At 40.1% G+C, this 144,179-nt stretch overlaps 8 protein-coding genes across 13 annotated transcripts; 1 reads left to right on the top strand and 7 right to left on the bottom strand.

Moving 5' to 3' along the window:
• Positions 1 to 5,989: 5,989 nt before the first annotated feature.
• On the bottom strand, positions 5,990 to 6,940 carry LOC311627731 (olfactory receptor 52H1-like; the record flags this gene model as incomplete). The annotated part of the gene is made up of 1 exon (XM_084894291.1): positions 5,990 to 6,940. The coding sequence occupies one exon, from the start codon at positions 6,938 to 6,940 to the stop codon at positions 5,990 to 5,992; it is 951 nt and encodes a 316-aa protein (XP_084750417.1).
• Positions 6,941 to 15,970: 9,030 nt separating this feature from the next.
• LOC311627759 (olfactory receptor 52H1-like) lies at positions 15,971 to 16,912 on the bottom strand (the record flags this gene model as incomplete). Its single annotated transcript, XM_084894319.1, has 1 exon — positions 15,971 to 16,912. The coding sequence occupies one exon, from the start codon at positions 16,910 to 16,912 to the stop codon at positions 15,971 to 15,973; it is 942 nt and encodes a 313-aa protein (XP_084750445.1).
• A 15,937-nt stretch (positions 16,913 to 32,849) lies between these two features.
• On the bottom strand, positions 32,850 to 49,528 carry LOC311627680 (E3 ubiquitin-protein ligase TRIM22-like). Of its 2 annotated transcripts, XM_084894225.1 has the most exons (8): positions 49,474 to 49,528; positions 44,640 to 45,125; positions 43,937 to 44,032; positions 43,085 to 43,303; positions 38,955 to 38,977; positions 34,675 to 34,775; positions 34,351 to 34,377; positions 32,850 to 34,097 (listed from the first exon to the last, which is right to left on the bottom strand). In XM_084894225.1, exons 2-8 carry the CDS (start codon positions 45,054 to 45,056, stop codon positions 33,502 to 33,504), a joined length of 1,479 nt encoding a protein of 492 aa, XP_084750351.1. In that variant the 5' UTR covers positions 45,057 to 45,125; positions 49,474 to 49,528; the 3' UTR covers positions 32,850 to 33,501. The 2 variants fall into 2 exon arrangements, with proteins under 2 accessions (XP_084750351.1, XP_084750350.1); XM_084894224.1 differs by lacking the exon at positions 38,955 to 38,977 and having other exon boundaries at positions 34,675 to 34,807.
• Positions 49,529 to 54,660: 5,132 nt separating this feature from the next.
• On the bottom strand, positions 54,661 to 87,736 carry LOC311627538 (uncharacterized protein). Its single transcript, XM_084894045.1, has 18 exons — positions 87,630 to 87,736; positions 78,985 to 79,464; positions 78,336 to 78,431; positions 77,470 to 77,700; positions 75,796 to 75,818; positions 73,611 to 73,711; positions 73,335 to 73,361; positions 72,811 to 73,077; positions 68,217 to 68,306; positions 67,773 to 67,866; positions 66,536 to 66,629; positions 61,722 to 62,201; positions 60,758 to 60,853; positions 59,722 to 59,952; positions 57,986 to 58,008; positions 56,068 to 56,168; positions 55,800 to 55,826; positions 54,661 to 55,549 (listed from the first exon to the last, which is right to left on the bottom strand). Exons 2-18 carry the CDS (start codon positions 79,399 to 79,401, stop codon positions 54,933 to 54,935), a joined length of 3,015 nt encoding a protein of 1,004 aa, XP_084750171.1. The 5' UTR covers positions 79,402 to 79,464; positions 87,630 to 87,736; the 3' UTR covers positions 54,661 to 54,932.
• A 1,114-nt stretch (positions 87,737 to 88,850) lies between these two features.
• Positions 88,851 to 114,328, bottom strand: TRIM6 (tripartite motif containing 6; the record flags this gene model as incomplete). 5 transcript variants are annotated; one of them, XM_084894201.1, is made up of 13 exons in its annotated part: positions 113,891 to 114,328; positions 113,333 to 113,428; positions 112,450 to 112,680; positions 109,378 to 109,400; positions 108,336 to 108,436; positions 108,135 to 108,161; positions 96,493 to 96,959; positions 95,760 to 95,855; positions 94,908 to 95,138; positions 92,655 to 92,677; positions 91,348 to 91,448; positions 91,041 to 91,067; positions 88,851 to 90,046 (listed from the first exon to the last, which is right to left on the bottom strand). In XM_084894201.1, exons 1-13 carry the CDS (start codon positions 114,320 to 114,322, stop codon positions 89,430 to 89,432), a joined length of 2,472 nt encoding a protein of 823 aa, XP_084750327.1. In that variant the 5' UTR covers positions 114,323 to 114,328. The 5 variants fall into 5 exon arrangements, with proteins under 5 accessions (XP_084750327.1, XP_084750328.1, XP_084750330.1 ...); XM_084894202.1 differs by lacking the exons at positions 108,135 to 108,161; positions 108,336 to 108,436; positions 109,378 to 109,400; ... (1 more) ...; positions 113,333 to 113,428; positions 113,891 to 114,328 and adding an exon at positions 102,664 to 102,923; XM_084894204.1 differs by lacking the exons at positions 108,135 to 108,161; positions 108,336 to 108,436; positions 109,378 to 109,400; ... (1 more) ...; positions 113,333 to 113,428; positions 113,891 to 114,328 and adding an exon at positions 102,610 to 102,691.
• Positions 114,329 to 124,386: 10,058 nt separating this feature from the next.
• Positions 124,387 to 125,385, bottom strand: OR52B6 (olfactory receptor family 52 subfamily B member 6; the record flags this gene model as incomplete). Its single annotated transcript, XM_084895669.1, has 1 exon — positions 124,387 to 125,385. Exon 1 carries the CDS (start codon positions 125,365 to 125,367, stop codon positions 124,387 to 124,389), a length of 981 nt encoding a protein of 326 aa, XP_084751795.1. The 5' UTR covers positions 125,368 to 125,385.
• Positions 125,386 to 137,069: 11,684 nt separating this feature from the next.
• On the top strand, positions 137,070 to 138,038 carry LOC311628428 (olfactory receptor 52H1-like; the record flags this gene model as incomplete). The annotated part of the gene is made up of 1 exon (XM_084895668.1): positions 137,070 to 138,038. One exon carries the CDS (start codon positions 137,070 to 137,072, stop codon positions 138,036 to 138,038), a length of 969 nt encoding a protein of 322 aa, XP_084751794.1.
• A 4,368-nt stretch (positions 138,039 to 142,406) lies between these two features.
• LOC311628427 (olfactory receptor 52B2-like) lies at positions 142,407 to 143,357 on the bottom strand (the record flags this gene model as incomplete). The annotated part of the gene is made up of 1 exon (XM_084895667.1): positions 142,407 to 143,357. One exon carries the CDS (start codon positions 143,355 to 143,357, stop codon positions 142,407 to 142,409), a length of 951 nt encoding a protein of 316 aa, XP_084751793.1.
• Between the last annotated feature and the right edge of the window lie 822 nt (positions 143,358 to 144,179).

Raw genomic sequence — 144,179 nt, 5'->3', positions numbered from 1 at the left:
TGCTAAAAGTAGAGGTGATTTTTTAAATAAGATCTCTGGGGAGGTACATCAGTCATATCAGAGTCTTCTCTTAAAGACTGGGCAATTTTTAAGGCATGAGAAGGGTTAAAATTGTGAATAGGACTTTAAGGCAGGAGTCAAAACTTGAAAGAAAAGGTCCCAGTGGAGATATACATTTGTTAATCAACATTATTGTAATAATATTTAAAGCTCTGAAGTTAAATGATACTTTTTAAAAAGAGTGAATATATTTATGCAGAAACCGGTTTGGCTCAGAGGTAGAGCGTCGGTCTGTGGACTAAAAGGTCCTAGGTTCGATTCCGGTCAAGGGCATATACGTTGGTTGCGGGCACATCCCCGGTAGGGGGTGTGCAAGAGGCAGCTGGCCGATGTTTCTCTCTCATCGACGTTTCTAGCTCTCTATCTCTCTCCCTTTCTCTCTGTAAAAAATCAATAAAATATATTTTTAAAAAATAAGTAAATAAATAAATAAATAAATAAATAAAAAGAGTGAATATATTTAAATATCACCAAAAAATAATCCCTAATGCAGATTACATGATGAGGAAAAACTAGTGACAGAGACAAGTAAGCAATGGCTGTGAAGTAGGAGAGAAAAAACAACACTGCACTCAAGTAAAGAAAGTAGCTCAAAAAGGAGGAAATGGTCAACTATATAAAGTATTGGTGACAAATCAATGAATAAGAGAACCAAACCCTAACCAGTTTTGCTCAGTGGTTGGAGCCTCATCCACATGGACTGAAGGGTCCAGGGTTCGATTCTGGTCAAGAGTAAATACCTCAGTTGTAGGCTTGATCCCTAGCCTCAGTAGGAGCGTGCATGTGGGAGGCAACCAATCAATGTACTTCTCTCACATCGATGTTTCTCTCTCTCTGTCTTTCCCCTTCCTTCCATTTTGTCTGAAAATCAATGAAAAAAATATCCTTGGATGAGGATTAAAAAAATAAAAATAAGCAAAACCAGTTTGGCTCAGTGGATAGAGCGTCGGTCTGCGGACTGAAAGGTCCCGGGTCCGATTCCGGTGTGGGGCATGTACTTTTATTGCGGGCACATCCCCGGTGGGGGGTGTGCAAGAGGCAACTGATCGATGACTCTCTCTAATCAATGTTTCTAACTCTCTATCCCTCTCCCTTCCTCTCTGTAAAAAATCAATAAAATATATTTTAAAATAAATTAAAAATAAAAATAAAACATAAGAGGACCAAGACCACTATTTTAAAGATTGCACTCATTATTGACCTTGATAAGGTCAGAACTGTGCAGTGATAATGTTTGAGTAGGAATGAGTTGAAGACAAAATGGGAGGGAAGAATTAGAACTTGTAAACATAGACTACTCTTTCAAGAAGTTGGAATGCAAAAGGACCTAGAGAACTGAAATAAGAGCTGGTAGGGAATCACAGCGAAAAATAAAATTTAAGATTAGAGAAATGTTATTACCTTTCTATATTGAGAGAGAAAGATGCAATATAGAGAGAAAATCAATAATTAAAGAATGAGGAGAGAAATGTTGAGGTGATTGCTTTAAGTAGGATTAGACAATGGAGTTTAGTGCACAAGTGAACAGGTGGATCTTAGTATCCATAGCAACCAGAGAGAAAGTAGAAAGGAAGGTGTGGATGTAGATAGGCGGATAGGTGTAGTTGTAAAAGTGTGTGGAAGTTTCTTCCTCTTTGTTTCTATGTAACATCATATACTAATGAGAATGATGACAGAAAAGAAGGTATTTTTTGGAGAGGTTTGGGAAAAGAAAAGAGTGTATAAAATAGTCTTTTAAAGAATGTGAGATAAAATGGAAAGAGAAATGTAATGTAATATAAAATGTAGGTGACTATATATCCCAATTTACAGGGAGAAATCCCAATTTATATTTGTTTTCCATGTGAAATTACTAATAGTTTCCCCTTTATTTTTAAATTATATGCTATCTAACTAAGCATGTTCTTGTGTTTAGCAAACCGAAATCTAAAATATGGTGTTAGCACATTTATACATTTTATTCCCTGGCAAGAGGCACAAAATTTGTGAAGAGTTAGATTTGGAGAGAGTTGCTGAAAAAGCATTCCCACTAGCCAGTTTGGTTCAGTGGATAAACAAATACACAATAAAGTGTGTGTGGTATTTATGATTGTGTTACCAACAGAGAAGGGAGAGAGAGAAATAGAGGGGAAAATTTGTATTAAACAGTAATTCTAAGAATGAACTATGAAATTAATGTTGAAAGGAGAAGAAATAAGAAATGAAGAAATGTAAAAAAAAGAATAATAAGGTCAATTTATTATCAATAATAAATTGATAATAAATTCTGAGGTTCAGGGAATTAAGAATATTAGGTGGGATGTTCAAGAACTTTGAAACAAAACAGAAAATCAAATTGCTTTAGTTATTGACTATTTCACCACAAAATTATCCAACATGTAGTGGTTTAAAACATTTTATTATTACCTCTTATAATTCTTACTGGGAATAGATGGGCAGTGTCATTTGAGGCCCCTCTCTTATGTGGCTACTATCAATTTTGGATGAAAATGTAGTCATCTGTAAGCTTGACTAAAATTGATGCAATTGATTCTGGCTGTTAAGTAGGAGCTCAGACAGGATGCTAACCACATGAACTTGCCATGTGGCCTGGGAATCTCACAGTACGGCGGCCATGTTCTAGGAAGAGTGTCCAAGAAGTGTTCAAAGCCACTAATGAGGAAGACACAAGCTTCTTATGATATACCTTTTAATATCCTGAAATTTCACATCTATTGCATTCTTTTCTCACAGAAGTTTCTATAGTCAGCCCAGATAAAAAGGAGATAGAATTAAATGGCACTTCTTGTAGGAGTGACAAGATCATATTAAGAAAAAATATATGGGATGCAAGATATTATTTTAGCCATCTTTTGGAAATAAAACCTGAAAGCACTCCACCCTCTGGCCAGAATATATATATATATATATATATATATATATATATATATATATATATATATGCAAAATAAACTCATCTCTTTCCTAAGATCCCAAAGTCTCATTTGCATTATGCCTTTTATCCAAAGTCCAGGATCTCAGCCTCTAAATTAGAGCAAAATGTGAATAGGGTTCATTGGGCTCAGTTCCTTGAATACAGCTCCTTGAATGCAGTTCCTTCTCATTTGAAGACCTGAATAATAAAAAAATGAGAAAGAAATCAGCAGCCTACATACAATGGTGATACAGAGATAGAATAATTGCAAAGAAACTCATTTGTGAAATATTGAGAATCATACTTCTGAGCAATTGCCTCTATATTCTATGTCATATTAGCTTCTCAGTGAGAAGCAATCTGTGATTACATCTGAATATTTCTCTCTGCCTGCTTCCTGCCTAATGAAGTTGAAGATCCGAAGTTCTTTCGTTTTGCACTAACTCTATTCCTTTTATCTGTGCTTATATCTGTACATTTATTTTAAAGAACAAACAAACTGTAAGTTCTATATAAATCTTTTAGGATTTACTTCATCAGATAAAAAGTACACCCAAAGTTATCTTCCAAGTTGCTCCTGTCTGATTTTGTCTGGAGTTGCGGTTGTCTGGAAATTTTCCTTAAGATTCTTAGAAGCTTTTTGTTCTAAGTGAAAAGATTTTTTAGGTATATCCTCAAATTGTTCTCTTATTTTTTGTCATTTGGAGAGGCTGGGTGAAAAGGGTTTTTGTTTTTTTTTAACCTATTCATACATAGCTTGTTTGTATTTAGTCTATATTCTGCTTGAACAATAAATAATTTAGTTTTAGCTCAAATCTCTTTATATGTACCTTATCATATGTGGCATAAAATTAATGTTGATACTTTCAGCACTCTCATTTGAAATCTCTTTGTCCAAATATATCAGTTAATTAGATAACTATTTTCATTTTACTATGAGCTGTGGTATTGCTGGTTCCTACAACTGTGCAATACTCATACCTTTTCTGCAGCCTCCAATGATAATTTCCTTACAGTCTTTCAAGCCATTGTCAACAACCTCCTCAAGTCCCTTTTAGATTCTGCCTGCTGCCTTATTCCAAAGTTATTACATGTTCTAGGTTTTTGCTATACCAACATCCCACTTCTTGTTAACAGTTTCTGCATTATTTATCTATTGCTGTATCTAATCACCCCCAATTTTATTGGCTTTAAACAGCCTATTATTACTTTGCATGGTTCTATGGATTGGTTTCAATTAGTTTGGTGGTTCTTGTAGGAGTGACATCCCATGCATTGCAGTGAGATGTCAGTTGAAGCTACAAATATCTAAAGCCTCAGTTGAGCTGGATGTTCAAGACGGCTCACTGATATAACTGACACTTGTTGCTGAGTGTTGGCTGGGATTTCAACGGGGGCCATTCACAAGAACATTTAGACATAGCTTATCTCTGTTGCTGGGGATTCTCACAACAAAGTAGCTGGGTTTCAGCAGGAAACATGCCAAAATTAAGCCTTCCAAGAGACTCAGACAGAAGCTGCAAAGACTTGTATGTCACTTCCACTGAACTATTTGTTAAGAAATTCCTAATACCTGCCCAGATTCAATAGAAATGAACTTTAGACTCCAAATGTTGATGTGGGAATGGTAAGTATGCAGTCTACCACATCAACTTATTAAAGGGTAATTTATGTGGACATTAAAATCACACACAATCATGGCAAGAATTCTTTTTTTTTTTTCAAATATATTTTATTGATTTTTCACAGTGAGTAAGGGAGAGGGATAGATAGCTAGAAACATCGATGAGAGAGAACATTGACCAGCCGCCTCCTGCACACCCCCTCCCGGGGATGTGCCCGCAACCAAGGTACATGCCCTTGACCGGAACCGAACCTGGGACCCTTCAGTCTGCAGACTGATGCTCTATCCACTGAACCAAACCGGTTTCGGCACAAGAATTCTTTTTGTGCCAGAAGCAAAAATTATTTAATGAAGGAAGAATAATCCAGGCTGAGAAGATTATTGTAATATAGAGAGATAATTCATAAAATATTTGATGATGTTAAATTTAAAATTGCAGAGTTTTCAGATGGATTATCATTAATACTTGGCAAGAAGCAGTTATGTGGAGCATAAAAGAGAGTTATGTTATTTTCAGATGCAGGAAATTAATACAAGCACCAAATCTATGTGTTTTGTGTTGTTGTTTTTTTAAAAAACAAACAAACAGGACTTTTATGATTTCAGTAGAGCTAAGATTTGTTAGGCACCAGAATCACCTGAAGAACTATTATATTAGCCCTAGCCAGTTTGGCTCAGTGGATAGAGTGTCTGCCTGCAGACTGAAGGGTGCAGGGTTAGATTCTAGTCATATGCCCGGGTTGCAGGTTTAGTTCCCAGTGTAGGGCATGCAGAAGGCAGCCAATCAATCATTGTCTCTCATTATTGATGTTTCTCTCTCTCTCTCTCCCTCCCCCTTCCTCTCTAAAATCAATAAAATAAAAACTATTAAATTACACAGAGGTTCATTGTAATAGAATATAACTTGAAACTTTGCATTTATACAAAGTTTCACAGGTGATTCTCACCCCTACCAAAATTTGTGAACAGCGTTCTTAGATTAATAATTTTCTTGGATGTTCTTAGACTAGGATAATTATTTGCTATTAGCTTTAAAAACTCTCATTTGGAAAGTGTCCCACAAAGGTATCCCAGATTGTTAAACTTTATTCATATCTTTTAACCTGTGGATATTCTATCCACATTATAAATGATCAAAATCATATTCCCTAAGTCTTAAATATATATCTCTAAATGAGATATCTTTTCAGCAGACATAATCTTCTTTAACTTTTTGGTCACTTCTTTTGACATCAATGTCTTTGTCTTGTCTCAATGATCCTATAACACACAATCCATATCTAGGGTTTCATATGTATTTAAGTCATCATTGTAGACATTTTAGCTTTTTAAAAAATGAAAAGTATTCCAGAAGTATTACTTGTTTCCTTTACCACGATCTCAGTCTTATGTCACTGGGTCCTTTTAAGGAAGAAGAGACAGATGATTTTTTCTCGAATTTGCTTTGTCTTCACTCCATAGATGATTGGATTGAGTGCAGGAGGAATGGCTACATAGAGGTTGGCAATTAGTATGTGGAATGAGTGAGGAATACTGTGACCAAAACGATGGGTGAGGACAGAGAACATGGCTGGTGTGTAGAATATAAGAATAACACATACATGGGAACCACATGTATTAAGAGCTTTTTGACGCGCATCCCAGGATGGAAGGTTAAAGATAGCACTAAGGATGAGAGTGTAGGAGATGCCAATCAGAATCAGGTCTGATGTAATAGTCAGTACAGGCACAGCAAAGCCATACCAGATGTTGACAGAGATATCTGCACAGGCGAGTCGGGCAATACCTATATGCTCACAGTATGTGTGGGGAATGATGAGTGTTTGGCAAAAAGGCAGTCGCTTTAATAGGAACACACAGGGGAAGATAATACAAAAGCTCCTGCTGACAATGCCCATTACAATCTTAGTAACAATCCGATGGGTGAGGATAGTGGTATACCTTAAGGGGAAGCAAATAGCAACATAGCGATCAAATGCCATGGCCAAAAGGATGGCAGAGTCCATGGCAAAGCTGTAGTGGAGAAAAAACATTTGAGTAAGGCACCCAGGAAAGGTGATTTCCTGAGGACCTAGCCAGAAGATGCTGAATGTTTTGGGTACACAAGTATTAGAAAGGATGAGATCAGTAGCAGCCAGCATGGAGAGAAAAAAGAACATGGGCTCATGGAGGCTCCGTTCCATGGAAATAAGGTAGAGAAGAACACCGTTGCCTGCAAGGGCCACAAGGTAGAAAATAAAGAAAGGAATTCCAATCCAGACATGGAACTGCTCCAGTCCTGGGATTCCCAGTAGGATGAATGGGCCTGGATTGAAGCTGCTCAAGTTGAATGTGGTCATCATGATCTTGGATTGGATGTGTCTCATAGACTGAAAATAAAAATGTCATGGTTGATTGTTACAATAATCTACAGACATCCACCTCTCCAATACTACCTCCTCATTTTGAGCTCTGAAAAGTAATAAACTGTATGTTTCTCCTTATAAATACCTGCCAAACTTTCAGTCACAATTTTAAATCATAATGGAAGTGGTATCAAAATAATTTCCCCCAGCTGAAATCAGTTTGGCTCAGTGGATAGAGCATCAGTCTGCGGACTGGAAGGTCCCAGGTTTGATTCCTGACAAGGGCATGTACATTGGTTGCGGGCACATCCCCGGTGGGGGTGTGCAAGAGGCAGCTGGTTGATGTTTCTCTCTCATGGATGTTTCTAGCTCTCTATCCCTCTCTCTTCCTTTCTGAAAAAAATAAATAAAATATATATATATATAAATAATAATAATTTCCCCCAGAAACACAAGTCATGAAACTTTGAATTTAGTCCTGCCTTGCTACCAGCAACCCATGAAGGTTTCTAAGAAAAGATGTGCAAAAATAATATTAGGCGGAAAAAATGATTACTAGTCTGGGATTTGGAGCCAGCTTCAATGTGAAGTCCCAGCCCTGGCCAACTGGAGTAACAACTACAGGGTCACATGGGGCAGAATGAAAGCAGGCTCAATGTCTAAAGCCAATGCAGATCATCCAGTCTCCTTTCTTCTTTACTCTTCTCTCCACACTAGAACATCTGCCCTGGTTCTCATTAATGTTTTAGAAAAGTTACCAATCTAAAAATAATCTTTCCTGCCCTAACCAGTTTGGGTCAGTGGATAGAGCATTGGCCTGTGGACTCAAGGGTTCCAGAATCGATTCCAGTCAAGGGCATGTACCTTGGTTGGGGGCACATCCCCAGTAGGGGGTGTGCAAGAGGCAGCTGATCAATGTTTCTCTCATTGATGTTTCTGACTCTCTGTCCCTCTCTCTTCCTCTCTGTAAAAAATGAATAAAAATATATTTAAAATAAAAATAAAAATAATCTTTCCTAAAATCTAAGATTCAAGTGGTTTGATCTGCCACATCAGATATTCCCAGATTGGAAAAGTTTAACAATAAACCTTCTCCAATAATTTACTATGTCATATTTGTCTCAGAGAAAGAGTACAACTTTGCACTCAACCCGCAGAAAAGATAATCCCAGAATGGGAAGCCCAGTAGCCTGGCAACATTATGCAATGGCACCTGTCTAAACAAAATAATGACTCATTCGTGTGAGATTTCACTGAAATACTTGAGCCTTTCTTCCAACTTTTCTATTTTGTGATATGATGCACAAATCTTTTCCACCAACTTCGGTAGTAACTCATTTTCTTTCCGCCTGTTTGTGAGTATTGGGATCCTGCCATCTTCTCTCTGTGTCTGCTGTTTTTTAGGTTGACAAACAGTCCCCAAATGCTGTGACTTTAACTGTGACTCCTATGTTGAAGATTCTTAAGTTTATAATTTTTAAAAATATTCCTGTCTTCTCAGCTTTGGAACTAGTTATCCTATTTCTGCCATTGTTACTTAGAATTCCCACAGCTGCATTCAGCTCCCTCCCTCTAAATGGAGCTTAGTCTAGACAGTTTATTAAAATAAATCCTTTTATTTTTAAAGAAAAGATAATTTATGTAGGATGTAATTGATTTCTGAACATATAGGAAGCCTGAACATCTTCTTGGTTTATTTCAAAGGCTTTTATAACTAATTTGTAAAACCTAAATATGCTCAATTCATTCAAACAATATTTTTAGGTCCTAATATTGTATCCAAATGAAATGGTAACTCATTATTTTGTAAACAAGCAATAAAGTATGATAATTATTATAGTGAAGTATATAATGGCAGCCTGCAATAAGGTAACAGAAGAAATTCATAAATTGACTTTAGAGATGTAAGAAGACAAAAATGGTAGGCTATGATGGATGGAAGGAAGAATAGTAAAATGCATTGAGACATCAGTAAACTTTTATCTCCATGAACTTTAAGCCATTTTTTTCCAGTTTTGTTCGTTTATATTTTGTTTCCTAATTTTAGAAAATATTTTTAAGGAAAGAATATTTAAAATATGCCCATTTGTTTACTATCTAAGGTAAGCAAATAGACATTAACCTGAAGACACATTGCCTGGTAGTATGAATAGAATCATATCTATAGATCTCTTACTGGCATACTTCATAGCTGAAGAATTCGCATAGAACTCATGGTTCTTTATCTAATCAGATCCCATGGCATTATAGTATGCATTATTAGCATATAGTATCTAGATGCCACTTTAAGTTCCTTTACTTATTTCCTTTATTCGGCTTTAAGCAAATATTATATTAACTAACACCAGACCTCAGATGAGAATATCAAAGTGGAAGATGCCATACAGCCCTCACCCATGTCAAAAGCGAGATAATAGTGTGTCAAATGTGTCATCTCCAATTTGACCTCCAGCAATTCTTTGGTCTGAATTCTTTTCCACCTACATTTGATTTTTTACTGTTTCTTCAGGTTATTTCATTTCTCTCTTTCTCTAGCTAACTTCCCTTCCTCTCCAGTACACACCAAGATTTCCTAAACAATATCTAAATTAGGTAAGGTTTCCAGGTACACTCCCAGCACTCCACATTATCCATTCAGAGCACTTACCACACTATTTTTAATTCACTTAGTTTTCTCACTTAATAAACGGTAAATGGTAAGAGAACACATGTCAACTTTACTTATTTTATTGTTCTATTCTCTAGAACCGTGTCTGCTGCAGAAAGTCCAATAAATACTTATTGGATAATTGAGTGAGAGGGTCCACTGGACTTCACACTAATTAATTTGATTATCTAAATAATATTGTGAATATAATTTCTTCATGTTCCCCATCCTACCATTGAGCTACTCAAACTTAATCTTGTACCCTCACAGCCATAATAATATAAGCTCCTATACTTCAACTCTGAGAAATGGAAAATCTGAAAAGTCATGAAAACTTGTTTCCCATACTTAAATACTTTCAAACTGAATTAAGACTTCCAACAAACAAACCTAAGGAATCCAGAGCCACTATACATTACTGAAAGATGTACTTAAAGAAAAGACAAACCTAGTGGCACCTTTCTCACTCACCTTCAAAGTTCTATATACAATGAAAAGGCTCGTGGCTTCACATTACCATTCTTTGTTGAAACTTTCTAGTTGTCACTAACTGTATGTTCTCTTTCACACTATATACTAGCACTGTCTCTATCTTTGATCACATAATCCTGAATAGGATTTTGTCTTTATCAAACATTCTACTCCCATCTTATTGACTGGCCTCTGATTGATTGCTGGGGTTTTTCTCCTCTCACCTAAGACTAGAAATATTATAATAATGTGCCCTATATCTCTACATGTTTCATCTTCCCCAGAACTAAACAAAGATAGGTTCTTTAGTAATGTCTTGATCATGAAGTACTGTGGTCTATATGTTGTATTTTTTTTATTATTATTCTAAGTGTGTCTTTGTGAAGATTTCTCCTCTGCCCCTTTCAAAGAAAGAGCCATGGTTTGTTCATGGGTCACAAAAGGACTATTGTAAGATCCAATTCAGAAAGCAACTGTTCAACTCACTTATATATTTGTGTTTCTCCATGGTGTGTAAGGGTGAATAGATATCTTAGTGCTTGCCCCTATCATCCCAGAAGAACAACAGGACACTCATTCATAAATGCACTCACAAATGTGAACCCATGCTTACGTATCTAAGATAACCTAAAATTCTTTGGGGTGGCAAAGTAAATTCTAATCCCCAGATTGCTGGCCCAGTCTAATACAGCTAGTCTTAAATCAATCTTTAATTATTTTACATGATAAACCCTCACAGCCTTCCATAATAACATAAGATTTTGATCTTCAGAAAAACTTGGAATCATTTTGGGGAGTCCAGTGGAAAGGGCTCAGAAATAAGCCCCTAATAGACACAAAATCAGTATTCCAAGTTCTAATCTTGGCCTTTTCAATTTCCTGAAGCCCACTCTTTTCCCACCTCCATGTCTCCTCTCCACCAGCTCCATTTCTCATCCACTCCACTCTACTCCCTACCAGCTTTTCTCCTTAATAATTGTACATTACTCACCACTGGTGTATACCTTGGAGGTCCTGGTCCTAGAAATGTTTTGCAAAGACAAGGTAAGGACCAGAGAGTGTAGAACTACAGCAGGCACAAAACGGCCCTAGGATCCATGAGGACAGACATAGGAACAAAAGAGTCAGACATAGAATCATGCTCACAGTAGGGAAGAACACAGAGCCTGGAAGAGTGGAGTGGAAATGTACTTCCCTTCTTTTCTCCAGGGGTTAGAAACAAGTGAGAACAGAGGGACCCATAGGCTTCAGTTCCCATGGTCCCAAGTAAGTCTAGGACAAGAGGGAGATTTCCACCAATTAACACTTTCCCAGCTTAGAAACTTACACCTCTGCTCATATTAATGGTGGCTTGGGCATTGTGGAATCCAGGATGGTAGTATACTTGAATGTCAATGGGGTCTTAATCTGGCTTGATCAGTAATTTGGTTTTCACAAAAACAAACCCCGGCAAGAGCCAGCTCTGACATGCACCCAGGTAGAGTCTAGAGCTGCTCTGCAGAAGAGACTGTTTTACTTCTGAATTCCAGCAGAGTTTTATTTCATAGCTAATAATTAATAAACATTGAGTTAAATGAAACTGCTTCTAGCTTTAGATAACAAAACTTGGGACACATTTTTTTTACTGTTCCTGCCACCTCCCCACTTCAGATGTGAAAAGTCCTTTCTCTTCAGATCCTTATTTCAATGTTCATTCTTGTTTGATAGTTCTCTTCATTTTCTTTCTGTCGTGATTCATCACTAACTTTACTTCATCAGTCCATTGTTAAGAGTACAGGCTAATAATATTTTTTTTTTGGGGGGGGCGCACAAATCTTTAACACAAAGTACATGCAAGTCTGAAAACCATAGATAACTAGCCTGATACAGTATCATCCTTCCAGCAGGAAAACCCTTGATACAACCTTTTATTGGCTTAATTAAAAAGTCCACTTCCAATGGCTAGTGACCAAATATCTGGGATGTATTCCTTGTTTTACTCATCCTTTCCTTTGTGCTTTGAAAAATGCTTAACTGTTTTTAAAATCAGTTTCTGTATCTATGAATATTTAGAAGTATTTATTTTCAAGAAGAGTTTTGAGGAATAAGGGGAAATAATTATTAATTTACTGTAAAGAAAATAAGTCTATAATCTGCATAATTTTATTTCTGATTAGATAGAGATACAAATCCAGGTAGCTTTCCATCATGAAAAATAGAGATTTTATTAATTTATTACAGCTTATTTGTTTCAATTCTTACAATCAGAAAATATGTATTGCATACTAATTATGAATTAGGATCTTTGCAGGTGATAGGGATGCAATGATAAACAAGGCAGACACTTACCTGGTCCTTAATGTTACAAAAGAGGAGATAAATGACTAAGTATACAAGCAATAACCTTATTAAAGTTGTGATAATTCCTGAAATAAAATACTACATTGTGCAATAAGAATGTATGCAGAAAATACTGATCTATATGCAGAATTAAAGAAGAAATATCTAAAGAAGGGTAGTTAATTGAAACTTAAATAACAGTTTCCAAGCAAAAAATAGAGAAGGCACTAGTAGTGGAAAAGACAAAATTTAATTTGATGCATTTGAGAAGTTGAAACTAGGCAAGTATTGTGTCATTAACAGCAGTATCAGTCATCCCTGAGGGGTCATTTTCTCCAGCTTCCCCCAAATACAAGGCTGACTTCATTAAGATTCCTGGAATATTTTTTTCAACTCAATATGTAGAATAGACAATTGAGTTTATGACATGTTTAGCTTAGGATAAATAAGAAAATGACAAAAGAAATAATATATCATGGAAACTAAGCTGAATAGAGAAGGAAGAAAGAGAGTTTCTGATGAAGTTTGAATTAGCAAGAATCTTTATTGAGAACCAATATTGTGCCTGGTATTTTCATAGGACAAGGTATAAGAATATGCCTATGACTAAGTTTGTGTCATTAAGGAGCTGATAATATAGATGTGGGTGGATAAATACATAAGCAAACAAGTATAGAATTATTTGAATAATGGCTTGGCCCATCAGTATGGCTCAGTGGTTGAGTGTCTACCCATGAACCAGGAGGTCATGGTTCAATTCCCCATCAGGGCATATGCCAGGGTTGTGGGCTCAATCCCCAGTGTGGGGCATGCAGGAGGCACCCAATCAATAATTCTCTCTCATCATTGATGTTTTTATCTCTCTCTCCCTCTCCCTTCCTCTATGAAATCAATAAAAATATATTTTAAAAACATATCCATGCATCTTGTACTGCTGAGTACAGAATATCTTAGTCCCCTTATCTCTTTCTACCTTCAAATAATATTATGCTGCTCTACATACAATATAAAAACTTGTAGCCAGAACACTTTTGTTTTCTTTTTTCTGAACTGCTCTAAAGGTCATTACAGACCTTTAGAAAATGCCAACACACACACACATATAGCATCTTAGATCATTATGCCAAGTTTACTATATCTTTTTTTTTTTTTTTTTTTTTTGAGAGTAAGGGAGAAAGAGTGGGAGATAGAAACATTGATGAGAGAGAAACATCAACATAGACTAACTGCCTCCTGCAGCCCCTCTACTTGGGATCAAGCCTGGAATTGAGGCATGTGCCATGACCAGGATTTGAACTGATGACTTCTTGGTGCATGGGTTGATGCTCAATGACTGAGCCACACTGGCGAGGTGCCAATTTTACTCTTCATATTTTGTTGTTTACCTGGTGTCTAGTTGACTCTGAGTCTTAGTGATCCCATGAGGTAGAGAACAGTTTTATCATAGGGTCTTCAAAGAGATAGAGATGAAGAAAAGAAAATGCAGCAGTGGTTTACCATTGTCTTTAGCTGCAGAGGGTGTATGTCCAACATACTTGCGCTTGGGTCCCTGGTGCTGCAAATCACCCAAAGCCTACAAAATATAAGTGCGCTGTGGAGCTTTACTTATTACTTCCACGTAATCTAATGTGTTCATCTTGATTAAAAGTATGGTTTCTTCTGACTTTAGAAGACGGCCACTGGAGACTTTAGGAAATAGATGTTTTTGTCCTTGGACAGTTAGTTTTTTAAGAGAAACATAGATTGTTTCCACCCAACACCACCTAATATGCACTCTACCCACACCAAATCTTATTTTTTGGTAAAATAGCAAGATACTTAATAGGACAACACACATAAAAAGAATATCACTTCTGCAATTACTAACTCAAAGAGACAAGGGAGTGAAAAAAAAAACCATAAATGAATTATAAATAAATGTAAATTAAGTGCAAGGTTCTGAGTCTCATGGAAGGTTGTTCTTTTTAGTAGTCTTCCAGCCCAGCCTGCATGGTTCAGTGGCTGAGTATAGACCTATGAACAGGGAGGTCACAGTTGGATTCCAGGTCAGGGGCTTGGATCGATGCCTGGACTGGGGGCTCGATCCCCAGTGGGGGCATGTGCAGGAGGCAGCCTAACAATGATTCTCTCTCATCATTGTTGTTTCTATTTCTCTCTCTCCCTTCCTCTCTGAAATCAATAAAAGTAATTTTTAAAAGTCTTCCATTCTCTGTACTACCCTAAAAACAATGCTTATGTATGTTTCTGAGGACAATGAAATTATTAAAGAGTTTCAACACATAAAGTGACACAATCATGTAAATTGTAAAGTTATCATTTGGGCTTTTATATAGTGAGTGGATTAAATGGAATGGGGTTGGAACTCCTTTAAAAAGATGTCTTTCAAATATTCTCCTAGAAACAAATAATTGATAAGGGCCTCCGACAAGTTTGGTTATCATGATAAAGGTAAAAATTGGCTGTATTTATCCGCTGGAGTGACTTATAAGCACCTCAAAATAAAATATTTACCTCAAATATCAAGTTAATTTTGTCAGATAAATCAAGGAGAAGCCATAAGTTTCTGGCTTTGAAATTCATGTTTGTGGTGGTGCCATTTACCTCAAAGGAAGATGGAAAAAGAAGAGCATTTCTTATGGAGGATGTTAAGTGTGTTTCCAACTCAGTTTTAGAGGAATTAAATTTGAAAACTTTGTGAGCCATTCAAGTGAGTAGATATCTAGGAGGCAAATCAATAAAGAATTAAGAATCAGACAGATCTAGTTTTAGATCCTGAACCTACTAATTGTATCTCTGCAATCTTTATAAGTCTCAGTTTCCTCATCTGTGAAATGAATTAACTAATATTGCCCTCTCAATTATTTTAATAAGACATATTGATACTTGTAAATTATGGGCGAAAGGTAGTAAAGCTTTCTTTGGAGCAAACATAGAACTGAAAATAGTTACAAAAGATGATCAACTCTGTGTAATCTGAGATGGTTTGGAGAGAAGTAAAGGACACAGGAGGAAAAGTTAATGATGTATAGAATCAGGACTGGATTGTGAAGCAGTACATTTGACAGTTACAGTAAAGAGAATTGACAGCTACCTAAAGAGGAAAGGCAAGAGGTTTCTCCCCTAATTCAGACACTGAGAAACACAGATATGAGTTGCATGTTAGGAAATATCTAACCTTCACATATCACAAAATCAGCAAAAAGAAAATGTAAACCTTAGACTTAGTGCTCTTTTATAACCGTGATCACCTTCTTCATACAAGTGGAAAGGAAACAAAACCAAGAAAATCCTTTAATTTCTACAAGTCTCAAAGATTTTCTTTCTCCGATCTTACTCCTGACTATATTTTGCAGAACTCTAAATATTTAAATTAATAGAGTTACTTCTCAATTTTTGTTTATTTATTTTTAATTGTGTCATTTTTAAAAAAATATATATTTAATGTTGAAAGTATTACAGATGTCCCCTCCTTTGTCCCCCTCCACCTGGCTCCTTCCCCATGCCAGGCCTTCTTCTTATGTCTTCCTGTGTTATATAACATTTCATCTAATCCATTTAATCTAAATTCTGCCTTCAGTGACCCTCCCCACTCATTGTGTCTTCTTCAAAGAGAAAAGAAAAATAAATTTTTCCTGAATCTGCTTGGTCTTCACCCCATAAACAATAGGATTTAGAGCAGGAGGAATGGCCACATAGAGATTGGCAAATAGAATGAGCATGTTTCGAGGGACACTGTGTCCAAAGCGATGAGCAAGGATGGAGAAGAAGGCAGGTGTATAAAACATGAGGATAACACAGACATGAGAGCCACAGGTGCTGAGGGCCTTTTGGCGGGCTCCCTGAGATGAGAGGTGAAAGACAGCACGGAGGATGAAGGTATAGGAAATAGCAATAAAGATCACATCTGAGATGACGGTCATGAGAGGCACAGAAAATCCATACCAGATGTTGACGGAGATGTCAGCAGAGGAAAGCCGAGCAACCCCTATATGCTCACAGTATGTGTGTGGGATGATACGTGTCCTGCAGAAGGGTAACCGTTTCAGCAGAAAAACATCTGGCAGGATAACAGAGAAGCTCCTCACAACAGTGCCCACCGAAAGCTTGATGATCACTTGTGGAGTCAGGATGGTGGTATATCTCAAGGGGAAGCAGATGGCCACATAGCGATCAAATGCCATGGCCAACAGAATGGCTGAGTCCACCACAAAGCTGAAGTGGAGGAAGAACATCTGGGTGAGACAACCAGAGAAGGTTATTTCCTGGGAGCCAAGCCAGAGGTTACTGAGAAGTTTGGGCACTGTGGCAGTGGACAAGACGAGGTCTGTGGTAGCCAACATAGAGAGGAAGAAAAACATGGGCTCATGGAGGCTGTGCTCGACTGCAATGAGGTAGAGGAGGATGGAATTGCCCACAATAGCCACGACATAGATGACACAAAAGGGAATCCCAATCCATATGTGGAACTTCTCCAGGCCAGGTATTCCAACAAGGATAAAGGAACTAGGGTTGTAACAGCTCAAGTTATACATAGTTTCTTCAGTCGGGGATCCACTGGTTTTTTTTAGCCCTGAGGACAAATCAGCTGTTAGAATGGGCTATGAAAGACAATTCCACTTTGGTACTGCACGTGGTTGAGGACTGCACTGTCACTCACATTCAGGGTTCCTACATGAAAGTACCTTATGTCCCCTAGATGAGCTGGCACCTAGAGAATTGACTTGTTATTGCCTCCTTTTCCTTACCATTAACCCTTCATTTTTATATATTATATATTTTAATAAACCATAGGAAATGGTTATTTTTGTAGGTCAGAAATTTCATGTGATTTGTTTCCCATTTGAACCAGGGCCTATTCTCCATAATCTGCCTTAAGAAACTGTGTCCTTGTCTTCAAATGGGAAACAAATATGTGTATAAGAAAGAGGTGTGTGTGAGGGAGGAAAAGAGGAGAGAGAGAGAGAGAGAGAGAGAGAGAGGGGGGGGGGACTAAATAGGAGAAACACTGACCTTTTTAAATGAAATACTATATTTAATACAATTGATTTGATAAAATAAGTTGAAGGGTTTCAATAAAGCAATAGAAAAAAATAAGTAAAAGTGAAAGAAAATAAATGACAGATTCTAGTTCCGTGGGTAGGATTGAAGCTTTTTTTTTTTTTTTACTTGGTATTAAAATAAAGTTTAGATTAGGATACTTACTGGGATATGAATTCAAGACAATGTATCTCCCACAAAATGCACAGGGACAAGAGAGCAGCATTCCCTTGACTCAGGCAGAGTGAGCTGAGATGGTAATTTATGACTTTCGGGGGCAATGCCCTCAACCTTGGAGGATCTCTGTTTCCTAACATTAGTAGGGAGATAGTTCTACCCAATAGTCACATTGGCAATGCCTCCATAACAAGAATTAATAGTGTGATGTGGCTTAGACATAGTCTAGCAGAGCAGATTCTCACCTCATAGAGAAGAAATAATGAATAATAAAAAAAGTTTTGACCCAGTGTTTTCAGTTGTAGTCTGCAGTACCTGGAACCCATCTTTGGGTATGTATAGCTTTGCACTAAATAGAACCTTCCTTTGGAGGTGATTTTTGCATTGAAAAATATCTCTTGAGATTTAACTCCATTGTGTGGTCTATTTTATAAATACATTTGAGAAGGAATTCAGTTAACAGTGATGCCAGGAGAAAAACAATGGAGAAACCCAGCACAACTTGAGCCCTCCTCAGACCAGTTTTGGAGAGCTTTAGTTCTTATCCTCTCCAACAAATTTACAAAGTCATCTAACTTTTATTATTATAAGTCTTTATGAAAAGGAAGTAGATTTTGTGGATAAGTCATAGCGGCTCTATATTACTGCATTTGGCAGGAATCTGTAGTTTTGTGTACATGGGATTGAGACATGGGATTTGTGGTACCTTTGCCGGAACCCTAGACAAGGCTTAACATTGTGCGCTTCTCTTATTGAGGCAACTAGTGGCACAGTGCACAAAATTTGTGCAAGAGTAGGCCTTCCTTCCCCCAACTGCTGGCACTGGTTTCCCTCTGACACCCAGGACCCTGGCTTCCCTCTCAGCCCTGGTTTTGTCCTGAAGGTTATCTAGTCTAATAGCATATTACACTTTTATTATTATAAATGGCTTTGTCATTGCCATTTCTCTTAATTATCCAAAGTAAACAAAATATCTAACTAGGAGGAGTGCAACTGGTTCCCACTGTCCAGAGGTAGTCCTTGCCCCACCTCCCAACTCCCTGCTTCCATATCCATATGAATATATAGTCTAAATTGTATCTCCATGTTTGATGCAGACTAAACTCCTATAGGCACTATTATGGTTATAGAATATAATGATAATAGTTAATGAAATCATTCTCTAAAACAGGGGTCCTCAAACTTTTTAAAGTGGGGGCCAGATCACGGTCCCTCAGAGAGCTGGAGGGCCGGACTATATGAACTACTAATTCCTACTGTAACACCTCGGCTGCGCTCACTGCCCAAAAAACCTGGCGGGCAGGATCAGACTCCTCTGCAGGCCGCATGTGGCCCTCGGGCCGTAGTTTGAAGACCCCTGCTCTAAAAGGATGGTGACATCACCTCCTGTAGCATGAAAAGCAGGGAGACTTGGAAAGCCACGAATGTATTTATAACTTAGGTTGGATTGCAAGTCCATCTTTTGTAGCACAGACTCACTGCCTCCTGACAAGAAGCACATTTCCTCAGGGCTGCTGGGAATACATTTAAAAGGGAGAAAAATAAGCCATTGACCATTACAACTACAAAGGGAAGGAGTGTCAAAGGAAAACATCCAAACAAAGTCTGCTGCTAAAATCATAATCTATTCTGACCTCAGTTTTTTTTACCCAAAAAGTTTTTTTTCTGCTGAATTTTCTATTGTACTAATGGTTGCTTTAGTTGGTCTACGCTTGAAATCAATAGTTGTTTTTTTTTGTTTGCTTGTTTGTTTGTTTTTTGCCAGAATCTGTCATCTTATTATGGAATCATTGCTGTCAGAGGTTTTCTTCCCAAATCAAATTTTCAAGGGGACAGGCCTTGCTTGGCCACTGAGTAAATGCAAGACTACTTATTTAATAAATGATAGAGACGGGGTAGGGTTTTCCTCTTCCCTAATTGACTGTAGTTTTCAACTCACCAAACTCCGTCTTCTTTCTTGCTTTACAGGAGTAGTGGGATCTATTTAAACAAGTAAAAATGTAGGCTTGGAGAAGTACTGTGAGAGGTGAAACGGGAACATTTATGTAATTCCTTGTATTCCTAGGAGATAAAACTCAGATCATAGGGGCCCCTACATCACCCGTTTCCAGACAAGGGATGAAATCCTCTCCCTTGAGATGGAATGTAACCTGGTGGATTGAGTAAGCTGTGGATATTGGGTCCCTAGGAGATTCAGTCTAGGCAATTCAGACACAGTCAGTTGAGATAAATTTTCAGAGGCCTAAGTATGTTCTTGTATTTGAGGTATTATTTATCCTATTTGCATAAACTTGTTCCAATAATGAAAAACACAATCTAGTCTTGATATTGGAAAGACCTCAATAATTTCTTAGCCATTTTTTTCATACTTTGCATTGTCATGCAAGTTTTATACCCATTTCTCAATATATATATATATATATATATATATATATATATATATATATACTTTATTTTGTTTGCATTCAATTTATACTAGTATGAAAATACTTGATGTTTAAAATATTATATATTTCTATATAAATATATGCCTCCATTAATGTAGCTTTCTTTTAATTTCCTCAACAATCAAAGTTGGTTAAAGCACTAACTTGAAAAAAAATATATATGTCCTCTACATGCTTACTGCAGCATCATTTACAATAGGCAGGAAATGAAAACCTTCTGAGGCTCTTTCAGTGACTAACCCTAATGGGCAGCCAGCAGGTCTCAGGGTGTCTCGGGTCTTTTCCTGACCTGCCCCAGACCAAGTACTGACAGCCAGCCTTATTACACAGCTTGACCCAACCTACATGCAATCAGTCCCAGCACAGTCAGCTAATAATCGTGGATCACTTTGTGTCTCCTAAAAAGAAGCCCAGGGCCAGGCATAGGTAGTGCCTGTCATTGGCCTGCAACAGAATCTTCCGCAATTAACTTCATGCAATAAAAATCTTCACAATAAAGACAAAATAAAGATTTTTTTAAGTAAATAAAACTTATATCAATTACAGCCAAAAAAAAAAAAAAGGGAAATGAAAGTGTTCTGACTACAAGTTTTATACTCTGTATAGAACAACATAATACTTGAAGGTAGATAGAGATAGGGAGACAGATATTTCTGTTCTCAGCAGTACAAAGTGCATGAATATGTTTTTAAAATATATTTTTATTGATTTCAAAGAGGAAGGAAGTGGGAGAGAGATAGAAATGTCAATGATGAGCCGAAACCGGTTTGGCTCAATGGATAGAGCGTCGGCTTGGGGACTGAAAGGTCCCGAGTTCGATTCCGGTCAAGGGCATGTACCTTGGTTGCGGGCATATCCCCAGTAGGAGGTGTGCAAGAGGCAGCTGATCGATGACTCTCTCTCATTGATGTTTCTAACTCTCTATCTCCTCTCCCTTCCTCTCTGTACAAAAATCAATAAAATATATATATATATAAAAAAAAAGAAGAAATGTCAATGATGAGAGGGAATCATTGATCAGTGGCTTTATGCACATCATGCATTAGGGATTGTGCCTGCAACCCAGGCATGTGCCCTGATCCAGAATCAAACCATGACCTCCTAGTTCATGGGTTGATGCTCAACCACTGAGCCACAGTCCCGGTTAAAATGGCATGAATTTCTTAATGAAAAGAAAGACCTAAGACCTCTGAGAACATCTTAGAGAGCACAGATACCAGTTGCAATGCATCATCAGTTTATTCTAGCTTTCCTAGATGATATTAAACACCAAAAAGGTACACATGTTCCACATTAAATATAAATACTATAAAATTGCATGAATTTGTTAAAGATGAACTCTTAGCATAATGACATATTTGGCAGAAAGATATTTAAAATTTACTTATCTATTATGAGGGCTTTCCCTTCATACATGGGGGTTGTCTCACTGCCAATGGAGTCTTAGATAAAAGCCTGGGGTAGGTTTATGGATGCACGAACAAGAGGGAGCTCAAAGGAGAAGGGCTAGTAGTGAAAAAGTACTGAGCATTGAGTCAGAGAAGAAAAGCATCTTAAGTTTTCCCCATGAGGAGACCTTCAACAGGAGGGCCTGGGCTAAGAATATAACTATGTAAAAGAGCACGGCCTGAGTCCTTGACTGCCACTCTCATCAGAGGCAGCAATGCACTGGCTGTGCACCAAGTCTGGTGTGGGAGGGCAGATTTGCCCTGTGAGGCCTGCTCTGTGAGCAAAACCTTTTATAATTGCCAATAGTTGGCCCTAAAAAAAATTTATGTGCATTGTCAGCCTGGAGCTGGACTTTTATCCCAATACATCTTATCCACAGGAGGGCTTGTTTTTCATACCAGTCCCGGGTTCTACTAGGCCCATCAAAATAACCACGCACGGTCTGGTTTGGGCAAGGGGCCTGGGTGGTGACAAAGAGTCTATCCTTAGCCCAGCCTGCACCCTCTCCAATCTGGGACCCCTAAAGGGTTGTTCAACTGCTGGACATCCTCTCACAATCCAGGACTTCTGGCTCCCAACTGCTCGCATGCCTGCCTTCCTGATTGCCCCTAACAGCTTCTACCTGCCAGTCAGGTCACCCCCTAACCACTCCCCTGCCAGCCTGATTGATACTTAACTGCTCCCCTGCCAGTCTGTTTGGCCCCTATTGCCCTCCCCTGCAGGCCTGGTCCCCCCCACATCTGCTCTCCCCTGCAGGCCTGAGTCCCTGGTCACCCCCAACTTCCCTCCTCTGCTGGCCTGGTCACCTCTAACTGCCCTCCGTTGCAGACTTGATCGCTCCCAGTAGCCAAATTTAGGTTGATAGCTAGAGTAATCTTGTTAAAAACTATTAATGTTATGTTTTGCACAATATAACCCCAAGATTCAGGGACATTTCTGACACATCTACTTGTGTAATGCTTCCCTGGTATAATAAACAGCGAGCCCAGGACATTACAATCCTTATACTTGTCTTTCTGAGAAGTGAATGGCTCCTATACCATTGCCTTCCAACCAAACACAATCACTTGTGTCTGAGCCACTGAAACCATCATCTGGATTATTCTTGGGAAGGTTCACAGTAACACGAGCTGTAGAAAAAGTACAGAGTTGGGTGAGGAATATGATATAACTTTATTTGTAACATTCTAAGAGAGACCTTGAGGATAACATGAGTGGGAGCTAGAAAGAACTTATTTCTGTTCTTGGGGAGAGCTCTAACATTGCAGAAATATACTATGTATGTATGTATGTGTACAGAGGGAAAACATGGGTTTTTAGACAGACCTAGTACAAAACGTAAAGAAAGTGAGGATGGGGTAGCTTCATGACACTGTGATCGCTCCATACCTTGGTAGCAGCACACATTTCTCAGTTCTGAGATGATAAAAATCTTTAACATTAAATATAAATAAAGGAGTCCATACTCAAATCTATTTTCCCTCTAGGGTCTATGTGAGGTATTACCCAGAAGAATGAGAGATGAACAAGACAGCTGGCCATTCCCCATTAAATGTGTCCATTTCATCAGCACATGTTATCTATTCTTTGTCTCCTCCATTCACACCCCCTCCCTCTTTGACCCCACCATTACAAAAATCCCACAGAGAGCCATTTTCTCTAGCATTCTTCACCCTTAGTCACCTGCTGCATAGCTCTCACATCAGGAAATCTGAAGAGAATGCCTGGATTCCTCGGAGTGAAGTTCTTAATTCTAGAGATGACAAAAATTGAACCTAACATCTCCGAATTTTTGTTTCTCCAAAATCACTGATTTGTATCTATTCACCCTATTAAGCACTGGAGCCCACCCCCCCCACACACCACCTCCACCAATGACCCCTGAGAAAGGAAATAGTAAAGTCCTAACCTTGGAGCCAAAAGAAATATGTTTATGCCACCTTGACAGTACAGTCTGTATGATCTCAGGAAGGCCTTCGCCTCTGAGAAGCAGTTTGTCTCTCCCACAATTATAACTAACCTCTAAATTTCTATATCCTAAAATATAAAGTTATGTAAAATAAATTATTTTAAAAGAGGAAATTTTGGTCCATTAAAACAAATTTATGGGGGCAGTCACTGCAATGGTGTGGAGGGATATTACATGAAGGTGAGGTTGCCGAATCTGGCTCCTGCTGGTTTGAGAATATCAAGTGTGGGAATACTGACTGGAGAGTATTCTGCTCCCCAGTAGGGAAGCCCTCAGAATAAGATCTGAGATTTCATGTTCTCTGGGAAAAATTGTAACACTTGGAAAAGATGACACTATGTATACAATACTAACAGTGTTCTGAATTTCATGTGTTTGAAGAGCTTGATGCAACCAAGTAAGTGTGTAAATGTAGACACAAGGGCACTTTCATTCTGGCTTTAAAAGCACATGATGAAGAGATCAAATTGTTTGTACCAGGACCAAAATATTCTTTGCAATTCAAGTCTGTTTTTAGAAAATAAGGAGAGTTGTAAAAGGACCTGGACTCTTATAATCCCTGGGGAGAAATTTCACTGTAAAAAACTTGTCTCTAATGCAGAGTGTTTGGCAGGAAAAGAAACAACTACCCACAATAGATCAAGCAGCTATGAAATATGGGAACCCGAGCTACATACAGACATGCTGGGTGAATAAAATTTATGAAGGAGCAGGGGTCTGACCCAAATTTGGCAACTCTCCCCACCTAAATTCCCTACCATCGTATGTGGTTATAGAACATGCAAACCATGATGTATGAACAGAAATTTAAGGTACTACTGCATCCCAATGCTCTTGCCCCAATATAATGCTGCATCCCAATGCTCTTGCCCCAATATTAAGATAATACTACACCCCAATATTTTCTTCTAATTAATTACCAGATAACTTTAATGGCTTTAAAACTGTTTGAAAACACAAAAGGAACATCTCTAGTCTCCGATACATACCTTTTTAAGATGCCATTCACATTATAGGAAGAAAAGAGAAAACAGGGGCCAAGAAGTAATAAGCTCTCCTCACTTACAAATATTTACCACACCAACACTACCCCCTGGTATATTGGAAATAGAGATTGTCCCAATGTGAGAGCCAAAGGGTAAAGACCCAAGTCAATCATTCCAGGAGACCATTGGAAAACACAGATATTTACAAAACAGTAGCAAAATTACAGTTATGAAGTAGCAACGAAAATAATTTTATGGTTGTGGGTCACCACACCAGTCAGCTCTCCTGGGTGCATTGGCCCCATCTTTCTACTGCAGCCCTGCAGCCAGGGCTGACTGGGGAGGGCCCTCAGGACCCACTCTCCTCCTCCCCTCACAGGGCCGTCACCCCAGCCCCACCATCGAGACTCTCCTGGAGCCACTCAGCCATCATTGCCCAGCTGGGGTCATTGGGCCCTGGCAACCTTCACAGGGGACACCCTTTGAGCATCTGGCTCTCATGGCTTGGGTTGAAGGGGGTGCGTTTCCATGCCTCACGGTCTGAAACAATGGAAGACAGTTCTTTGCAGGCCACCATCTCTCACCCCCAGAATAGCGCAGAGAGCAGAGAAAAACTCACCCTCAATCTTCTAGGAGAAAAACATACTCACAGCCCAAATTTGTTTGGCTCAGTGGATAGAGCGTCTGCCTGTGGACTTAAAGGTCCCAGGTTCGGTTCCAGTCAAGGGCATGTACCTTGGTTGCGGACACATCCCCAGTAGGGGGTGTGCAAGAGGCAGCTGATTGATGATTCTCTCTCATCAATGTTTCTGACTCTCTATCCCTCTCTCTTCCTCTCTGTGAAAAATCAATAAAATATATATTAAATAAAAATAAAAAAAACACGTACTCACTTGTTCTGGAGTTTCTGTGTGAAGAGCAGATGTGTTGAATCCTCCTTGCCTGATATTCTCAAAGAGAATGCTGAGGAACAGAGCAGAAAAATAAAATTTAATTCTTAGGGCAGGGCAGAAAAGGAGAAAAATTTACGGACCAATGGGAAACCTTCATATAGGGCCTTTGGGTAATACCAAGGTTTTAAGCCTGGGGTCAGAGGGGCCACTCACTACTCTCTTAAACCTATCTCAATTCTTCTCCCTGAAGCTGTTTTCACAGCTCTCAGAATAATTTATCCTTTATGAGACGGACAGTAAGCCAGCACAAGCAGAATAGAGAAACTGAGACCAGCTAGTTAAACAGCAGTTGGCAACTATCAAAAATAAATAAATAAATAAATAAATAAAGATAGGAAGCAGTTTGCAACCGTCTAGTAAACCTTTTTTTCTCTAAAACAAGGACACTTAAGATAAATGGTTTCTACTTTTCCTCCCTAAACAGAAAGTGAATAGCTTAAATCGCCCCCCAGGGAGGCCAATAACAGAAATCCAATCAGTGCCATTTGCCAACCACACTCAAGGACAGAGGAAGTTAAGAGAATAAACCTCATTTTGCTACATCAGCATTGAGATCCTTCCCTAAAAATAAATAAATAAATAAATAAATAAATAAATAAATAAATAAAAATTAAAAAAAAAAAAATAGATCCTTCCCTAAGATCTTTCCTAAACACTAAGCCTTTAAAGTCCCCAAAAACTAAGGTCCTGCAAGCTCTCTCCTTTCCAGGAGAACTCTCATGCCTTCCCTACTCCCCGTCTTCCTTCACAGACATGCCTCTCCTAACCCCCAAGGGACTCCAGGAGGCTTATAATCAGGGCAGCAGCAATTCCTCTCAAACTCCCTGAGTCTGTCTCCAAAGCACAATTTTCTCTGTTTAGTGAACCAAACCAGACCAGCCTAGGCTCCTTTCCCCAGTCTTTTCTTATTTCACTGTCCCAGCATTAATAAATGTCCTCTAAAATTCACCTGGACGTGGGTTATGAGATTTTTTCCTGCAAGAAGTAAAACATTTACACATCACCAGCTGGCCCTAGCCAGACACACCAAGGGTCAGGTTCCCTTTCTGGGAACATTTGGAAAACGAGGCTGACCTGCACTGTGTACTGTCACACATCTTGTTCCGTTAGGGATGAGGAGGGAATGAAATACCTCCTTTACCACAGGGAGGCCCCTCACTGAAGGCCCACCTGAGGCAGTGATCCTGGCAGCTTTCCCCTGTGCTGTACCTACCAGCTAAGCTAAGTGAACTTGGCCAATTTATGTCCTGGCCTTTCTGTGAGAGGGCATGGCTGCCCAAATCAGAAATTACCTCAGGTGGTCAGCCAGGGGGGCTACCACAGCATGGTTGCACTGAGGTGCTGGCTTTCAGTACCTGGATTCAATAAGGACAACATGGCACTTTTCCTAAATTTTCCTAAATGGACTGCATAGATCAAACTGCACGATGTATCAGTTGATGAGCAATATTTTCTAATACCATTTAACATATAATCTTTATAGTCTTAACATAATAGAAATGAAACAGGGAAGTAATTGTCATGAATAATTTTATGAGTCAGCGTGACTGTCCTCTGGTAGCCCAGATTAAATATTGTTTCTGGGTATGTCTGTGAGGGTGTTGTTTCCAGATGAGATTAGCACTTGGTCACAATAAACTAGATTAAGGGTCTAAGCAGAATGAAGAGGCAGAGAAAGAAATAAAGTGTTCTTTTTGCTTCCTGCCTACCTGCTTGAGTGGGGAAATACTTTTTCTCCTGCCCTGGGACTAGGACTTATACACCACTGACTACTCTGATTGTCAAGCTGTTGAACTTGGAATAAATCACACCACCTGTTATCCTGAGATCTTCAGCCTGTGCAAGACAGGGCCAGGAACTATTCAAATACCATAACCACATAAGCCAATTCTTCATAAATCAATCTTCTTTAAATATATGAAGGATATAAATAATATTGGTTCTGTTTCTCTCGAGAACCCTGGCTAATAGAGTATGAAACAATTCTAAAGCTGTGTTTAGTGGAACAGGTAAATTGTGATAATGATTATGGTAATGATGGATATTTGATCCGTGGAAAAGTTTGGAAATGAAGGAAGTGATACACAGAGGATGGGGTCTTTGAATAACAGAGCTCATTTCTTTTGAACATTGCAATTAATAACCCTATGCTGTGTTTGTCACTCATGAAGTCATACTTTGAGCTCTCCAAAACCCTCCAGATATTATCATATAATATACAGGCAGTCCTCTGATTAGGTTGGACTCAATGTATGTTGTTTCATGATTACATCACCATCTTCCATTTATTTATTTATTTTTAAAGTTCTTTTTTTTATTAAAAATAAAAAAAGTTCCTGATAGTGATCCTCTCCCTATCAGGACTAATTTGGGCAAGAGACCATAGCAGGCACACTGGGGCCAGGATGAGCAGGAGTGTTAGGTAGGAGTTGCAGGCAGCACTGGACTTTGGGTTTCCCTATTCCTGCAGGCCACCCAAGGGACCCCACCCATGCATAAATTCATGCACTGGGCCTCTAGTAAAATATAAAGGATTTTAATGAAAAACAAAAGGTAAATATTATATGTTCATTTCAATCAATGCCAAAAAGCATCACACAAAATTCAATACATGTTCATGATATTATAATAATAAATTAGGACTATCAATCTCATAAGAAAAAATAAGAAAGAGCCTTCAGTTAAAATCATACTTACTGGTCAAATATTAAATAAATTCTATGGTTGGGAACATTTCAAGAAACATATCAACACTCACTCCCTGTAGTCATCATTGAACTGTAGACCCTAGCCCAAAAATAGGTAAGAAAAATGAATTTTTAAAAATCAGAACAAGAGAAATAAAAAATCCTTATTTGCAGATGATAGAAAGTTTGTGTAGAAAATCAAAATACATTTAGAAGAACCTACTAAAATTAATAAGTACATTAAGAAAGCATAGGACCCAAGACCAATATTGAAAGGCAATTATACTTTACAAATGAACAATGAGTAACTAGAAAATTAAATGTATTTAAAATAATGTCCCAAAACAAACTACTCTGGTAAGATAAACAATACATTAGTTTCCATACTAAGGTGACTAAATGAGTCCTCTGGTATGGGAGGTTCATAGCACCATGTGTATGTATAAAAACCAGACCTATATTTGGACAAAATGGAAAGATTAAGAGTCAGAATCAATAGATTTCCTTGTTACAAACCTTGGGCAAAATAGATGATTGATCATTGGAATCTGATATCCTTAGGTACAGATCATCTATCTCTATTCCAACAGGGATATCAGGTCCTCAAGATTTAGAAACTTCTGGTCATCAATTAATGATATCTCTAGATACCACTGCATGTTCAGTTTCCATGGATGAACCCACAGGACAAAGCTTGCTTATTCCCTGAAATTCTACTAAACCTCTGCTTCTGAAATTTGTATTATGGACAACTATCTTCAAAATTAATGTCACAAAATTGTCCTAAAACCAAGACATGTGAGTATTTGCCACTCAGAGGTGCAAAGGTTAGAGAGAAATAAAACCCTAGATCTGATACTTGAATCATGAGAAAATCTACAGTTGATGCCCAAAATGTTTTATTTGGAGTCCAGAATCTTTCCTCAGGACATGTCCTGAGAAGAAGCAATGTAAATGAAAGATACATACAGGATTCATACTCTGTGAGGAGAGGGCTCTGGTTGGGGCAATGGATGCTGTTTTTTCTTTTTAGAAAAATATTTTGATTGACTTCAGATTGGAAGGGAGAAGGAGAGAAAGATAAAAACATCACTGATAAGAGAGAATCACTGATTGGTTGCCTCTTGTACATCCCCCATCGGGGATCAATCAAGCCTGCAACCCAGGCATGTGTCCTTGACCAGAACCTAACTTGGGACCCTTCAGTCCTCAGGCTGATAGTCTAACCACTAAGCCAAACCACCTTGGAGTTCTTTTTCTTTTTTCTTTTTTTTTTAATGATGTCTTAGCCTGAAGAAGTTTCCTTTGTGTTTTCTAACTCAGGAACATTTTTGTAACTTGTTTCACATCTTAAACTTGTATACCTGTTCCACAGAGTTCAGGTTTTTCTTAATGAGCTCTGGTTTCAGTTATTGTGGCAATAGGGTAAAAGGAAAACAGAGGTCAGGGGAGTATAAATAAGAATTTAATTCCCCCGATGTCTATGAGAAAGGCACATGTGAGAGAGAGACAGAGACAGAGAGAAGTTGGATATACCCATCTGATAGTTATCTATTCTATAACTATTTTGGAATCCCCTCCCCCCATAGGTCTTCTAGAAATGGAGAACCGAAGAACTGCTTGTGAGACAGGGACCAGAGCAGATATTGGCCAAGCAGCCCAGTGTTTCCATTTCTCTCTCTCTCTCTCTTTTTTTTTCTTTAATATATTTTATTGATTTTTTACAGAGAGGAAGAGAGAAAGATAGAGAGCTAGAAACGTCAATGAGAGAGAAACATTGACCAGGTGCCTCTTGCACACCCACTACTGGGGATGTGCCCGCAACCAAGGTACATGCCCTTGACCAGAATCGAACCCGGGACCCTTCAGTCGGCATACCGACGCTCTACCACTGAGCCAACCCGGCTTAATAAGCAGGTTGGGAGCAGTGGGGAATGAAAATGCCAGACACGCACTGCAGGAACACTCCTTCCTGTAGCATCTGCCCTGCTGTCTCACTGGAGGGGAAAAGAGGCTCTACTCACGCCTGAGGACAACTGCAGCCCTCAGCTCCCTGGAAAGAGCGAGGCTGGCCAGGAAAGGGAAACACTGACCTACATGCCTAACTGCTGAGGAGCCCGTACAGAACCCCTGCCCTGCCTCTATCACTGGAAGTCAGTGTGTGAACCAACATGGAAACATGCCTAGGCAACAGAGGAAAGGCTTTCTAATGAAAGAGAATTACTATCAGAATACAAAAGAATGTCAAATAACTTTTACCTAGTATATTCACTTAGATTTAAAAAAGCTATTCCCGTACTTTAAATAAAGGAATTGGTAGCTACAAGAAGATAAAACATTATTTTATACTAAAAAATAATTACTAAATGCTCAGTATAGTACAGTTACCCACAGGCAGAATGTTATCCAGTAGACGTCTAGAACATATTCATCTTGCATAACTGTTGAACTGCAATGTGATTGAGAGCAAACTGTCACACAGCAAATGCAAAGAGAATGTTTAGAGAAAATAAATTACAACCTAGAATTATATACTTGAAAATGATAAGATCAAATATATTTGGAAATTTCAAAAACAGAATGTTGGGTGCAGGTTAAAATGGGTCAATGGGGAAATAAAGTGGACATCTGTGATACTTTCACCAATAAACATTTTTAAAAATAGATAAATACAAAACAATGTTTATTATGCAAAAAGATGAGATTTAAAAAGATGTGGTTCATTAATCTAGTTTCAAAACACAACAAAGGTCTAGTATTTGAAGTATATTAATATTCATTCCTAACATTCACTATTTGAACTCACAGAGAAAATTAATCAATACCAATTTGGATTACTGCTCATGTGCTAGGAAATGAGAAAGTTAGTGTAAACGTTCTATTTTTCTTTTCTTTTTATTTTATGTTAATGTTGATGTCAAAGAGAGTGAGGAAGAGAGGAGAGAGAGAAACATCAATGGTGAGAGAGAATCATTGATCTGCTGCCTCCTGCACACCCGCTTCTGAAGATGGAACCCGTAACCCAGGTATGTGCTCTGACCAGAAATCGAACCATGGTCTTCTGGTTTACGGGTCGATGCTCATACACACTAGTCAGGCAAACATTCAATTTTTCAATTTCCACATTACTTAAAAAAAAAAAAAACTTCATAGAGGAAGGGAGATGGAGAAATAAAACATCAACGCTGAAAAAATCATTGATTGGCTGCCTCCTGCTCACCCCACTCTGGGGATAGAGCCTACAACCCAGGTATATTCACTGACCAGGAATCAAATCTTGGCTTCCTCCTGGTTCATAGGTAAATATACAACCACTGAGCCATGCTAGCCAGGCTCACACAGTATTCTTATCATGTTCTTAGTGTTTTTATGTCTAATGATAACTGTATCCAATTTAACTTAATCTAAATTAGGCTTGTAAATAGCAATATGAGTGTGATTATGAAATTCTATCTGATTTCAAAGTAAAAGCTCTTCACTGTTCAGTGTTCACTCTTTACATATCACCTGCAAAAGCATCTTGATCATTAAGTATTCAACTTGTAATTAAACCATTACCATGAGCAGCTCTTGCTTCATTAATGGCTATGTAAATTGAGAATGTCATTCACTATTTCCTGGCACCTAAGATTTTCTTATAATGCTCCAAGCTCCTTCTATAAATCAGCATTTCCTGGTTTTTCCCTCGTACCCCCATCCTAGTGAATTTGATACCTATGTTTTTTTGGAAAGTGAACTGCAGAAACAGCTTTGGAGCTGCAGAAACACAGACCCAGTTCTAATTCTGCCTCATCTGCTCATTAGCCATGGAACATTGGAACATACTTCAAAGTTTATAAATTCCTTCACCTCCCTGAAGGAATTCATCCTTTTCTGATATAATTTAAAATTAACTTGGATAAAGATACTCTCTATATATTTACAAATATCATTATTTATATATATTTTCTGTGTGCTTGTGTGAGTATAAGTGCATGTACATACCTTTCCCAGGCCGAGTACTCTCTTTTACATTCCACTGGAACATGTTATTACCCCTCTATGTCTTGGTTTGGGTTCTGTGCAGTAGCCACCCTAATTTTTTTTCATTTTTTAATTAAGGTATTATATGTGTACATATCTTACCATTGCCCTCCCCACCCCATACCCATACATGCCTTCACCACCAATGTTTTGCATCCATTGGTTATTCTTATATGCATGCATATAAGACCTTCCTCCTATAAACTGACAGTCTTCACTGTCTCTGTACCTATCTTTTTGTTCATCAATTTTTAATGTTTTTTATTATCCACAAATGAGTGAGATCATGTGGTATTTTTCTTTCATTGACTGGCTTATTTCACTTAGCATAATGTTCTCCAATTTCTTCCAGGTTGCTGCAAATGGTAAGAATTCCTTCTTTTTATGGCAGCATAGTATTCCATAGTATTCCTAGTTTTCTGACCCAGTCATCTGCTGATGGGCACCTAGGCTGTTTCCAAATCTTAGCTATTGTAAATTGTGCTGCTATGAACATAAGGGTGCATATATCCTTTCTTATTGGTGTTTCCATTTTCTTAGGATATATTCCTAGGAGTGGGATTACTGGGTCAAATGGGAGTTCCATTTGTTCTCCACAGTGGCTGCACCAGTCTGCCAGTTAGGGAGATCAGGCTCTCAGGGGAGAGCAGTTAGGGGGATCAGGCCAGCAGGCAGGTGAGTGGTTAGGAGCCAGTGGTCCCAGATAGTGAGAGGGATATCCAAGGGGTCGTGGATTGGAGAGAGTGTATGCTGGGCTGTGCACCAGGCCTCTAGTTTATTATAAATAGTGCAGGACTCTTAAAAAGGCGCTTTACATTGAGTGAATGTTAGTTTTACACAACAATGTTAAGTTAGGTACAGTTTATCATCCAAATTTCATTTTATGAGAAGGAAAAAATGTATTCATTGTTAACAGCATTAAGAGAGAGAGGATTTAAACTCAAACACTCTGAACAAAAAATATTGACTCTGAGTACATATGTTGCATTTGTGTGCTCCCCCAAATCCCACACAAAATACTCTCTGGACAACCTGCTGTCTGTCAGGTAACAAACAGACTTACACTCAAACACTCCTCAGTTCTGGTGGTGATTATGGATTGTCCTAAGGTCATGGTTGGCACCTCTTCAAGTTAGTGATAAAGGAAGATATGGAGAAATGGCAGGGCAGAGATATTACACCAGTACTTCCCTGTTTTGAAGAGGGATTACATATCTTCTGTTGATAATACAGAAAATGAGTAACTGAGTAAATAAGCTTCTCTTCTAAGCCAAGAATCAACAAATATTTTACAGCAGGGAGGCAACAAGGAAGAGAAGGTCTGAATGGAGCAGTGAACTCAGATTCAGTGACAAAGGTCACTACACAGAAGTGGGTGAGGGAAGGAGAACATTCAGGAGCTTGGTGGGCAGAGAATCATGGGAACAGGGCATTTACAAGGATTGAAATAGGGATAAACTGTCTGGGAAAAGTGACATTTAGAGAACTTGTAGATGAGTGATCCGTGGTTTGTGACATTAAAAAATGAGACAGTGCTTGCTTCATAGTCTAGAAAAACCCCAACTCGATGGGGAGCAACAGCCATGGGAAGAGTCAAGACCTTGGGATCAGAGGTGGCAGAGTCCTCAAAGGCATTGTACTCAGATTCATTCTGTAACCCTACAACCCAGTAGCCATTTTCAGGTCTGAATCTGGTGTAAGCATTTTGGTAATGTGCATATGGGTTAAAAACAAACCCAGAGCTTTTTTTTCTATTGAGATTACTTGTCTTGCTGTACACTCCCAAGATCCAGGCAATCTTCTTGGATACATCAACTTCCCAGTAATATTTTCCTGAGGAGAAATTTTGGCTGCCCAAGACATCAAGAGAAGAAAAATCATGTGGATATACATTCCCAAACATAAAATAGTTCCCAACTGTGATTTGTCTCCGATCTTCAGAAATGACAATGTTCGACAAAGTGTTGAGTGGATTCAGCATCAAGTTCACTGTAAGGAAAAAATACACAGTTGGGTGAATTAAATATGGCATGTGTCTTGAGACATTGTGAGAAGGAATATGGGAAATTGACCTGGAGGAGCATAAGTCCAACTGTCAATGATGAGTAAATCAATTAAGAACTGTTGTATGTATACTTATTTGGATGGAACACAGGTAACTCAGGTCATGGGACCTACAAGTAAGCACAGCTTCTGAAAAGGGGTCAAAACACGGTGATTTGAAGAACTTGTAACTTCTTACCCCAGTAGTTTTGGGCTTCCGCCAGCTCTGAAATGACAAAAGTTTCAATGATGTTAGAAGCAAAGAAGGGAACTCTGATACCTGTCTTTTCTCTAGAGTGGGAACAGGGTAGGGGAAGCCTGTGAGGTTGTCAGCTGGTGAAGGAGGACAGCTGGCCATTCCCACTTAGATGTGTTCACAACTTCAGTTCAGGGTATCGAGGTCTTCTTGTGAAGACTACCGCATCATTTTTTATCCTTATATAGAAAAACACCCATTACCCCATGTACTCTGGTACTATAAGAATCTCCCCCGTACACACATCATTCCTCTGGCTCTCCTCACCTTTAAACACTTGCAGCAAATGAGGCAGATCTGGAAATCGGAATGCACTCTTTAGTTTCTTCAAAACAATTTTTGGCATCTTCAAGGTGCAGTTCTCACTCCTAGAAAAGACATAAATTGACCCCTCATACTTCTTACCTAATGTCTCTCTAAGACCAATGTCTCTCTCATCTTTCATTCCATTGATGCCTTATCATTTGAGGGAGGGACAGGTGAGAGCCCTGACACTGCAACCAGAAGGATTGTTTTTGTGATTACCTTTCTATTTACTCCCCTTGTGACCTTGGGAAGGACTTTTTCTCATGAAGCTCATGTTCTTCCTTCCAAAATGGAAAAATTAACTCCATACTCTCTACTTATTTAAATAATATTCTATTAGATGTAATGGTGGTACCTTAAAAGTTGTCTGGTGCCTCTAATAAAAAGTATTTCACATATCACATATGGAGGAGTTACTGCCATCTCAGATGCTTAGTGGAGAGGCTCTAGAACAGCGGTTCTCATCCTGTGGGTTGCAACTGCTTTGGGGGTCAAACAACCCTTTCAGAGGGGTTGCCTAAAACCATTGGAAAACACAGATACTTACATTATGATTCATAACAGTATCAAAATTACAGTTATGAAGTATCAGCAAAAATAATTGTATGGTTGGGGGTCACCACAACATGAGAAACTGTATTAAAGGGTTGCGGCATTAGGAAGGTTGAGAGCCACTGCTCTAGAACCTGGCTACTGAGAGCTTTAAGTTATCAACTATGGGGGCTCTGTATTGCAAATCTGAAGTGTTTTCTATGTCCATTATTTCAGTACAGATGCCGAGTATCCTACCTAATAAAAGAGCAATATGCAAATTAACCACAATTCCACTAAGCCTGCAAGCTCTGCTCAACAGGCAATCAGAGACAGTATGCAAATTAACCCCAACCAAGATGGCTGCAGCCACAGAGAGCAGGATAAAAGCTTGGTTTTCCTTGGCAATCAAGGAAGCCAACCTTCCACACACCCTGGCTGGCCTAGGCCTCCACTCAAGGATATAAAGTTTCAATTATGGAAGGTAAACAAATCGAAACAGAAATACGGCAGCCATGGAGCAAGCAGGGGGCTTGGCTCCGCTCTAGGCTACAAAGTTTCAATAGTAGAAGGTAAATAATTCCAGATACCAGGGCCTCCGATTGGGCTGCTGGGGGGCATGGCTGGCTGCAAACTACCACAGGCCCCTTGCCCAGGCCGCCCCACACTCCAAGGGAACCCCCACCCTGATCCAGGACACCCTTCAGGGCCCCCAGCTATGCACCAGGCCTCTATCCTATCTAATAAAAGAATGATATGCAGATTGACCATCACTCCAACACATAATCTGGCTGCCCCATGTGGTTTAAGATCGTGCCCCCATGTGGACACAAGATGGCCACCACAAGATGGCCAGCAAGGGATGGCAGTTAGGAGGCACCAGGCCTGCAAGGGAGGGCAGTTGTAGGTGATCAACCCTGCAGGAGAGGGCAGTTAGGGGTGACCAGGCCAGCAGAGGAGGGAAGTTGGGGGCATACAGCAGTTAGATATCAATCAGGCTGGCATGGGAGTGGTTAGGGGGCGATCAGGCTGGCAGCCAGAAATGGTTAGGGACAATCAGGAGGGCAGGCAAGCAAGCTGTTGGGAGCCAGCAGTCTTGGATTGTAAGAGGGATGTCCCACTGCCTGTTTACACCCAGCCTAGGGGCAGTTGAACATCCCACAAGGAATCCCATATTGAAGAGAGTCTAGTCTGGGCTGAGGGACACCCCCCACACACCCTGTGCATGAATTTCATGCACTGTGCCTCTAGTAACATATAAAGTCACATTCCCTGGGGAATCATTTCATTTGGGAAAGGAGAAGTTAATACAGCCAAATTACTAGTGGTCAGAATTTCATATGCTAGATGCTGCCCAGAGGGTAGGCAAACTTTAGACAAAGAAAGCCATTTTTCCTAGCAGTTCCTAACACATGTAAAAAGAAAAGAAATATATTATTGACACCAGGATTAAAGTCAGTATTCCCTGAGATTTGAGTCTTAAATTAATTAATTAATTAATTAATTAGTTAATTTGTTGCAATCCAAAGAGCATCACCTAGAAAGACCTTGTTTCACTATGGAGAAATGGATATGTAAGGAAAATGTCCTTGTGAAAGATTTGGGAACCTGTGAGGTAAAGAGGAACAGATCCTCCCTGTGATAAGATAAGCACCTGTTAAGTATAGAAGCAAGAGATTAAGGTTTGACTAAAATGAGTGAGGTCATGGTGTTCTGATACTGTAACCTATTTTTTTATTTCAAATCATTTTCATTTTTCAATTACAGTGGACATACAATATTACATTAGTTTCAGGTGTTCATCCCAGTGATTTGACATTCTAAAACTTACTAAGTACTCATACCCCCAATCTCATACCTATCTGACACCATACCTAGTTATTTCCCCCATCCATATGGCAACTGTCAGAATGTTCTCTGTATCTTTGAGTCTGTTTCTGTTCTGCTTGTTTGTTTTTAATTATTGACAGATATGTTTTTATTAGCATTTCATTGTTCACATTTTTAATTTTTCTTTTTCTTCTTAAAGAATGCCTTTCACCATTTATTTTTAAAATATATTTTATTGATTTTTTTTTCTTTTTTTTCTTTTTTTTTTTTTTACAGAGAGGAAGGGAAAGGGATAGAGAGTTAGAAACATCGATGAGAGGGAAACATCAATCAGCTGCCTCCTACACACCCTCTACTGGGGATGTGCCAAAACCAGAGTACATGCCCTTGACCATAATCGAACCTGGGACCCTTTAGTCCGCAGGCTGACACTCTATCCACTGAGCCAAACTGGTTAGGGCACATTTCGACATTTAATGTAATACTTGTTTGGTGGTAATGAACTACTTTAACTTTTTCTTATCTATGAAGCTCTTTACCAGACTTCAGTTCTTAATGAGAGCTTTGCTAGTAGAGTAATCTTAGTATAATAGTAGCTCCTTGCTTTTCATCACTTTGAATATTTCATGGCACTTCCTTCTGGTCTGCAAAGTTTCTTTTGAGTAATCAACTGACAATCTTATGGGTAGGTAACTAATTACCTTTCTCTTGCTGCTTTTGCCCAGTTGGCATGGCTTAGTGGTTGAGCACCAACCTATGAACCAGGAGCTATGGTTTGATTCCTGGTCCAGGCACATGCTCAGGTTATGGGCTCAATCTCCAGTGTCGGGTGTGCAGGAGGCAGCCAATCAATGATTCTCTCTTACCATTGATGTTTCTATCCCTTTTTTACTCTCCCTTCCTCTCTGAAATCAATAAAACTATATTTTTTATCCCAGACCGGTTTGGCTCAGTGGATAGATTGTCAGCCTGCGGACTAAAGGGTCCTGAGTTGGATTCTAGTCAAGGTCATGTACCTTGGTTGTGGGCACATCTCCAGTAGGAGGTGTGCAAGAGGCAGCTGATTAATATTTCTCTCCCATCGATGTTTCGGACTCTCCCTCTCCCTTCCTCTCTGTGAAAAATAAATAAAATATATTTTAAAAATAAAGAATTAATAAACTCATCACAAGAATTCTAAAAATATAGTATTTTTTTAAAAAAAGATTCTTATTTTGTCTTTAACCATTGACATTTTTAAAATTTAAATATATACTTTATGTTGGCAGTATAATATTACAGATATCCTCCATTCCCTTCACCTCTTATCCATCTCTAGCCAGCCTCTACCTCTCCAAGGCCTTTATTACACTATTGTCTGCATCCATGGTCTATGCATATAAGTATATAAGTTCTTTGGTTTATCTCTTCTTGTCCTCCGCCCTCCCGCCCCCGAGATAAGTCCATCTGTTTCTAGCCTCCATATCTTGGGTCTTATTCTGTTGGTCAATTCATTGTGTTCATTAGATTCCACAAATAAGGGAGGTCATCTGATATTCCTCTTTTTTTTATTGGCTAATTTCACTTAACCTAGTAGTCTCTAGGTGGCATTTTAATTATAATGTGTCTTGGTATAGGCCTCTTTGCATCCTTCTTGTTTGGGACTCTTATTTCTAATACTTCTATTATCCCAAAATCTGTGACCTCCCACCACCCACATTCCATACCATTACAAAGTTTCACCTGTTATCCACAATTTGAAATAATATAATACCCAAGTTTACTACATCTGTCATTTTTTAAAATTATGATTGATTCAAGATACTCTTATAGCTATAATATTGTCATCATACAAAAAAAAAAAAAAAAAAAAAAGACCATGCTTGGTCTCACACACATACCTTTCTAAGGTGTTAATCATATCCTGGAGAAAAGAGAGAAAACATTAAGTCCAGAGTAAGGTTGCCAGATTTAGAAGATTAAAATGGCTAGTTAAAATGTAATTTTGAATAAATCATAAATATGTTTCAGTATAAGTATGACCTCTGAGATATTTAAGATACACACTAAAAAATAATGTGTTATTTATTTGAATTTCAAATTTAATTACACATTCCTTATTTTGTCTGGCAACCGTCAAAGGAGTGATAAGTTTTCCTATCTTTCAAAGTTTTACTCACCTTCCTCTTCACATCTCTAGCACCCTTGTTTTGGCATAAATAAATAGATGGACAAACTGTAGAGATAAGACCCAGAGCAACCATCCTAGAGGACTCATGTAAGGATAATAAAATCCTTACAGAATCTGAAGACAGAATATATTTAAAAGGAAGAGAGGTGCCTCCTATTTCTTTATACACATTTATGAGAAGACCCCCTTAATTTATTATGAGTTTATATATTCCAGTGACAACAGAAAAATTATTTTTAGATATAATTCCAAACTCTGGGGAATCAAAGATGACTAATTGATACTTACATTTCTCAGGATGTATATTTTTCTTTTGCTGTAGGAACAAGCAAACTAGCACTTCAAGCAAATGTTTTTCTCTGTCTTTCTCTACTCACTCTATATATAGTCTACACACTACTACCCTACGGGAATCACATCAATGTGTAAGTATGGTATAAGTCACAGACACCAGTAGCAGAGAATGTCTAAAATGAAATCGACTGTGTCCCAGACATTTACATTCCATTGTCCAGAATAGTATCAATATCTACTTCATCGCTATCTTTAATTAAAAAGTGTATCTTATCCTGGCTGTGCCTCAGTGGCTGAGCATCGACCCATTAACCAAGAGATCATGGTTGAATTCCTGGTCAGGGTACATGCCTAAGATGCAGGCTCAATCCTAGTAGGGGCCATAGAAGAGGGAGTTGGTCAGTGATTCTGTCTCATTATTAATGTTTCTATCTCTCTTTTTTCCTCTCCCTTTTTCTGAAATCAGTAAAAACATATTTTTAAAAAATGTTTTAAAAGTGTTTTACTCTGAATTCCAACATTGCATTAAGCCAGTTCAGTCCTTCTCTCAGCTACCTACTCTTTCCTATCACAACATTATTTGCTTTACTTATTTGAACAAAAATACACCAATATATTTGATTTCACCCTATTTAGTCTAAACCCTTTTATACCAACAAAGCCTTGTCTACCAGTTGGCTGTACCTGCTCAAAAGTTTTACATTCTGTGTTAAGGTTTTGTTGTCTGATAAAATAAAAAATAAAACAAACAAGCAAACAAACAAAAAACAACTAAAACTGCCTTAAATTTTTTTAAAAAAGGAAAAACTCAGGTAACAGGCAGAACTTTTGCATTAGCTAGATTTCTAGAAAAAAATATTATTACCAGGGTCTGTTCTTTCTCAAAATTCTCAAAATTTTATTTTCTACCTGCTATTTGGACTTTCTTTTCATTCTCTATAAGGCATCAACTTGAACATCCTTGTTTAAGTGATAATCCTGAACATATCATGTAGCAGAAAAGATAATTTCTCTTTCTAAGCATAAGAATAAATTTCTAAGGCATACAAATCATTACCCTGAATGGGTCAGGTGCATATCTTCAAATAATTACTGCATCTTTGGAATAGATATGCTATTTTAGGAATTAAATATGCTGATTACCTAGAATTGGGAGACACATATATCCCTCATGTTATTGATATTCTCAACTCTAATCAGCTGCATGGACATATGGTAGAGATGGGTTCCTCAAAAGGTAATTTAAGAGATGGTTATATAAAAAAAAAAAGTAATTGAATGATGTTGGGTAGACAAACAATTGTCTCATACAGAAACTGTCTATTTCTTAGCAGACTGCCATCTTCTCACTCTATAAAATTCTCAGCAGGATTTTAATAAAAATTAGCAAGATATAAAAAAGTTTCATAGAAAATTCTATGGACATAGGATAGTATTTCTGGCCCAGGTATTTGCAATGGGGTCTGCTCTGTACTTTGTAGCTGGATGAACAGCAACTCTGGCTTCTACCCACTAGATGGCAGTGAAATTCTATGATCCCTGGGGCACCATTTCTTAAAATGATCTCCTTAGAGAACAACTGATTTACTAGTACATTAGAATTGTTTTGAAATTGAATTGTCTCACTTCTTTTCAAATAATTTTTAAGGAAAAGAAATGTTCTATGAAGTCACAATAATGGAAAACATGTATAACAAAGGTGACAAAATAATTCAGTGGAGTAGGGGAGAGTTTTTTAATAAATGTCAAACTGAATCTCTACATGGTTTAACAACTCAGTATATTTACTACAATTATTTGAATTGTATACTTGCAATGAATATATTTTTCATGTATTTTATACCTCAAAAAACATATTTTATAAAAAAGAAGTAATGATCCAGCAAATGAAAATCAATTATTTCGGTATTGGAAATGAAGTTAAGAAATTCTTTTTCAACCAGGACCAGTTTGGCTCAGTGGATAGAGCGTCGGCCTGCGGGCTGAAAGATCCCGGGTTCGATTCTGGTCAAGGGCATGTACCCTGGTTGCGGGCATATCCCCAGTAGGGGGTGTGCAAGAGGCAGCTGATCGATGATTCTCTCTCATTGATGTTTCTAACTCTCTATCCCTCTCTCTTCCTCTCTGTGAAAAATCAATAAAAAATATTAAAAGAAAAAAAAAGAAAGTCTTGTTCAGCTATCAAAAAGGAACGCAAGAGGTCAGAGAAATGAAATAACCTGAATTTCCAATTTTCATAGTTTAAGATTCTAGTCATGAAGTTAATTCCATGAAAAAAAATAACATTCATTCTGGGTTCAATTTATTTATTGAGTATATTTTTCCTCCGAATCCTTCCCTAGGCAGTGTGTGCACACACACGCACACACGCACACTCACACACAGAAGCACACATAGATATTCATAAATGCTCATCCTTCACACAGGTGCCATTACATTTGCCACTTCTTTTTTCCCTCCTCCACCAGTTTCCCACCCCACCCTCTGCCCTTTCCCCACCCCCCATTGTTCTCATCCATAGATGCACAGTTTATGTTCAGTCTCTTCCCACATCATCCACCACTCCCTTTTCCTCTGAGAATTGTCAGTCCACTCCCCTCCCGTATCTCTGATTCTAATATAATCAACAGTTAATATTGTTCATCAGGTTTTTTAATTTCCTTAGTTTTTTTTTTTTTTAATTAATAAACTTTTATATTTTTAAGAATAAATTTTAAAGTCTAATAATTTTAAACCTTCTTTTTTCTGCCCTGGGAACTGAGAAGCAAACTTGTTTACATGTAAACTTGTCCTTAGGCTATCAAAAGGCATAGCCATTCAACATTTGCCACTTCTTAACAAAACATTAACAAAATCAAACTTAAAGAGAGATATGAATTGTTTGACTAAGCTTAATAAAAAAAATATTACAAATGCTAGATCACAGATAATAGAAGTCTATTAAAATCTCTTTCCAAAGTTTTCATAACCTTTTATAAAACAACTAGAGGACCAGTGCATGAAATTGTGCACAGGGGGTGGGGGGGTCCCCTCAGGTCGGCCTGCATCCTCTCCAATCCGGGACACCTCAGGGGATGTCCAGCCATTGGACATCCCTCTCACAATCCAGGACCACTGGTTCCTAGCCACTTACCTGCCTACCAACCTGATTGCCCTAACTGCTCTCCCCTGCTGGCTTGGTCCACTAACTGCTCTTCACTGCTTGCCTGATCCCCCCAACTGCTCTCCTCTGCCCTCCTGATCACCCCTAATTGCCTCTGCCTTGGCCTCACCACCATGGCTTTTACCAGGACATCCAGAAGGTCATTCAGAAGACGTATGGTCTAATTAACATATTACCCTTTTATTAGTATAGATAATCATGTGAATTTCCCTTTCCATTTGTACATTAAATTTTCCCAATGACCCATGAATGACATGGAGATCTGTGTTCCAGAGAAGGAACACTGGATGATCAAACATATCTTTCCTACCCAGAGGGGAAGGAAGCTTAATCTCTGTGATTCCCCCAAATCACATATATAGGTGCTCCGGCCCAAGACTTACCTGCAGCGTGTCTATAAATAATTCACACATACGACGTTGGAGATCTGAGATGAGCTCTCTCGTGTACTGCTTCTGTAGGATCACCTGGTCTTCAACCATTGCCAAGTTATCCAGCACATGCACTTCGTGTTCGCTCAGCTTTTGCAGCTCCCTGTGCTCCTTCCTGTCCAGGATTTCTCTCATTTCATCAAACCCTTTTCGAATCCTCTCTGTCTCAGCCTGCATGTGATTTTTTGGGGGGAAGAGAAGAGAAAGAGGCAATCAGGGTGTCTAACTGAGGGTTTACTTTTTATGGGCCTTGGGATCCAAGACAAAAACTACTTTTCTCAGGTACTTAGGAGGTAAAAGGAAATGAGCCATTCCTGGGAAAAGCATTTTTCCAACTATTTTCCCTTGAGCTGTTCCCAAACTAATTTATTCAAGTTTACTTTCTCAAGGCCCACCAGGAAATACAATGTGCTACTTGAATGAGACTTGGATTGCAGCCACCTGTCTTGGATAATTATGCCATACTGCCTATGAAATTCTTCCACCCATATCTACAAAACAGGGAATCCTGAGCCTGCCTTAACGTTTCTTCTGGAAGTATCAGATCCTCAAACTTCATAACTGAAATGGGACAAAGATGCACAAATCACTTTTACATTGGTTCTCTCTATATCTTTGCCTCTAAACAGTTGCTTTGACTTGGGAGTGTCTACTCTGTAGGAAAGGAATTGAATGAGGACTGGGCAAAAGTCTTCTGGACCCATTAATTCTGAGGCAACAAAGAGGAAGAAGCCTCCTTGTGATTGGACAAGGTGCTGCTCAGTTTGCTGTTTTAGAGCTGCCGCAGGAATAATGTCTTTTTACCTTCCTGGTAGCTCTCTCTTCATTGATGACAGCTTCCAACTCCTCAACTTCCAGCTGCTCCTGCATCAACCTGTCCAGAGCTGCCTCTAGCTTCTCCTGTGAGAAAGGAACCACCAAAGTCAAGCTGTGAGTTTTCTCAGCACCTGGACAGAGGATAAATGAAGAAGAAATCAGGCTCATCTCAGAAGAGACTAGAATTTCAGAACTGAAACTAGCAATCAGAACTGAGAATGCAGACAGAAATCTGAGGAAGTATGTGTGTCCTTTATTCCAGGATGATGCAAGTGTCCATCTCTGTTTCAAGAGTAGTTTGGATTTCTCTTTTTTCCTAGAGAAAGAACTGATCCTGCAGCAAGCAAAATCTTTTTGTTCTCCAGAACACTCTTCCCAGATCTAACCAACCATGTTCCTAAATATCCCAACTGTTCATGGGGGCAATCAGAACATATCTTGGGAAGCAACTCTCACTCGTACAACTTCTCTTTGATATTCATATTATTGAAGAAAATGAATGAATGCACAACCACGTCCCTCAGGCCTCAGAAGCTGAGTCAACGTCCCTCAGGCCTCAGAAGCTGAACCAATAATATCAAAGAGAGTGCAGCATCAGTTCTACGATGACAAGGGAAAGAAATAGGATTAAGCAATAAAGATTTCACTTCAGGTGACATTCTGCCCAATGCTTCCACACTCTGGGGCATACCTGACATTCCTTGACCACCTCCTCCACGCTAGATATTTGGTGGCCTTGGTGCTGCTCCTGGACACAAAGGCTGCAAATGGCCTTCCCATCCTCCTTACAGAAGAGATGGCAATTTTCCCCATGGTGCTCACAGAGATCTCTCCTCTGCTGCTGGTGGGGCCACATGTTGACTTCCTCAACTTTCTTCACTATGTTGCCCAACTGCTGATTAGGCAGGAAGTTCCCAGGCTTGGATGTGCTCTTGCACACAGGACAGCAGTGTTGCCCTTCGAGGAGGCTCACTGACTCATTGTTTGCAGAGATACAGGCGTGGCAGAAGCTGTGGCCACAGTCCAGGCTCAGGGGCTCTGTCAGGAGCTGCCGGCAGATGTGGCAGATCACCTCCTCGTGTATGCTCCCCTGTGATGAAAAATCCATTGCTGTGCTCCTCTGGCTTCTTCCTGTCCTGACTCCAGAGGCTCTTCTTGCTCACAGACTCCTGCAAGGCTGGGAATATTGAAGGGGCAGGATAAGAAAGGCAGGAATAGAAAGGATTCTGGTTGGACAGACATTTAGAACAGGACTTTAATATTCATTAAAGAAAGGAAAAGAGACGGAGAAGAAGAATAGTCAGTGAAAGAATGAAAAGGTTCCTTTGTAATGATTTCAAACACTTTACTTAGTGTATGTCACATGACAAATTTCACCCCATCAAGGCAATGCTTGCTGTTTTCTCTTTCTCTATATGGATAGAGGACAAATTGAGGCCTTTCCTACCAAAAGCATTGTGTCACTCTTCATTATTCTTTTCTCTTCTTTCCTACTCTCAAGCATATCCAGTATGTTACATACATGAACCATGCTTCTACGTTGCTCTTCTCTCTGTGTGACTTACTTTATTTGAACAGTTTTACTGAGTTATATTTACATCACATGCATTCATTTTAAGAGTACAGTAATTTCTAATAAATTTATGAAACAGAATAACTATCACCACAATCCAATTCAAGAACATATCTATTTCTTAAAAACAAGCCTAATGCCCTTTCTGAACCCAAGTCTCAGGCTACCACTAATCTCACCTGTGTTTTTGTGGAATTACCTTTACTGATCAATTTTAATATATGGTCATTTGAGTCTGATTTCTTTCACTTTGCATATGTAATTATATTCAGAGTTCTTTCTTCTCCACTGCCTTCTTCCCTCCAGTGTTTAGTCTGTACCACATTAATGAACCTCATCATAAGATCTCTAGCTCTCATGTCAATTTGTTTCAAATAAATCATTTGAAAATAGAAGTCATCTTTATAAAACAAACCTAATTCATCCCTTTCTCTCATTGTCAGTTCATCAGACCTCTTCTCATTAGGTCCCGTGCAAATGAGTCTTTTATCTAGATTCCAGGAATGGTTTTCCCACTAGTTTTCCTGCTCCTATCACTGGTCTCATCGTCTGCTTGCATCTCTGTTCACCATCAGCCACAGTGATTTTTATATATTTTTAACATATTTTTTATTGATTTCAGAGAGGAAGGGAAAGAGATAAAAACACCAGTGATGAGAGAGAACCATTGATTAGCTGCCTCCTGCACACCCCCTACTGGAGATCGAGCTTACAAACGCAACCTGGGCATATGCCCTGACCAGAATCGAACCCGTGACCTCCTGGTTCCTGGGCCAACTCTCAACCTGCTGAGCCACATCTGGTTGGGTTAGAGTGATTTTTTTTTTTTTAAAGTACACATTTACCCTGCCACTCCATTGCTCAGATGCATGCCATCAGTGAATCCATTTTTTTTTTAAATATATGTTATTGATTTTTTACAGAGAGGAAGAGAGAGGATAGAGAGTTAGAAACATCGATGAGAGAGAATCATCCATCAGCTGCCTCTTGCACACCCCCTACTGGGGATGTGACTACATCTAAGGTACATGCCCTTGTCTGGAATCAAACCTGGGACCTTTTAGTCCGCAGGCCAATGCACCGGTTTCGGCAGTGAATCCATCTTTATCATAGCCTAGTTAGGCCTATTTTAAACATCCCTTTCTATTGCCTTACCCACTCAACTCACCTTCCCATCAAACCACACTGATTGCATTTATGTTCCTTAATCACTCAGGACAAAACATCCCCTCATTTCCTCAAAGACTTTACTTAAAAGTGCCTTCTAACACTGAGACCTAAAATTTATTTAAAACAATGAAGTCCTTTTACTAGGGCTCTATAGATACCTTGTTCTACTATAACCTTTTGGTTTATTATTGTTGTTGTTTCTTGTTTTTACATGTATACCATAGGAATATCCATCTTATTTTATACCATCTTACTCTTTTATTTTTTTTTTTAACTTTCGCTCCCCATCTCAAAATATAATTTTTATAGATACTTAATATTGATTGTACATTAGGTAGAAGTTAATGTAGTTTTATGCCACAGGTTATTGATATTTTAATGTAAAATCTTTAAAATATTTAAAAACATTTTCTCATGTTTGGAGGGACCTGAAATAGCCCTTGAGATGCAGTTAGTTTACACCAAATATGGACCTCATCCAGGTATGAGTCACAGATCCATAATCTCTGAGACGGGGGAGGAAGTTAAGTACACTTCAAAATCTATGTAACAGAGATAACTAGGTGCAAATTGTTCAAAGGTGAGATTAAGATGGAGTTCTTTCTAAAAAAAAAAAAAAAAAATGACAAACTCCCTTTCTTAGCTCCAGGCAAGAGAAAAGTCAGTAAAGGCTTAAGGTAATAAATAATATAAGGATTATGTCCATGATGATGCAGAATGCACTCTAAAGTCAGAGAGGGCACCAGAGAGTCATAGGGTGCCCTGAGGTAACATAGCACTCAGGAGAGAATAAATTGCCTGTTCCAGAACCTTCATCTTTGAGAGACAAGTGGCCACATGGGGGCTACAGAGATAAGCAGCAACCTGGTTATCCAGCCTCTCTCATCAGGCTGGCCAAAGTGCTGGTCATTTATCAGGAAGGCTGTACACAGCTTCCCAGAAGTTACTGACTTCAGTAAAAGAATCAGCACTAAGGGAAAGAACAGTAGGTGGGTCAATTTGCATTCCGGAACTGGTTTGGCTCAGTGGATAGAGAATCAGTCTGCAGACTGAAAGGTCCAGGGTTTGATTCTGGTCAAGGGAATGTTCTGATTGCTGGCACATCCCCAGTAGGGGGTGTGCAGGAGGCAGCTGATAGATGATTCTCTCTCATAGATGTTTATAACTCTCTATCCCTCTCCCTTCCTCTCTGTAAAAAACAAAACAAAACATAACAATAAAATATATTAGCATAAAGTTTCCTCAAAAAACTGAAAATGGAACTCCCATTTGACCCAGTAATTCCACTCCTAGGAATATATCCTAAGAAACTGAAGATACCAATAAGAAAGAATGTATGCACCCCTATGTTCATAGCAGCACAATTATAATAGCTAAGATCTGGAAACAGCCTAGGTGCCCATCAGCAGATGGCTGAATCAGAAAACTGAGGTACATCTACACAATGGAATACTATGCTGCCATAAAAAAGAAGTTCTTACCATTTTGCAGCAACCTGGGTGGAATTGGAGAACATTATGCTACCTGAAATAAGCCAGTCAATGAAAGAAAAATACCATATGATCTCACTCATTTATGGATAATAAAGAAAATTATAAATTGTTGAACAAAAAGATAGCTACAAAGACAGTAAAGCATCAAACAGAAGGTCAAATTACAGCGGGGAGGCTAGGGAGAGGTGGGGGGAGATAAGAGATCAACTGAAAGACTTGTGTGCATGCATATAAGCATAACCAATGGACGCAAAAGTTTGGGGGGTGAGGGCATGTATGGGAGTGAGATGGGGGGGCAATGGTAAGATATAATACCTTAATTAAATATGAATATTTATATTAATTATAAATTTATATATATATATATATTTTTTTTTTTTAAAGAACAGGAGGTGTCATATGCAGTCTCAAAGGTGACAAGAAAAAGCCCCCCCAAGGCAGTCCAAGAAGCAGACCAAGGAGATGAATGAGGAAGAAAAGGCATTCCAACAGAAAGCAAAGACCAAAGGGAAAGGCCCCCAAAACACAGGTGAAATTAAGAAATTTGGCCAGAAATGAGCTGTTCCTCGTGCTTAGGGCAATGGTGATCCTAAATTCCATTCCTATTTGCACATCTGGATTCTTTGTGATCATATCTCCTACAGATAGAATGAAGAAGTGTTGTCTCTGAGCTAATTGTACATTTAAGAATAAAGTTTTGTAACAATAAATAAATAAATAAATAAATAAGTAAGTAAAATTAATATAACGAAACAGTAAGAGACCAGCTTCAAGAAGATCTGATCTCTGGCAGAGCCCCTAAGAGCCTGTCCTTCCCATATGTCTCCTGCTGGCCTCACCAGGAGCTTGGGATTTATGAAGAGGGAGAACAGTGCTAATCTCTCAGGCTTCCTGGAGATTAGGAGGAAGGGATTTTCTGTCTGGGAAAAGAAGAATATTCTGGCTCACCTTGGAAAGGTAAAAAGTTAAAACTACAGAACAGTAAGATGAGGTAACTCAGCCTGGAAAAATAATGGTCTCTCCAAAGAAACCCATAAGACTGCTCTTTTAAACGGCCCTTCTCTAAAGATCACTCTTCCCCCAGATTCAGTGTTCCTCTTTTCTGCAACCTCAGTAGAGACACTCAGCAGAGCAGCTTCAGAAACACAAATTAAGACACCAAACACATTCAGTCTGCTACCCACAAACCTTTTGTCTCCAGGAACTGCTCCCACTTTCTTTCAGGACATGTATAGGAGTCTTAACTCAACAGAGGAGATTAGCTGTAAGTCAGGTCAATGTTCACTCACCAAGCCAGTGACCAGCTCTCCACCGAGGAGTTCCCCAACAGGAGTGGAGTGAGAAATGAAAGTTAAGTTCATAGGAGTGGAAAACAAACAAAGGAAGCAAAACAGAAACTTAAGAACAATAACAATGAGAAGCCATCACGTAGGACACTTAGGGAAGTCCATGCTTCCATATGTTCTTGTAGTTTTACCCCTTTTGCAGATTATTCTAGCAAGAATATTTGAATAAGAAGAATGTGAAACCCAATGATAAACTCTACAGGTATCCTGAATACTCTGAATTTCAATTTAATTCTATTCCTACTAGTTAAGCTTATTCTATAGTCATGTCCAGAACTACTTACTAGGGATAAAATCACGATCCAGGAAATCTGGGTACCTGACCTTTGTAATGCCGAGTGTGAAGGTGAAGATAATCAGTGATAGAACTCTGATAATTTGAGCTGAATGGTAGCATCTGTCCTTGGAATTTTAGGAAAGATTCTTCTTTCTAAGGAGCAGCTACAAAGAGCTGGTATTTAGAATATTTTTTTTAACCTATTGAGAAAATTTTTCTACAACACCAGCGAACCTTAGCTGGTCTGTCAGTTGACTACCAGTTTTTGTTTCTGACCTAGAAACAAAAGCCTTCCAGACTTAATGTGGTACAGTTGTGGCTGTGACATGTTACCAACCACTAGGAGGCAGGACGAGGATGGAAGTTAACACATGGAGGTACTCTTCAGGTGGAGTATTTATCTGGCTAACATTCCTACCTCCTCCATAAGCGTCCACTTTCCCAACTTTTTTGGGAAATGATTGAAACTTTTTACACCGGTTTAATCAAAAGCATAACTGAAAAAATATTCAAATTAAACATAAAATAAATTTTGAAAGGTTCAGTGTATGTATGTCCTATAATAAAAACAAAATGGCAATAAAATACAAGTAAGTATAATGAAAGCAGATATATTGGTATTGTTTGTAACTATAGTTGAGTAAGGTAACCTTGCCTTAAAACTTTTCTTAATTCTCATACGTTTATGAGGCAGGAGCTGGAATTGATATAGGTATATTTGGTGAGCCATATTGACAGTTTCCATTTCATGGATATGAATGCATTTATTTTTAACAACACATAAACTCATGATCCTTTGCAAGTGCAACGAGAAGCATGTAAATTTTGCAGAAAGTGCATTCTGAGAACTTGGATGTTTTTCCTTATCCTCACATAATACTATAATTGAGTATTCCTCTTCATCCAGCCCTGCCACCAAAAGAATTAGATTTATGAAGGTAGGAAGGGACTTTATGTGTCAGATTTGTTATAAATTATCAGTATATGGGGAATGATATTTAAATAGAAAGACATACAGTTATACTGCTATGGATATAATTTTAGTTACATTGAGCACGCTGATGATAATCATGTTTCTGTTCAATTATGTTGTGTTCAATTATTGCTGTCAACATAATTGCTGTGGTCATAAATCAAGCCTCAAAGGTGTGGCTCAGTGGTGGAGGGTCCAGCCAGGAAGCAAGAGGTCACTAGTTTGATTCCAGGCCAGGGCCCATGCCTAAGTTGCTGGCTTAATCCACATTAGGGGGTGTGCAGGGGGCAATGGATCAATGATGTTTCTCTCTCATCAGTGTTTCTATCTATCCCTCTCTCTTACTTCCTCTCTAAAAATCAATAAAAACATATATTTTAAAAAATCAATCAATCAAAATGGTATTGTTAGCATTTATATGTAAACTCCTATGACAAGTTTTAACTGACAATTCTTCCCACTTTCTGTTTTGTTCCTAAGTTGTATTCAGATACTTACCTCAATGTCTTATCTATATTAACCACATTACATCCTGTACCCTGTGCTATTTTCAGTCCAGAAACAGTTAAAAATCATAGATCCAAAGTCAGAGAACTTCTCTCCAACAGGAGATATAGGGACTAAAAGGAACACAGAGCCCCAAGGAGAATGCATTATTCCATGGGCTTCAGAACGTAAAATACTGGGATGTGGACCACAGCAATGTGCTTAGCTCTGGAGATGAACTTTAAGTGATGGGAGAAGGAGCATGGTTGGCTGATGCTTCCTTGGACCCTGATGAGCTGCTTTCCTCACTGGTGCCTCTCCGCCTAAAACCTATTGTCACAAAGTGAGTTCCCAAGATACCATCCCCACTCCCTCTGCCCTCAAATCTTCTCTTGGGCTTCTGATTTCCTTATTTTCCTGATTAATGGTTTTATAATCTCTTCCCAGACAAGTTCAAAGACATTAGGTCCTCTTTGCAGCTGATATTTTCAAATTATAGATTGGTCCAAGCCTATATGGCCCTAAGCAGCTCTCCTTCAACCTACTGAAAATGTATACTATATGTTGTGGTTTGAGTTTTGAAAGAGAGGGATTTCTTGGGGGCTAAAAGGACAAATCTCACAAAGAGCCAGCTTCTATACACCTTAATAACAAAAGGAATTCATTCTCATTCCAAGCTCTGCACCTCATAAAACATCTCACATAAAGTCTGAGTGAATGCATAAGTTCTCTAGGGCCCAGGATGTGAACTCAGATCAGAGATTCAAAGGGAGACAAGAGTAAAACGGTGAATATGAAATTTGTGGGAGGCACACATCCTAACATTTCCATGTGCACCCCACATAAAAACACTACATGTGTGGAAAGATTGATGCCAAAAAGGAGAAAACAATTGAAAACAAAAGTATGCCGTGTGTGTGTGTGTGTGTGTGTGTGTGTGTGTGTGTGTGTGTGTGAGCACTCTTGACATTGATGATAAAGGATAAGGACCTCAAAAATGTTGCATCTGAACATTCAGGTCTTGTTTTTCTTGTAACTAGAGTCTTCATCCTGAATTGGAGGACTAAGATTTCAGTAACTGAAAAGTCCTGGAGTTGATTTGTTAATAATTGAAGGGGTATGGTCATAGCCCCAGGTATCATAGCAATGGAGTGAAAGGAAGGCAGAGGTCTCTTTCTTTCTCTCTCTCTCTCTCTCTTTCACACACACACACACATACACACACACACACATACACACACACACACACACAATAATATCCACCTTGCAATCCCTTGTTACATCAAAGATAATCCAAAGTGAAGAATTTAGATACTCCTGTGGCCATGCTGTGATGAGAGCAGACAATAATTGACAAGAAAGCCAATTCAGTTAAATAATTAATTTTAACTTTTACTTCTTTGAGGACAGATTTGGAAATAAAAATTCCAAACGACAAAACGATGGTGAGAATATTCATTCCAGAAATCTTGCCCTTGCTATCTCTTTGGAGAACTGGCTTTTCTCTTGTTTCTGTAAACTTGCACCTCACTGAAAAAATAAGGCTGAACTGTGCAACAAAACACTATTAAGAAACCTAAAATTGTACTTCTTACACTTACATCATTTTGTGAATAATAATATTTTTCATTGAAAGTTTTTATTGACATTTTTGCAGGTGGACCTCCCCCTGTAACCTCCTTTTGCCCAGATCCCAATCCTTTGGCCTTCACAAGTCTATTGTCCATGTCCATTGGTGATGCATATATAATATGTTCTTTAGCTAACACCCTTACCTTCTTTATCCAGTCACACCCACCAACCCTCCCCTCAGGTACCGATCAGTCTGTCCCGTGTTTATCGTTCCATTTTGTTAATCATATTATCTTGTTCATTAGAGTTCACAATTCTTTCAACAAGTTTTATTTTTTAAACCAAAGCAAGAATAGTAAAGTTGAAAGAAAACTAATATGTATCCTTCAAGTCATTTATTTCAGTCACAGTGAAAGGCAAACAAAAATGAATAGACACCATACATGATGACTAATTATATGCTAGCTTTGACAGACTTTATTGAAAATAGTCTATGGTTTCATTTTCACAATAATACATCAGGTAAATTTCATATAATTTTACAATGTGAAACTGAGTGTGTATAATTCAGATTACTTGATCAATGCTAATATGTAGTAACACCAGACTTATAATAAAATTTTCACTCATACACAGTCTTGTCTGACACTGGCAGATGCTAATACATAGCATCACAGAGATATCTGGGATCTGAAACATGAGACTTCAGTAAAAAACATCCATGAAAGCAAAACCTGCTTCATGTCACACTGACACAGCTTAGATTTCTCAGTAATTAATGGAGAAAATGTTTATTCAGATGAGACACATGTTATATATTTAATGACATTTTTCTTCTCACAGTGATACAATGGTATGGTTTTATTACCAAGATTATTTAAAGAAAATTTATCAGCATTCAGGTATTTTATTTAAAATTCACTGTGTATATTTAGAGAAATTGGACATGAACTCATTAATGAGGACAATAACTTACACTCCTAGTGCATATATTATGGTATATAATAAAAGCATAATATAAAAACTGACTGAAGGGCAGAACAACCAATCACTATGATATGAGCTGACCACCAGAGGGCAGATGCTCAATGCAGGAGCTATACCATGGTGGTCAGTGTGCTCCCACAGGGGGAGTGCTGCTCAGCCAGAAGTCGGGCTCACAGCTAGAGAGCACAGCAGCAGTGGGAGTCTCTCCCACCTCCGCGGCAGGTGGGTGGGAAGGAGGGATTCTGGACTGTGAGAGCCCTGGACTGCAAGAAGGATGTCTGACTGCTGGCTTAGCCAGCAGAAGGACATCCCCTGAGGGGTCTCTGACTGTGAGAGGGCAGAGGCCAGGCTGAGGGACTCCTCTCCCCAGTGCATGAATTTCATGCACCAGGCCGCTAGTTTGTGATATTTTCTTATTGCCTGGCTGATGTTGCTCAGCGGTTGAACACTAACCCATGCACCAAGAAGTAGCTGGTACAATTCCCAATCAAAGCACATTTCCTGGATGCAGGCTCAATCCCCAGTAGGCAACATGCAGGAGGCAGCCCTTTGATGTTTCCCTCTCATCACTGTTTTTATCTTTCTCTACCTCTCCCTTCCTCTCTCTCTAAGAAGTCAATTAAAATCCAATATTTAATATTTTCTTATTCACTCCTTGATGAATAACGAATATCATGGGTAAACAGACAGAACTCTGAGGATTCACTCTGTAGTGAAAAACTTCTATACAAGGTCTTCAAGAAAAGTTATTGAAAAGCTTTCCTTCATCTTCTCAGTCAGGGGCAAAGGACACGAGATTGTAGAACTTGTTAGAAATGTTACCTCCATACAAGTCTTTTTTTGTTTGTTTGTTTTTTAATGAGGCATTAGTCATTTTCCTTGAGATGATAAAACTCAAGAATTAGGATTGTCTATGAATGCAAATAAGATTTTTGGAAAAATATGACATGAGGCAAATTATACAGCCTATTGATGAATGAAGGGAGTTCAAATTGGGGGGGAAGGGGGGGGAAGAGACCGGAAAAGATTGTGAGAACGTCAGCTCAAATCATTAGATGTACCTAAGGCAAGAGGCACTCCAAAGAAGTGGGTGAGAGTGTAAGAGGTTTAAGAGCCTGGAGAACACAGTGTCATGGGGGCAGTGCATTTCATAGGATTGAAATACGGAAACATTTTCTTTAAAAAGGAACATGAAGAGAATTTATAAATGAGAAACCCATTGGCAGTGATATTAAAAAATGAGACAGTGCCAGCATCATAGTCTAGGAAAACCCCAACACGACGGGGAGGAACACTCGGGAACAGGGGTATGGTCATGGGGTCAATGGAGTCAGAATCCACAAAAGCCTTATATTCAGAATGGTTCTGAAGCCCTATAACCCAGTAGCCATATTTAGGTTGATATTGAGAGCAAACATGCAGACGCCTCCTACCATCACTAAACTCTCTCATTCTACCTCCTTGTTTTACAAAATCCACCATATTGAAGTCAAAACATTTTACACCACTCACCCCCAAAACCCAGGCATACTTATCTGACACATCTACCTCCCAGTAATATTTCCCTGATGTGATAGAAGGTGACCCCAGGACACCATAATCCTCATAATTGCCTTTCTGATACAGATAAGATGTTCTCAAATAAAAGGCAGGCTTCACTTGTCTCCGATCCGCAGAAATGATAATATATGGTTTATCCGTTGGAGGATCCAGGGTCACATGTACTGTAGAAAAAATATAGGGTTGGTATATACCTTTATTTGTGACATTGTCAGAGAAGTGTTGAGAATAAAATGAATGGGAAATGGGAAGAATTTGGTTTGGTTCTTTAAGAGCAATGCACACTGCAGAAATATAATATGTATGTGTGTGGTGGGAGGGAAAATATGGTTTGTTACATGGGATCTAGTAGAAAATGCCAAGTACTGAAAGATGAGGAAAAGGTGGCTTCATGATACTGTGATTTCTCCTTACCCCAGTAGCATCGAACATCATTCAGTTCTGAAATTAGAAAAAAATCCGTAACATAAAGTATAGGCAAAAGATTCTATATTACAAAGATTGGGGTCTCTGAAAGGTAGTACATGGAAGAGTAAGAGTAAGCTGACGACTCCCCATTGAATATGTCACCAGCATATAATATCCATCTTTCTTTGTCTCCTCTATCTACACCTAAAACCTGACCTTTAACCCCAACCATAACAAAAATCTCACAGCCATCCATTGCTCTAGCATTACTCACCCTTAAATTGTTCCAGAATCCCTCTCAGGTCAGGAGGTTGGGACACTCTCCTTTGCTTCGTGGAGAGAGTTTTTGGCTTCTGCAGAGAGAAGGTCTCACTCCTAGGGACAACAAAATAGACACATATACCTCTGAATTTTTGTCTCTCTAAAACCACTGATTTTTATCTACTCACCCCAATGAGTACTTGAGCCCCCATTCATGGGCCCCTGAGAAAGGAGAGCGTAGACTTCTGACCTTGGGAGCCAAAGAAATAGGCTCAATCCACTTTCCCATTTGACTGCTGTCTGGCCTTGGAAAGCTGCTGACCTCTCAGAAGTAGTTAATTCCTTTCACAATGATAACTATACTCTCTTTCTAACTCCTAAAAGCGACATGAAATTAAGTGCCACAGTGAATTTCTTTAAAATGCAAAATTTAGTACCTTTAAATAAATTAGTATATAAGGAAAAGTCATGACATGGATGTAGACTCCCAGCAATATGAGAAGAAAGTGAACATGGCTGCTTATGTTTGAAATATGTCCAGTGTGGGAATATTGTCTGGGGAGGCTGAACACCTTTAAATTCTATTCTCCAGTAGGGAGGCCTCTAGAACTACATCTGAAATTTCAGTCTTCTGGGAAAAATATAACCCTTGGAAAAAAAGATTGTGGGAAATTGCCTATTGTCTTCACTAGCAGAGAGGTGTAGACAAGGAGCCTGGAATGGCCAAAGCTGGTTTGGCTCAGTGGTAGAGCGTCGGTCTGTGGACTGAAAGGTCCCGGGTTCGATTCCGGTCAAGGGCACGTACATTGGTTGCAGGCACATCCCCGGTAGGGGGTGTGCAGGAGGCAGCTGGTCGATGTTTCTCTCTCATCAACATTTCTAGCTCTCTATCCCTCTCCCTTCCTCTCTGTAAAAAATAAAATATTAAAAAAAAATAAAAAATAAAAAATAAGCCTGGAATGCTCCTTGAGCCCTGGCAAAGGTCAGAGCTATGCACCCACTGTTCAGTGGAGACAATGGTTAGCTGAAGCAACTTCCCTACCACACAGCATGTAAATAGTCTGCCTGTTAATGGAAATTGCCTGCCTAAGGGCTATAGGTGTATCCCAAATTGAATAAAAGGATGGTAAGGCCTGAGCCCAAGTGGTCCTTCCTCTTGGGATGGGCTCCTGCCTGGCCCCCCAATTTCCAAATTATTATTTCTTGTCTCATCTCTTTCATTTGCATGAGGCTTCTTCTCCAGATCCTGAACCCTGAACCACGTGGGCCATGGGATATTCACAGAAGATATTATAAATATGATACTAATAGTGGTCTGAATTTCATGTGCTTGGAAAAGATTAGTGTGGCCAAGTAGGTGTTCAAATTTAGATACAAAACATGATGTCCTTCCATTCTAACTTTAAAATATGTTACAGGATGAATCAATGCTTTTCCCCAAGGTTAAAATATTCCTTGATATTCAACTTGGCTTTTGGAAAATAGAGAGAACCTTATCTTCTATTCCCAGAGCAGACATTTAAATATAAAAGAGTTGTCTCAAATTCTGGATGCCTCTGAGGTAAAGAAGACATGACATTCCCAGAGTCAATACATCACCTTTGAAATGTGAAAATCTGAGTTACATACAGGCATGCTGAGTGCATAAAATTTATGAAGTCAGATGGGTCTAATACTGAAACATCTTATGTTTAAGTGCTATTAATCCATACTCTGCAACTCTCCCAAGTAAATTACCTAAATAAAAGCTGGTTCATTCTCAATAGATATGGAATACACAAACAATGTGTGAACAGACATTTAAGATAAAACTACATCTAAATATTTCTGCACTGAGCAATATTTTATACTAATTAACCATTAGATAACTTCAATAGCTTTAAACCTCTTTTTACAGCACAAAAAGACCATCTATGGTCTTCCATACTTACCTTTTAATAGTGTCTTTCACATCCTAGGGAGGAAAAAGAAAGTATAAGTCATGAAGTAATAAGCTCTTTTCACTAATAAAGCTCACTGAGAACTTCAAAAAAGAGAGAGGAAACATAAAAAGGAGAGAGAAAGCATAAAAAACACCCAGTGAGAAATGAAATTTACAAAGAAAAAAAATCTTAAAAGTGGCAAGAGAAAAGCCACATCTATAAGGGGGTTGCCTAAGAATCCCAACTAATTTCTCAACTCAAACTGCAGAAGAAAGTGGCATGAAATATTCAAAGTGATGGAAAGCAAAAACTTACAACCTAAATTATTCTCCCCTGCAAGTCTGTGCCAGAGGAAACCAATGTATGTGTCTCCCTCACATAATGACTCTCTCTCTCTCTCTCTCTCTCTCTCTCTCTCTCTCTCTCTCTCTCTTTCCTCTCTCCCTCCCTACCTCCCGACCTCCCTCTCTCTCTTTCACTCTCTCCAGAAATAAATGGAAAAAAATTTCTTAGGGTGAGGATTAACAAAATAAAACAAAAAATTCTCACTTTAAGAAACTAGAAAAAGAACCACAAATTAAATACAATGTACATACACAAACATATACATACTCTCATATATGAATTCTCATTTACATACACACAAAGGAAACTATATAAGTGAGAGGAGAAACCTGTGATATATAAATATTATATAAAGGTTAAATATAAATAAATAATAAATAAATATATAAATAAGTAAATAACACAGTAAAATTTATTCTTAAAAAATATCAATGAGCCCTGGCAATTTAGGCTCACTAGATAGAGCATTGCCCTGCAGACTGAAGGATACTGGGTTCAATTCCAGTCAAGGGCATGTGCCCCAGTTGTAGGTTTGATCCCCAATAAGGGGCATGCAGGAGGCAGCGAATCAATGATTCTCTCTTATCATTGATGTTTCTTTCTCTCTCCTGCCTATCTCTCTAAAAATTAATAAAAATATATTAAAAACCAAAAATACAAAAAACATTAATGACCTTGACCAATGATAACTAACTTGACCAAAAATAATCACAAAATCAGAAATAAAAGAGGAGCCATTACTGTTAGTATTGTAAAAATGAAAAATATTCTAAGAAATTATAATGACTAATTTAATGCTTACAAATCTGACAACATAGAATGGACAATTTCTAGAAAGATGTACATTACCAAGAACTGACTCGAAAAATATAAAAAACCTGAGAAACCCTAATACAAGTAAAAAAAATATTATTAAACTTTTCCATTAACATAAAGGCCCAGAGTGAAACAATTTTACTGGTAAATCTACTGAATAATTAAAAAATAAATAATACCAATCCTTCACAATATTTTAATCAGGAAATTCAGAAGGAATAGAAAAATTTCAGCTTATTCTAGAAAGAAAAAAACAAACAAAAAAAAACCTCTTGGATCATGAAGAGGTATCTGAATAAAGTTCTAGGCTAGATTACAGATATAGGAACCTGCAGAATACAATTAATCTTTTCTTCACAGTCAATTTTATACTTCAATTTATATATTAATAAGAATAAGATTTTTCCTTGTTGTTCATGCATTCGACAATTTTAATAACCTCTGAAACAGATGCAAGGAAGGGTCACTGCAAGACCAATGGAACCTGTGTCAACACCACAAACAACATAGCCACACAGCAGAGAAGGAAACTTAGCCTTAGTTTTCCTTAAGTTCAGATGCTGGGGCTTATTTCTAAGTCTTACCTGCAGCATCTCCACTACTGACCCCTGCAACCGATGCTCCAGATCTGAGATGAGATCTCTCAACAACTTCCTCTGCTGGGCCAGCTCACTCTCAGCCTGAGCCAGGTCATCGTGGTTTTCTGCTGCCTCTTTCTCCAGCCTTTGCAGCTCCTTTTGCTCCTCAATAGCCAGGATATCTCTCAGTTGTTCAAAAGAGTCCTGGACACTTTTCAACTCATTTTCTATTAAATCCTTCAGAAATGAGAAAGAAAGACAGGGATTCAGGGTGTCAGGCAGACTGGGAGCCAGAAAAGAAAATATTTGATTTAGATGTTTTCAGAGGAAAAGAGATGGAAGCAGAGAAGCAATTCTTCAGGAGGCTGATTTTTCCCATTATTTCATCTTCATCAAATTCCAAAATAATGCTCTCATGTCTACATTATAAAGCCCAACCCTGAACCAAAATGGGACACCTGGGTGTGGCTCAACTCTCACAGAGCTGCCCAGGAAAGTCATGCCTCCATGCATTACTTCTCACCCCACACCATCCACAGCCTATGGAACACCTGGAACAGAGCCATGAACCATTGGCAGCTGTATTCCCTGGAAGAGTTAAAGATTCAAAATAATGATAAATGAATATACAATTCTCTATGGTAGGGGTGTCGAACTCAATCAGAGAAGGGGCCAAAATCTAAAATCCAGCCTAAATCGCGGGCCGAATGGTTTACTGACAATGTCATAAACTGACAGCGGAGTGCAGTGATGACAGCGCGGTGCAGGCCACATTGCAAGGCCTGGCGGGCTGGATTTGGCCCACGGGCCTTGTGTTTGACACATGTGCTCTATGGGAATAACTAATCTACATATAGATGCATTATTTTGTGACATGTTTATTTCTAGTCCTATCTCTATTAGGGAAAGGATAAAGAATGACTAATCAATGAATCTGGACATATCAACTGTCAGAAAACAAGAAGGAAGGGAGCTCCTTGTGACTAAAACCCAAAGTCCTGCCCAGATTCTTGGTTAATTATGATAAAGCGTCTCCTCCTACCTTCTTGGAAGTTCTCTCTTCTGCAAGATCATCTTCCAATTTTTCAGCTTTCTGCTGCTCTGCCCTCAGCCTATCTAGAGCTGATTGGAGCTTTTCCTATGAGAGAGGAATCACTTCAGGGTCAAGCTATGGGCTCCCTCCTCATCAGAAGAGAGGATTTATGGGAAGAAATCAGGTTCATTTCTAAAGAAAGTAAAAAATGACCATTAGAATCTGTGATTTGAAGGAAACCTGATATGGTTATGTGTTCTTTAAGACTCAGATGATAGAAGTCACCATTACCATGTCAAGAGAAAACTAATTTTTTTTGCCCTAGAAGAAAATACTTGATCCTATAGTAAGGAAAGAACTTATGTCTACATCAGCGTTTTTCAACCGCTGTTCCGCGGCACACTAGTGTGGCCGCAAGATGTTGCCTGGTGTGCCGTAGGTGCAGACAAGACAAGAATTTTATAATTTTTCACTATTTTGTTTACTTAATATTTCATAATAAAGTAATTATAAAATATTTTCTTTGTGTTTATTTGATTCCTATTCAAGATAATTACTTTATATATAGTCAATATAGGCACAGAGTTAAATTTTTTAACATTTTCTAATGGTGGTGTGCCTTGTGATTTTTTTCATGAAACAAGTGTGCCTTTGCCCAAAAAAGGTTGAAAAACACTGGTCTAGATCTACCCGGCTGCCCAGTTACCCATCATGTCTAAAGAGATGAAGACAGCTTTGCTTGTGCACCAAACCTCTACCTATTAACACAAGGTCTGAAAATATCTACTTTTTCTTTAAAGTTTACTCATCATTTGTAATTGTGTGGAGTATATAGAAATGTCCTTCGTGCCTTGGAAGGTAAACATGGAAGAAAAGTGGTCACAGGCAAGAAAATTACAGTCAACTACAAAAGTTTAGGTTTCCCATCAAGTGCTACTTTCTGCCCTGTCTTTCCTCCATCCCGGTCTGTTACCTTGTACTCCAGGGCAATCTCCTCCACGAGGAATGTTTGGTGACCTCGGTGCTCTTGAGACCGCTCACAAAGCAGGCAGATGATCTTCTCATCCTCCTTGCAGAAGAGCTGGAGTCTTTCTCCATGGCGCACACAGAGATCCCTCTTTTGCTCCTCCTTTGGGCTCAACTTCACCTCCCTAAGCGCCTCCACAATGTTGGCCACATGTCGATTAAGACGCAGGTTCTCAGGCTGGTAACTGATCCTACACACGGGGCAGCTGCTCTCTTGGCCCATCATAGACTCACTGTTGTTTGCAGTGATGCAGGCTTGGCAAAATGTGTGCCCACAGTCCAGGCTCATGGGTTTTGTTAGGAGCTCCAGGCAGATGGGGCAGGTTACCTCCTCCTTTATGTTCACCAGGATTTCTGAAGCCATTGCAGCTGGTCCCCTGCTCCTATCTGTCCGGATCTGAGGCTTCTGTTGCTCACCGATCTCTGCCTGATTGGAAAGATTAAAGGGGGACAGAATAAGAATGGTAGGTACAAATGTTGCTAATTGTGTAGAAATGAAGGATGGGGCAAGAATAGATATAAAAGGATAAAAAAGAAATGGTAGTTAAACAAGACAAAGAGCATGGTGACCTGGTTTAAAAAAAAAAAAAAAAGGCCATTTATAATAATACTAGAAATTTGGTGCACGAAATTCATAGATGGGGAGGGTCCCTCAGCCCGGCCAGCACCCTCTCTTAATCCAGGACCCCTCTCGTAATCCAGGACCCCTCTCACAATCTGGGACTGCTAGCTCCTAACTGCTCATTTGCTTGCCTGCCTGATCGCCCCTAACTGCTCACCTGCTTGCCTTATTGCCCATAACTGCTTCCCTGCCTGGCTCATTGCCCCTAACCCCCTCTGCCTCTGTCCCCGCCACTGTGGCTTCATCCAGAAAGATGACCAGAAGGAGTTTGGCTGTCAAACTTTTAGTACAATTTTATTTTTATAGATCATTTTTTTGTTGTTGTTAATCCTCACCTGAGAATATTTTTGCCATTGATTTTTAGACAGAGTAGAAGGGAGTGAGGACACAAAAGAGAAGAGAGAGAGAGAGATAGGAAGAAAGAGATATCATTGTAAGAGAGACACGTCAATTGGTTGTCTGATAGATAACCATTTCTGGGTGGTGATCAAACTCACAACCCTGGTAAGTGTACTTGACTTTTCCATGCACTGGCAAACACTGTAACCACTGAGAAATTCCAGCTAGGCACATAGGAATTTTAAATACTTTTATTTACTCTGAAAAGACAAATTTTATTTTCATTTATACAATGGTTGTTATTGTCCTTTACTTTTACTAAACCAAAGGATGACTTGAGGCTTTTTTTTATTTTTATTTTCAAAGAAAAGATGTTTGTGTGACTCTCAGCACCTCTCCTGCTTAATCTTTCCTATGCCAAACACATCCCCAAATCACTTTTGGGTCAGGGCTTTTATACCTGCTCTTTTCTCATCAGGCAATGCTGCCCTGGTATCAGTAGGACTCACTATCATCCTTCAGTTAACAATCTCTTTCCATGTTCCTTTATTAGAAAGACATGCTCTGACTTGCTTATTTATAGTGTAACTATTACCATCATTTACTGTGTTTGAAAGTATCTCTCATTATTATGACACTAGAGCCCCAGTGCATGAAATTCATGCATAGCTAGGATCTCTAGGCCAGGCTGGAGATCAGAGCCAATCGAGGCCTTCCAGCTGCTGGCTGGGAGCCTTCCTTCCCCAGCTGCTGGCTGCCAGCACGCCTGGGCCTTCCTTTGTTCCATGTCGCTCCCTAGTGGTCAGCACATGTCATAGCAAGTGATCAAACTCAAGGTGTCCTGGTCCAAGTCCCAAGAGGACACTTTACATATTAGGCTTTTATATATATAAATAATATGTGACAATGTGTTTGTGTAAATAGCAAAAGCAAACCCTTTATCAGTTGTGTACATAAAGTTAGTGAGTGACTTACAAAGACCATTTATTTTCAATACACAGTGTTGCAATGATCCTAATGTATTCAGGATCTTCCTACCTTACAGGGTTCATCAAAGATGAAATAGGGCCTAAACCGGTTTGGCTCAGTGGTAGAGTGTCGGTCTGCGGACTGAAAGGTCCCAGGTTCGATTCCGGTCAGGGCCATGTATATTGATTGAGGGCACATCCCCGGTAGGGGCTGTGCTAGAGGCAGCTGGTCGATGTTTCTCTTTCATTAACATTTCTAGCTCTCTATCTCTCTCCCTTTTTCTCTATAAAAAATCAATAAAATATATTTTTTTAAAAAAAGAGGAAGTAGGTAAGATAAATAGTAAAATTTCATGTTTGCCTGGAAATATGCCAGGGACATTCAGTCAAATGGTGTGTATGCATATTGATGATGGAGATGAGATAGCATAAAGATACTCATAGGATCACATATCTGAAAAAATAGAAACACAGATGAAATGAAATATCAGTCTTGCAATAGAAATCTCAAAATATTAGGCAAGATCATTCAACTAATTTTTCATCACTATTAATTACATGCTAACAACTAAACTAATACCCAAAAACAAAGAAATGAGTCTAAATAGACAGATTAAACAACTATGACCCTGACATCCACCTGGAAAGTAACAGTAAATTAAGCCATATATATATATATATATATATATATATATATATATATATATATATATATATATATATATATCCTGATGTGAAAAACACTACAAGAGAGATGAGCATGTTGTTAGGAAATCAAATTATTGGGAAGATAAAGGGTTGTCCAGCAGTTCAAACTTAAACACCTAAGGGTTGAACTGAAACCTGAGAAAGATGAAGGAAATAAGGCATATGGGAGAGAAAAACAATTCATTACGTAAAGGAAATGACCCGTTCATTGAAGGTACACCACATTGTCTGAGATTGAAAATGCCAGTGTGGCTGGTGTGAGAAAACTGCTAGGCCTTAGGCATCACATGAGCTTGCAGTGACCTATGGCACTTAGTAACTTATGTAACATTAAGGAAAACTTTTCCAAGAGCAAATTAATCACCAGTGTTGGGCTGTGGAGTAATTGATGGATACAGTGGGGAATTGAGAAGATGAGTAGGATGCACATACAGCTGCCCAGGGGAGAGATGATGACAGCTTTCAGGAGAAGAAGATGAAGGACATGGAGAGCAGGTGAATGAGGTAAGAGAAAAGGATTGGAAATTAGATTAGATTATGGAAAACAAAAGGTTAACATCAGGCCTGGGTTCTTTCTTCCTAGAAAGTTAATATTGGATAAATTGTCTAATAAGTTTTTTGCTTTTGTTGTCTGGAAAACTCATGAGGCTATCATGAAGTGGAAGCTCGGCTTCCTTACAAAGCCAGATTGTTGGCAGCATAATTAGTCTGATGAGGAAAGTACATTTGGGTTTAGGAGGATTTCATATAGACCTCAAATGCCAGTTAATATGCTTAGACTTCATTTTTCATAAGGGAATTGTGACTTTTATAACCACCCTTGTATCTTATGGCCCATGCATGCTATGTCTATGGGCTTTCACAATGTAATTTGCACTCTGTAGCTCTAGGCTAACATAAACTTACTGGTTTCACACACATTTACTTAGTCTGCCTTCTTAAAAGGCTGAGATAACAGAAATAAAGTACTTTCCATAGTGTTGTGAAGACCACTATAATATCTCAGCTAAGGCAGCCAATGTCAGTATGCTCTGCCTCCTGTATCCTCAGCTAAGCTAAGTGACCCCTGACAGCTTAGATCTCACAGGTCACAAGATGTTAATGACTATCCAAATTGGAGGTGATGCTGGTGATCAGTCAAAGAGGTGTGGACAAAAAGAACCACATGCTAACCTGACTAGCTCAGAAAAGGCCTATGTGGTGGCCTTGCAAATTCAGAGACCTACAGGAACCATAAAGGATGGTCTGAAAGGAAAAGTTTTTAAACTAAAACAACAGTTTTGTAGGTAGTCATGTACTAGGCTGGTACTTTCCCTGACAAAGTCAATCTTTACTTTAACTGAGCCTGTCTAGTGACCTTTTGCATCTACAATAACATATTATTGGAATGTCCAGGTAATTTTCCTTTTTTTCTCGACCCCTCAAAGCACATTTCCCACTGTATGGAGACCATAAATACCCTCATTGTTATTGAGCTAATTGTTGACTGTTAACTATCCTACACCCACATAAGTAAAAAAAGAATGTGTCTATCATTTTACTTTGTATCCAATCCCAGAGGTTCTATACTCTCTCCTCTTTGCTTTCTTCTGCCTCAGCCTCCCAAATCTATCACCAATGGATTTCATGTAACACACTTATATCTTCTCTTTTGATTCTAATGCAAGGTGCAAAAATACCATTCTCTGGAGCATTATCTCAATCCATTGAGATTCTGCTCCCAGCAACTGTGGGCAGTTTGGCTTACATAAAGACACACAAATTCTTCAAAGGAGTGAATGTTTCTTAAGTTTCCAGAGGGCATCACAGAGTGGTAACACAGTGATGCTCATTCTCCCACCTGGACTCGGTATGGCCCTGTGGCTACAGTCTAGGATCAGGAACTCTCTCAGGAACTTCAAGTAAATGGGACTATGAAGCAATAAAAAAAAAAAAAAAATCTCAGTAGATATTCATGTCTTGATGGTTGCCAAAGTTTTATGGTAAAAGAAAGATCTGAAGTATCAGTTAAGTTTTCCCTTTACTCTGTTTTCTGAAGGGAAAAATTATAAAGGCTGCATGGAGATGAATTTAGACCTGCAAACACTATCTATTAGTGCCATAGTCATCATACATGAAGGAAACCTGATAAAGGAGGCTGAAGAAGAACAGAAGTGTATTCCAGCTAGTGGTCCAGATACTGAAAATAGCCCAAGGGCCATATGCAATTAGCCCATGGCTGGAGATCAAGGATAGACATTGTATCAGGGTAGGTATCCTTTAATATCTATTCCTGTTTTTTGTCTCCAGCATGATCCAGATTTAGGGTAGGAACCTCCAATTATTTTGCATCTCATTCAAGATCCAACCAATCCTGAGACCCTACCAGGAGCCTGGAGAGGAGGGAGGAGAGGGTATGCATTCTGCCACGGGGCTGCAGAATTTATTTATGTGTGGCTACAAGGAGCTAAGGTCAAAGCAGCTTCTGCCACAGGACACGGAAGAAAAAAGTGCAGAGGAGCTTGAGTCCTCACACATGGAGTGTGACCCCACTGCTACCTGAGCAGTGACCAGGGCTCCACAGCAGGCAGGGAGATAGATATGGGAATAGGAGTGGTGTCTGGGTGGAAGGATCTCACAAATATTAAGCCCATTCTTGAGGACTTAGGAGCTTGTGCCCCACATGAGGCTCTCTGGGGACCTGCACCAGAAACCTGAGCCCACAGAGTGTCTGCCTTCAAAAACCTACAAGGCTTGTGCCCAGAAGAACCCGAGGGGTGTAGGGTACAGGAAATCCCTCTTTTAAAGGGCAGGTGCAGGGGACTTAAAGGTCCTACAGGACTTGCTCCATGCCCCGCGCAAAAGCAGATTTGAGAAGTGCCTAGACCAAATGCAAAGGAAATTCTTCTTCTGCAAGAGGAGTGGAAGCCTGTTGGACTCTCACCTGAGGCTGAGACCTGGGGAGTGGAGGCAACATGGGTACTCCACCCCCTTCCTTATGAGATCAGGCTACAGCTCTCCTTAAACAGTCCCTGCTCCTGGGTGTGCCCGCCCCTTTCCCCTGCGGCAGCCCCGCCCACAGAGCTGACTGTGGTGTTAGGCCCTAAAGACTCTACTGGTTTGGCCTCAGCCAGCCACCAAGGCCCAGCCCCACCTTTTTGGCCTCAGGCTCTGGTTGTGGGGGTGGGAGGGGCTGTGTTTTCCTGCCCAGAGTTCTGAAATAATGAAAGACACAGTTGTTGGCAAACTAGCGCTCCACCCCCCCAGCCCCCCGACCCCCGCCTCTCCCCGCCCTCCAACCCCCTCTGGCCCCCAGCCTGGCAAGGCACAGAGAGCAGAGAAAAACTCATCCCCATTCTTCCAGGAAAAAAGGCCTACTCACTTGTTCTGGAGTTTCACGCTGAAGGGCAAACGTGGTGATAATTCACTCTTCAAACCAGCAGGAGGTGGATCATAGTGAAAATGAAAGTTAAATTCTTAGGGGAGGGGCAAGAAAGGAGGAAAATCTGTGGACCAATGAGAGGTCTTCACAAATACTTCAGGGAAATACTAACACTTTGTGCCTTAACTCAGAGGGGCCAGGGACTACATTCTTAATCTCAGTTCTGCTCCCTGAAGCTGTTCTCATGGCTCTCACAGTAATTCATCTTCTGGAGAGCTAGGCTGACCTGAGCTGTGCACTGTCACACATCAACCTCATCTTGTGCCCTTAGGGATGAGGTGTCATGAGGAGGGAATGAAATGCCTCCTTTACCATAGGGAGGCCCCTCACTGAAGGCCCACCTGAGGCAGTGAACCTGGCAGCTCTCCCCTGGGCTGTACTTACCAGGCCAATTTGTGTCGTGGCCATCCTGTGAGAGGTGGTCAGCCAGGGGGGCTATCAGAGTGGTAGCACTGAGATTCTGACTTTCAGAACCTGGATTCAATAAGGACAACATGACACTTTTCCTAAATGAAATACATAGATGAAACTGTATGAAGTGTCATCTTTGGGCAATGTTTTTTAATTCCATTTAACATATAATCTTTATAGTCTTAACATAGTAGAAATGAAATAGGAAAGTAATTGTGAGGAATAATTTTATGAGTCAGTGTGATTGTCCACTGGTTGCCCAGATTAAACATCATTTCTGAGTGTGTCTGTGAGGGTGTTGTTTCCAGATGAGATTAGCATTTGGATCTTTCATCACAATAAATTAGATTAAAGGTCTAAGCAGAACAAAGAGGCAGAGGAAGAAAGAGAGAAAGGTGTTCCTTTTGCTTCCTGTCTACCTAGTTGTGTAGGGATTTAGGTTTTTTCCTGCCCTTGGACTGGGCCTTATAGCATTGACTACCCTGGTTCTCAAATTGTTGAACTTGCACTCACCTGCATCACCAGCTTTCCTGAGTGTTCAGTTTGTACAAGGCAGGGCCAGGAACTAGTCAAACTCTATAATCACATGAGCCAATTCCTGATAATCAGTTTCTTTCGCATATATGAAGGGTATATCTACAATATAATATTGGTTTTGTTTCTCAGGAGAACCCTGACTAACAGAGTATGAAACAATTCTAAAATCATATGGCACAGGTGAAATATAATAATGATCATGGTAATGACTGTGGTGAACTGTGCTATTTCAAAACATGTGTGCCTAAAAATGGCTGAGGGTAGTGAAGGGTACAAGGAGAATGTTGTAGAGGTGAAAACGCACAAAGCCATCTTTAATTCAATATGAGAAAATCATAATGAGAAGTCAAAGAGAAGAGAGAGAGATAGAGATAGAGATAGAGAGAGAGAGAGAGAGAGAGAGAGAGAGAGAGAGAGAATTTGACTGAGTCAGTCTGGGCACAGCTATGATTTAAAAGGAGAGATAGTTAAATAAATGTATGAAGAGGCACCTGTATCTTAACTCGAGTTTTTCATTGGTCTTAAGATCTTGTTGCTTTCACACTTCTTCTGGAATTTTTTCTTATTATTTACACCAATCAAGCCTCTCATTATGCTCTATGAAATGTTGTAAAGATGTCACGAAAATACTTCCCATGTGCTCCCCCTGCTCCTTATCTCCATGCTTTGTTTCTGAATAACAGGCATGGCCCAAGAATAAGATGAGCAAGGTTAGTGATTTTCCAGGAATTGAGTAGAGCTGTGAGTGTAAACTTGGAAATCTTGTGGGACTAGTGAATACAAAGGAAGCTACAGAGCGAGGCAGCTGTCATACCATTAAGGACAACAGACCCAGAGAGGACAGTGTGCTAGGATTTATGTTAACAGCCTGCTGAAATCCTACATCATTATACTTAGAGGAATTAGACAATAAAGCTTCAAAGAACTCTGTGACTTTCTGTTTTCTTTCCCAAAGTATCTCTCTCTTTCCTGAGCAGTTTAGGCCTTAGCTCTTTTCTCTACAGGTCTCTGCAAAATGGTCTGGAAGCCTAGGCTTGTGGCTCATGGACACTCCATAGGCTCCTTCTCTGGGGCTTTCTTTGCTAAGATTATTCAGAAAGTCATCTCTGGAACAAGGATTATGCCTAAAGGTCAGAACTCATTTAGTATACCCCGATTAGAAAATGAAAATGCGTAAGTGCAAGGCAATAGGGAGACTGCAGTGGGAGCCTAGAGTTATACTTTCATTAGTGCTCTTATGCACTCCCACCTTGCATCCACAACTGGTACGTTTCATGAAAGCAGTTATATACTTTTCCTATTTTGTGGCTTATTGCCTCAGATCTATTAAAAGGTGTTGCATATCGCCAAAACCGGTTTGGCTCAGCGGTAGAGCATCGGTCTGCGGACTGAAGGGTCCCGGATTCGATTCCGGTCAAGGGCATGTACATTGGTTGCGGGCACAACCCTGGTCGGGGGTGTGCAAGAGGCAGCTGGTGGATGTTTCTCTCTCATTGACGTTTCTAACTCTCTCTCCGTCTCCCTTCCTCTCTGTAAAAAAATCAACAAAATATATATTTTTTAAAAAGGTAAAAAGTGTTGTATATGAGGATATCCTATCTAATAAAGAGGTGATATGCAAATTGACCATCATGCCATCACAAAGATGGTGGTGCTCACAGTAGAGGCCAAATTTCCATAACACAAGATGGCTGAACCCACAGGAGAGGCCACAGTTCCATAATGAGCAATCAGCAGGGACCTGAGGCTATGTCCCTCTCCCAGTGAGACAGAGAGCTAGAAACGTCAATGAGAGAGAAACATCCATTGGTGATGCATATATGTTCTTTAGCTAACACCCTTACCTTCTTTATCCAGTCACACCCACCAACCTCCCCTCAGGAACTGACCAATATGTTCTGTGTTTATGGTTCCATTTTGTTAATGAGATTATCTTGTTCATTAGAGTGCACAATTCTTTCAACAAGTTTTATTTGTTATACCAAAGCAAGAATAGTAAAGTTGAAAGAAAACTAATATGTGTCCTTAAAATCATTTATTTCAGTCACAGTGAAAGGCAAACAAAAATGAATAGACCCCACACATGATGACTATGCTAGCTATGACAGAAGTTATTGAAAATAGTCTATGGTTTCATTTTCACAATAATACATCAGGTAAATTTCATATAATTTTACAATGTGAAACTGAGTGTGTATGATTCAGATTACTTGATCAATGCTAATATGCAGTAACACCAGACTTATAATAAAATTTTCACTCATACACAGTCTTGTCTAACACTGGCAGATGCTAATGCATAGCATCACAGAGATATCTGGGATCTGAAACATGAGACTTCGGTAAAAAACATCCATGAAAGCAAAACCTGCTTCGTGACACTGACACAGCTTAGATTTCTCAGTTATTAATGGAGAAAATATTTATTCAGATGAGACACATGTTATATATTTAATGACATTTTTCTTCTCACAGTGATACTATAGTATGGTATATTACCAGGATTATTTAAAGAAAATCAATCAGCATTCAGGTATTTTATTTAAAATTCACTGTGTATATTTAGAGAAATTGGACATGAACTCATTAATGAGGACAATAACTTACACTCCTAGTACATATTATGGTATATAATAAAAGCATAATATAAAAACTGACTGAAGGGCAGAACAACCAATCACTATGGTATGAGCTGAGCACCAGAGGGCAGATGCTCAATGCAGGAGCTTTTCCATGGTCGTCAGTGTGCTCCCACAGGGGGAGTGCTGCTCAGCCAGAAGTCGGGCTCACAGCTAGAGAGCACAGCAGCAGTGGGAGTCTCTCCCACCTCCGCGGCAGGTGGATGGTAAGGAGGGGTCCTGGACTGTGAGAGCCCCAGACTGCAAGAAGGGTGTCTGACTGCTGGCTTAGCCAGCAGAAGGACATCCCCTGAGGGGTCTTTGGCTGTGAGAGGGCAGAGGCCAGGCTGAGGGACTCCTCTCCCCAGTGCATGAATTTCATGCACCAGGCCGCTAGTTTGTGATATTTTCTTATTGCCTGGCTGATGTTGCTCAGTGGTTGAACAGTAACCCATGCACCAAGAAGTAGCTTTTGCAATTCCCAGTCAAGGCACATTTCTGGATGCAGGCTCAATCTCCAGTAGGCAACATGCAGGAGGCAGCCCTTTGATGTTTCCCTCTCATCACTGTTTCTATCTCTCTCTACCTCTCCCTTCCTCTCTCTCTAAGAAATCAATAAAAACCCAATATTTAATATTTTCTTCTTCACTCCTTGATGAATAACGAACATCATAGGTAAACAGACAGAAATCTGAGGATTCACTCCGTTTTCAATAACTTCTATACAAGGTCTTCAAGAAAAGTTGCTGAAAACCTTTCCTTCATCTTCTCAGTCAGGGGCAAAGGACATGAGATTGTAGAACTTGTTAGAAATGTTACCTCCATACAAGTCTTTTTCGTTTGTTTGTTTTTTAATGAGGCATTAGTCATTTTCCTTGAGATGATAAAACTCAAGAATTAGGATTGTCTATGAATGGAAATAAGAAAATATGACATGAGGCAAATTATACAGTCTATTGATGAATGAAGGGTGATCAAATTGAAAAAAGAAAAAAAAAAAAGAGCCCAGAAAAGATGGTGAGAACGTCAGCTCAAATCATTAGATGCACCTAAGGCAAGAAGCACTCCAAAGAAGTGGGTAAGAGTGTAAGAGGTTTAAGAGCCTGGAGAACACAGTGTCATGGGGGCAGTGCCTTCCATAGGACTGAAATATGGAAACATTTTCTGAGAAAAGAAACATGAAGAGAATTTATAAATGAGAAACCCATTGGCAGTGACATTAAAAAATGAGACAGTGTCAGCATCATAGTCTAGGAAAACCCCAACACGACGGGGAGGAACACTCGGGAACAGGGGTATGGTCGTGGGGTCAAGGGAGTCAGAATTCACAAAAGCCTTATATTCAGATTGGTTCTGCAGCCCTATAACCCAGTAGCCATATTGAGGTTGATATTGAGAGTAAACATTCCTACATTGTATTAAAAAATCTCTCAACCAGAAGCCAGAAAGGCGCTTTACAGCACACACCCCCAAAACCCAGGCATACTTATCTGACACATCTACCTCCCAGTAATGTTTTCCTGATGTGATAGGAAGTGACCCTAGGACACGGTAATTCTCATAATTGCCTTTCTGATACAAATGATGTGTTTTCAAATAAAAGGCAGGTTTCACTTGTCTCCGATCCGCAGAAATGATAACATTTGATTTATCCGGGGGAGGATCCAGGGTCACATTTACTGTAGAAAAATTATAGGGTTGGTAAGGTTTGTGATATACCTTTATTTGTGACATTGTCAGAGAGGTGTTGAGAATGAGTGGAAAATGGGAAGAATTTGGTTTGGTTCTTAAGGAGCAGTACACACTGCAGAAAGATAATATGTATGTGTGTGGTGGAAGGGAAAATATGGATTGTTTGTTACATGATCTAGTAGAAAATGCCAAATATTAAAAGATGAGGAGAAGGTGGCTTCATGATACTGTGATTTCTCCTTACCCCAGTAGCGTCGAACATCAGTCAGTTCTGAAATTAGAAAAAATCCATAACATTAAGTATAGGCAAAAGATTCTACATCACAAAGATTGGGGTCTCTGTAAGGTAATACATGGAAGAGTGAGAGGTGAATAAAACAGCTGATCACTCTCCATTGAATATGTCATCAGCATATACTATCTGTTTTCCTTTGTCTCCTCTATCTACACCTAAAACCTGACCTTTAACCCCAACCATAACAAAAATCTCACAGCCATCCATTGCTCTAGCATTACTCACCCTTAAATTGTTCCAGAATCCCTCTCAGGTCAGGAGGTTGGGACACTCTCCTTTGCTTCGTGGAGAGAGTTTTTGGCTTCTGCAGAGAGAAGGTCTCACTCCTAGGGACAACAAAATAGACACATATACCTCTGAATTTTTGTCTCTCTAAAACCACTGATTTTTATCTACTCACCCCAATGAGTACTTCAGCCCCCATTCATGGGCCCCTGAGAAAGAAGAGCATAGACTTCTAACCTTGGGAGCTAAAGAAATAGGCTCAATCCACTTTCCCATTGACTGCTGTCTGGCCTTGGAAAGGTGCTGACCTCTCAGAAGTAGTTTATTCCTTTCACAAAGATAACTACACTCTCTCTTTCTAACTCCAAAAAATGATATGAAATTATGTGCCACAGTGAATTTCTTTAAAATGCAAAATTTAAATAAGTTAGTATAAGGAAAAGGAAAAGTCATGACATGGATGTAGACTCCCAACAATATGAGAAGAAAGTGAACATGGCTGCTTATGTTTGAAATATGTCAAGTGTGGGAATATTGTCTGGGGAGGCTGAACACCTTTAAATTCTATTCTCCAGTAGGGAGGCCTCTAGAACTACATCTGAAATTTCAGTCTTCTGGGAAAAATATAACCCTTGGAAAAGAAGATTGTGGGAAATCGCCTACTGTCTTCATTAGCAGAGAGGTGTAGACAAGGAGCCTGGAATGCTCCTTGAGCCCTGGCAAAGGTCAGAGCTAGGCACCCACTGTTCAGTGGAGACAATGGTTAGCTGAAGCAGCTTCCCCCACACACAAGCATGTAAATCCTTACTGATAAGATAGTCAGCCTGTTACTGGAAATTGCCTGCCTAAGGGCTATAGGTGAATAAAAGGGTGGCAAGGCCTCAGCCCAAGCAGTCCTTCCTCTTGGGATGGCCTCCCGCCTGGCACCTCAATTTCCAAATTATTATTTCTTGTCTCATCTGTTTCGTTTGCTTGAGGCCTCCTTTCCAGATCCTGAATCCTGAACCACATGGGACATGGGATATTCACAGAAGATATTATAAATATGATACCAATAGTGGTCTGAATTTCATGTGCTTGGAAAAGATTAGTGTGGCCAAGTAGGTGTTCAAATTTAGATACAAAACATGATGTCCTTCCATTCTAACTTTAAAATATGTTACAGGATGAATCAATGGTTTTCCCAAGGTTAAAATATTCCTTTATATTCAACTTGGCTTTTGGAAAATAGAGAGAACCTTATCTTCTATTTCCAGAGAAGACATTTAAATATAAAAGAGTTGTCTCAAATTCTGGGTGCCTCTGAGGTAAAGAAGACATGACATTCCCAGAGTCAATACATCTCCTTTGAAATGTGGAAATCTGAGTTAGATACAGGCATGCTGAGTGCATAGAATTTATGAAGTCAGATGAGTCTGATACTGAAACATCTGATGTTTAATTGCTACTAATCCATACTCTGGAACTCCGCCCAAGTAAGTTGCTTAAATAAAAGCTGTTTCATTCTCTCTTAAAAAAAAAAATATATATATATATATATATATATATATATATATATATATATATATATATATAATTGATTTCTTACAGATAGGAAGAGAGACGGATAGAAAGTTAGAAACATCGATCAGCCGAAACAGATTTTGCTCAGTGGATAGAGCATTGGCTTGCAGACTCTAGGGTCCCTGGTTTGATTCCGGTCAAAGACATGTACCTTGGTTGCGGGCACATCCCCAGTAGGGGATATGCAAGAGGCAGCTGATCGATGTTTCTCTCTCATCGATGTTTCTAACTCTCTATCCCTGTCTCTTCCTCGCTGTAAAAAAACAATAAAATATATTATAAAAAAAAAAAAAAAAACATCGATCAGCTGCTTCCTGCACACCCTCCACTGGGGAGGTGCCTGCAACCAAGGTGCATGCCCTTGTCTGGAATCGAACCAGGGAACCTTCACTCCGCAGGCCGATGCTCTATCCACTGAGCCAAACCGGTTAGGGCAAAGCTGGTTCATTTTCAAAAGATATGGAATACACAAACCATGTGTGAACAGACATTTAAGATAAAACTACATCTAAATTTTTCTGCGCTGAGCAACATTTTATACTAATTAATCATTATATAACTTTCACAGCTTTAAACCTCTTTTTACAGCACAAAAAGACCATCTCTGGTCTTCCATACATACCTTTTCATAGTGTCTTTCACATCCTAGGGAGAAAAGAGAAACCGAAAGTCATGAAGTAATAAGCTCTTTTCACTAACAAAGCTGACTGAGAACTTCAACAAAGAGAGAGGAAACATAAAAAGGAGAGAGAAAGCATAAAAAACACCCAGTGAGAAATGAAAAATACAAAGAAAAAAATCTTAAAAGTGGCAAGAGAAAAGCAATTAGTTATCTATAAGGGGGCTCCCTAAGAATCCCAACTAATTTCTCAACTCAAACTTTGCAGAAGGAAGTGGCATGAAATATTCAAAGTGATGGAAAGCAAAAACTTACAACCTAGATTATTCTACCCAGCAAGTCTGTACCAGAGGATACCAATGAATGTGTCTCCCTCACATAATGTTTCTCTCTCTCTCTCTCTCTTTCTCTCTCTCCTTTCCTCCCTCCACTCTCTCTAAAAATCAATGGAAAAAGATTTTTTAGGATGAGGATTAACAAAATAAAAAAAAAATTCTCTCTTTAAGAAACTAGAAAAAGAACAACGAATTCAATACAATGTACATACACAAACACATACATACTCTCATATATGAATGCTCATTTACATACACACACACAAAGGAAACTATAAGTGAGAGGAGAAACTTGTGATATAGAAAGGTTAAATATAAATAAATAAAAGAATAAATAAATAAATAAATAAATAACACAGTAAAAATTATTCTTAAAAAATATCAATGAGCCTTGGCTATTTAGGCTCACTAGATAGAGCATTGCCCTGCAGACTAAAGGGTCTTGGTTCAATTCCAGTCAAGGGCACGTGCCCCACTTGTAGGTTTGATCCCCAGTAAGGGACATGCAGGAGGCAACCAATCAATGATTCTCTCTTATCATTGATGTTTCTTTCTCTCTCTCCTTCTGCCTTTCTTTCTAGAAATCAATAAAAATATATTTAAAAAAAAAAAATGAATGACCTTGACCAATGATAACTAACTTGACCAAAAATAATCACAAAATCAGAAATAAAAGAGGAGCCATTACTGTTAGTATTGTAGAAGTGAAAAATATTCTAAGAAATCACAATGACTAATTTAATGCTTACAAATCTGATAACATAGAATTGACAATTTCTAGAAAGATGTACATTACCAAGAACTGACTCAAGAAATATAAAAAAAACCTGAGAAAACCTAATGCAAGTAAAAAAAATATTTTAAAACTTTTCCATTAACATAAAGGCTCAGAGTGAAGCAGTTTTACTGATAAATCTACTGAATAATTAAAAAATAAATACCACCAATCCTTCATAATTTTTTATTCAGGAAATTCAGAAGGAAAAGAAAAAATTCAACTTATTCTAGAAAGAATAATAAAAAAATCTCTTGGATCACAAAGAGGTATCTGAATAAATTTCTAGACTAGATTACAGATACAGGGCCTGCAGAATGTAATGAATCTTCTCTTTACAGTCAATTTTATACTTCAATTGATACATTAATAAGAACAAGATTTTTTCTTGTTGTTCATGCATTCGACAATTTTAATAACCTCTGAAACAGATGCAGGGAAGAGTCACTGCAAGACCAATGGAACCTCATTGTCAACACCACAAACAACATAGCCACACAGCAGAGAAGGAAACTTAGCCTTAGTTTTCCTTAAGTTCAGATGCTGGGGCTTATTTCTAAGTCTTACCTGAAGCATCTCTACTGTTGACCCTTGCAACTGATGCTCCAGATCTGAAATGAGATCTCTCAACAACTTTCTCTGCTGGGCCAACTCTCTCTTTGCCTGAGCCAGGTCCTCGCGGATTTCTGCTGCCTCTTTCTCCAGCCTTTGCAGCTCCTTTTGCTCCTCACTGGCCAGGATACCTCTCAGTTGTTCAAACGAGTCCTGGACACTTTTCAACTCATTTTCTATTTGATCCTTCGGAAATGAGAAAGGAAGACAGGGATTCAGGGTGTCAGGCAGACTGGGAGCCAGAAAAGAAAATATTTGATTTAGGTGTTTTCAGAGGGAAGAGAGATGAAAGCAGAGGAGCAATTCATCAGGAGGCTGATTTTTCCCATTATTTCATCTTCATCACATTCTAAAATAATGCTCTCATGTCTACATTATTAAGGCCAACCCTGAACCAAAATGGGACACCTGGGTGTGGCTCAACTCTCACAGAGCTGCCCAGGAAAGTCATGCCTCCATGCATTTCTTCTCACCCCACGCCATTCACAGCCTATGGAACACTTGGAACAGAGCCATGAACCATTGGCAACTGTATTCCCTGTAAGAGTTAAAGGCTCAAAATAATGATAAATGAATATAAAATTCACTACCATCCTCATCTGAGTCTCTCTATGGGAATAACTAACCCACATAGAGATGCATTATTTTGTAACATGTTTATTTCTACTCCTATCTCTATTAGGGAAAGGAGAAAGAATGACTAATCAATGAATCTGGACATATCAACTGTCAGAAAACAAGAAGGAAGGGAGCTCCTTGTGACTAAAACCCAAAGTCCTGCCCAGATTCTTGGTTAATTATGATAAAGCGTCTCCTCCTACCTTCTTGGAAGTTCCCTCTTCTGCAAGGTCATCTTCCAATTTTTCAGCTTTCTGCTGCTCTGCCCTCAGCCTGTCCAGAGCTGATTGGAGCTTTTCCTATGAAAGAGGAATCACTTCAGGGTCAAGTTATGGGCTCCCTCCTCAGCAGAAGAGAGGATTTATGGGAAGAAATCAGGTTCATCTCTTAAGAAAATAAAAAATGACCATTAGAATCTGTGATTTGAAGGAAACCTGATGTGGTTATGTGTTCTTGAAGACTCAGATGATAGAAGTCACCATTACCATGTCAAGAGAAAACAGATTTTCTTTGCCCTAGAAGAAAATACTTGATCCTATAGTAAGGAAAGAACTTATGTCTAGATCTACCCGACAGCCCAGTTACCCCTCACGTCTAAAGAGATGATGACAGCTTTGCTTGTGCACCAAACCTCTACTTATTAGCACAAGGTCTGAAAATATCTACTTTTTCTTTAAAGTTTACTCATCATTTGTAGTTGTGTGGAGTATATAGAAATGTCCTTCATGCCTTGGAAGGTAAACATGGAAGAAAAGTGGTCACAGGCAAGAAAATTACAGTCAACTACAAAAGTTTAGGTTTCCCATCAAGTGCTATTTTCTGCCCTGTCTTTCCTCCATCCCGGTCTGTTACCTTGTACTTCAGGGCAATCTCCTCCACGAGGAATGTTTGGTGACCTCGGTGCTCTTGAGACCGCTCACAAAGCCAGCAGATGATCTTCTCATCCTCCTTGCAGAAGAGCAGGAGTCTTTCTCCATGGCGCACACAGAGATCCCTCTTTTGCTCCTCCTTTGGGCTCAACTTCACCTCCCTAAGCGCCTCCACAATGTTGGCCACATGTTGATTGGGACGCAGGTTCTCAGGCTGGTAACTGGACCTACACACGGGGCAGCTGCTCTCTTGGCCCATCATAGACTCACTGTTGTTTGCAGTGATGCAGGCTTGGCAAAATGTGTGCCCGCAGTCCAGGCTCATGGGTTCTGTTAGGAGCTCCAGGCAGATGGGGCAGGTTACCTCCTCCTTTATGTTCACCAGGATTTCTGAAGCCATCGCAGCTGGTCCCCTGCTCCTATCTGTCCGGATCTGAGGCTTCTGTTGCTCACCGATCTCTGCCTGATTGGAAAGATTAAAGGGGGGCAGGGAACCTGTGGGAGGAGGATCCAAGATGGCTGCTCGGGTATACACCTAGCCGCAGCAGCTCACAACAATTTCAAGGGAATACAACTAAAATGTAGAGTGGACATTGCCCAGAGCTACAGGTAGTCGACTGACTGAAAACTCTACAATAGGAAGGAGGGAGAAAACCAGAAGGAAAATCAGAGGAGCTGAAAAAAAGCCTAAGGTACGGAGACATGCTGCGCGCTCGCACGCACGCGCGCGCGGAGAGGTCGCAGCCGGAGAGGAGGAGAGGGCTGGGTGCTGCCAGGCGTTCCCTAGCAGGAAGGAAATAGAACCCCCAGCCTGGGCTGAACCCCCGAACCGGCAGCGCTGAGCCCCAAGTTATGTGCCAGACCCTGGGGACCCAGGCTCCGGCAGGGGGAGACAATCCCGGGGGACGGCGAAATGCGGGGCCCCCGGAGTCGCGCGCACATGGCGCGCAGAGGACTGAATGTTGACTCTGATGCTGGATTACCCTAGCCGGAAGAAACAAAGCCTCCGGCGGCAGCTCTGAGCCTCAGTCCAGACCGCCCCGAACTCCAGGTCTGGGCCAGTCCCTGGGGACCCAGGCTCGGGCAGGGAGAGACGGAGCTGTGAGGTGGAGTCCTGGGAGCGCAGCGAAAGGCCGAGCACCCGGAGTCGCGCACACTGTGCGCAGAGGACAGTCTGTTGACTCTGATCCTGGACTCCCCTAGTGGGAGGGAGAAAGAAAGCCCCAGACTGGAGGAACGCCACGAGGAGCAGGAGCCCCTGCCGGACACCGGCCAGCCGGGCGCCAGCAAGGAGCCGGGCGACGGGGCCCCCAGTGGGGGGGGGTGCCCCTGAGCCTTCGACTGCTGAGCGCTGGCAACGGAGCCAAGGACGGGGGCTGCTTCCTGGGCGGCGCCGACCCCGGCAACAGGCTGGAGCAGCGCGGGAGCCCGCGGAGAACAAAGGGGTGCCACAGGCCAACCTGCTGAGCTCCCAGGACAAGAAGGAAGAAACCAAAGAAGTTCTCAATGTGAAGAAATCAAGTGAGAGCAAATGATAGTAAAATTACTTAAGAAAGAATACAAAGAAGATCTTGAAAAATCAAAGACTAGTCAGAACTCAACGCACCAGCCAACATTGCAACATAAATGCGTTTTGTTTTGTTTTTTTAAAAGAAAAAGAAAAAGAAAAAAGGGACAGAATGTTGGAACAGCGGCGACCAGGCCTAGAGTGGCCAGGCACAAGGCAGTGGCAGCTGGGCCCGGAGCAGCAGTGGCCAGGCCCCAGAGCAGCAGCAGCTAGAACAAGAGCATCAACGGCCAGCACTGGAGCAGCCAGACCTGGGGCAGTGGCAGCCAGGCCTGAGGCAGAGGCGGCCAAGCCCAGGGTGGCCAGTCCAGGAACACCCAGACACGGAGTGGCTGGGCCCGGAGAAGCCCGGCCCAGAGCAGCCGGGTTGGGAGCAGCCAGGCCCAGAACAGCAGTAGCCAAGCACGGAGCATCCAGGCTGGGAGCGGCCAGGCTCGGAGCAGCCGGGTCGGGTGCGGCCAGGCCTGGAGCAGCGGCGGCCAGGCTGGGAGCGGCCAGGCCCGGAGCAGCTGGGTCTTGTGTGGCCAGGCCTGGAGAAGCGGCTGCCAGGCTGGGAGCGGCCAGGCCCGGAGCAGCCGGGTCTGGTGCGGCCAGGCCCAGAGCAGCAGCTGCCAGGCTGGGAGCGGCCAGGCCCGGAGCAGCCGGGTCTGGTGCGGCCAGGCCAGGAGCAGCGGCTGCCAGGCTGGGAGCGGCCAGGCCCGGAGCAGCAGCTGCCAGGCTGTGAGCGGCCAGGCCCGGAGCAGCCGGGTCTGGTGCGGCCAGGCCAGGAGCAGCGGCTGCCAGGCTGGGAGCAGCCAGGCCCGGAGCAGCAGCTGCCAGGCTGGGAGCGGCCAGGCCCGGAGCAGCAGGGTCTGGTGCGGCCAGGCCAGGAGCAATGGCTGCCAGGCTGGGAGCGGCCAGGCCCGGAGCGGCCGGGACCGGAGCAACCGGTCCCAGAGCAGCCGGGTCGGGTGCGGCCAGGCCTGTAGCAGCAACAGCCAAGTCCAGAGCAACTAGGTCGGGAGCGGCAGTGACCAGACCCGGAGCAGCTGGTTGTGGAACGAACCAGAGCAACAGAGGCCAGGCCCGGAGCAGCCAGGCCCGAAACAGCTCGCTCCTCGCCTGTACCTGCCCACGGCTGCCTCTCAGACATGGCTGGAAACTTTTGCGGGAACTTGAGGGTCTGCTGAATCAAGTGATGAAGGCTTAGATCTGGATGTGTTGAGTTAGTATAGCGCTGGGGTGTTGATCTGTGAGTGCCTTGGGTGGGGCCTGGATGAGGCTGGTTGACCTATTTGGAAATGTCTTTTGTGTGAAGTATCATTGGGCATGTGGAGGTATTATTGATATGAGAAAATGCTAAGTAACAGATTTACTATCTGAAAAGGGATTTACTATCGGGGAGAGGGAGGGAGGAAGAGACTGAACATAAACTGTGCACCTATGGATGAGGACAATGGGGGATGGGGAGGGGGCAGAGGGTGGGGTGGGAACCTGGTGGAGGGGGGAAGAAATGAGGAACCTTTGTAATAATATGAACAATAAAGATTGATTTAAAAAAATAAAAAAAAAAAAAAAAAAAAAAAAAAGGGGGGCAGAATAAGAATGGTAGGTACAAATGTTGCTAATTGTGTAGAAATGAAGGATGGGGCAAGAATAGATATAAAAGGATAAAAAAGAAATGGTTGTTAAACAAGACAAAGAGCATGGTGACCTGGTTTAAAAAAAAAAAAAAAAAAAAGGCCATTTATAATACTAGAAATTTGGTGCACGAAAATCATACATGGGGAGGGTCCCTCAGCCCAGCCAGCACCCTCTCTTAATCCAGGACCCCTCTCGTAATCCAGGACCCCTCTCACAATCTGGGACTGCTAGCTCCTAACTGCTCACCTGCTTGCCTTATTGCCCATAACTGCTTCCCTGCCTGGCTCATTGCCCCTAACCCCCTCTGCCTCTGTCCCCGCCACTGTGGCTTCATCCAGAAAGATGACCAGAAGGAGTTTGGCTGTCAAACTTTTAGTACACTTTTATTTTTATAGATCATTTTTTTGTTGTTGTTAATCCTCACCTGAGAATATTTTTGCCATTGATTTTTAGACAGAGTAGAAGGGAGTGAGGACACAAAAGAGAAGAGAGAGAGATAGGAAGAAAGAGATATCATTGTAAGAGAGACACGTCAATTGGTTGTCTGATAGATAACCATTTCTGGGTGGTGATCAAACTCACAACCCTGGTAAGTGTACTTGACTTTTCCATGCACTGGCAAACACTGTAACCACTGAGAAATTCCAGCTAGGCACATAGGAATTTTAAATACTTTTATTTACTCTGAAATGACAAATTTTATTTTCATTTATACAATGGTTGTTATTGTCCTTTACTTTTACTAAACCAAAGGATGACTTGAGGCTTTTTTTAATTTTTATTTTCAAAGAAAAGATGTTTGTGTGACTCTCAGCATCTCTCCTGCTTAATCTTTCCTATGCCAAACACATCCCCAAATCACTTTTGGGTCAGGGCTTTTATACCTGCTCTTTTCTCATCAGGCAATGCTGCCCTGGTATCAGTAGGACTCACTATCATCCTTCAGTTAACAATCTCTTTCCATGTTCCTTTATTAGAAAGACATGCTCTGACTTGCTTATTTATAGTGTAACTATTACCATCATTTACTGTGTTTGAAAGTATCTCTCATTATTATGACACTAGAGCCCCAGTGCATGAAATTCATGCATAGCTAGGATCTCTAGGCCAGGCTGGAGATCAGAGCCAATCGAGGCCTTCCAGCTGCTGGCTGGGAGCCTTCCTTCCCCAGCTGCTGGCTGCCAGCACGCCTGGGCCTTCCTTTGTTCCATGTCGCTCCCTAGTGGTCAGCACATGTCATAGCAAGTGATCAAACTCAAGGTGTCCTGGTCCAAGTCCCAAGAGGACACTTTACATATTAGGCTTTTATATATATAAATAATATGTGACAATGTGTTTGTGTAAATAGCAAAAGCAAACCCTTTATCAGTTGTGTACATAAAGTTAGTGAGTGACTTACAAAGACCATTTATTTTCAATACACAGTGTTGCAATGATCCTAATGTATTCAGGATCTTCCTACCTTACAGGGTTCATCAAAGATGAAATAGGGCCTAAACCGGTTTGGCTCAGTGGTAGAGTGTCGGTCTGCGGACTGAAAGGTCCCAGGTTCGATTCCGGTCAGGGCCATGTATATTGATTGAGGGCACATCCCCGGTAGGGGCTGTGCTAGAGGCAGCTGGTCGATGTTTCTCTTTCATTAACATTTCTAGCTCTCTATCTCTCTCCCTTTTTCTCTATAAAAAATCAATAAAATATATTTTTTAAAAAAAGAGGAAGTAGGTAAGATAAATAGTAAAATTTCATGTTTGCCTGGAAATATGCCAGGGACATTCAGTCAAATGGTGTGTATGCATATTGATGATGGAGATGAGATAGCATAAAGATACTCATAGGATCACATATCTGAAAAAATAGAAACACAGATGAAATGAAATATCAGTCTTGCAATAGAAATCTCAAAATATTAGGCAAGATCATTCAACTAATTTTTCATCACTATTAATTACATGCTAACAACTAAACTAATACCCAAAAACAAAGAAATGAGTCTAAATAGACAGATTAAACAACTATGACCCTGACATCCACCTGGAAAGTAACAGTAAATTAAGCCATATATATATATATATATATATATATATATATATATATATATATATATATATATATCCTGATGTGAAAAACACTACAAGAGAGATGAGCATGTTGTTAGGAAATCAAATTATTGGGAAGATAAAGGGTTGTCCAGCAGTTCAAACTTAAACACCTAAGGGTTGAACTGAAACCTGAGAAAGATGAAGGAAATAAGGCATATGGGAGAGAAAAACAATTCATTACGTAAAGGAAATGACCCGTTCATTGAAGGTACACCACATTGTCTGAGATTGAAAATGCCAGTGTGGCTGGTGTGAGAAAACTGCTAGGCCTTAGGCATCACATGAGCTTGCAGTGACCTATGGCACTTAGTAACTTATGTAACATTAAGGAAAACTTTTCCAAGAGCAAATTAATCACCAGTGTTGGGCTGTGGAGTAATTGATGGATACAGTGGGGAATTGAGAAGATGAGTAGGATGCACATACAGCTGCCCAGGGGAGAGATGATGACAGCTTTCAGGAGAAGAAGATGAAGGACATGGAGAGCAGGTGAATGAGGTAAGAGAAAAGGATTGGAAATTAGATTAGATTATGGAAAACAAAAGGTTAACATCAGGCCTGGGTTCTTTCTTCCTAGAAAGTTAATATTGGATAAATTGTCTAATAAGTTTTTTGCTTTTGTTGTCTGGAAAACTCATGAGGCTATCATGAAGTGGAAGCTCGGCTTCCTTACAAAGCCAGATTGTTGGCAGCATAATTAGTCTGATGAGGAAAGTACATTTGGGTTTAGGAGGATTTCATATAGACCTCAAATGCCAGTTAATATGCTTAGACTTCATTTTTCATAAGGGAATTGTGACTTTTATAACCACCCTTGTATCTTATGGCCCATGCATGCTATGTCTATGGGCTTTCACAATGTAATTTGCACTCCGTAGCTCTAGGCTAACATAAACTTACTGGTTTCACACACATTTACTTAGTCTGGCTTCTTAAAAGGCTGAGATAACAGAAATAAAGTACTTTCCATAGTGTTGTGAAGACCACTATAATATCTCAGTTAAGGCAGCCAATGTCAGTATGCTCTGCCTCCTGTATCCTCAGCTAAGCTAAGTGACCCCTGACAGCTTATATCTCACAGGTCACAAGATGTTAATGACTACCCAAATTGGAGGTGATGCTGGTGATCAGTCAAAGAGGTGTGGACAAAAAGAACCACATGCTAACCTGACTAGCTCAGGAAAGGCCTATGTGGTGGCCTTGCAAATTCAGAGACCTACAGGAACCATAAAGGATGGTCTGAAAGGAAAAGTTTTTAAACTAAAACAACAGTTTTGTAGGTAGTCATGTACTAGGCTGGTACTTTCCCTGACAAAGTCAATCTTTACTTTAACTGAGCCTGTCTAGTAACCTTTTGCATCTACAATAACATATTATTGGAATGTCCAGGTAATTTTCCTTTTTTTCTCGACCCCTCAAAGCACATTTCCCACTGTATGGAGACCATAAATACCCTCATTGTTATTGAGCTAATTGTTGACTGTTAACTATCCTACACCCACATAAGTAAAAAAAGAATGTGTCTATCATTTTACTTTGTATCCAATCCCAGAGGTTCTATACTCTCTCCTCTTTGCTTTCTTCTGCCTCAGCCTCCCAAATCTATCACCAATGGATTTCATGTAACACACTTATATCTTCTCTTTTGATTCTAATGCAAGGTGCAAAAATACCATTCTCTGGAGCATTATCTCAATCCATTGAGATTCTGCTCCCAGCAACTGTGGGCAGTTTGGCTTACATAAAGACACACAAATTCTTCAAAGGAGTGAATGTTTCTTAAGTTTCCAGAGGGCATCACAGAGTGGTAACACAGTGATGCTCATTCTCCCACCTGGACTCGGTATGGCCCTGTGGCTACAGTCTAGGATCAGGAACTCTCTCAGGAACTTCAAGTAAATGGGACTATGAAGCAATAAAAATAAAAAATAAAAATCTCAGTAGATATTCATGTCTTGATGGTTGCCAAAGTTTGATGGTAAAAGAAAGATCTGAAGTATCAGTTAAGTTTTCCCTTTACTCTGTTTTCTGAAGGGAAAAATTATAAAGGCTGCATGGAGATGAATTTAGACCTGCAAACACTATCTATTAATGCCATAGTCATCATACATGAAGGAAACCTGATAAAGGAGGCTGAAGAAGAACAGAAGTGTATTCCAGCTAGTGGTCCAGATACTGAAAATAGCCCAAGGGCCATATGCAATTAGCCCATGGCTGGAGATCAAGGATAGACATTGTATCAGGGTAGGTATCCTTTAATATCTATTCCTGTTTTATGTCTCCAGCATGATCCAAATTTGGGGTAGGAACCTCCAATTATTTTGCATCTCATTCAAGATCCAACCAATCCTGAGACCCTACCAGGAGCCTGGAGAGGAGGGAGGAGAGGGTATGCATTCTGCCACGGGGCTGCAGAATTTATTTATGTGTGGCTACAAGGAGCTAAGGTCAAAGCAGCTTCTGCCACAGGACACGGAAGAAAAAAGTGCAGAGGAGCTTGAGTCCTCACACATGGAGTGTGACCCCACTGCTACCTGAGCAGTGACCAGGGCTCCACAGCAGGCAGGGAGATAGATATGGGAATAGGAATGGTGTCTGGGTGGAAGGATCTCACAAATATTAAGCCCATCCTTGAGGACTTAGGAGCTTGTGCCCCACATGAGGCTCTCTGGGGACCTGCACCAGAAACCTGAGCCCACAGAGTGTCTGCCTTCAAAAATTTACAAGGTTTGTGCCCAGAAGAACCCGAGGGGTGTAGGGTACAGGAAATTCCTCTTTTAAAGGGCAGGTGCACGGGACTTAAAGGTCATACAGGACTTGCTCCATGCCCCGCGAAAAAGCAAGTTTGAGAAGTGCCTAGACCAAGTGCAAAGGAAATTCTTCTGCAGCAGGAGTGGAAAGCCTGTTGGACTCTCACCTGAGGCTGAGACCTGGGGAGTGGAGACTACACTGTGCTCCACCCCTTCCTCATGAGATCAGGCTACAGCTCTCCGTGCTCCTGGGTGTGCCCGCCCCTTTCCCCTGAGCCAGCCCCGCCCACAGAGCTGACTGTGGTGTTGGGCCCCAATGACTCTACTGGTTTGGCCTTTGCCAGCCACCAAGGCCCAGCTCCACCTTTTGGGCCTCAGGCTCTGGTTGTGGGGGTGGGAGGGTCTGAGTTTTCCTGCCCAGAGTTCTGAAATAATGAAAGACACAGTTGTTGGCAAACTAGCACGCCACCGCCACCGCCCCCCCCCCCCCCCCCAACCACCTCTCGGCGGCCCCCCGCCCCCGCCAGGCAAGGCACAGAGAGCAGAGAAAAACTCATCCCCATTCTTCCAGGAAAAAAGGCCTACTCACTTGTTCTGGAGTTTCAGGCTGAAGGCAAACGTGGTGATAATTCGCTCTTCAAACCAGCAGGAGGAGGATCAGAGGGAAAATGAAAGTTAAATTCTTAGGGGAGGGGCAGGAAAGGAGGAAAATCTGTGAACCAATGAGAGGTCTTCACAAATACTTCAGGGAAATACTAACACTTTGTGCCTTAACTCAGAGGGGCCAGGGACTACATCCTTAATCCTATCTCAGTTCTGCTCCCTGAAGCTGTTCTCATGGCTCTCACAGTAATTCATCTTCTGGAGAGCTAGGCTGACCTGAGCTGTGCACTGTCACACACACCAACCTCATCTTGTGCCCTTAGGGATGAGGTGTCATGAGGAGGGGATGAAATACCTCCTCTTCCACAGGGAGGCCTCTCACTGAAGGCCCACCTGAAGCAGTGATCCTGGCAGCTCTCCCCTGTGCTGTACCTACCAGCTAAGCTAAGTGAACCTGGCCAATTTGTGTCCTGGCCATCCTGTGAGAGGGCATAGCTGCCCAAATCTGAAATATCCTCAGTGAGTCTATTCCTCATAATTTGAAACTGATTATAAAAGTAAGAAAAATAAAAGTGAATTGGATGGTACATAGGGTGCTATGCTCAGATGTTTTAGCACAAGGAAAAGCCCAGAATACCAAAAGGCTGTCCCTAGACATGGGTTCCTCTGCTGGATAGATTTGGAAACTCAAATTTTTGTAGTTTTTTTTTAAATTTCCAATAAAGGGTCATAAAATAGTACCAGCCTTGCCATGGCCAATGTTCTCAGTGGCTAGAGCTCCAGCCTGAGCACCAATGGGTGGCTAATTTGATTTCTAGTCAAGCTCGAAAAGGCATTTACTTGGATACTTGGATCTCAGATTTTATCCCTCTGGGCACACGTGGAAGGCAACCAATTGATATGTTTCTCTCACCTGGATGTTTTTATATCTCTTTTTTTCTCCCTACTTTCCTTTCACTTTCTAAAAATACTATATATATATATATATATATATATATATATATATATATATATATATATATATATATCTCCCCTCAGGTGAGGATTAACAACAACCACCACAAAAGTCATAGCCTGGGTGTAAATTCTATAACACAAGACTGGTACTGGAGTGATCTTGACAAGTAGCTTCTGAAATCGTGCAGGACCTTTAACTAGGCACTTTATATTGAGTGACAGTTTCATACAGCAATCTTAAAGAGTTGGGTACAGTTTAAAAATCACAACTTACGTTTTATTAAAAAAACATATTCATTGTTATACACCATGCCAGATAAGCGATTTAAAATAAAACACTCTGAACATAAAATTTTTACTCTGGGTACATTATGACATTTGTTTTTCCTCTCAACTGATGACACTGCTGTATGCTAGGAAACAAACAGACATGCACTCAAATACTCCTTAGTTGTTCTTGGTGGTGGGTGGGGCGACTATGGATTATCCTAAGGCCATATGTGGTTGCAGACAGGTTTTTCCATACCTCTCAAAATCAGTGATAAAGGAAATTATGGAGAAATATCAGGGCAGAGATGTTACACCAATAATGCTCTGTCTTTAAGAGGTATAATATATCTGACACTGAGAATACATAAAAGGGTAACTGGGTAAATAAGATTCACTTCTAACTTAATCCAGAAAAAAATTGCAAATCCCAAGAATTAGTAAAAGTTCTAAAGAAAAGAGACAACAAGAGAAGGTTTGGAATGTAGATATCAACTCTGGTGCAGGAGATGGGCCCCAGGACAAGGTTGGTACACAGAAGTGGGTGAGGGAAAGAGAACATTCAGGAACTTGGTGGGCACAGAGCCATCGGAACTAGGCAGTTCCAAGGATTGAAATAGGGATAAACAGTCTGGGAAAAGTGACATTTAGAGAACTTGTAGATGAGTGACCCATGGTTTGTGACATTAAAAAATGAGACAGTGCTTGCTTCATAGTCTAAGAATACCCCAACTCGGCGGGGAGGTACAGCCACGGAAAGAGTCAAGATCTTGGGATCAGAGGTGGCAGAGTCTTCAAAGGCATTGTACTCAGATTGATTCTGTAACCCTACAACCCAGTAGCCATTTTCAGGTCTAAATCTGGAGTAAACCTTTTGACAAAGTGTGTCTGGTCTAACACCAAACTTTTTATTACCGAAAGCCTTTTGATAAATTGTGTCTCGTCTAACACCAAACTTTTTATTACAGGAACGTTTTCTGTAGTATATCCCCAGGATCCAGGCAGTCTTCTTGGACACATCTATTTCCCAGTAGTGTTTTCCTGATGAGAAATATTGGGAGCCCAAAACACCATAATTATAATACTTCATAGGCCAAATTGGCACAGATGCCAACTGTCTGTGATCCTCTGAAAGGGTGAGATTCAAATTTAAGTTGAATGGATTAAATGTCATGTCCACTGCAGAGAAAAAGAAAAAGATAAGATTAGTTAGATTACAGGGATTGGTTTATCTGGGGACTTGGAGAGGGAACTTGGAAGGTGACTAGGAAGAACTTGTATTGATGATTGGACAAGCGGGGTAAAGCTCTGGAGTAATCCTAATATTTAAAAACCAGAAGTCAGCGCTGCTTCCGCTGCAGATGGGATACCCCAGCACTGACTGCTGAGGGTGCTGTGAATCAGGGCCAGCAAGAGGACTGAAGAGAGAAGCAGGACTGATCCATTGCCTCCATGGCAGCTTTTGATCAGCACTTGCCTCTCTCTTTCTCTCCCAGTCTGACCAGCATCCATGCCACCATTTCTCTCCAGACCTCCACCTTCTGATCAGCCCTGCCTTTCTGATCAGGCCCTGTTGATAAGCCCAGAGATGCTGACTGGCATAGAAACTGACCAATCAGAACCAAATCAGGGTGAAGTGTGAGGAACCATTGGCTGCCTAGGTGGTGGGGCTTTTGACATTGACTGCATAGAAACCAACCAATCAAAACCAATTTGGCTGGCAGAGTAGGGCAGCTGGGGGCAAGATCAGGTCAGCAGGGCAGGGCAATTGGGGGCAACCAAGCATGCAGGGGAGGGCAGTTGGGGGCGAGATCAGGCCAGCAAGGGAGGGCATTTGGGGGTGATCAGGCAGGCAGGCAGAGGAAGTTAGGGGCGATCAAGCAGGCAGACAGGTGAGCAGTTAGGAGCTAGTGGTCCCAGATTGCAAGAGGGATCGGGCCTAAACCAGCAGCCAGACATCCTCCAATGGGTCCCAAATTGGAGACGGAGCAGGCTAGACTGAGGGAACCCCCTCCTCCATGTACAAATTTCGTAAACTGGGCCTCTAGTGTATTATATACATGTATTGGGAAGTGAGGGAAACACGTAGGGTAAGATCATCAGATCTCACTGAAACCACAAACTCTGACAGGGGATCAGAACACAGTAATTTGAAGACCCAGTAACTTCTTACCCCAATAGTACTGGACACATGTGAGCTCTGAAATGATAAAAGATTTAATAATGTTGGTTAGAAGCAAATGATTAAACACTGATAGCTTGTCTCTGGAATAGGGGAAGGGGAGAAGACTGTGAGGCTCAGAGAATGAACCAGAATCTAGCCATTCTCCCTTAACCACATCTCCATTAGCAACATCCCTTCTCTGAACACCTCCTTTCTATCCCCATGTGAGACTATATCAGACCCTGACCCACACCTCAGCTTAGTCCCTAACACCATAAACATCTTAGATCTACACTCCTGCCCTGCCTCTCCTCACCTTTAAACGTGTGCAACATTCCACTCAGATCTGGAGCACGGAATCCATGCTTCAGTTTTTTTGAAATAGTTTTTGGCTTCTTCAATGTCCACACCTCACTCCTAGGGATGACAAAAAAAAAAAATAAATAAAGTTGATCCTACATCTCATACCTTTTTGTTCTTCCTCTCCTTTCATACCCTTAATGCACTTGAACCTGATTCTCTGAGAAGCCTGAGGAGGGGAGAAGGAAGTCCCCTGCTACTGGAACCAGAAAAAATGTGTGCATGTCTACTTTCCCAGTTGCCCTCTGTGTGACCTTGGGAAAGCCTTCACCTCAAAGTAAGAATTTGTTCTTCTAAAAAAAATATATAATAATTAGCTTTTCCTGTGATACCCCATGGAATGAATAGGAATTAGATGAAATAATGTATAAGAAAAGCCTTTGCTACTTCTAAAATGATATGTAATATTTGTCATTTTCCACAAAACAACGAGTCTCCCATAAAGAGGCCCCAGATGTGGGTTCCAGACAGATCAGTGGTGAGGCTGCAGATCCTGACTGGGATACAGGTCTCCTTTTTGAAAACCTTGAAACCTGTGCCCGAGTCCAAAGCCTGAACAGTGGTATGGCCCACAAATAACATTTGAGATGTCAGGTATTCTGGGAAAAGTTAAAAACACTTGGCAAAAGAAAAGTTGTCTCCTGAGCAAAAATGGTTAGACTCTCATGTGTTTGTAAAGAACTTGAAGCTGCCAGATGAATTGGCAACTTCAGACACAAAGGCTACCCTTTCCTACTTAAGCTTTTAAAATATGTGAATAAACAATATTAATTATTGGCACAAGGGTCAAAGCCACAAACCACAAGGCTAAGCTCTGTTTTTGGAATTCTAAAGAGAACCTTGTAGAATGGCCTGGTCTCCTCTATTCCTGTTAAGCAAAGTAAATGTAAAGGTGCCGCCCCATAACCTATTTTAGAGCTCAATGAGGCCCTGTATATGATAAGGACAAGCATCTATGAAATACAGGAACCAGAGCAAGGACAGAGAGTGGATTGAATGTAGTAATAACAGCCTGATAGTGAAAGCCCTTCTCCCTGTTATCCTTACTGGCTCTAATTGTGAATTTCAACCATTAAATTCACTACCATAGAATCTGGTACATTCTCAATAAATATGGGACACTTAAATCCTAGCAATTTAAAATAATACTACATCTAACTTTTCTTGCTTTGGGAGAATTTTCATTCTGGTTGATGACCAAATAAGTCTCATGACTACAAACCTTTCTTCATAAATACACCACTCCTGGTCACCCATACGCACCATTTCATGATTCCACTCTTGTCCTAAGGAGAAGAAAGAAAACATGAACCAAGGAGCGTAAATATTAGAGCAAGACTAATGAAAGAAAAAGTAGAAAAATGATAGAAAAATAAAAAGTTATTTGAAAATATCAACAAAATTGACAAACCTTTAGCTAGACATTCCATGAATAAAAAGAGAGGGGAGGAAAATTACTAAAATAAGGAATTAAAAAGGAGACATTACTATTGACTTTATAGAAATCAAATATTATAAAGATTAGCGACCATTGTATGCCAATAAATTAGATAACCTAGATTAAATGAACAAACTCTTAGAAACACAGACGCTACCAATACTGATTCAGGGAGAACTAGAAAATCTGAATGTACCTAAACATGTAGAGATTGGATTGGAAAAATCTGATAGATCAGAAACATGTAGAGATTGAATTGAAAAATATGAATAGACATGACACACGTAGAAATTGGAGTGGATTTTCAGGAGAAAAAAAAAATCCAATCCCAGATGGCCTTACTGGGGAATTCTACTAAAAGTTTAAAGAATAAATATAACAAATAATTCATAAATTGTTCTCAAAAACTAGAAGAGGAGGGAATACTTCCCAACTCACTCTATGAGGCCAATATTATTCTGATGCTAAAACCAGACAAAGACATCACATGAAAGGTAAACTATAGGTCAATATCCTATGACTATAGAAACAAACTGGTAAACTAATTGTAGAAGATTGAATCCAGAAAAATAGAAAAGATTATATATCATCGTCAAGTTTTTTTATTCCAGAGATGCGAAATTGGTTGAATATAAAAGCAATCAATATAAAACATCATATTAATAGAACAAAAGATAAAAAACACATAGCTATTTCAAAAGACAGAAAAAAAATAATTTGCCAAAATCCAACGCCTTTCATGATAAAAACAAAGCCGAAACCGGTTTGGTTCAGTGGATAGAGCGTCGGTCTGCGGACTGGAAGGTCCCAGGTTCGATTCCGGTCAAGGGCATATACATTGGTTGTGGGCATGTCCCCAGTAGGGAGCGTGCAGGAGGCAGCTGGTCGATGTTTCTCTCTCATCGATATTTCTAGCTCTCTAACCCTCTCCCTTCCTTTCTGTGAAAAATCAATAAAATATATTAAAAAAACAAAACAAAACAAAAAAACAGTAATAACAATAAACTAGAACTAGAAGGGGACTTCCTCAGCCTGATGAAGACACCTAAGAAAAACCCACAGCGAGCAAACATCATACTGAATGATGAAAATGGAACACTGAAAACTTTCCCCACTGAGATCAGGAACAAGATGGGATGTCTACTGACACTACTTGTGTTAACAGGGTACCAATGGCTCCAAAAGAAGTAAAAAGCATTTATATTGGAAAGGAAGTAAAATTCTTCTTTATTAGCGGAACGCATATTCTGCACAGAAAACCTCTTCCAGTTTTTTGTTTTTTTTTAAATTTTAACTCACACACAGGTGCTGTTGATTCCAAACTTCACATATCTAATCATTGTCTATTATGTTTCATCATGTATCCAGAATAATATATTCCATAGCAAAGAAGAAACATAGCAGCAACTCAGAATATCTAAAACAGAATCTCTATTCACCACACCATATTGTTTTCTTTCTTATGCCCTCTTGTCAAAATGATTAAGGTACACATTCAGTCCCATTCCCAAATGCTTAAAACATCTTACCAATTCGTCATTTCCATATCCTTAACTTATTTTGGTTGTCTGCATTTCTACATCATTACCACTATGGATTGATTTGTTTTTGAACAATATGTATCAATATATAGGGTGTCCCCAAAATGTATACATACTTTGAATAATTACTAATTATTCAATGGGTTAAATCTGAAAAGAAACATCAATTGAGCTATCAGAAAAAAGTGTGTATACATTTTTTGCGGACTCCTTGTATGTGGCCTTACTCTTAATGCCACTGGCCAGGTTTACAACCAAAGCAATGTTTTGTTTTCTGTATTATCAGAGAGTTAAAAAAAAAAAAAAATGTGTCCAGAGAGATATTTCTTTAGTCACAAATGGATCTGACAGCGCAAATCCTGGCCTTTGAGTGTTTCATGATTCTCTTTTCTTCCCTCTCTGTTGACTTTATTCTTGGGCACTCTACAAGGTCAAAGGAACTTTTAGTGTCAACACCAGGATTAGAGCCCCAGGGGACAGAAGAGGAGGCAATTTAGAGGGTGTTTTAAGAATCTCAGATTGGGTCACCCTTTTTACCTGCAGCAGCTCCAAGGCTGACCATTCACTGCGACGCTCCAGATCTGAGATGAGCTCTTCCAGCAACTGGCTCTGCTGAACCAGTTCATTCTCAGCCTCAGCTAAGTCATGCAGGGTCTTCGTCTCCTCTTCCTCCAATTTCTGCAGTTCTCTTTGCTCTTCACTGTCCAGGATGCTTCTAAGCTGATTAAATTCTGTTTGTATCCTTTGTCTCTCAGTCTGTATCTGATTCTGAAAGGTGAAACAAGAGAGAGAAGTAAGGAGAGCCTACTGTGAAAGGGATTAGGAGCCAGGGGAAAGGATTTTTTTTCAGGGAGTTCTAACCAGGAAAGGATTAGAAACAGGGAAGCAATTTTGGGGAAAGCTGTTTTCCTTTTCAATATAAACCAAAAAGGCCTCAGACTCTCTTATTTAGCCCAACCCTGGAACAAATGTAAAACTGGGGCGAGGTTTAGGTTGTAGACAGCTGTCCTAGACATTCATGCCTTCCCACACTCTCACATTTGCACCTTGAAGTTTGTCTTCCTTCCACTGGAGGTGTGAGAGCCTCACTGGAAAACAGGAATGGAAGACAGAATTCTTCAGCCTTCCTCACCACTAAGACTGTTTTTTGCTCTCAATTCCAAATATCTGTGTGTACCATTTGTAATTGTAATGTAGATATTTACGTGTAACATCTACTCTCCTGCCCCCACCCCCAACAGAGACAGGACAAGGAAGAGAACTAACCAAATGGCTTCTGGACTCATTCAATGTCAAGGAATGAAGAGGAAAGGGCTTCCTTGTGATTGGCATGGAAGTTCCTGCCAAGATTCCTATGTCAGAAATTACCCAGGAAGAGTCTCCTCCTACCTTCCAGGAAGTTCTCTCTTCTCTGATGTCAGCACCCAACTTCTCAGCTTCCTGATGCTCCTTCCTCAGTCTGTCCAGAGTTGTCTGGAGCTTTTCCTGTGAGAGAGAGGGGAATCATACCAGAGTCAAGCCATGGTCTTTCTTAGCACCTGGAAAGAGAATAAATGAGGAATAAACAAGCCTGATCTCAGAAGAGACTGGTTTACTATTAGAATCTGGTGATTATAATCTATGACCCTGGGAGAAAATCTGAGGAGCTGAATGTTTTTTTATTCCTAGGTGATGAAAGTCACTACCTCCTCACCAAGAGTAGCTTGATTTTTTCTTTCTTTTTAGAGTAAATATTGATTCTATTATGGCCAAGAAAAGTCCTATTCTCTTATTGAAAGTCTTTCCACATCCCATCCCCAATGTTAACAGCAACCTTCCTGCTAGGCGGAGCAATGAGAGCTAAACCTGTGAAAGAAATTCTCCATCCACATGACGAAGGAGAAAAGAGGAAAACGTTTCACTCTTGGCCAAAGTCTGTACTCAGACTCATACTTTATGTAAATGGAAGGAATACACAGTGATGTCCCTCAGGCTTGGGAAGCCAAGCATAGGGTAAGTGACACATGGAAGGAAATTACAGGAGTCCATGCTAAGATGCTGTGGTGAGTAAAGTAGGATGGAAAGGTGAGATTTCCCACTGAGTACAACCTTTCACCTCATCTCCCTCCATCCTGGGCCTTACCTGGTATTCCTTGACTATCTCCTCCATGAGGAATATCTGATGACCACGGTGTTCCTGGGACCATTCACAAAACTGACAAATAGCCTTCCTATCCTCTTTACAAAAGAGTTGGAGTCTCTCTCCATGGCTCAAACAGAGATCTTTCATCTGCCTTTCCTCTGGGCTTAGCTTGACCTCTTTGACTCTCTCTATTATGTTGGCTAGATGCTGATTAAGCCATAGGCTTCCAAAAGAGTATCCGACTCCACACACAGGACAGCTGCTTTCCCCTCCTGGGCCGATCTCTGGCTTCTTGTCAGTGATGCAGGCTTGGCAGAAGCTGTGGCCACAGTTTAGACTCAGGGGTTCTGTCAAAAGTTCCAGGCAGATGGCACAAGTCACCTTCTCCTTCATGTTCACTAGGAATTCTAAAGCCATGGCAGCTGATCCCCTGGTTTCTTCCCGAGGCTCTTCTTGCTTAAAGATTCCTGGATGGGTGGGCAGATTGAAAGGATATGGTATAAGAATGACACAAATAAAAGGGATGCTAACTGTGCACACTTTCAAGATTGGCCAAGGCTGAAAAGCTGAAAGACATAAAAAAAAAAAAAAAGAGAGAGAGGGGAAAAGTGAATTCAGTGACTTGGGTAAGCCACCTATGCCTCAGAGTTTTTGCTTTTCTTTTCTTTTTCTTTCTTTCTTTTTAAAAAAATATATTTTATTGATTTTTTACAGAGAGGAAAGGAGAGGGATAGAGAGTTAGAAACATCGATGAAAAAGAATCATTGATCAGCTGCTTCCTGCACACCTCCTACTGGGGATGTGCTCGCAACCAAGGTACATGCCCCTGACCGGAATCGAACCTGGGACCTTTCAGTCTACAGGCTACCTTTAGCTTTTCTTTCAGCCTGGAATGATCCTTCCTTGACATTTGCATGACTTACTCTTATATTTCACTGAACTCCCTTCTTGCATGTCTAATATGACTAACTTTTCTACAGCACAACCACCAAAGCATCATTTGGTGTATTATTTAACATCTTTTTCTTATTACCACTATATAATATATGACATCCTTCCTTAAATGTCCTACTCCTAAAGTGTAAGCCACACATGGACCAGGCACTTGTCTGGGAACACAATACTAAATAAATATGTAAAGAACCTCACTTCTCCATAGGTGATTAGACTTCCTTTTAAAAATCATTGTTTTATCTTTCCTTTAATTAGGAGTTCACTGATAGGTGAGCTTTGGGACCACAGTCTGTCCCACACAAAACCCTCTCATATTACTCCTCAGCAATACTGATAGAAATAGCAAGGACCACAATAGGGAAGCAATCTTATTACTAACAATTATGAACCAGTTACAATTACACATCACTTTGACCTATTTATTCCTCATGTAAAAATCCTTAAAAAATAAGAATACTCTCTTTTTTTCTGATCTGTACATGGAATCCAGTGACTTACAACGATTATACAATTTAGTAAGTGAATTGGAGTGAATAGAATGTTTTCAGGGTCCTCTTTCAGAGGTCTGGTAGGTATGATAATCAGCACCACACAGAATTACACATTTTGGGAAAATTAAATAGGAGATCATAAAAAAATCCCATTTGAATAAGTAAGGATAAGGCTGAAAGATAAAAGATGAGGAGGGAATATGGAATGATAAAGAGGAAAAACATTTTAGGGAGAAGAATGCTCTATTGATGGAGGACACAGCATCTTCTACTAATTTTAGAACTCCATTGTGGCTGGTGTGCAGAGAGCTGCTAGGCCTTTTGCAATACAGGAGCCTAGCAGGGGTCCTCAAACTTTTTAAAGTGGGGGCCAGATCACGGTCCCTCAGAGAGCTGGAGGGCTGGACTATATGAACTACTAATTCCTACTGTAACACCTGGGCTGCACTCACTGCCCAAAAAACCTGGCGGGCCGCATGTGGCCCGCGGGCCATAGTTTGAAGACCCCTGAAAGGGTCTCAAAATGTGACACTTCTTAAATGACATAAAAGTGACAGTCTCTTGTTTACAAAAGACCTGTCATGGGGGGTATAAAGTAATTCCTAGATCTCCTTGCAAACTCTCATTAGAGCTCACCTGGGGCAGTCATGCCAATGTGCTATGTCTCCTATCTTATATGCCTTTGCTAAATTAAGTAAACCTGGCTGGCTTATGTCCTATTGTCACATGAGTAGGAATGGCAAACCGAACCTGGAAGTATAATGGTGGTCCATCAGCAGTAGCATAGTGACATTGACTCTTACAGCCTGGGCTAAATTTGGACAAGGAGCGGTAAGGTAAGGGAGAAGACCTCAGTGGCTATGAATGTCTTGATATGTCTTCTAATGGACTAAAATTGTGTCCCTCACACAAATACGTTTGCCTTTGTGCATGTAGCCTTATTTTGCATTGAGGTTTTTGCAGATGTAATCAAATTAAGATGAGGTCATACTGCAAGAGGGTAGATTCTAAATCCAATGACCAGAGTTAATATAAGAAGAAAAAGGGTTCACAGACACATAAAAAAGAAGGCCATGTAACAATGGTGGCAAAGAAGGCCATCAAGGCAGGGACTGTTGAGATGGCTGGAAACCACCAGAAACTAAGAGAGAGGGGGGACAGCTTCTCCTCAGAGGCTCCAACTCTATCACTACTTTGACTTTGGACATTTGTCGTCCTGAACGGCAAAAGAATAAATTCCTGATGTTTTAAGCCATCTAATTTGTGGTCATTTGTTACAGCAACATTAGGTTATTAATATAGTTGAAAGAATTTGATAGTGAAAGATCTGAGATGTGTAACAAACTATAAATCTTCCCCTTCCCCTTGCTCTATAAAGAAAGGATGGGGATAGAATGAAAGCTGTATAGAGATATCTGTAGGCCTAGGAATCTGCCCACTTCTCTAATGATTCATGAACTGAATCTGATGAGGAATAAGACTTCCATGAATAGGGGTTGAAAGGAGCAATCCAGCCAATGGTACAGAAACATAAAATTGTCTAAAGTCTGTAAACTATTAGACACTTTCTGTGGTGGCAATTGATTAGATCAGGCTCTGGTGACTAACAAAAACAGGGGTTTATGTAACATGATAATTTCTACCCATGATTACAATGGAAGATCAATGAGCCAGCCACAAGTGTGCACTTCTCTGTTATCTTTTATTCTGTTCAATATCCAACCGATGCTGAAAAACACCAAGAACCTGCGGAGAAGAGAGTAACAGAGCATGCTTTCTCCCACGGAGCTGTGGACCTCACATCAGAGTGGGACTACAGGAGTTGATGTCAAAACACCTGTGGTCATAATGATCACAGAAAGAGAAAGGTACAGAGAAGCAGAGCCCCACACATGGCCAGGAAGTGTCTCCAGCAATGTTTAAGAGTGACTCAAAAGCTGAGCAGCAGTCAGGGAGTTAGAGAAAGGAACACAAGTTACATCTGCCTGATGGAACTGACAGGTCAGCTGGTTACCCTAAGTGTCAGACACCTGTATCCCACAACTGAGTATTCTCCTCACATCTGGACTTATAATAAGGCACAATCCATGCCTCTCTGCAGGTTAGATAATAAAATGAAAGTGTTTCCTGGAAGTGAAGTGTAGAAAGGATTTCCTTTGAAGTTTTCAGACACTATCCCAGATGATTCCCTTGGTGTCCTGGATCATGAACTGCCAATGGGGAAAGTAGGATGTGTTTTTGGCATCCAAAGACCAGGTGAACTTAGAAACACTGCAACTGCCCCTCCCTATTCATCTAGGCTCAGAGTCTCTAATTCAGCCACCGCTTAAGAGTTCAAGGTTAAGCTGAAGCCGGTTTGGCTCAGTGGTAGAGCGTTGGTCTGCGGACTGAAAGGTCCCGGGTTCAATTCTGGTCAAGGGCATGTACATTGGTTACGAGCACATCCCCGGTAGGGGATGTGCAAGAGGCAGCTGATCGACGTTTCTCTCTCATCGATGTTTCTAGCTCTCCATCTCTCCCCCTTCCTCTCTGTAAAAAAATCAATAATGTGTGTGTGTGTGTGTGTGTTTATATATATATATATATATATATATATATATATATATATATATATATATATATGAGTTCAAGGTTAAATCTCCTCCACATTAATGACCCTTCTCCCCAAGAGCTCTAGCAAAGTTTTCAGCATGTCACTCATCCTAATTCAATGTTTTAAAAACATTATCCCATAATCATAGTCATTCTGGTGGCAGCTGCTTTGACATCAACTCCTTTTTTAATTTAAATCCTCACTTGAAGATTTGTTCATTGATTGAGATATATATATATATATATATATATATATATATATATATATATATATATATAAAATCTCAGTTGCTTCCTGTATGCACCCCACATGGGCATCAAACCTGCTACTCAGGTAGTGCCCTGACTGGGAATAGAACCCTCAACCTTTTGTTGTAGGGGACAATGCTCCAACCAATAGAGCCACCCCAGCCAGGGCTAGTCACCTTCTTGTATACCACATCAATTATTTATAATTTGTTATGATCTATCCCCAACTAGAATGTAAGCTCTTATTTGTATTTGACATGTTTTGCATGTTGAATGGATATTCAATGCACTTTTTCACAGCAGCAGCCTGCTTTCATTCATATGAATTCAATTTTTTAAAAAAATAAGTAAGTATGTCTATTTTATCTCATGTGTTAGGCCTTGTTCTTGACCCTGAGAGACAATATGTGGGCAGTAATGGACCCTCTCCACGGTAGGCATAGATTCCCAGGAAGGCAGTAACAGAGACATCTGAAAAGTGAAAGTATAGGATAGAATGGGCATGTTTGAGAAAATTTGTGACATGTCAATGGTGTGCAAATTATTCCCTAATGACCTTAGGATGATACATGTTCAGTGTCAGAACAAACTTCTTTTTTATTTATTTTTAAATATATATATATATATATATATATATATATATATATATATATATATATATATATATATTAAACTTCTTAGCAAGATCATTAAATCTTTGGTCTCCTTCTGGGCAATAGTCAAACCCTATTAATGATCTCTGAACAAAGAAAAACAGTAAGCAGCAGAGATAACAATCAATGCAAAGGTGTGTTTAGGAGCTCCGAGGCAGGTGAGGACACCAGTCAGGGTCAGTGAACTCCTGAGGTAAGAGCAGGCAGGGCTATTCAGGGAAGTGCGAGCAGAGCCCTGAGAGTGAAACTGAGGAGACAGGGGAGAAAAGGCAGCCTCAGAGCTCAGGGGCAGGCAGCAGACCCATCGTTAGCCTTCTGTCTTCAGACTGGCCAGCAGCTGAGGGTGTCAGGAAGGCCACGGACGGCACCTTGGTGGTGGCAGGAGGGGCCTGAAAGAATCAGGTTCAATATTACCCCTGGCCATGTCCCCAAGACTCCATTCTGTCTGATGCCCCATACTGGGGGCATGGGCTCTCGCACCTCGTTTACAAACGGAGTGGAGTAAGTAGAAGAGACTTTCTGTTTATCTCTTTATAGAGAGAGAGAGGAAGGGAGGGGGAGAGAGGGAGGGGGAGAGAGAGGGAGGGGGAGAGAGAGAGAGAGAGAGAGAGAGAGAGAGAGAGAGAGAGAGAGGAAGGGAGGGGGAGAGAGGGAGGGAGAGAGAGAGAGAGAGAGAGAGAGAGAGAGAGAGAGAGAGAGAGAGAGAGAGATTACAGTTCCCTTCAGCAAGATAGGTAATCAAAATCATAGAACAGAAAGAGGATGGGGATGAACTCATCCTGTTTTTTATTTTTTATTTTTTTATTTTTTATTGATTTTTCACAGAGAGGAAGAGAGAGGGATAGAGAGTTAGAAGCATCGATGAGGGAGAATCATCGATCAGCCGCCTCTTGCACAGCCCCGTGCCGGCAACCAAGGTACATGCCCTTGCCCGGAATCGAACCCGGGACCTTTCAGTCCGCAGGCCGACGCTCTACCACTGAACCAAACCGGTCCCGGCTCATCCTGTTTAAAATAAGGGTCCTTCCAGGTAGCAAACAAGGCCCACTGTCTGTTTAACACTCTTTTCTCTCAAGATGTCCCTTTCTAGACGCTGCCCTGTGTCTGCACTCAGAGTAGGAAGCCTGCAGCTGGCTTTTCTTCCCTTCAGAGCACATCTGCGCCACAAAATGCCTCACCTAACTTCACCTAGTATCTCTGTCCGCGAGTCTCCTACACACCTCCCCACACACCTTCAGGTCCCAGCGGAGAAGTCTTGACTCCAGATTTAAGTGGTGAGGAAAAGTCGGGGCGGTTCTGGTCAGGGTCCATTCTCCAACCCGGGGCTCAGTCTGCAGGAAGTAGTTCCTTCTGAGGAACTGGCTGAGAAGTGAAAGTGAAAGTGAAAGGGGACAGAGCTTCTGGGCCAAATGGTGGCAGTCCTTCAGGGCGATGGCAGGAGGAATGCTTTAACCCAGTGTTTGTAGAAGGGTGGGTGGGGAGGGAAGGTTTGCCCCAGGGGACATTTGGCAAAGTCGGAAAGTTTTGGTTGTCCTCACTACAGGGAAGGCTGCTGCCATCTAGTGGGGAGAGGTCAGGGATACAGCTAAACATTCCGCAATGCACAGAGCTCCCACAACAAACACTTATCCAGGCCAACCTTCTCTACCAATGTACTATGTATTAAAATAGAAAATAATGGTCACTTCTGAATACTCGTCTTAGGGTGTCAAGAGTTCCGCTGGTGCATTACTTGCAGTTGCACCTCTAGAAGCCAGAAATGGCTTTGCTGTAATCTGCAACTGGTTCCATGAGATTGTGCTTGGAGCTCCAGGTAAACAAGAGATAGCACAGAAGTGCGCAAGGGCCACACCATGGAGACACGTTTATATGGGCAAAGGGAGAACTGAAATTACCCGGAGGATGATAGCAACCATCACAAGAGTAAAGTGGCAGCTTTTGTTACCAAGTAAAAGGGTTTGTTAGACACCAAAGCCCAATCAAAAGGTTTATTTTGAAGGAAATGACACCAAACCCAGAGTCCCAGGTGAGCTATTGCTCTGACACCTGGCGCCCTGATGGCTTCCAGGTGATGGGTTCTATAGGTGGAAAATCATTCATTATGGCAACTGAGGGAGTTGGGATTGTGGGTTCTGCTGGCTGGTCAGGGCGAAGGCGGGGAGAAGTCGAGCACTGTATCAGGTCTTAATGTCAGCCAGAGCGTCATCCTGTCTGGTGTCATGGGGGTGTGATCGGTGGGGTGGTTCCTCTTTGCTGGGCCTGGAACTGAAACACAACTAAAGTCTAGTTTGACTGAAACTCTGTGGTCAATAGATTTGAGGCTTTGTTCCAAAGATATTTTGATGCTGTCTAGAAGCTCATTGTCCTGATGGCTTAATCACTAAGGGGATGGACATGCAAGGGAGAGGGAGATGGTGAGTCAGAGTGCTAAATGGGGCCAGTTTAAACCAACAGGAAAGAAAGGAGAAAAGGTCACATTGAAGAAATAATATTTCTGCTTCAGTTTTTTAGGTCCCTCTGGTTTATTCCCATTATTTCCCATAGCTCCACACTCTCCCAAAGCTGAACCAAGCCATGGCAAGGATGTAGAGCAATTGAAGTCAGATGTAAAATTGGAACTATCATTTTAGAAAATAGTTTGGCAGCTTCAAAAACCTTACCCATATAGCTACCATAGAGCCCGGCTATTTTGCAGCTAGGCAATTAGACAAGAAACTAAAGCATGTGTTTACTGTTCAAGTTTTACAAGAAATGTTCACAACAGCTATATCTGTAGTAGCCAAAAGCTGGAAACCACCCATATTTGCATCAATAAGCAAATGGGTAAGTTTTTACAAACAATATAATTGTATTGTTTACAATAGAATACTACATGGCAATAATAATAATAACAATCTGGAGCATGACAGAAACAGACAACAAAACTGAAGGATTCTTTTTATATAAACCTCTAGAGAATGCACACTGAGACAAAGCAGACAGTGGTTGCTAGGGGATGGGGGTGCAGTGGGCAGAGACAGAAGAGATTACAAAAGGGGAGGAGGAAGCATTTGAAGAGGGTGGATATCTTTCTTTTCTTTTCTTTTTTTTTTTGAGGGTGGATATCTTGATTGTCTTGATGGAGATGTTTCACAAGTCAAAACTTAAACTGTAGACTTTAAATATGTGCAATTTACATGTCAATTATATCACAATAAAAATGTTTAAAAAGCCCTTCACTCCAAATTTTTTTTCTTTAAAGTACAATAAAATGTAAATGGCAGCTCTAGCAAGAACAGGTTTATTGAAAAATTTAGGATTAAGTATACCACTTGCCTAAGACTCTGGCAATAGCACTGCCCTCACTCGGTCTTTTCCTTATGAACCTTAGGCTACAGGATGGAATAAACAGCCCAGAAAAAATCTGAGATCCTGGATCTTCTGGAATGAGGAGGAGGAGTTGCTTAAGGTTCCAGGCCACGAGGCCACTTGGCATCCACCAAGATCTGCATTTTCCTCCCCTGGAAATTGCGTGTGGCTAGACATCTTACAATCTTTTGGTATTTTGGTGGGGCCACATGGCTATTCTCAGTAACAGAAAGTTGTGAGCAGAAATTATGACTTCCACATAAGAACTAAGGACTTCAGAAGCAAACTGCCCCCCCAGTTTTCTTTGCCTTTCTGTTCTTTTTGATGTTGATGGCAATACTGTTTTCGGATGGCAGAGCCACAGATGGAGCTTGCCCCATACATCCCTTGTGGAATAGTGCCACTCACCTCCTAGTTATATTCATGTTTCTTTTACATAAGCAATAAATACATTTATTTGATCCATTTTGTTTTGGGGTTTAGTTTTCATAGCAGCTTAGCCTACTGCATCACGCCAAAAATGTCAAGGCCAGGAGGCCCCTGCCCAGACACCCTCCCCTACCCCCCAGAGAAAGCCAGGGCTGCAAACTCATTCTAATTTCTCCCCTCATCTCACCTATAGCATCCCAGCAAGCACTTGATTTTCCTATTAACTAAGGTCATTCACTAGGTACCTCCATAGGGAGAGGACAGCTGGGCTAACTCCTTTCACCTGAAACTTACAATATGGGAAAAGAAATGAAAAGGGCAGTTACAGATTCTTTTACCATCATCTCTTATCCCCCAACTTCCATCAGCCACATGGGCATTGGTTTGCATCCTGTCTCCTTTCATATTTCTTCTGAATAAAGTCCAGATAAGAATGAGTGTGCATTTGGCCTCTGGTCTCCCACAAACTTAACCTCCCAAATGAAACCTTATCTTAGAGTAACCCAGTACTGGACTTTTACTTCATCTCATACAGACACTAACTAACTAGAGCTGAGCCAGGAGGATGAACTAATAATTCCTCAAACCACAATGGAACTTCAAATGTCCGACAGCCTGAGGGCTAAAGACAGGGACCAGACTATGCAGTCTATTCTCTGGCCATGACCCATTTCTATGATCTTCTAAATTATAAATTTCTAGATGTTCAGATCCTCTTCTCTCTGCCAGCACCTTCTACACAAATGCCTCAGAGAGGTAGAGGATCCACGTAGATATACAAGTAACATCTTCCGTATACTAGAGCCCCCTTATGGGGAGAAACTGCACTACAGGATAAGCTGTCCAGTTAACATGTAATGCGAGCCACATATATAATTTAAAATTTTCTAGCATCTACATCAAACAAGCAAAGTAAAACAGGTGACGTTAATATATATTTTATTTAACATAATATATCCAAAATATTATGATCATTTTATATTGTACTCTACAATATAAAAATAATTAATACAATATTTTATATTATTTTTTGAACCAATGGTGTACATTTCACACATATAGCATGTCTCAATTCAGACTAGTCACATTTGAATTGCCAGTGGCCCTTGGCTACCAACTGGACATTAGATCTAGTCAACTCTTTAATATGTGTTTCCACACTCACTCCACTTCATAACCGCTTTTACAGTTGGCGCCAAAAGCATATAGCATCTCTCTACCCGAGTCATCACTGCTCACTCACTGGCTGTTCATATTGAGCATAAAGGAAAGGGGATGTGGAGAAATGGAAAGAAATCATTCTCTTCCTAAAATAATCTATATTGGATGGATCCTTTTCCTCTTTCCTTTTAGTACTTCAATGTACTTGAGAGATTTTGTTTTAATTTTTTAATTTCTACTGTTAACATTTTAAGATCCATGAAGGATGGAGTAAAAACTGGTCAGCATTTCTTTAATTTTAAAACTTCCAAATTTAACATATTAGGCATTAGCACTCTTATGCCCTTATACAAAAACATACATCAGTTTCTTTGTTCATTGTTTGCATTTTATAAAACCTGTGATATTATAAGAATTTAAAGTTACAGGTCAACTTCTTTCATAAATAGAGATAAAAATAAAATCTAAGTCACGTATTAATAAAACAAATTCAGTATTGCACATGCAAAATGATAGTGTCTTATTTCAGGAATCTGTATTACATTTAAACATTGGAACAAATCAATGTACTCCAATAACAGAATAAAAACGACACAGGATTATCTCAATCAGCGACAATATCTGTTGAAATTCAATTATCCATTTAGAACAAAAACTCATATCTAATTAAGAGAATGTCCCATATTTGATCCTCTGCATTGACAAAAAAATACCATGGTTAATAGTAAAAGGCTGAAAGTTACCCCTCACCCATCTCTAGAGATGTAATTACTTGAAGGATGTTCATTGTCACCACCAGTGCATTCTAGCCCTGAGTAAATGTTCAAAGAAAAGGGAAGGAGACTGCAGAAAATAGGTAAGAAAGGAGACTGAGGGGTGGATGAGCCTCAAAGGGTGCTTACTGCTCAGATATGGGCGAGGGCAGCAGAATGTTCAAGAGCTTGGGCGTCGCAGGGTGATTGGGACCACACAGTTGCAAGGATTAAAATATGGGCAAAGAGTGGTAGGAAAGTAATACTTAGTGAAGGTGTAGATGGGAAAGCCGTGGTTTGTGACATTAAAAAAGGAGACAGTGCCGGCCTCATAGTCCACGAAAACCCCAACCCGGCGAGGGGGCACAGTCATGGAGAGGAGCAGGGAACTGGAAGAGTCCTCGTAGGCTCTATATTCATGTTTGTGGTGCAACCCGATGACCCAGAAGCCATTCTGAGGTTGGTATCTGGAGTAAACATTGCGACTGTTCCCAAACTGGTTGACAGAGAATGGAGGTCCCGCGGCATCGCTGCACACGCCCAGGATCCAGGCAGTCTTCTTGGCCACATCCACTTCCCAGTAATGCTTGCCTGAGGAGAAATGCTGCAAGCCCAGGATGCCACAGTCGTAGTGCTCTTCCAGATGAGAGCCAGGCACAGTGGCACCCACAAATCTCACCTGTCTCCGGTTTTTCGACAGGACAAGGTTTAAATTAGCTGTGTGTGGATTCAGAGTCACGTCCACTGTGGGAAAAGGTACCAATTCAGCAGATGGCAAGGGGTGCAGGGGTCTTATGACACTGAGAAGAGGAAACACGGAAGTGGGTGGGAGGAATTGAAACTATGTGGTGGGGGAATGGGAGGAAGTATCACCAACTTATACCTCTGTGTGTATGGGGGGCGGGGAGCGGAAAGGGGGAGATGTGTGGAGAGGGTGGGATTTGCTTGGGAAAATCCCCATGTAAAAGAGGATCAGAACATGGCAGCTTAAAGAGGTCTATGATTCTACTTACCCCAGTAGCTTTGGACATCTGTCAGCTCTGTAATGACAAGAAGTCAATCATGTGTAGAACCAATAGGCTCTGGTTGGTGTTTCTTGCCTTAACCTGACTCTCAGCCGCTATTTCCAAATACTAACTCATACCCTCTGCTCTTTTTATCTGTTATTACTACAATCATCCCACATCCAAATTCTGTCTCCTCCATCTCCTCACCTCTGAACACTCGTAGCATCTTTTTCAGATCTGGGGCCCGAAATGCACTCTTCAGCTTGGTGGGGAGATCCTCCGGCTTTTTCAGAGTCCAGTACTCACTCCTAGGGAACAGACATTGTGAATCTCCTACATGGCTGACCTTGGGTTCCCCCAGCACCACTGTCCTTCATCTCCTAAGCCCATGGGGGAACCTCAACACTTTCCTGAAGAAAATTAGCATCATTCACCAGAGAGTCCTGACGCTGGGGCCAGAAAACCAGAACAAGAAACTAGCTTCTCACTCTCTGTAAATTTTTATAAGATTTAACCCCTCAAAGCCTCTTTTTATGTTTGTTTGTTGTTGCTTTGCAAGGGACCAGCCTCCATATTTCACATGGACCTGGTGTGTGGGCAACTTTAGATGTCACCTTTAAGGGTGAGATTCTGGAGTATTGGATAGAGACTATGTGTTTTGATCTCAGGCCAAAATCACATTTCTCAAGACTCCAGGTCTATGTTTTTATAGAAATTGAAAAAAAAAGAGGAAGTGTGAGGAGAACTAGGTAGCAAGATATGAACTGTTCCAAAGCCAAGGGAGAAAGGGAAATTCAAGGAAGATGTTCCAAAAGCTGAATTATGGACTCTGGGATAGGACAATGTAGAGAGGAAACTTCCCTCTGATAAAATACAGGCGCAATGGGAAGCCCTGTGTATTCTGACATAGCCATAAACTACTAGAATCAGGCACAGAGATTTGTGGAAAAGGATTCATCACAGGGCATTAGGATAATCAATGATACGGTTAACCCTTTATCCTTAAGGGCACTGCCGTTTCCAATTTGTGACCTCCCATTACCTAAATTATCCTACCATAGAAATCAGGCCATTCCCTTTATTTTGGAAGACCCCAAAATTCTCATAATGAGTAACTTGAGACACCAGTCCTAAATCTTCTCTGTCTTATGATTCTTTTCCTTTTCAACTGACCACAAGGTAACTCTATGAATGGTGCAGAAATCTTTTGTCACTCCAAAGGAACCACCTCGTGTTCTCTTGCACATACCTTTCTGTGACATCACTCACGTCCTAGGAAGAAAAGAGACAAGTTAAATCTAGGAGTCAAAAGCCTTGTCCTCCAGTACAGCCTCACCCAGATTCCTCATCCCATCCCTACCACCCCATTATATGATGGGAATATAGAGACCACAAGGTAGAGATAAGAACTTGAAAGTACACTGTCCCTGAGACCCTAATAGGGATGTCAGGAAATGATGACTCATTCATTGGTATCTTTATTTTTACAACTGTGTGTGTGTGTGTGTGTGTGTGTGTGTGTGTGATGTTACATATGTACATTACATATGTATATTTGCCAGACATTGTGCCTTGCCCTATCCCATGCTAAAGCAATAATTTCTGTCCTCTACGTTCTGGTTGCTGAGGATACAGGGCCTTAAATGCGTTTCTTTTTTTTAATATTGTTTTTAATTTTATTTATTGAGTTTTTTTGAGAAGAAAGAGAGACATTGATTTGTTATTACACTTATTTATGCATTCATTGGTTGCTTCTTGTAATTGGCCTGACCAGTGATCAAACCCACAACCTTGGTGCCTCAAGACAATGTTTTAACCAACCTGGTAAGGGCAATTGTGGTTGTTTCTTAAACCTCATCTCCTCTGTCTCTGCTCCTTTTGTTGAGTTAATCCATTTTTTCTTGAGTTCAACACATAAATGTGGATTCCCAACTCTGTACTTCTCAGATCTCTTACACAGTCCAGTTATGTCGGACTCTATGTATGTCATTTCATGGTTATGTCACCATCTCCCATTTACAGTATTTATAAAAAAAAAAGTTCCATCATTTTGATGTATATACATATGTGCTTTGTTTTATTATTTATTTACCACAAGTAATGGTCAGGAATTGTTATCTTTCTTTTAAAATTTTTTTACTGTTTCACTTCATTACTGCTGTGTATGTGCTCCATGTGAGTGATGTGGTACTTATGTAGGTGGGTTCTGACTTACAGCAAAAATCACATTATGTCGTGCCGTAGGAACAGATCTCTGATGTAACCCAAAGACCTATTGCATACCCCAGCAAATGAGCCATAGGCATCACTAACTGAAGATTTTTTATAGAAAATTTACTTTTTCTGTAAACATGAGGTCTCCTTTACTATCTCCCACCTTCTTCAGTGATACCACCATCCATGCAGTCACCAAATTTAGGTAAAGTATTGACATAAAAACCTCCTTATATTCACACTGATGTCTCATCTTAGACCAAGCCAGTTCATTGCACACAATTAAACTTGTTAACCACCTGCTTTTCTAGGTCATTGCTGCCACTACCTTCCTCATTTGAATAGAATTACTTTATGGCCTATTTGGTCTAACTCCTGCTTTATAAACTTCAGTGACTGAAGAAAAACCAATGGTTTGATCTATGTAACTACTTTGATTGCATTTAACAGAAACACTGCTCAAATTGGCTCAAATATGGAAAGTGGTAGAGGTGGTGGATGTGCCCTCTTATACCAAATATCTAAAATTGCAGCAATTTTAAGGCATGATCCAGGTGCCACTGCTTTATTCTCATCGTTTACATTTTGAAACTTGAAAGCTGCCAAAATCTTAATGGGCAACAATGCCACACAGACATGGAAAAGAGAAGGAAGAATGTGTCTGCGGTGGGCAAATTCTAGGAAAGTGGACTGTAAGAGAAAACTCAAATGAAAATGTCCATGGAATCTGGCTGGCATGGCTCAGTGATCAACCAATGAACCAGAAAGTCAGTTCGATTCCCTGGCTTGTAGGCTGGATCCCAGGTGGGGGAGTGCAGGAGGCAGCTGATCGATGATTTTCCCTTCTGATTGATGTTTCTATCTTTCCCTCTCCCTTCCTCTCTCTGAAATCAATAAAAGCATTTTTCTAAAATGTTCATTGGGTAGCCATACTAATGAATGTGAGAGCCTAGACAGATAAATTCATGATGCCTCTGTTCTTACAAAGCAATGTTTACAATTTGAGGAGTCTGTGCAGGGGCTAGAACTGGGGGGCGAGGAGTGAGAGTATGGGATAGAGAGTATATGTTTTGATTTCAAGCATTTTGATCTCAAGCATAACAAAAGGGTAACCCAACATCAAAAATGAAAAAAAAAGGGCAAGAAGAATAAAATGAAGATGTTAAATCAGAAGCAATCAATGAAGAAAAGCTTCAACAGGTAGAAAGTAACTATCTTTTGACCAAGAATAGGTAAAGAAATGAGTATCACACTGGCAAAGGAAGAGCAAGAGGAAAACAAGTCAAGCAAAAATAAAGAAGGGCCTGAAAGTTTCAGAATGTCACAAGGTGCTTTCTGCAACTTCATAGTCATACTGTTCACTCTGTAAAAAACAACTCTTCAGGTTTTAATCTCAATTCAAGCTCTACCATGGAAACTCTCTATATCGGACACCTTGTACCCTCCCGACACACACACATACACCAGAGCTCAGTTTTGTGACTTAAAAGACCAGTACAAACTCCTATTACAACATGGTAAATGATTCTGCCCTAGAGAAGAGAGTGAACCCAAAGGACTGGTGATTACATAAGAATCTCTGAGCACTTGAGCTTGGTATGTGTTTATCTGCTATGAAAGTGAGTGAAAGCACATGACCAATCATAATAGAGTATCATCGACAACAGGTGCCTAATGGCCAGTGATTCTCAACAGGGAGCAGTGAGAGATAGTCCCTCCAAGGGATATTTGGCAATGTCTGGAGTGTTTTTTGATTGTCACAGCTGGGTGTGGTACTTCTGGTATCTAGGGGGCAGAGGGCAGGGATGCTGTTACATCTTACAATGTACAGGGCAGTCCCTCATAGTAACTTTCTAGCCCAATAGGTCAATAACATCAAGACTGATTAATACTTCAATAGAACACCAATGGACACAGTAGATTTCCACCACATTATCAACTGAACTTTTGGACCACTTTTTTATATATAATAAATACAAGTGAGATATAATAGGGAAGAGGTACCCCAGGGTCAAAGGAATTTTATTTTTGCCTCCATCAGGATATCAGTCCTATGTCAGAATGATAGTCCTTCTCGTCCTTCTCGGGGCTCCTTCATGAGTCTTACCTGCAGCAGCTCTACTGTGGACCCCTGACACCGATGCTCCAGATCTGAGATGAGCTCCTTCAGTGCCTGGCTCTGGTGGACCAGCTCATCCTCTGCCTCTTCCATAATATTCAGCCCCTTCCTCTCTTCCTCCTCCAGTTTTTTCAGTTGCCGCTGCTCCTCTTTGTCCAGGATGCTTCTCAACTGATTAAACTCCTTCTGGATCCTGTGTCTCTCAGGTTCCAGCTGATTCTTTAAGGACATGGAAGAGAGTCTGCTAGTCTGTGGAGCTGAGGGTCTCCTCTCTAAGGGGTGGGAAGTCAGGCTCAGCACTGCTTCCCTGGCCAGGTCTCACTGGTAGAGGACGAGTGAAGGGGGAAAGTCCTGCAGAACCTGGTCTTCCTTCAATTCTCCCCTCCACTCGTCCAGAACATTAGCCTCCGATGGACTTTTTGAGGCCTCCCAGATGTAAACTGTGATTCCTGGGTGAGGTTTAGATTTCAAGCAGCCTCCCCGGTCTCTCATGCCTCTCCATTAGCCTCCCCATCCAATTTTGAGTGAGGAGATAGGAATGATTGGCCTGTATCTAACCTGTCCTTCCAAGTTTCAGAGCTTGAAACTGTAGAACAAAGTCCAGAATCAGGAATTAGAAGCTGCCAATGGCCATGGTTCCTCTCCTATGTGACTGTGGTGAAAAACCTGGATTCCCTTTTAATATATTCATTTCCTAGCTCCCCCCTAGCTCTCCCTTGCCCTGCACCAGGAACAAGAGCTTTGTTTGGAAGGGTTGCAGAGAAGGACGAGGCAAACTCGGCAAAGGGAAGCTCTTCTAGCCAAACTGGGGACAGGACCAGCTTTCCTTGTTCTCAACCCCCAGGACACCTTCAGGAAGAGTCTCTCTTACCTTCCAGGATGTCCTCTTCTCTATGATCACAGCTTTTAGTTTCTCAGCTTCCTGCTGCTCTTGCCTCAGCCTCTTCAGAGACTCCTGGAACTTCTCCTGGAAGAAGCACATCAAATCAAGCATTAAATGGTCTCAGTGGCTAGACATAAATGGATGGGACAGAGCATGCTGATCTCAGAAGAAACTTGTCCCACCCTGGACTGAAATCTGAGACAGCCAAGGTATACACAGGGGATAGGCACCAGGGCGATTTTGTCCCAGAGAAAGAACTTGACCATGAAGTCCCTCATGCCTTCTCATTGCCACCATCTCCCCCCACACTCAATGCTCCCAGCCTCCCTTTTTGCCCCCAGCAGCATCCTCTTCACAAAAGGACATGCAGAGCTGATCCTGGGCAGTGAGAAACTGCTAAAGTCTCTATTCTTGGCCAGGGGGGATTTTCTAGGTTCATTCCTCTATCTAAATGGGAGAAGACTACAAAAATTAAATTAGCATAAAATTAAGATTTCCTGCCAAGAACTCTGTTCCTTCCCACGTTCCCTCTACGTGGGCTCCCACCTGGTACTCCTGGGCAACCTCCTCCATGAGGAACGTGTGGTGGCCGCGGTGCTCCTGAGACCGCTCGCAAAGCCAGCAGATCAGCTTTCCATCCTCCTTACAGAAGAGCTGGAGTTTCTCTCTATGGTGCGCACAAAGGATCACCTTCAGCGGCTCCCCTGAGCCCAACACCACCTCCCGGAGCCTCTCCGCTATGTTGGCCAGGTGCCGATTAGGCCGCAGGTTCCTGAGCTGGTAGCTGGTCTGACACACGGGACAGCTGCTTTCTTCTTCTTGGCCGATCTGCAATTCCTTGCTGTTCTCTGTGATGCAGGCTTGGCAGAAGCTGTGGCCACAGTCTATGCTCAGGGGTTCCTTCAGGAGCTCCAGGCAGATGGGGCAGGTCACTTCATCCTGTATGTCCACTAGTACTGCTGAAGTCATTGTAGCCATTCTCCTGGCTCCTCAGGTACTTAAGGAATCCTGGGTAGACGGGAAAACAAAAAAAGGGCCAGAGTAAGAAAATGAGAGAGAAAAGAAGGGATGCTGACTATCCTGGAATAAGAGGTCTCACACCTGGGGCAACAAGGGCTCCTCATTCTATAATAACTTCAAACACATTCTTTACCCGACTGCATGTTAGACATCAATTTGCAACCTCATTAGAGTAAAGATCATGATTTCCTTTACCTCTTCTGGACGATATACTGATGCCCCAGAGAGGAGTGGCCCTTGTGAGCCACCATCTGTTTGACCTTTTCTCAGTTCACCAAAACCCCCCTCAATATTAAAGTACCAAAAACAAAAGGCCGCTGCCTCAGGCGTTTTGCAAGTGCTATTACTGCTGCATGGAAGACTCTTCGCCTGATATCTGCATGTCTCTGACTTCATTCAACTCTCTCCTTACATGTTCCGTTATCAGAGGAGTCTGCTCTTTTGAGCCTAGCTGGCTCGGACACCCATATAATTGCTCCCGATATATTTCCTTGTTGGATTTTTCTTCTGATCACCACCTAATATATATATTTAATAGTCTGAACTCCCCACCAGAAAATAAGCTCCATGGGATCAGAGAGCTTGTTTTTTTGTTGTTGTTTTATTACTGTATCTTCCCATCTGACACACTGTCCCCACCCTATAGGTCCTCAACTTTTGATGAGTTAACACCTAGAACCTCTATAAGATAGACCTTTCTCATGGGCCTTTTCACCTCTTTGCCATCACTCTAGCATTGCTTTCCAGTGTCTAATCCCCAAGACCAAAGGAATCACTTATTGTGAAAACACTTCTACTTTTTTTCCAATTATTGTTGACATACAATATTATATTAGTTTCAGGTGTACACCACCCCAGTGATTAGACATTACATAATTTACTGTGATCATCCCAGTAAGTCTTGTGCCCATTTGACACCATGCATAGTTGTTAGAATTTTATTAGCTATATTCCATATGCTGTACTTTATATCTCCAAGACTATTCGCTAACTATCAATTTGTACTTCTTAAGACACTTCTACTTTCTATCAGCTCTGTTCCACTTAGAGCCTTTTCATCACTCCCCTAAGACCCTAAAGAAGCAACAATGACCACAAAAAACAGATCATGATTTTACAATTAATACTTTTATAATCAGTTGTGATTTAGAAATCACATTCCCAAGTTTTCTTTATCCCTCATAGAAAAACTCTGAATAAATAAGAGTGTTTTTGGCTCTTTGACATAAAAAGAAAAAAAGGAAGAAAAAGAGAAATTAAGTGACTTTATAAAAAGCACACATCTTGTAAGTTGTAGAGTTGTGTAACCTAACAAGTCCAGAGTCCTAGTTCAAAGCTCCTAAACTTCATAATTTGAACATGAGAGGTAAGTGGTAAAGGTGGTAAAAGTCAGGCACAGACCTGGTGAATGTGAAAACAGGGCTCAGCGCTGCCACCTACTGTCCTCTGGTGTTCTTGCAGGTCCTGGTCCTGGTCCTATTCATTAACTTTGTGTTTAGTAAGAACAATACTAAGTATTTATTGAAAGACTGCTATATACTGGGCAATAATCTAACTATTATACATGTATCAATTCAATAATTATAACAACACTGTGTGTCATTTCAACCCCATTTCACAGTTATATAAACTGAGGCTTAGAGAGGCTAGGCAGCTAATCCAAGGGGTAGATCTAGAATTTGAATGCAGACTCAGGGAACTCCTCTCTACTCCTCTTCTTCATGAATGGTACTTAATAAAATTGTCAACAACTTAATGAAAGTAAGTAACTAATTGGTATTACAGAGTACCTATCATCTAAGATACTCAGGTTTAATCAAAGTAGTTTACATGCCTATGGAGACGAGCACTTAGTTGGTTTATTACTTTCCTTACAAATTTAACATAATCTCATTTAAAACACTAGACTGTGAGGGTCTATACCTTAATGAAGAATATGAGGGCACATCCCATAGCTTAGCACTGCACCTAACACAGACATGAGCAATTAACTTTATAATAGGATTAAAATTATAACTTACCACTGAATTTATAGATAAATTTGATGTTGGCCTTAGGGCATCACAAAAGAAACAAATTATTATTTTATGAAATTGTTAATATTAAAAAAATAATTGAATTTGAAATGATCAATAAAATACACAAGCTTTTCTCTTTTGAGAAACAAGAGAGGACACAGATTACTAATATCAGTAATAATAATAGAAGGGACATCACTCATCAGTACAAACTCTATGGAAACTAGAAGTATGACAAAGGACTTGTTGTGGGGTAGAAATCTGGGTTTAAAGCCACTATATTTCAGAGTAATTCCCTGAAAGACACAATTTAACCAAAACTCACAGAAGAAAAAGACAATCCAAATAAGCTTATTTCTATTAAAGAAAATGAATCAGTAACTAGTAACCTTCAAAACCAGAAAGCAACAGGCCCAGGTGGGTTAACCTGTACATTTTGTGAAAGATTTAAGAAAGAAATAATACCTATTACCTACAATGTCTTTCAGAGGATAATAGAAAAAAGTATTTCCCAAATTATTCATTCTATGAGGCCAGCACAACCCTAATACCAATAGCCTAAATATAAATGTAACTTGTTAAACTCCACAATAACAAACAACCTGATTAAAAAAGGAGCCAAAGGTATTAACAGATATCAAAATATACAGATGGCAAATAAACATATGAAATGATCCACATCATGTCATCAGAGAAATGCAAATGAAAACAAACACATTGCAAGAAAATTTCAGACCAACATTTTTCATTAAAATGGCTACAAAAAATCCTCAACAAAATATGAGCCAATCAAATCCAATAATGTATAAAGAGAATTATACACTATGACCAAGAGGGATTTATCCAAGGTGTGCAAGGCTGGTTCAACTTTTGAAAATCAATTAATGTTTAAGAAAAAAAAAGAAAGAAAAATGAGCCCTATCTGGTTTGGCTCAGTGGATAGGGAGTAAGCCTGCAGATTGAAAGGTTACAGGTTCAATGCCAGGGTTGCAGCCTCAATCCCCAGTGTGGGGTGTGCAGGAAGCAGTTGATCAATGATTCTTTTATCATTGATGTTTCTATCCCTCCCTTCCTCTCTGAAATCAATAAAAATATATTTAACTAAAGAAAAGAAAAATTAGTTGATGCAGAAAGTGTTTGGCCATTCCAATACCCATTTATAGTCAAATCTCAGATAAAAAGGAATAGCTCATCACCATCAAACCAGTATTGAAGGGTATTCTTTAAGAAGAGGAAGAGGAAGAGAAGGAAGAAGAAGAAGGAGAAGGAGGAGGAGGAGGAAGAGGAGGAAAAGAAAAAGGCAACAAATACATATCTATCAATAATTGAATCTAAAAATAAAAATAAACGAACAAGAAATCTAATGAACAAAATAAGCTGATTAATAAAATAGAACAAGAGGCATGAAAAGCATGGAACAGACTGACGGATCTCAAGGGGTAGGGGGAAGTGAGGGTGGGAAGAGATTAACCAAAGATCTTACCTATGGATGCAAACAGTAGGGTGGTGAAAGCCTGGGGCAGGGTGGAGGAGGGAAATGGGGGAAAAAGGAGGGGCATCTATAATACTCTCAACAATAAAGATTAAAAAGAAAAGAACCAGAGAACTTCTTCAACTTGATAAAGCACACCTACAAAAAACCTACAGCTATACTGGCAATGAACAAGTGGAATTAGAAATTACAAACACCACACATTACGTTTACATCAGGACTTTGGATGATGATGTGTCAGTGTAGGTGCATCAGTTGTAACAAATGTATGACTCTGGTGTGAGATGGTAATATATGTGTGGGGGCAGAGGGTATATAGGCAATCTGTGTACCTTCCCCTCAATTTTGCTGGGAACATAAAATTGCTCTTAAAAAAATGTTGTTGCTATTATACTTACCTTGTAAAAATATATTTTTTATTGACTTTAGAGAGGAAGGGAGAGGGAGAGAAAGATGGAAACATCAATGATGAGAATTATTGATCAGCTGCCTCTGGCACGTCCCCCCTACTGAGGATCGAGCCCACAACACAGGCATGTGCCCTGACTGAGAATCAACTTATGGCTGCTCAACCACCAAACCACACCATTTTAAGTGAAGATCGATTACATCTCCCCAACATAAACATACATTTATTTCAGGCAAAAGTGTGCTTGGTATAAGCAATCTTTTAGGAGAGCGTATCTGTTTCATTAGTGCAATGCAATAATCACACACAAAAAAAAACCACCTGAAAATAATCCATAAAATCATTAAGGGGTAAATAATCAAACAAATTATGGTATATCCATACAACGGCATATTACAAAACAATAATATGGAACTACTGATCCATACAAGTAGAATGTCAAAAACATTATCCAAAGTGAACAAAACTAGACAGCAAAGATAAGTTATGTATAATTCCAGTTATATAAAATCCTAGAAAAGAAAAAACTATTATAGAAAGCAAATTAGTGGATTCTAGGGCCCAGGGATATGAAAAGGAAATGAACTGTGGAGGAAATTTTGGAGAGGATGGAAATACCCTTACATATCATGATTATGTTGGTGATTACACAACTGTATACATGTCAAAAGTCATGGAATTGTAATCTTAAAAAACGATAACTTACTGGATGTCAATTATAACTCATTAGAGCTGACAAAAACAAAAGAAGAAATGCAATGAGGAATATTGAAAGTTTGGCTTTCTGTGTTTCTAGGCATAAATTAGAACTGTGTTGTCAAATATGGAAGTTACATGTGGCTATGGAGCACTTGAACTGTGGCTAATTGGAAATGAAATGTAAATATAGAATATACTATAATCTAAACTATCTCATTAAGTTTTTTATATTGATTACATGTCTTAATAATATATTGGTACATTCAGTTAAAAAATGTATTAAAATCAATTTTACCTGTTTCTTCTTACCATTCAATGAGGCCACTAGAAATTTAAAAATTATATATGTGGCCCCATTATAGTTCTGTTTCTTTACCATCTAATGCACTACTTTGGATAGTCAAGAGAGAGGATTTTTGAGGGGGAAAATGTAAGAGCTGTTAAAGGATATAACACAGTTGAGAGCGGAGAAAAGAAGAAATTGTGAAGGAGGGGAACAGTTGGCTAATATACAGTTAGCAAGGGTTTGAGTAACCCTGTTCCACCTACCAGCAGGCCCTGGATCACCAGCTGCAGATGAGTGTGGTCCACCGGGGATGTGGAAGGCCCACTGAGTCTCAGCCTAAGGCCAGCTCTCAAGGACTGTGTGGATGAGCGGAGATGCCAGTCTGGTGGTGTGAGAAGAGCAGAACCCACAGCTTGAGGCTGTAGGTGCCTGAGGATCAAATTAGCAAATGAAAGAGGCCAAATTCAGGACTAGATGGGAACAGTTAAATATAAAACAAAAGCCTGAAAAAGGTCAAGAGGTTGGCTAACTAGCAGCACTGGAGTCCAGTGGATCTCTTTATGTAGAATGGCTAGGCTTTCCCAACTGGACATCAAAATAGCTTTCACAATAAAGTCAGTGACTGGGCAGAAACTATTAAAGGTTATACCCCCTCCACTAAAAGCTCTAGTGAAAGCGAAGTAAACACCTAAATAGGAGGCAATTGCAATTGTAAAGTAAGTTAAGTAAATTGGGCTTCTTGTGCTTAGGGAATAGCCGTTTTTATCTTTGTGCAGAATTATATTCCACTCTGATCTGTTATCTGGGATTGATTATCTAACAAGTGCCACTCTACAAGTATTTGAATTGGAACATAATCAGCTTCAAATACATATTTTTAAAACTTCACTTCAAAAGAATCACTATCCCGTGCATTTCAAAAACTTTTTATTAGCTTTGCAAATTCTTAAAATATTGTCCTGCACAGGTTTCCATCTTTCTGAGATCATCCATTAACTGAGGGTTGTTTCTTTTTTATTTTTTTTAGGATAAATTATAAAATTTTTATGTTTGATTTTTCCTGCATCTGTGAAATTCCACTTATAATTCATAATTGTTGTTTTTTAACTTGTTTAGATGTAAGTAAACATGTTTTCATTATCATAGTGCACTTTACCATATTTTATTCCCTACACTACTTCAAAACTTGTGTGCATTTCTTTTAAAGGTAGGCATTGCATTTGTCAATAATAACTCAATTGTTTTGAGTAATAGTAATAGCAAATCCAGCCGAAACCGGTTTGGCTCAATGGATAGAGCGTCGGCTTGGGGACTGAAAGGTCCCAGGTTCGATTCAGGACAAGGGCATGTACCTTGGTTGCGGGCATATCCCCAGTAGGGGGTGTGCAAGAGGCAGCTGATCGATGACTCTCTCTCATCGATGTTTCTAACTCTCTATCCCTCTCTCTTCCTCTCTGTACAAAATCAATAAAATATATATATTTTTAAAAATAGTAAATCCATTTAGCATATTTAAACTTCTGCCTCACTTAAGCCTCACCAAAACTCTAGGATGTGAATATTACACTGTCCATTTTGTAGATGTGAGAAATGAAGCTCAGTAACAGGTGGGGGGCACACAGCCAGCATGTAAGTGTCTGAGGCAGGCATGGAACAGGTTGCAGAGCCCATTGCCCGTGCTCTGGAACACACATTGCTGTCTGGACTGAATGCCTGGTTAAAAGTTCCGGAGCTCCTCTGCAGTGAAGATGTAAAAGAAAGATATGATTATCTATGTCATGAACTCCCTCAGGGAAGGGACTCCTCTCAGTCACAGCCCTGTCACCCTTTCGTGGCCAGAAGTAACAAGAAGAGGCCCAGTCACAGAGCAGCCCGCGGGGGTACCTGCCAGTGATGGGCACAGGGGGGGAGGAGGAGCCAGTGATGGGCACAGGGAGGGGAGGAGGAGCCAGGGAAGCTCCAGGTGTGAGCAGCACCAGGTGGTCAGGCCTCCCCACTGCAGACTAAGGATTTTTTTCTTTTGTTTGTCTTTAATATATACATATTTTATTGATTTTTTTTTTAGAGAGAGAAGGGAGAGGGATAGTTAGAAACATCGATGAGAGAGAAACATTGATCAACTGCCTGATGCACACTCCCCACCCGGATGTGCCTGCAACCAAGATACATGCCCTTGACTGGAATCGAACCTAGGACCGAGGGCTCCGGCAGCAGGAGTTTTAAATAGACTGAAGAACAGAGGGCGCTCACTCTTTCGGTGTTCTTATCTCCCCCTCCCCCAGCACCCCTACACAATGTGGCCCTGCCCCTTTCAGAGACAGGCAGGCCTCCTCCCCCTCCTGCCCGCAAGTCCGGCTGAGCGAGGTCGGCTCAGCTCCCAACTCCCTCAGGGCGAGGTCTGGGCCTCCAGGGTGGAGGGCAAACAGTTCTCCTCCCCGAGCCAAGGCAGGGGTGGGGGAGGGGCCGCTGACCTCTGAGTCCATGCTTTGCTGTCATTCCCCACCAGCTTTTCCAGAGCTGCCTCTCCACATTCTTTAGCTTCCACAATCAGGTTTAATCATCACTATCTTTAGAGTCTACTCCCAGCTCCGAAGGTCCCTCTTCTGTGCTCCCTTCCCCAAACTAAAGTCAACTCGGAACTGCAGAGGTGCCCTTCACTCTTCCCCCACCCAAGAGCCCCCCAACCAGGAAGGCAAGTTCAACTCTCAGGACTAGTGGGGATAGGGGTGGCCAGCCAGAAAATGGATTTGCTTACTGACCTGGAACACGGAGCCTGGATCTGGGCCAGAGATTTGCTGCTCCCACCTCCACCGGGGCAGAAAGACTCAGGGGCAAAGAGGCGGGGCGGGGGCGGGGGAAGGAGGAGATGCCACTGATAGGGCTGGTCGGCCTAGGTCCTGCACTCAGGGGTGTGGTCACCACCGTCCCAACAAGCCCTGAGGTGTTCCCTTACAGAATGGCAAATTCTGAGGCCTTGGAGAACAACTGAAGGCCAGAGAAGAGACTCCTAAAATGTCTTCACTTTTTGGCTTTCTGACATCATGTTAGTGTTCAGTAACACTGCTAATACACCTGTATTCCATATTAATATGTTAACTCAAATAGCTAAGTGAATAAAAATATCTAAAGTTATCGGAGTGAGCCAAGATAACCACTTGGCCTCCTCATGGCATCTTTTGCAAAATATTTATAAAAATGTATCCATTTAAAATTACAGATTATATTTTTAAATTATATTTCATGTACATGTAACCTAACCTATATAACTGAGAGTCTGTAAATGTTTGTGTTTGGGTCCTACGAATACATGAAAAGCTTATAAAGCCCAGGCATTGTGACTACAGGGTTTCAATGGCACAGCAACTCTAAGAGTTAGGCCAAACTTCTGCCCCAAGGATGCAGAAATGATGAGCCTGACCTGGTCTGAAAATATGGGCTGAGGAAGGGGGACCTCCAGAGAGGAGGGTGTTCAGGTTTAAGTCAGAACAGAAGATTGGGCAATGCGTCTTCTTTCACTGAGCATAACATTTTCAAGGTTAATTCCTGTTGTATAATGTACGAGTACTTCACTCTTTTGATGACTGAATAATATAACAGTGTATGTATTTTCCATGTTTTTATGAAATCCCTATATGTACATACATACCACGTAATAACTGATATGGACATAGATAGGCAAATACTTAAAAACAAAAACAAAAAAACACAACACCTCATTAATAAAGAAAGAAGGTGGCCATCAATAGGAAGCTCAAATATTATTTTTCATCTGAAGTCTTCTGATTTTTGTTCTAGGGCTGAAGTTTAAAATAAGAGGATTGAGGACTGTGAGGCTTGGAAATATTCAAGTGGGATGGGGAGAAACTATTTCAGCTTTTTCCTCTTCTTTCAATTTTTAAAAACCTGTCAGATTAAAAGGGTAAAGCCATAATTTATTTGGGCATTTTCAGGGATAGCTGAGAAAATTATAATTATAATTTATCTATTATCTATTATAATTAGATAAATTACATAGATGCTTATATTTCTTTAAACATTTATTAAAGAATATATAAATCAACATCTGTTAGATATAAGTAGGCTTTTGACTTTTCACTTTAATGATGAATATAATTTTTAAATACAAAACATATTTGGATGGAAAAGAGAGCTCTATTCCTATACAATTATCTACATTTTGTTAAAAAGATGTGTCCACCTACATATGTTGCTGTGTGTTAGCATCTTTGAACTTGGGTACATACACATCTGTGATTATGGACATATGTAACTGGTAATAAAAATAATATCATTTCATGGAACTATCAATTTTTAGACATGAGAATTCTCAGGGGTTCCAACTATAAGAAAGGTATTGCACTGGTAATCAAAAATGCATGCAAGGATTAGGTAAGTCGTTAGAGAGAAAATACAAGTGAATACTGGGAAAAGTCTGATTTGGATGGTAGATTCCAGGTAAGTTATTACATTTTCCTCAGTTAGTTTTTTTTTTTCTTTTTTGAGATGCTGAGGAAAAGAAGGGATTTGAATAATAGAAGAAAGTGAGGTGGATATTTCTATAAATTTCTAAACAAAGAAATCAAAGGTGGATTTTAGTAGAACATTTATTTTATTCACTCATTTGTATTCTATATTCCACCATAAACATTTTTGCAAACTAATAAAAACTGTTTATAAACATTATTGTTAGTGATTGATTAATATTTGATAGTAAGTATATATTACATAGCATTATTTATTTACTAGAGGCCCAGTGCACAACATTTGTGCACTGGGGGGGAATGGTCCCTCAGCCCAGCCTGTGCCCTTTTGCAGTCCATCTGACACCATACATAGTTATTATAATGCTATATTCCTTTGCTGTACTTTACATTCTTGTGATGCTTTTAATAACTGGCAATTGGTACTTCTAAATCCCTTTCACCTTTTTCACTCAGCCTCCAATACCACTTCCGTCTGGGGACCAAGAATTTGAGTAGAACATTCATTTAAATAAATTAGGACATGGGTGAGAATGACACAAGATAACTGGAAGATGTAGAGATAAGGATATAGTGAATATGAAATATGAAATAATAAATAAGAAAGGGGATTAAGTTGAGCTCAAGTTGGAAACCCTTAGTTACATTCCTTGACAAGGTTTGAAAACATCTGTTTAGCCCCTTCCAAAATTGGCCTAGTCCTCACTCCATAAATAATAGGGTTGAGCATTGGTGGGATGACCACATAAAGATTGGCCAGAAGGATATGGACATAGCTTGGGATGAATCTCCCACCAAACCTATAGGCAAAGACAGAAAAGAGGGCAGGAATGTAGAAGAGTAGAATGACACAGACATGGGAGCCACAAGTGCTCAGGGCCTTGGACCGGGCATCTTGAGAAGGGAGTTGAAAGACAGCTCGGAGGATGCGGATGTAGGAAACAGCAATAAGGATGATGTCCAGGCCAGTGGAGAGTAGAGCAGCTGCCAGCCCATACCAGACATTGATGGAAATATCAGAACAGGACAGACGGGCAATGCCCATGTGCTCACAAAATGTGTGTGCAATGATGTTGACCCGGCAATAGTGCAGGCGCTTGAGGAGAAAGATGGATGGAAACATGATGATGAAGCTGCGGGTCAGGGTGGCGGCAGTGATCTTCCCAATGACCGTGCTTGTGAGGATGGTGGCGTACCTCAGAGGGGAGCAGATGGCAACATAGCGGTCAAAGGCCATGGCCAACAGGACTGCAGAGTCGGCCACAAAGAGGAAGTGGATGAAGAACATCTGGGTGAGGCAGCCGTCAAAGGAAATGTGGCTAGAACCTAACCAGAAGTTGGCCAGTGCTTTGGGCATCGTGGCAGTGGAGAGCAAGACGTCAGTACTGGCCAACATGGACAAAAATATGTACATGGGCTCATGCAGGCTTGGCTGGGAGAGAATAACACAAATTAAAATGCTGTTGCTTGCCAGGGCAGCTACATACATGGTACAGAAGGGGATGGAGAGCCAGGTGTGTAGATACTCCAGCCCAGGGATGCCGATGAGGAGGCAGCCTGCCATGTGAGTGTCTGAGTTGTTTGCAGCAGTTATGCTGTTCGCAGACAAGAGAGCCATGATTTTCTGTAGAACCCTCACCTGTACGCAGGAGAGAAGTAGCTTCAGACATGGTAAACATTAGCAGAGTGCACATAAAAGCTTGCAAACAACCACAAGGTCTGCGCATACTCACAGGCACTCCAACCATTATGGGCTCTGTACACAGGCATTTTTCTCTTTAGACAGTCACACATGAGTTATACACAAAGTGCAAAGTTACAGACCCCTGCCCATAGACAGGCTCTCCACATAGCTGTAAGACTTTCTGGAAACACATTACCAGGCTTAGCACAGTGACACAGGTTCTGAAAAGAGCAGGATTAACTAGAAAGTAAAAAAAAAAAAAAAAAATCTCTATAATCTCTATGGTTATGTAAATTGTAATAAATTGCAAAAGCGTCAGGTGGCAGTCCCATGTCAGAGATCTGCTCTGTCAGGCTGTATGATTTTGGACAAGACACTATCTTCTGAGTAACAATTTTTTTGACCTTTCAATGAGCATAATGCTTATCTTACTGGTGTGTTAAATTAAATCTTGTCTGTGGAAATGTTATTAAGCTGTGTGGTGCTTCCTGAGTCACCTTTGTGACTCTGAAGTGTAGGGCTGTCACCTAGCACGTGAAAGAAGGTGTAGAGCAATGCTTGTGAAAGTGTGGTGTCCAGACCAGCATCAGCACCAACATAAAATTCTTGGACCCTCCCACCCTTGGGGTTGGAGGCAGCATTCTGTCTCCATGCTAAAGTTTACAAAACCACTGATGTAAGAAGTTTTTTTTTACTTTCTTCCAAGCCTATTCTACAACCTACATGTCCATGTCTTCTGCCAGGACCAGATATAGAGTGCCACTAGGAAGGCACATGGACATTTTCCTTAAATTGTCAGCTGAGTCCAAGGCAACGGGCAGAGCTGAGGCTCAGATACACATTTCCCCAAGATGGCGGAACGTGTAATCAGCTTGGCCTTCATATCAAGCCCAGGTGTTGGCAGGGGCAGTTCTAGATATGTAAATCCAGGCAAGCTAGGGCCTACTTAAAAATGCAAATAAGCTCCTTTGATCCGAAATTTTGGTATTACTTCCTGGTGTTGGAGGTATAAAATAAATGCGCTAGGAGGGGTCAGGTCGTCCTTGCAGCCTTTCCGTCAGAGAGAAAGGATGGCATCCCACCCAGACCTCAGCTTTAAATCTATTTCTGTGTCTTCTATTATTTCTCAATACCTGGCCGCCTCCACTTAGAACCTGTTCCTTCATTTCTCTTTCTGCGCTGGACACAGAAAAGGGAGATCCCTGCCATGTTTGGCCCCCTCCACATCAGGCCCCTGCACCAATAATGTCTCAGCTCTAATTGATTTCTGCATCATTCTCTATGAAAATGTTCAGGCTTCAATTAAATCTAACCAGTGTTTTCCTCATCACTTAGAATGTGGAAGAAATGATACAACCATCCAAATAGAGTCAACTACATCTTAGCCCATTGACTCTTCCTCCTTTCTATTGAATTACTCTCACAGTGAATATATAAATTTACCAATGCCCAAATGACCATTCCTCCCTTTCAACTGAATTTTCTGCCTACATAATGGAGACTTCAAGACTATCAGGAGACAACTGCTCATATTACTCCTCTCTTGTAAATTTATCTTATCTCAGTACCCATCCTCCTCTCATTTCCTCCATTCTCAGAGAAACTAGTATTAATGTCTCTTCTGCCTTTCAATGTCTCCCTTGTTATAGTTATGTTTTCCTCTACCTAGGAACAAGAAAGCTCCCTGAGGCTATTTATTTATTTTTTATTTATAGAGTGTAAAGATAAAATAAGCCAATTGTATATTTCTACACTAGCAGAAAATAACTGTACAATACATTTTAAAAGTTTGTAGTGCAATACAAACATAGAAGCATATGAAATGTACGTTAAAAATATAACATACTTAAAAATAAATTTAGCTCAAATTTGCAAAGCCTCTACATTGAGAATACAGAATATTGCTGGAAAAGATTTTTTTAATGTAAACAAATGGAGATATATACCATGTACACAAATGGGAAGACCCAATAGATTGTTAAACTATTAAGTTTCTAAAAAATAAATTTATAGTTAGTTTTTTACTTAATTTGAAATTTTTAGCTTTGTTGCGGCATAAGTAATAAATACAAATTATATCTATACAAAGTGTAAATATAGCTTAATATATGAATACATTTTGACATTATTACCACAATCAAGTTAATTAACACATCAATCATTTCACATAGTTACCTTTCTCTTTTGCAGTCTTAAATTATTTTTATTTTTATTTTTATTTATTTTTTTTTTAATGGATTTAGATTTTATTGTATAATACTTAGCCGAGTATAGTTTCTTTTTTTTTTTTTCCATATATTTTATTGATTTTCTTATAGAGAGGAAGGGAGAGAGATAGAGAGCCAAAAACATCGATGAGAGAGAAACATCGACAAGCTGCCTCCTGCACACCCCCTATTGGGGATGTGCCCGCAACCAATGTACATGCCCTTGGCCGGAATCGAACCTGGGACCTTTCAGTCCGCAGACCGACACTCTACCGCTGAGCCAAACCGGTTTCGGCTTATTTTTATTTTTTTATTAAAATTTTTGGAGTGAGTGACGCTGGTTAACAAAATTATACAAGTTTAAGGTGCACAATTCTACAACACACCTTCTGTATAGTGTATTGTGTGTTTACTACCCCAGGTCAAGTCTCTGTTCATCACCATTTATCCTCCCTAAACTCTCCTCTACTCCCCTTAATTTCCCTTCCCTGGCAATCACTGAACTATGTGTCCAAGAGTTTTGTTTTTTTCTTCTTTCTTTCTTTCTTATTTATTTATTTATTTATTTATTTATTTATTTATTTATTTTGCTCAGTTCTTCTGCTCCCCAGCTCCCACTGCCCCACAAACACAGCTGTAAGCCTGCTCTCTATTTATGAATCTATCTCTATTTTGCTTGTTAATTCATTTTGTTCATTAGGTTTCATATATAAGAGAAGTCATATGGTATTTTTAATTCTCTGACTGGCTTATTTCACTTAGCTTAATGTTCTTTAGGTACACACACATATCCTCAGTTGCAGTGATGTATATGTTTATATATGCATGTATATGTGCATAAGTTTGTATGTATGTATATCTTCAAGAATAATTTCCCCACCTATTCTCTGAGTTCTTTTTCTTTTCCACCTCTTCAAGGACTTTGTTCCATCAATTATCTCCCCTCTTCTTTATCCCCAGTTTGTCTTAATTTCTTAGATCTTTAGCTTTATTATTTATGAACATTCAAACATTTTTAACCTTAAAAACAAACAAAAATTAATAGCAAAAATAAAAATATTTTATTCTGCTAACCTGTCTCACTACTTTTTGTCTGTCTCTCTTCTTTCCTTCAGAATCACGCCTTTCATGAAACTCTAGATTTGGCTTTGATTTTTCTACTCAGCTCTAGTTCTTCCCTTGTCCCTGACCTTCCTTTCCAGTCCTCATTAAGGGCTCCTCTGTCCCTGCTGGATACTCACCAAGGGGCTTCCTATTTCTAGGTTCCCCTCACTCTTCACTCTCCCTGGCTAGATCTTTCCACCTACTTTGGCTTTATGTAGCCTGCATGTACTAATACCTTGCAAATTTATATTTGCCACCTATACTGCTTTTTAAGCTTCAGGTCCACTTACTGAAAGACCTCCCAACTGACTTCCTCACCTGGAGTCCTTCCAGGCTCCAAACCAGTCTCCACATACAGAGTGGGGCAAAAGTAGGTTTGCAAATATTAGTATGGAAACTAATACAATAATTAATAAACAATAATACAAGCATAAATTCTATGTTTCACATACTCACAACTGCAAACCTACTTTTGCCCCACTCTGTATAAATTATATTTTTAAAAGCTAATTTGGCCGAAGCTGGTTTGGCTCAGTGGTAGAGCGTCGGTCTGCGGACTGAAAGGTCCCAGGTTCGATTCCGGTCAAGGGCATGTACATTGGTTGCGGGCACATCTCCGGTGGGGGATGTGCAGGAGGCAGCTGGTTGATGTTTCTCTCTCATCGACGTTTCTAGCTCTCTATCTCTCTCCCTTCCTCTCTGTAAAAAAATCGATAAAATATATATTTTTTTTTTAAAAAAAAGCTAATTCGGAGCATGCTACTTTCTTGACAATAGAGAATAATTTCCCATTGCCTAATAGATTAAGTGCACACCTTCTCTGCCTTTCTACCAATAATGGACAAATGCATGTCTCTGAATTTGCTCTTCTTTCTCTGTGATCTATTTATTTATTTTTATTTTTTTTTAAAAATCTATATTGATTTCAGAAAGGAAGAAAGAGGGAGAGATATATAGAAATATTAATGATGAGAGGGAATCATTAATTGACTGCCTCCCACATATTCCCTACTGGGGATCGAGCCTGCAACCCAGGCATGTGTCCTTGACCAGAATCGAACCCGGGACCTTTCAGTCTGTAGGCCGATGTTCTATCCACTGAGCTAAATCAGGTAGGGCTGTGGTCTTTTATACAATCCACTTCCTTTATCTTCATCTTTCCCTTTAAAGTAGCCAGTTTATATTTTTCACTCAGGAAGACTTTCCTCATTTCCCAAGATTAGATTATGCCTACATTGCCCTGCAGCTATCTATTTCTCTGTCTAGCATTTACCACACGGAACTATTCCAGCCCCAATATATGATGAGCTCCTTAAGGGTCAGCACTGTGTCTTGTTCACTGGTGTATGGAATAGAGATGCTATGTAGTTAATGTTTTAAAAAATCATAGAATAGGGAAAGTCCCAACCCACTCAGCCAAGTAAAGGTCATACTGTCAAGGACACATACTCATATAAAAATCACAGGTTTATAACAACATTCTCATCTCAGCTGTAGTCGGTGCCATTTGTTGTGCTCACTCTTCCCACAGCATCACTCATCGTGCTCATCTTGCTCCACTGCACATTCTCGCCTTTGTCAGTCACGTCAGCACCTGCATAAACTTTTCTCTTCTGATTTCAGTTCTCCTAAATTATCCCCCTTCAAGGCAGCCTTTGTTCACAGTATCTCCCTACCATTTATCATGTGATTTCTGTTTTTACTCCAATTAGGCACCTATGTAAGTCTCCATACTCCCACTCTAGACAACAATCCAAAGAGCTTCACTTACAGTTGTCTCTCTAGCAGCCCCTTTTCAGACCTCCCATTCATATGCCCAATTCCCTTACCCACTGGTTCATGCTTCTATCATCTTTGGAAAAATTACTAGAAAAACTATCCCTTCTAGTCCAGTGAATTCATTTTCCCATCTGTCTTTCAATCATGGACCTGACAATACCATCCAGAAACCTTGTCCTTATAAGTTGTCCCCAAATGCAGTAGAATAACTGTTCTTTCTGTTGTTCATCAGTGTCTGAGGATAAAACCTCTGTGTCATTTATGATTCTTACATCCTCGTAGGAGCCAAATATCACCTACTCATTAATCTCCCATTTCTCACCAGGAAAGTAATCCTCTAAACTGCCCTTCTCCCAATCCCACTCTCCAGAAAAACAGTTAAAACCAGACAACCTAGATAGTTCTTGAACATTGTTATTGTGCATTGTTATTTATTGGTATTTATTGGTAAATAAATGGTATTTATTTCCTATCCATTTCTCCACATTTATAATCGCTTCTCCATCCTGACCTAGACTTACCTCCTCAATGCCACCTTCTCAGACTCACAGTGTTTCAGTTCAATATTTCATAAACAACTTCCTTAATATATAGAATTGAATCTCAGGTCTTGTTTAATATGGTGTTAATTCCCTCCCATCCTTTGGGAGCAGAGACTCCCCTCCCTCTTTTTTTCTTTCCTTCCCTCAGCTACAAATTCCTCCTTCACCACTTGGGCAAATATGCCTTTGTTCAAATGGGAATCTAAGGCACATAGGGATATGCTCTGGCATAGAGCCAGAGGGAAGAGATCTATTGTTACACAATGAGCATCTAAGGAAGGATGGTCAGCACCTACTCAGAGGCTCTTAGCCTAAAAGTTTTCATTGAACTTGCTTTTGCATTTCCCATTTCAATATTACCCACTATACATTCAAACCTACTCTTTCTTGCCATTGTCTTTCCTACAGCATTTTTCTTTCAGGCTTTTTTTTCCCACTTATCACCTGTCTAGATTTTATTTTTAAACTCCTAGTAATAGTAGTAGCAGTAGTAGTAGTAGCTGTTGTTGTTGTTGTTGTTGTTGTTGTTGTTGTTGTTCTTCTTCTTCTTCTTCTTCTTCTTCTTCTTCTTCTTCTTCTTCTTCTTCTTCTTCTTCTTCATCGCTTTCTCTTTCTCCTTGCACTGCTCCTAAAATCTATCATATTTATATGTCATCCTAACAGAAAGGATATATGAGAATTATCATCCTTGTCTTATATATTAAAAAATTTGACAAGCCTGGATTTATCTGTTCTTTGGGTTAGAACTTCAGGTCAATGTCCCCTTATTATAACCAGTAATTATAATACAACAGTGGGTACAGAGTGCTGTAGGAATCCAGACACAAGAAGAATAATTCTTCCTGGTATTGGTTGGGGATACTTTATAGACGTCACACTGCAATTGGGACTAAACAAATTGTGTGTGTGTGTGTGTGTGTGTGTGTGTGTGTGTGTGTGTGTGTTAATGAGAGCCAACTGAGACAATGAATGTGAAAGGACTTTACAAATAAAATAAAGATAAATAGTAATGGTAATGCTTTGGAGAATTTGGGTTGAGAAATAAGATGGAAACTAGACTTCTAGAACCAGAGCAGAAACCAAGAAACTAAAGACTAGTATTCAGATGATAGGAAATAATATCAATCAGTCTCAGGTTCCTCTAAAATGAGAATGACTCCCCTTACTGATCCAGACCTTACTTAATTTGTGGATTTGTTTGTTAATTGAGAAAAGATTTCCTTTATGAAATAACTTTCAGTATATTCATTGTTCAACCATGGTCACTACCAAATGTCCTTTTGCTATTCCAGAGTCCACTCAGGAAATCTCTTTACTTTTAGTTGTCATGTTTATGTAGGCTCCTCTTGACTATAGCAGTTTAGTTTTCCAATGTTTTCAATCCATTGTTATATTACTTTAATTTTTAAAATGGCTTTTTGTGTGTTTTTAGTTTAAAATGTTAATTTTTTTCTTTCATATTGTTGGAATAAATGGGATTGGTGCTGTGTGCTCAATATAATTTTCCCCCCAAGAAAATCCAACTCTGACTTGTTGAAATGAGAGAAAGTCAGTTTCATGTAAGGAGCTCAGAGATCTGCAACTGCTCACTCACACAGCTAGGCAACATAGTAAATATAATTTCAGAAAAACAGAATTTAATTTTACCTATTTTTTATCTGCCACAGTTGACATACCAAGCTAAATGGCATACAACCACCTTTAAAACTCTGGTTTATTTCCCTCTGAGGTATTCTGGACTTGATCTGGTTCAGTAAAATGGAAAGTAGTTAGCATCACAAAATTATAATGTATCTTCAGCTCTTTCTGCAGATATAAAACTTGCTCTGTATTATGTATTTGTTACACAGTTAGAAAGACAATTCAATGAAAGAAGAATAAGGAAGTGAGAATATCAAGAAAAACAGGTTTCTGGCATAAGCAGCTGGGTGTTAACTAAACATTTCCAGTCACATGGTACGTATTCAGTGAATATACAATGGCCTAAGGAAGTGGTTTATGCAAAGATTTAATTTTATACATCTTGCTCAGAAATCACTGAGTTTCTTCAGTTCAAAAAGTATCTCAATACAATGACAAGTAGAGACTAGAAAACTCAATTTAGTGAAATAGAATCTATATTATAAAGGGCCAGTGGCTATAACACCCTACGCTATAATGACAAACAACCAGTCACCAGGAGGTGCATGGAGCATCACTCAGGCCCTCCCCTCCCTACTCCCTATTCTCCCTCACCCCTCAGGGCACCAGCAGTGTCAGGGAAGCATCATGGGACATCAGCAGCATCCTCAGAGCATGCGAGGTGTAGGGCAATGGACATGGCCCTGATGGCAGGCTAGGCCTAGGGCACCCTACATGTGTACAATTTAATCATGCACTGGGTTTTTAGTATGATATAATAATCCAGAAAAACCCTCATCTGATGGAGGAGTTGGGGTTGGGGAACTAAATGCATTAAAATTGAAGGGCATTGGAAGCCTGATACTCATATCTGTCCAACAACCATATCACATGGAACTCACCAGTATCCCTAACCAAGCAACTGTCTTATCTTATCTAATAATAGAGAAACATGTAAATTGACCGTACCTTCATTACACCCAGAGTCAATCAGAGGCTTTAGGCATGGTAAGGGGCCGAGTCTGTGATCGGAGGGGTGGGGGAACCCCTTCCCAAGCCTAAAGCCTCCGCCCCAGGCTTTAGGCTTGGGCAGGGGCCGAGCCTGGGATCGAAGGGAAGGAGAAAAAAATCAATGGAAACATATCCTCAGGTGAGGACAAAAAGAAAAATAAAGAAAGAAATGTCATATCCTATGAAAGACATCTTGAAAATGCTTAAAGAAAGTTGTTATTTTTCCATGGTGAAGGGACTGGAGTCCATGTAGATGAAAATACCTTGGCGGCTGCAGTGACTGGCAGTGACTACCCAGAGGGGTGATGGGGCTGGCACCTTCCCCTGATCAGCCCGATTGCCTCCCCAAAGGGAGGCCAGACTGCAGCGTAGGTCCGTTCCCAATGGGGAGTGGGCCTAAGCCATCAGTAGGACATCCCCTGAGGGTTCCCAGTATGTGAGAGGGGGCAGACTGGGCTGAGGGACCCTTCCCCAGTGCACAAATTTTATGCACCGGGCCCCTACTCTCCAAATATTCACATAACTATCTCATGAGATCCAGAATTTAAGGGTCACCAGCACACCATTCTTCCAAGTCAGAACCTGGAGCCCAGCTACAGTATCTATAAATAACTCATTGACATAGGCCATACCCTGAAGAATCCCAGCATTCCCTGGTTTCTCTCCTGCATTTAAAACTCTGAATCATATCCCATGTGCATGTGATTAAGATCAAGAAAATGTTAATTTAAACATTTATTATAAATACTAATGATATTGACTGGGGACTAGAGTCCCTGGAATCCCTTAGGTTTTAGCCCCCCCCCCCCCCTTTTTTCCCCCCAGTCTCTTCATCCCCTGAGAAAATGACTAAGAGATAAAAAGGTTATGCTCTGCAGGTGTGTTTCTCTTTCCCAGCAATAATTAAATGTCTTCCTCCCTGTGCCTCACCTGCTCCACATTCTTTCCTTCTTTCTTTTTCCATGTCTCCTACCCAACTGTGTTATGTTTCCTCCTGTATATCTCTGTACTCATCCTGGAGTTATCCTCTTCCAATCATTTACTGGATTTATAACCCAGCACCAACATCAAAATTAATTGTCTGTGAGTATTATCTGAATGTGGTAATGCTGATGATGGAAAGAGTTGTGGGGAAGCAGAATGAGAAAAAACAGGCAGTGTTAAAGGACCTTGTAGTTGGCAGAATAATTAATAGCCCCTCAAAGCTATGCACAACCTAATCCCTGGAACCTGTACATGTTATTTATATGGCAAAGAAAATTTATAGTAGATAATCAGCTGATTTTAAAATAGGGGTATAGTACTGAATTATCTGGATGATTCCAGTGTAACCACAATGGTTTTTAAAAGCAGAAGAAGGAAATATAAAAGTTTAGAGTCAGAGAGATATGAAGTCAAATTTCTAAAAAATTTAGAGGTCAGAATGAGATGTGAGGAAGATTAAATATACTGTTATTACCTTTGAAAATGAAAGAAGAGTAAATAAGCCAAGGAAATATATATTATAGTATATATTAACACAAGCAAGCAGTGGCTGACTTAAAATATCAGTTTTCTAGTGAGACCGTATTACTGCTTATTCTATGTGAAATCTTGTCTTCTTCCATGCTGAAAGAAACACATAAAGACAGAAATTATATTCTCAAGAAGTGTTCTTAATCATTAATACAGGATTGGCCACATATCTGAAAAAAATAATTCAAGAGAATAATAAAAAAATAATGCAAAGCTTGATACAAACACCTGATTGTTTAGCAAATATATATTTAACCCATAAATACAGAGGATAGTGTGGGGAAGGCCTGGGAGGTGGATGTGGGTGGAGGGGTTAATCGGGGAAATGGGGGATAGCTGTAATACTTTCAAAAGTAATTCCATATTTTTTTTTTAGAAAAAGAACTGTGATTGCACAAGCAGGGCAATAGAGACATGGTCTAGCAAAACTGGAGAAGGTTTCCTGGAGATATTAGCACTTGTAAGGGTCAAGAGCAGTGAGTAGAATTTAGACATAGTGAGAAAAGACAGTTTGCATCTATGGTAATGACAGCAATACAAGCAAAGAGGTATAGGAATGATGGAGAAATATGGAGAGTCCTCTATGAATACATTTTAGGGAAGAATGTGAGACACATTTATATAGGTAGACCCACTCTATATAGGGAAAGTATTGATGGCAAAACAGAAAATAAAAATGCTTGTTGGCACAACAGGTGCAATTACCTGCTTTAAAACAATGTTGTGTGTGTTTTGGTAATTTTATATTTTTATTTTATTAAAAATTTTTTTTTGTAATTTTATATTTTAAAGAGATCAATATGATAGCATGAGGAGAGAAGGATTTGCGATATATTGAAAGAATCAAAATGATTATTTTTTTAATGTGTTTTTATTGATTTTAGAGAGAGAGGGGAAGGGAGAGGGAGAGAGAAACATTGATTGGCTACCTCCTGTGGACCCACAACACTGGCATGTGCTCTGACCAGGAATATCACTGGTGTCTTCTTGGTGCATGGGATGATGCTCAAACAACTGAGCCACACTAGCCAGGGTAGAACCAAGACTCTTATTATATGGTGAGTAAGATGAGGAAGTAGAGAAGAAAAAAGTAGGCAGATCAAACCGATTTCAAATAAGGATGTTAAGAGCTGGCAGATGTGAGATAAGGCTGAAGGAGGAAGAAGAGTTCCCAGCAACTCTCAAATCACTATGTTCCAGCAGTGGGAAAACGATGTGATGACATCCATATGTAGCCGGTCAGGACATTGGCAGGTAGAAGAAGATAATGAACCTTAGAACACTATTTATGAGTTGAAAAGGATATTTAGATAGATATTGTCTTCCAGATTGAAGAGGTGGGAATAAAATCTAGGCAATGGTAGATTGACTCACCAGAATCCTAGTGATACATTGGCATTAAAAGAAAGCAGATTTGTTAATTCACATATGGCTCTTCTTATTTATTTAAATGGATATCCTTGAGATTTGTGTCAAGTAGGATATTTAATACTTACATCTTTGAGAAACCTCAAACTGAGTTATTTGGTGAGAGCAAGACACATTTGGAATTTTAATTGACAGCAAAGGACCAATATGTTCCTAGGTCATAAATCTATTGGGACATGGCTCTAATATAGTAACAGTGCAGTATGGTAAGGTAATATCTATACATGGGTAACAATGAAGATTTTTGGGAAGCTTTTGATAAATGCTGTAAAGGTTGTGAGAAGAAGTAGATTGCATTTTTCTTCTAGTGTTTGTTAAGTGATAGGACAAGGAGGTATTGTAGTGACAGAAAAGACTTAAAAAGGATTTCATGAACAGTCAGATCTCAGAATTAAATGTGGTATTTTGTCCTCAGGGAATGACAATCAACATGATGACAACATTGAATTTGACAACTTTTAATCCAGAATCCTTCATTTTGGTGGGGATCCCAGGGCTGGAGCAGTTTCACATCTGGATTGGAATTCCTTTCTGTACCATCTACCTCGTGGCCCTTGCAGGTAATGGCATTCTTCTCTACCTCATCACTATGGACCGCAGCCTCCATGAACCCATGTTTTTCTTCCTCTCCATGTTGGCCTCTACGGACCTCATATTGTGCACCACCTGTGTCCCCAAAATGCTTGGCATATTATGGTTGAAAGCTCAGAAAATCACATTTTCTGGCTGCCTCACCCAGTTGTTCTTTCTCCACTTCAGCTTTTTCCTGGACTCAGCCATATTATTGGGTATGGCATTTGATCGCTACCTGGCCATTTGCTCCCCTTTGAGATACAGCAGTGTCTTGACCCCTAGAACAATTATCAAGATCATGGTAGGCATTGTTGGTCGGAGCTTTAGCATCATTTTGCCTGTTGTTTTCCTGGTGAAGCGTTTGCCCTTCTGCAGGACACGTATCATCCCTCACACATACTGTGAGCACATAGCAGTGGCCCGGCTCTCCTGTGCTAGTATCTCCATCAATATCTGGTATGGCTTTACTATGCCTCTAATGGCTATTATGTCCGACCTGATCTTTATTGGTATTTCCTACACTTTGATTCTTCGTGCTGTTTTTCACCTTCCATCTAGAGATGCCCGCCAGAAAGCTCTCAGCACCTGTGGGTCTCATGTCAGTGTCATTCTCATATTCTACACATCAGCCTTGTTCTCTGCTGTTACACATCGCTTCGGCCACAACATCTCTCGCACCTTTCACATCATGTTTGCTAATCTCTACGTAGCAATCCCTCCTGCAGTCAATCCCATCATTTATGGTGTAAAAACAAAGCAGATCAGGGACAAGGTTGTCCTTCTACTCTTTCCTAAAGGGAACAGTGATCTGGGGCTGAGGACATGAGATTGTGGAAAGTCAAGTAATTATATTTATTTAATATAATTTATTTGTCAGACAGAGAAAAAAAAATATCATATGATTTCACTTATATGTGAAATATAAATAACAAAATAAATAAACAAAACAAAAACAGACTATTAGATGCAGAGAACAAACTGGTTGCTTGATGGTAGAGGGGCTGGGAGTTTGGTGAAAAATATGGGATTAAGAAGTATAACTAGGTAGTTAAAAAAATAGTCCTGGGGCTGCAGAAACCAGCACAGGGAATTCAGTCAATAATATTATAATTATTATGCATGATGTCAGACGGCTAGAATTATAGGTGGGGATCACTTCATAAATTATATAATTGCCTAACCATTATGCTGTACACCTGAATCTAATATAAAGTAATATTGAATGTTGACTGTAATTGAAAATAAAAGAAAACCACAATGACAACAAAATAGAAGTCTAAATATAGCCCACTCCCAATTCTTTCTGTCCCATATAGTTAATTTTCTATTTGATAACTTCTTGTGACTATCCCATTTTAAAAATCTACATGAAAAAAAAGTACCATCTGTTTCTCTTCCTTTCTTCATGATCAACACATTCTCTTGAACTCTCTATGTTAACTAAATGGTACAAAAGTCAACTAGATTCTCATGCCAAAATCTGTTTTTTAAAAAATTTATTTTCTTTAATTATTTCAAACTTAATTTGCTATTAACGATGCCTTCTTAATATCCTTAAATTCATTCATGTTTCACATTAAAATGTGATCACTACTTTCTCTCTGTCCTGGATTTTTCTCAGCAGCCTCATTTAAAAATTTGCTACCTTTATTTTATTTTTCTTCCATTTAATTTTTCACTAAAAAATTAGAGTGCTATTACTCTAAACTTCAACTAGATCATGTCAGTCCTTTACTTAAAATTATTGCACACCATTGAACAGTTACTCATTTTGCTTAGAATAAAACCCCAATATTCTAACATATCTTCAAAGACCTTTATCACATGATTGGTGCTAAATATTTATTGCTTGCATTGACCCTACATTATGTTAAGTGATAAAAGCCATCACAAAAGGCTGACATATTGTATGGTTCTATTTTTGTGAAAAGTTCAGAATCGGCACATCCATACTGACAGAAAATTAATTAACATTGCCAGGTGATTGGGGGAAGTTTAAATAAAGAGAGTCTGGCCAGCATGCTCAGTGGTTGAATGATGACCTATGAACCTAGAGGTCATTGTTCAATTCCCTGTCTGGGCACATGCCAAGGTTAAGGCTCCATCCCCAGTGTGGAGCATGCAAGACACAGCCGATCAATTATTCTCTCTCATCATTGATGTTTCTATCTCTCTCTCTCCTTCTCCATTCTTCTCTGAAATAAATAAAAACATATTTTTAAAAAAGTGTTTAATGAGTATTGGGTTTGTTTTAAGGGTGACGAAAATGTTTTGGAATTAGTGTCAATTGTTTTTCAACATATAAAATGGTTGAAATGGTGAAATTTATTTTGTGAATCTTACCTTAATAAAGAAGTTAAAAAATATGTTCATTATAGTAATAAGTGTGCCTGATTCCAAAATCTTTGTTCTTATCCACTCCCAGTGAGGCAGGATTTTCTCTATACTAACTTCAGTCCTTCACATCTGAGTTAAACCAATGCTGAAATTTTCAGGTTCATCCTAATCCAAGTATATTAGGCCTGTTAAGAGCTGTAATCAGTGATGTGCTAGAGCTTTTCATACTGGCTCATAAGAGCAAAGTGTTAATTTTTTAGGAATTTTTCCAGGAAGTCTTTTGAAATCAGTCATAGTGGAAGCATCTATACTTTGTGACTCAGCAAATCCACAAATCAAACCCCCAAAAGTTAGTTACTAAGCTTTCACCAGCACACACTGGCTACCATCCTTTTGAAGTCCACTCACTGACCTGGGTGTGGCCCTGGCCATGATGTCTTAACTTAGAACTTGAGCTTCAGCCACTTCTGGGCTCTTTTTTTCTGACCTGTGACTTTCATGTCCCCTGATCATTCCCCGCCCCCCCCCCCCCCCCCCCCCCCGCCCCAATCACCCTTCATATTCCTAAGCTTGATAATATTGTTGGGATTGGGGAGGAACACATTACTTTATTGTGATTTAGACAGGCTCCTTTAGGTATGTGTATTTATGTGGCTACAGGAAATAGAGTGGGAAGTAGAAAAAAGGATGGGCATAGGTACAGCAGCCACCCAAGAATTAGAGGGTTGAGAAGACCATTTATACTGGAAGTTTGTACTGATCCTGTGTTGGGTCTTAAATATTCATGTTATCAGTTTTATCCTGAATGTATACAAGTATTCTGGATCAGGGACATATTATCATTATTTACATAAAAAGCAAATAATTGCCGAAACCGGTTTGGCTCAGTGGATAGAGCGTCAGTCTGTGGACTGAAAGGTCCCAGCTTCGATTCCGGTCAAGGGTGTGTACATTGGCTGCAGGCACATTCCCGTAGGGAGTGTGCAGGAAGCAGCTGGTCGATGTTTTTCTCTCATCAACGTTTCTAGCTCTCTATCCCTTTCCCCTCCTCTCTGTGGAAAATCAATAATATATATATATATATATATATATATATATATATATATATATATATATATATTTTTAAAGCAAATAATAATTGTGTGGTCCCTCACACCCAATTCTTAGCCCTAGGGCTATACAATGAAGTCCAGGTCAAATGTCATATAAATACAAAGTCAAGAAATGAGAACTGTATTTCTCTGCTTATAAAATCCAGAGAGACTGTTCCTGCTCTCTCTACCTTCCCTTCTTCCGAGAAAGTTTCTTTGGAAACTGATGGGAAATAAATCTCTCTGGGAAAAGATAAGACCATTGTCTTTATCTCTAAAACCTAGCCACGTCTCTGTACTCCTGGAGTTTAATCTTTCTGGAGTCCTCTCACTATCTATAGTTATCTCATTCACTATAGTTATACATTAATTTCACAAGACTTGGTCTTAGCCCAGGATCCCAAGATTTTGACAAAATTTATTCAGAAACTCTGACTTCGGAAAAACACAAAAATGTATTTTCTCTATACCCCACAAAATGCCAGAAATCTGAGCAGACAGCTGGAAAGAAAGAAGTTCCATGGTTATGGAGCAAGGTAAAAAACTTTTTTTGAAAATTTCCATAGGGAATTTTGAAGGATAAGAAGTACAAGGCTGGCCCATACTGCCTGGAAATGTGGGCAGTGCGGATGGAGTACCTGCACCTAAATTGTGCCTGCCTGTGCCATCCTCTGTCTAAAGTGGGTGATGCACCTCTGATAGGCTCCTTCACTGTAGGGAGATGAAACCTGATGAGGAAAGAAAGGAGGAGGAACTAGAAGGACCTTGCCATAGACAAAGGACAGGGTTTTTGCTTTGTTTTGTTCTTAACCTATGACCATAGGGAGGGTGAAAGCTCATATCAGAGAACACAATGACATTAATGACAGTGACACAACACATTTGCACAGAATTTTATGGTTTCTAAAGTGCATTGGCATCTACTCTCTTATTGGCTCTTCATACAACAAACCTGTGAGATAGAAGTTAAAAAGATTAAAAAGAGGAGGGCTCTATGGAACACTCAGCATCCAAGGCAGATTACATCTCCAAACGCTTTACTTAATTATCTTGTTCTTTTTTTTTTTTTTAATCTTCTCAAATCATGTACTTACAGCAGAAAATGTCATTTCATCTGTGTGCACCGTGCTATCAGGCATGCACATTTGTATAACAAGACTGTTCAGGTCTTTTGTGAATAAAATGAACTAGAAGTGGGGGGAGCCTCTGTGTTTCCCCAATTTGTACACAGTGTTGGTGTTCACCCATTCTAATTTGTATGCATCATGGCTGTTGGGGAGGACCCAAAGATCTACAATTTAAATAGCAGATGAAGGAGCAGTGTTTTTTAAAAATTTTTTTGATAGAAATAGAGATTCTATGTTATTAAATATTGCAGAAACCTATGGGCATGCAAAAATAGAATTTTGTTAATACACTGATTTTTAAGATCCTAGTTACCTCTGAAATAAGGAACTCATGCAATTCGGGTCATCCCTAAAAAAATATTTTGTTGCCTAATTTCACAGCGAGTAGAGCCTACCCTAAATGGCAACTGTTTCTCCTCTTTTCTATTTTTAAAAAAAAAAATAATTTTATTGTTTAAAGTATTACAAGTAGTAGTACATATGTCTCCCTTTTTCCCTCATTGACCTTCTCCAGACTCCTCTACCCCTCAGCACATGCCCTCAACCCTAACCCCCAGTGTCTTGCATCCATTGGTTATGCTTATATGCATGCATACAAGTCCTTTGCCTATCAAAAACCACAATACTATCCAGTCAACCTCAGTAATACTTCCCTTTTAAAGAAAATACAAGGGCCACTCGTTCACGAATTTGTTTAGTCTTTACTCCATAGATAACTGGGTTCATCATGGGAGGAACAAGAACATACAGATTGGCCAGCAGGATGTGGACTTGCTTGGGGATTTTTCTGCCAAAGCGCTGAGCAATGACAGTGAAAATCCCTGGAAGGTAGAACATGAGGATGACACAGACATGGGAACCACAGGTGCTGAGCGCTTTCATCCGAGCATCGTGGGATGGCAGCCTGAAGACTGCCCGCAGAATAAGCCCATAGGAGACAACTATTGCCACCATGTCTAGCATAACACTGAGCAATGGCACAGAGATTCCGTACCAAATATTGACGGTGATATCAGCACAAGCCAGCTTTGCCAGCCCCATGTGTTCACAGAATGTGTGGGCAATGATGTTTGTCCGGCAGAAGGGCAGGCGTTTCACAAGGAAGACGATGGGGAAAACAGTTGCAAAACCCCTGAGCACTACAGCGCCCCCTATTTTGCCAATGACACCATGGCTAAGAATGGTGGTATACCTCAGTGGGTAGCAGATGGCTACATAGCGGTCAAAAGCCATGGCCAAGAGAATGCCTGACTCCACTACAAAGGCAAAATGCATGAAGAAGAGCTGGGTTACACAACCACCAAAGGAGATGTCCACATCATCAAACCAGAAGATGCTCAGAGCTTTGGGTACTGTAGATGTGGATAGGATCAGATCCCAAAAAGCCAGCAAGGAGAGGAAGAGGTACATGGGTTCATGAAGACTGTGCTCTACTGCCACCACGTAGATCAGGATTCCATTTCCTGCCACGGCCACCAGGTACATCAGGCAGAAGGGAACGGATATCCACGTGTGTAACTCCCTCAGTCCGGGGATGCCAATGAGGACAAACATATCATAATTGACAGTGGAATAGTTGGAAGCTGACATGCTTGAATTATGGTATGAAATGCTTATCACTTATCTGTAAGGAGAAAGACAGTTAGAGAGCTAGCCTATCACACTCAAATATCAGTATATTTTTTAACTCTCAGTGAGCTCAGATCTGCTATAGAAAATCTCAGTTAATGAGTTTCTAACTACGCAGAGGTTTTAGTTATAGACCCAAATGTGTGCAGTAATCTGTTTTGCAGAGAAATATTTCAAGAATTCAAGGTGGGATCAAATAATTTTTAAAAGATACTCCCAAGGAAAATCCACCAATAGGCACTATTTTCTCATACAATTAAACATAAACTTAAAATGATAGTCATACAGGGATGCCTACTCTCACCACTCCTGTTTGACATAGTACTGGAAGTACTAGCCATTGCAATTAGACAAGAGGAGGAAATAAAAGGCATCCAAATTGGAAAAGAAGAAGTAAAGTTACCGTTATTTGCAGATGACATGATATTGTACATAAAAAAAACAAAAGACTCCATCAAAAAACTAATAGACTTAATAAATGAAATTGGCAATGTAGCAGGATACAAAATTAACGCCAAGAAATCTATGGCATTTCTATACACCAATAGTGAACTTGCAGAAACAGAGACTAAAAAGGCAATCCCATTTACCATCGCACCAAAAAAATTAAGATACCTAGGAATAAACTTAACTAAGGAGGTAAAAGACCTATACGAGGAAAACTACACGACACTGAAAAAAGAGATAGAGGAGGATGTAAACAGATGGAAGAACATACCATGTTCATGGATTGGTAGAATCAACATCATCAAAATGTCCATACTTCCCAAAGCAATCTATAGG

The sequence above is a fragment of the Pipistrellus hanaki genome (genome assembly GCF_964339955.1).
Source record: "Pipistrellus hanaki genome assembly, chromosome: 9".
Classification (NCBI taxonomy): domain Eukaryota; kingdom Metazoa; phylum Chordata; class Mammalia; order Chiroptera; family Vespertilionidae; genus Pipistrellus; species Pipistrellus hanaki.
The sequence above is the reverse complement of the archived record's forward strand: the minus strand, read 5'-3'. Positions and strand labels throughout refer to the sequence as shown.

Coding starts and splice junctions, on each gene's coding strand:
- LOC311627680 (XM_084894224.1), bottom strand. CDS start 45,056: ATGGATTTTTCATCACAGGGGAGCATACACGAGGAGGTGATCTGCCAC. Junction 34,378..34,674: donor TTTGCTGCAAGTGTTTAAAG/GTGAGGAGAGCC, acceptor TTGTCATTTCAG/AGCTGGCGGAAGCCCAAAAC. Junction 34,098..34,350: donor GGAAGCCCAAAACTACTGGG/GTAAGAAGTTAC, acceptor TTTTCCTTACAG/TGAACTTGATGCTGAATCCA.
- LOC311627538 (XM_084894045.1), bottom strand. CDS start 79,401: ATGGCTTCAGAAATCCTGGTGAACATAAAGGAGGAGGTAACCTGCCCC. Junction 77,701..78,335: donor AAGAGGGAACTTCCAAGAAG/GTAGGAGGAGAC, acceptor TCATTTCCGAAG/GATCAAATAGAAAATGAGTT. Junction 58,009..59,721: donor CAGTAGTGGAGATGCTGCAG/GTAAGACTTAGA, acceptor TTTCCTCCCTAG/GATGTGAAAGACACTATTAA.